Below are 142,221 nucleotides of genomic sequence, written 5' to 3'. Positions count from 1 at the left end.
ATGGGGCCCCACAAAACCCTCTTTGTCCCTAGGTCTGCACAGTCTTCTGGATAGAGACAGTATAGCACAATGAGTAGGCACATGGTGCTGAATGAGCAGATAGAAATCTGGGCAGGCAAGGACCTTTGTTAATTCACCCACCCATTCATTCATTCATTCAAAAAATATCTGTTCAGTATCTTCTCTGTAGAGTGTGACTACATTCAATGTAAAGGCTGAGGAGCTTAGCCCAAGTCTTTCATCTTATATGTAGCTATTTTAACAGAGACACCTCCCTAAGGGTTGATATTGGAGGGTCCACCTTACAGACTTTTGCTTCTCTTGTATCAGAGGAAGGCGTCACACTTGTATGTAAAACAATCACCCCTTTGAGAGGCGGGCCCTGCCTGGCCTTAAGTCCATTTTGCTTAGAGGGTTAATCTTAGTTATGTCTAGGGTATTTCTATATATTCCTATCTATATTATCTACATAGCAATAGAAATATACCTTTTATATATGTGAAATATGTGATATTTATGAGAAGGACTAGAGTGGTTTGCCATTTCCTTTTCCAGCTCATTTTACAGATGAGGAAACTGAGGCAAAGAGGGTTAATTGGCTCACCCAGGATCACACAGCTAGTGTCTGAGGCCACATTTGAACATAAATGATGTCTTCTGACCCCAGGCTCATATCCACTGAGTCACCCAGCTTCCCCTGTTTCTGATTATAGCTTCTCCTATTTATGGATACTTGTGCTTGCATAGGAGTAAGATACTGTGAAGCTTCTTTTCTTCCGGCACTTCAGATACAACCAGTTTCTGCTCTTCCAGCATCCCTTGCAGACCCATTTTAGAGATGGGGGAACCGAGGCTAAGAGAAGGGAAATTATCTGTCCAGGACCACATAGCTAGGAAGCATCTTAGGCAGGATTTAAACCCAGGTCTTTCTTCCCGTCTAAATCTAATGTAATTCATGGTGCTACTTACCTTCGGCACTTTGAAAGTTTTCTCCTTGGCTGGGTGATTCATTTAACCTGCCAGTTTCAGCTCCATCTTAACTAGGACAGGTGAAGCCTGGCATGGGGCTCTGGCATGGGGCCCTGGCGGGGGGGGAGACATGGGGATCCATGCCCTTGGGGAGCAGAACTTTGGCAAATGTTCCTTTGGAGGCCCTAGGCCAGGTGCTCCTAGGGAGGGATATTCTAGGAATGTGGGAAGTAAGGGAGGGAAGGGCCATACTTGAGTAGGAAGGCATCTTGGTGGGCCCCGAAGGATAGGAAGAGGTGGATGGTCAATGGATAGAAATGGAGTAACATACAGCAATCGTATGTCTTGTGTGTGTGTGTGTGTGTGTGTGTGTGTGTGTGTGAGAGAGAGAGAGACAGACAGACAGACAGAAAGGAGAGAAAGAGAGAGGGAGAGAGAAGGAGGAAGAGAAGGAGATAGAAGAGAAGAGAGAGGAGGAGAGAAAGAAGGAGGGAGGGGGAGAGAGAGAGAGAGAGAGAGAGAGAGAGAGAGAGAGAGAGAGAGAGAGAGAGAGAGAGAGAGAGAGAGAGAGAGAGACTGACAGAGAGATAGCACTCCCTTGGGGAGGGTAGGCGAAGGATACAGGATTGCATCGGGAGAGGGAGGGATGTGGAAGGGCAGGTATTAGGATGAAGAAGGTACATCACATACTCTCTGGTGTGGCTTTTGGCCTTTCTATGAATGCCAGAGGGGCTGTCCCCAGTAGGTCGCATCTTCAGGGATCTTCATCGGCCATCCAGTCCAACCTCTTCACTTTACAGATAAGGAAACTGAGATCCAGGGAGCATCAGTGACCTTCCCAGAGTTCCTCTGACATCAGAGCCAGTACTGTACAAGATCTTTTCAATGCCCCAGCTCCCTCCCTCCTGCAGCTCCCTCCCTAAGGAAAAATGTCTCTCTTAAGGGTCCCCTTCTCTTCCCCCAGGCAAGGGAGAAGTTCTTTTGGAAGAGCTCCACAAATATTTTGGAGCCCAACCCTGTGCTTTGTGTCTGGGGTAGGGCTGGGTGCACATCCCCTTATTCACCCCTTGAGTGTTCCCTCTCCTCCCTCCCCTCACCTAGCAAGGGCACTAATTACTGTTAGGTGAATGAATTGAAGAAGGTGAAAGGGTCTGAAATGGAGAATCAAATAAGGAAAAGGAGGGGTGGGCAGGAGCTGGCGGGGGGAGGCTGGTATGTTTAGTCATACTCTCAGATTCTTCCTTCCCTGAAATGGTCCTGCCCAGACAACTGCTCCTCTGGCTGCCCCCCACCCCTTTCCCCGGGCATACAATGTCTTGGGTTGTTTGATTGTTTCATGGGTGGGTGTGCATATTGTTTGCCCAGCCACAAGACAGGGAAGTGCCTGTAGGCTGGAAAAAATGTAATTTTATTCACATTATTCAGAGAGTTCTAGGGAGGCAAGAGTTCCTCCCTACTCCACCTTGCTTAGTGGAGCCCAGATCCAGAGCTGGAAGGGGCCTCGGAGGGCATCTAGTCCAACTCCCTCATTTTACAGGTGAGGAAACTGAGGCAAGAGGTGCCGTGACTCTTCCAACGTCACAGAGCTAATGAGGCAGCATTTGAATGCAGGTCCTCTGACTCCTGGTTTAGAATCCCATCCATTCCACCATACTGTCTCTGAAGGTTGGTGTTCACCTCTTTCCAGGAAGGACATGGAGAATATGGAAATCAATTATAGCAGAGCTACCAAGATCCAGAAGGACTGGAGACCAGGCCAGACAGGATCAATTGTTATTGTTGTTCAGTCATTTTTTTTAGTCATGTCCAACTCTTTGTGATCCCATCTGGGGTTTTCTTTGCAAAGATACTAGAATGGTTTGTCATTTCCTTTTCCATCTACAGATGAGGAAACTGAGACAAACAGGGTTAAATGATTTGTCCAGGGTCACAGAGCTAGTGAGTGTCTGAGGCAATATTTCAACTCGCAAAACTGTTTTTTATCTGGTTTTTAATTTTTTCCCTAATTGCATATAAAAAGCAATTTTTTAACCTTCATTTTTTAAACTTTGAGTTCCAAATTCTCTCCCTTCCTCCCTCCCCACCCCTCTCATTGAGCAGGCAAGCAATTCCATATAGGTTATACATGTGTAGTCATGTAAAACATATTTCCATATTAGTCACGTTGTGAAAGAAAACAAAGACAAAAAAACACCACAAGAAAAATAAAGTTTAAAAAGTATGCTTTAATCTGTATTCAGACACCATCAGTTCTTTCTCTGGAGATGGATAGCATTTTACACAGTATCATCAACATTGAGTGTTGACCTACTGTGATGGACTATATTCTTCTCATCAATGCAATGATACAGAAGAGTTCCAGGGAACTCATGATGGAAGAGGATCTCCAAATCCAAGAAAAAAAGAATTGTGGAGTATAGATGCTAAATGAACCATATGATTTATTTTGGTTTTTGGTGCTGTTGTTGTTTTTCTATTTTGAGGTTTTTCCTCATTGCTCTGATTTTTCTCTTATAACATGACTAATGCAGAAATATGTTTAATGTTATTATATATAAATATGCATAAATATATATATAACCTATATCAGAGTACCTGCTGTCTAGGGGAGGGAGGAGGGGGGAGGGAGGGAGAAAAATCTGAAATTGGAAAGCTTGTATAAACAAAAGTTGAGAACTATCTTTACATGTAACGGGAAAAATAAATAAATAAAATACTTTTTTTTTAATCCTTCAGAGGGGCAGCTAGGTGGTGCAATGAATACATCACTGGCCCTGGATTCAGGAGGACCTGAGTTCAAATCCAGCCTCAGATAATTAACATTTACTAGCTGTGTGACCCTGGGCAAGTCACTTAACCCCAATTGCCTCATCAAAAAGAAAAAAAGAAAAAGAAAAAGTCCTTCAGAGTTGTCTTGGATTATTGTATTGCTGAAAACAGCTAAATCATTCACAGCTAATCATCTTACAATATTGCTGTTACTTTGTACACAGTACATTTTACTTTGCATCAGCTCATGTAAGTCTTTACAAGTTTTTCTGAGAGCATCTTGCTCATCATTCCTTGTAGCACAATAGTATTCCAACACAATCACATACCACAATTTGTTCAGCCATTCCCCAGTGGATAGGCATCCCCTCAGTTTCCAATTCTTTGCCAACAGAAAAGAGCTGCTATAAATAGTTGTACATATAGGCCCTTTTCCTTTTGGGTTTTCTCTTTTTAGATGTAGAACTAGTAGTGGTATTGCTAGGTCAAAGAATATGCATGGTTTTATAGCCCTTTGGGCACAGTTCCAAATTGTTCTAAAGAATGGTTGAATCAGTTAACAATGCATTAGTGTCCTAATTTTCTCATATCCCTTCAAATATTTGTCATTTTCTTTTTCTGTACTATTAGCCAATCTAATAGGTATTAGGTGGTACCCCAGAGTTGTTTTAGTTTGCATTTTTCCAATCAATAGTGAGTTAGAAAAGGGAAAAGGACCCACATGTACAAAAATATTTATGGCTGCTCTTTTTGTGGTGGCAAGGAATTGGAAATTGAGGGGATGCCCATCAATTGGGGAATGGCTGAACAAGTTTGGTATATGAATGTAATGGAATACTATTGTGCTGTAAGAAACAATGAGCAGGCGGATTTCAGAGAAACCTGGAAGGACTTACAGGAACTGATGCTGAGTGAAGGGAGCAGAACCAAGAGAACATTGTATACAGTATCAACAACATTGTGTGTTGATCAGCTGTGATGAACTTGACTCTTCTCAGCAGTACAATGGTCCAAGATAATTCTAAAGGACTCATGATGGAAAATGCTCTCCAAATCCAGAAAAAAAAGAACTATGGAATCTAGATGCAGATTGAACCATACTATCTCTATTTTTTTGTTTTTCTTTTTTGAGGTTTTTCCATTTTCCTCTGATTCTTCTTGCACAGCATAACTAATGCAAAAATATGTTTAATGTGATTTTACATATATAACCTATATCAGATTTCTAGCTGTCTTGGGGAGGGGTGAGGGAGGGGAGGGAGAGAGAAAAAAGTAAAACTAGAAATCTTATAAAAACAAATGTTGCAAACTATCTCTACATGTAACTGAAAAAATAATAAAATATTTTATGGGGAAAATAGTGAGTTAGAACATTTTGTTTTGTTTTGTTTCGTTTTTTGGTTTTGCAGGGCAATGAAGGTTAAGTGACTTGCCCAGGGTCACACAGCTAGTAAGTGTCAAGTGTCTGAGGCCAGATTTGAACTCAGGTCCTCCTGAATCCAGGGCTGGTGCTTTATCCACTGTGCCACCTAGCTGCCCCCTAGAACATTTAAAATATGGCTATAGATGACTTAATGATTTCATCTGAAAACTGGTCATATCTTTTGAATCATTTATCAATTGGGGAATGACTCATTTCTATGGAGTCTTCTGACTCCAGGCCAGTGCTCTATGCACTATGGTGCCACCTAGCTGCCCAGATGAGGATCACTTTAAAGCAACTGGGGAGGCTTAGCCTAGAAAAAGAAAATTTGTGGGACAGGAGAGAGACATAAAAATTGTTTCCTAATACTTGAAGGGTTAAAAAAAAAAAAACCAAAAACCTAATACTTGAAGGGTTGGTTCATGGAAGAGGAATTATTGTAGAGACAACCTTGGAAATGGAGTCAGGAAGAACTGAGTTCAAGTCTCAGCTCTCCGTCCTATACCTGTGTGACCTTGTTCAGGTCTCTCACTTCTACAAGCCTCAGTTTCCTCATCTGTAAAATGAGGAGTGGAGCTATATGGCCTGAGACCCCTTTCAGCTCTGCAATCCTTTGACTTGGACTTCTTAGCCCCAGAAGAAGGAAGTAGGAATGATGGGTGGACGTTGCATGGGGCAGATGTAGGCTCCTTACAAGGAACAAAATCACTACCTGAGCAGTCTGGGTATTGAGTGAACTGTCTTAGGAGGTCGTGAAATCTCCTTTACTGGAGGTCAGCCACAGGAGCTTAACTTTAGGACTGCAGGTCTAAGTCCTCATTTTACGACCAAGGAGGAAATCTAAGCCCACAATGGTCATGTGACTTACTCAAAGGGACATGATTCTGAAGCCATCTCTCTATGGACTTGGCCGATATTTGTAAAGCTCATAGAAATACTTATCCTCCCCCTTTCCCCTTCTCTCAATCAATAAACATTTATTAAGCACCTACTATGTGCCATACACTGTGATAAGCCCTGGGAATGCAAAAAGAAGCCAAAGACAGTTCCTGCCCGCAAGGAGCTTACAATGGTGTGGAATGGGCGTAAAATAGAGTGTAAAAGGAAGAGCTTAGAGGAGACCTCCCTGGAAACCCCCTTCCCATGCTAACAGTCTGTCTGTGAAATGTCAGGGCCAGTTGATTAGTTCCTTTTTTTTTTTTTTTTTGAGAGGCAATTGGGGTTAAGTGGCATGCCCAGGGTCACACAGCTAGTAAGTGTTAAGTGTCTGAGGCTGGCTTTGAACTCAGGTACTCCTGAATCCAGGGCTGGTGCTCTATCTACTGCACCACCTAGCTGCCTCCTCCATTAGTTCCTTAATCCTCCTTCCTTCCCCCTCCCCTCCTGGCCTCCCTGTGGGGCCATCACCGGTTGTCCTGACCTGGAGGAGAGTGAGGTTGGTGACTCTGCACCTCCCTGCCTCACTTCAATCCAATTCACTTGCAAGTCAAGACATCACTTGGGACATCACCAAGCCTCTTCCAGAACGAAGGGTGAAGAACAGCTGAAGAACAGCCATAATCTGCTCCCGGGGGTTTTGCTCTCTGGGGATTCTCTGAAGCTCACTTCTTCCTTCAGATCAGAAGATTTACAGTTGGGTGGGACCTGAGAAGCCATAAGGCTCATAGGTCTTGAGAGGACATAGTCTCACCGATCTTGACCTCAGAGGACAACCCCTTCATTCTACAGGCAAGTAAAATGAGGCTGAGGGAGTTTGCTCAAGGTGACTCAGGGAGTAACCATCAGAGGCAAGATCGTAACCCAGACTGGATATCGTACTATGGGAAATTTTGCAGCAATAGGAGATGGATCCATCCATCAATCAGTATTTGTGATCCAGGTAGTTTGCATTGGGGATACAAAGACAGAAGTAACATAATCCCTCCCCTCAAAGAGCTTACATTCTATAAGCGGTGAAAACAATGAACTTTTATAAATATATACAAAAATATTTAAAAGAAATACAAGGTAATTTTTAGAGGGGAGGTCCCATATAGTTGGCAGTGGCATAACCAACTCTGAGGGATTCCAAAAGGGAGAGGTGAGGGAGTACATTCCAGGTACAATAATACATAGGGCTGCCATGTCCCCTCCCTCTCCACTAAGGGGCTTCTCTGTTCTGGATTTGTGCCTTTGGTGACTAGGTTCAGTCCTGGGGAAGCCTGGACTCTTAAAAGAAGGGCTATTTTCATACATTTTGGCTCTTTATATCCCCACCCTGGAGATCAGGGGAAAATTACTTAAAGCTTAGGTTTGGCTCATGTCTAGGGTCTCTGAACTCAATGTACTCTGTGAATCAGGTATGGGATAGCTATTTATTTCCTCCACACTAAGGAAATACTTAGTACACACAAGATCCATAAGTGTGCATCCACAGGAAACTTAACAAACATCATCATTAACATAACTATTATTACAATCTGCTGGAAAGTTGATACTTAAAACATCAAGACATGATCCAGTTTGCAGGACCAGAATAGGCATTCTACATTTCACCTTGGCTCTGCACTGTCCAAACAATCCCCTCCAGGTTCTTGTTTTCTGGAAAACCAGGCCATGAGTCGTGGTTCTCTGTTGATGGCATCCTTTCTGATGAGTCTGTCAGCACTGAGCTAGCATGAAGGCCAGAAGCAGGTGTAGCAACTTTGCCTGTGCTCCCTGGAGTACAGCTCCAGTTACCCTGTATGAGGGAAAAATCCATCCTCTTCTCAATAATTCTCAGGAACTCAGCAGTGAGGTGACAAAGGCTTTTTATTTCCTTCTCATGAGAAGGAGGCACCCTAGTGTGCAGCTAGTGGGTGCCCCAAAAAGGGGCTCGAAGGCCCTATTTTATACCCTAGTCCCTAACACGAATGAACCCTCCCCTTTTTCATCACTGGTCCTATTATTCTATGTGCAAAAACTAGCTAATCAGAACGCAGTATTCCCACCCCTCTTCCTTGTATGGGCATAACTCAGGAGTGGACCTTATACTTCCTTATATGGATACAACTCTGGAGCAGACCTTGTTGAGACCATGGCTCCTTGAACCATGTGACCTTGCTAACCTGAGGGGGAGGAGGGGATCTGAGACCTTTGTCCTACAAACAGGTCCGGAGGAGTATGACTGACTATTATATCCACATTGAGAGGAGATAACTACCTATTTTCTCACAGTCTGGCATGGAAGGACAGTCTCTATTGGCTAGGATCTCTGCAGAGGACTCAGAGTCACAAGTGCCTAACACACAGTAATTTCTTAATTAATGCTTGTCCATTGACTGATTGACTGCTTCTCCACACCCATAACATTCCCTCTCCTCTGGAATCTCTATTCTTCTTTCTTTTCCTGGATGAAGGATGAAATTAAAGTTGGTCTTCTCTAGTTGGAAAAACTGGAACATAAAGAAAACAATTTCAGAATACCAGAATAAAGGGGGTATTCCTTGCAACTCAAAGAAAGTTTTACAGGGGGACAATTGACTTGTGTTTTTTTAATACAGGAGACAGAAAAGCACATGGGGTTTAGAACTCTAGAACCAGAGCTAGAATGACAATCCTGTTACCTCATTTGATACAGAGGGGGGAATTGATGCCCGGAAAGGGAGGTGACTTACCCAAGGTCACACAGTCAAGAAGGGTAGCACTACATGCCCTTTGACCCAGCAACACCACTTTTGGGTCTTTTTCCCAAAGAGATCATGGAAGGGGGAAAGGAACCCACATGTACAAAAATATTTATAGCTGCTCTTTACGTGGTAGCAAGGAATTGGAAGTTGAGGGGGTGCCCATCAATTGGGGAATGGCTGGACAAGTTGTGGTATATGAATACAATGGAATACTATTGTTCTGTAAGAAATGATGAGCAGGAGGAGTTCAGAGAAACCTGGAGGGTCTTACATGAGCTGATGATGAGTGAGATAAGCAGAACCAGAAGAACATTGTACACAGTATCATCAACAGTGAGTGTTGATCTACTGTGATGGACTATATTCTTCTCACCAATGCAATGGTACAGAAGAGTTCCAGGGAACTCATGATAGAAGAGGATCTCCAAATCCAAGAAAAAAAAAAAGAACTGTGGAGTATAGATGCTGATTGAACCATACTATTTCTTTTGTTTTGAGTGCTATTGTTTTTTTTTTCTATTTTGAAGTTTTGCATTACTGCTCTGATTTTTTCTCCTATAACAGGATTAATGCAGAAATAGGATTAATGTTATTATGTGTATATATCTGTGTATATATATATGTATATGTATATAGATATATAGATATAACCTGTATCAGATTACCTGCTGTCTAGGGGAGGGGGGGGAGGGAGGGGAGGGAGAAAAATCTGAAATTGTAAAGCTTGTATAAACAAAAGTTGAGAACTATCTTTACATGTAATGGAAAAAATAAAATACCTTATATGTAAAAAAAAAAAAAAGAAGGGTAGCACTAGAACTCCTCTCCCCACCACCTCCCCATGTCCACTGTTACCCTTGGCCTCCCCTAGCTCTTTATTCTGCTCCGTGGCATTTATCGCCAGCTGCTCTCACTTGTAGCTGTTTGTGTGTCTATCTTATCTCTCCCACTTGTCCCCATGAGAGGTTATAAAGGAACTTCAGAAAAGTGTAGATATATGTGTGGCTGAGGAACCCGTGCCAGGTTATGAAAAGGAAGTCCCAGCTTCTGGAGACATTTCCATCCTTTGGAAGGCAACCCATTCCCCTGAGTTTACCAATTGACCTTTGGTGCATCCATCAAACATGAGCTCCCCAGGCCAGGCTGGAGAATGTGGTATGTCTCCTCTTTGTGAATATGAAGGGCTGTTGACCCTTGTCCCCTTTCCAGAAGCAATGGGAGTACTCATTATTTGGTTATTCAAAACTCCCCAGACTCAAACTCACCTTTGTAGCCTTTACTCCCCTATATGTGCTTTCTTTCTCGATTAGATGTAAATTGGTGAATGACCAGAACTGTCTCTGTTTTGTATTTATAGCCTCAGAACTGAACACAGAGTTGAACACATAGTTCTGCTTAATAACACATTCATTCATTCATTCATTCATTCACTCACTCACTCACTCACTCATTCACTCATTCATCCATTCATTCATTCAGTCAGTCAGTCAGTCAGTCAAGAGGTGAAGTTTGAGAAATTTTATAAGAGAAAAAAAATCTCCCAGAATGTGGAGATTGATTCAGATGTGGAATGTGAAGGAGAGAAAGGGGTCAAAAGTGATTCACTGGTCAACAAAATGAGAGGCTCAGGCTACATGAGCTCTAGGGTTCGGACCTAACGGCTCCCTTATGCTGTGATTCTACAATCTCTTACCTCTAAATAAGACAAGCAGTGATCCTCTGATCACCCCCAGTCAAGAACAATTGTTCCCTTCTCTATCCTGGTATGGCACTCACTTACATCTCTTGGTTTTGTATCTTTCAGTGTTAAAGTCATCTACCCACAAGGCTGTGAGCACCATAAAGAAGAAACCATTTTTATATAACTTTGTGAAACCACTTGAGTAAAGAGTAAGCCTATGCCCACACCTATTCCTGTGCCTATGCTTATATATAAGCTTCAGAGAAGGAGGAGTATGGACTAATCTCAAGGGGGAATGTTGGGGGCAGCTAGGTGGCCCAGTGGATAGAACACTGGCCCTGGATTCAGGAGGACCTGAGTTCAAATCCGGCCTCAGACACTTTACACTTACTAGCTGTGTGACCCTGGGTAAGTCACTTAACTCTCATTGCCCTGGGGAAAAAAAAAAGAGGTAATGTAATATAATATAAAGGGGGAGTGTTTTAAAAGCTGACTGAACTCAAGGAGGGAGCATAAGGCATTGGCCCGTGGGCAGGGGGGCCTTACCTTCTTCCCCTCTGGCCACTTGAACAAAACAGAGAAACCAAGGCTGTGTGTTCCCAGTAGAAAGAAATCCTTGCTTCTCACCCTTCTGGCTATAAAAAAACAACAACAAAGGGGGACCAAGTGAAATAAATGCAAGAGAGTTAAGTTGAGAACAGAAAAGAGATGGTTGTCCAGAACAGAGATTAATGCCTAATGCAGTCTGCCTGATTGCTGCCTTGCCTTTGAGGAAGAGACAGGCACCCAGGCTTCCTGAGTTGTCTCCACTGGCCGGACACTGACCCTTCAGATTTTTGCCATGAGTGGAGAAATTCCAAGGAGGGAGCTTTGGGAAGTTTTCCCAAATAGGTGAGGAATGGGTCAAGAATCTGATGAATTAAATTCATGCTAAATTTTAAGAATAAAAAAATGAGCATCTCCATTAACAAAAGCGGGTCAAGAGAACCAGAGAGAGGTTGGTGGTTGCTCCAGAGCACCCTCTGGTGTTGAATGGTGCGTATAACAGCTAGACATGAACATTTAACTGATAGCATTGTACTCTTAGTATTGAATAGGATCAGGCACTGTAACTCACCTTTTTGTTTTGTTGTTGTTCAGTTGTATCTGACTCTTTGTGACCCAATTTGGGGTTTTCTTGGCAAAGTGGTGGTTTGCCATTTCCTTCTCTAGCTCTTTTTTTTTTTTTTTTGGTTTTGTTTTGGTTTTGGGCAGGGCAATGAGGGTTAAGTGACTTGCCCAAGGTCATACAGCTAGTAAGTGTCAAGTGTCTGAGGCTGGATTTGAACTCAGGTCCTCCTGAATCCAGGGCCAGTGTTTTATCCACTGCACCACCTAGCTGCCCCCATCTAGCTCATTTTTATAGATGAGGAAACTGAGGCAACCATAGTTAAATGACTTGCCCAGGATCACATTAAAGTACTATTTTTTTTTTCTCCAGTCCCTACCACAGGGCCCTGCCCACAGTAGACACTCAAGTTAGTTAAGGGTAGAATCAAATGACTTCTTAATAATTAGAGCGATCCAGAAGTAGACTGACTTACCTCAGGGGACAGTGTTTCCCCTCATTGGTGGTCTTTAAGAAGTTGGATGAACAGTCCCATAGCCTTTTGGACATAGTTCCAAATTGCTCTCCAGAATGGTTGGATCAGTTCACAGCTCCACCAACAATGCTCTAGTGTTCCAATTTTTCCATAGCTTCTCCATTTATTATTTTCCTTTTTTGTCATATTAGCCAATCTGATAGCTGTCAGGTGATACCTCAGAATTGTTTTAATCTGCATTTCTCTAATCAATAGTGATTTAGGTTGGGGGGTGGCTAGGTGGCACAGTGGATAAAGCACCAGCCCTGGATTCAGGAGTACCTGAGTTCAAATCCAGCCTCAGACACTTGACACTTACTAGCTGTGACCCTGGGCAAGTCACTTAACCCCAATTAAAAAAATAGTGATTTAGGGGCAGCTAGGTGGTTCAGTGGATAGAGCACCGGCCCTGGAGTCAGGAGGGCCTGAGTTCAAATCTGGCCTCAGACAATTGACACTTACTAGCTGTGTGACCCTGGGCAAGTCACTTAACCCCAATTGCCTCATTAAAAAAAAAATAGTGATTTAGAGCATTTTTTCATATGGCAGTAGATAGCTTTGATTTTTTCATCAGAAAACTGCCTGTTCATATCTTTTGACCATTTCTTAATTGGGAAATGACTTGGATTCTTATAAATTTGATTTAGTTCCCTATATATTTTAGAAATGAGGCCTTTATCAGAAATGCTGGCTGTAAAAATTGTTTCCCAGGTTTCTGCCTCCCTTCTAATTTTGGCTGCATTGCTTCTGTCCGTAAAAAACCTTTTAATTTAATGACCCAGTGGTACCACTGCTAGGTCTGTATCCCAAAGAAACCATAGAAAAAGGAAAAAGGACGTACATGTACAAAAACATTTATAGCAGCTCTCTTTGTGGTGGCAAAGAACTGGAAATTGAGGGAATGCCCATCAATAGGAGAATGGCCGAACAAGTTGTGGTATATGAATGTAATGGAATACTATTTTGCTGTAAGAAATGATGAGCAGAAGGAGTTCAGAGAAACCTGGAAGGACTTACATGAACTGATGCTGAGAGGAGCAGAACCAGGAGAACATTGTACACAGTAACAGCAACATTGTGTGATGAACAGTGGGGATAGACTTGGCTCTTCTCAGCAGTGCAACGATGTAAAACAGTTTCAAAGAACTCATGATAGAAAATGTTCTCAACATCCAGAAAAAAGAACTGTGAATTATGAATGCAGATTGAACCATACTGTTTCTACTTTTGGACTGTTTTTTTTTCCTTCTTTTTTGAGGTTCTTCCTTTGTGCTCTGACTCTTCTGTCACAAGATGACTAATGTAGAAATATGTTTAATGTGATTGTACATAAACAACCTATATCATTAGACTGCTTTCCATCTTGGGGAGGGGGGGGGAATTTGGAACTAAAAATCCTGTGAAAACAAATGTTGAAAACTATCCTTATATGTAATATGTAACTGGAAAATAATAAAATACTTTTTTAAAAGGGAAAAAAGTTGATTGGAATACTATTGAGCTGTAAGGAATGATGGAGGGATGGTTTTGGAAAGAACTGGGAAGATTTAGATGTATTGATGCAGAGTAAAGCAAGGAGAACAAGTTATACAGTAACAACAATACTATAAAAACAAACAATTTTGAAAGACTTAAGAATTATGATCAATGTAACAATTCCAGGAGCCCCATGATAAAGCTGCATGCCACCTAATGGAGAGGGGATGCACATGAATGCAGGTGAAGGCAGCTACTTTTTGGCTATGCCCAATGCAGGGATTTGTTTTGCTTGACTATTCGTATTCATTACAAAGGTTTCTTTTCTTTTCTTTCTTTTTTTCCCAATGAGGGGAGGTGGGAGGTGGGAGGAAGAGAAAAGAGATGTTTAAAATTTTAATAAAATAAAATAGTAAGTGGCTCAGCCAAGAGGTAAAACATGAGAGAAGAGGTTAGATGACTCCCTTGCTGTACGTTGTAGAGAAGATAATTGTTCAGAGCCAGTTTGGATGAAATGGCCCCAGAAGTCCCTCCCAGTTTGCCCTAAGATTCTATCATTCTACCTGCTCAGCTTTCTTCTAGTGGTAAACAATTTCTTCTGGAAATTTTCCCTGCTGAATAATCCTCACCGAGTCCTAGCCTTATATAAACTGCAAGAGTGGCAGGGAAAGGTGGTGTTTTTACATGTTTAATTTTATGGTATTGTAGAATTCAGAATCAAAGTCCAGCTAGTTTAATACCCTCACTTCAAAGAAAAGGAAACAGAGAGGTTTAATGACTTACCCAAGGTCACCCAGATGACAGAGTTGGGATTCAAACTCTGATACAAATTCAGGGTTAACTTTAATGACTGGACACAAAAATTTAAACTCTCAGGTAGATTTCTCTCTCCAAAACTCCCAATATTTGTCAAGGTTCATGGTGTGAATATCACCCTTAATGAGGTTGATGATAAATAATTAGCATTTATATGGTGTTTTAAGATTTACAAAGTGCTTTATTTATGTTATTTCATTTAACATAATGACTCGGGGAGGTTGGTACTATTTGCTTTTCTTGAGTCAAATTCTTTGTGACTCCATTTGGGGTTTTCTTGGCAGAGATACTGGAGCAGTTTGCCATTTCCTTCTCCAGCTCATTTGACAGATGAGGAAACTGAGGCAAACGGGGTGAAGTGACTTGCCCAAGGTCAGACAGCTAGTAAGTGTCTGAGGCTAGATCTGAACTTAGAAATATGAGTCTTCCTGACTCCGAGCCCAGCACTCTGTACTGCATCACCTAGCTGCCCACTGGTGCTATTGTTATGCCTTTTTACAGATAAGGAAATTGAGGTTGAGAGAAGATAATAGACTTGTCTTGAGTCAAACAGCTAGTAAGTGTCTGAAGCTTTATTCAAACTCAAGTTTTTCTGATTCCAAGCCCTGTGCCACACAAATTTATGTATTTTTGGAATCATAGACTATAAGAGTTCAGAGAGACCTAAGAGACTGTCCAGGGGTACTTGGTATTTTGTGTTCTTTCTTTTTAAACATGATTTCATCTATGCCCTTCCAAATACTGATGTCATCCAAAAGTTGGGCATTTTTCAGAATCCTGAAGGATTCCATTGTATTAAGGGAGTCTGCTTAGCTGCTTTCATACTATTGGGCATTAGGGCATTGCATTGACAGCTGATTCAATGTAGCGTAGATAAAAATATGTTGGACCCAGTGAAGATATCTGCAGTCAAGCAGCTCTGCCACATGTTGTCCCTATGACTGAAGACGGGTCACCTCACCTAGGTCTTGGTTTCTTTATATGTAAAATAAATATAATGCCAGGGCAACAGGATTGTTTGAATAAATTAATCTAATTATCCCACCCCCAGTACAAATAAGTGACAAATTGCTAGTCCTAATATAATACCTGGTGAGAACACATTGGGATTGTTTGCCTCATGTGAACAAGGCTTGTATGTTTCCACTGAATCAATTAATAGACCAAACATAGGCTTTAGATTAAGGGAGGAAAGTCCTTGATTGATTTAGATGCCTTTGAAGGCCATTGGAAACTGCTCTCTTCAAAGTTGCCAGTGACCTCTTTATTACTAAATCTTTTCCCAATATGCATCCTTCTTGACCTCTCTGTAGAGGTTACCAACAAGATTCCCCTTTCTTGAACCTCTCTCCTCCCCAGGTTTTCATGTCAATGCCCACCCTCCACCCTATCCTCACAAAAAAAAAAAAACAGAAAGAACATTAAGCCCCATTTCTTGGTTTACACTGTATTGATGTTCTCTTCTCTTTTTTCTTGCTTATTATTTCCCGATTAGTCCTTCCTCCTACCCTGATAGAACCCTCCCTGGAAACAAATAAGTTCAGTCAAGCAAAGTGAATGAAAACATGACCTACATCTTTCAAAATGTATGATTCATCCCGCACCTCCAGTCTACCCCATTTCTTCCAAGAGGCATTCTTCACTATCAATCCTCTGAAGTCACAATTGGTCACTGAATTAATCAGAGTTCTGATGTCCTTTTTCTTTCTTTTCTTTTCTCTTTTTTGGTGGGGAAATGAGGGTTAAGTGACTTGCCCAGGGTCACACAACTAGTAAGTGTCAAGTGTTTGAGGCTAGATTTGAATTTAGGTCCTCCTGAATCCAGGGTCAGTACTTTATCTACTTTGCCACCTAGCTGCCCCCTGATGTCTTTCAATACCATCTTCCTTGTCATTATTTGGGTCATTGTAATAAATAATAACAGCTAGCATTTATAAAGCATTCCAATATTTGCAAAGCACTTTAGAAGTATTATCTCATCTGATCTTCACAACAACCATGGGAGGTGGGTGCTATTATTATCCCCAATTTTATAAATGAAGGAACTGAGATTCTGAAGGAACTGCCCAAGGTTGCAAAGCTAGACAATATCTGAGGCTAGATTTGAACTCAGGACTTCCTGACCCCCAAGTATAGCATTCTATCCACCTGGCCATTTAGGGGCCTCATTGTGTACATTGTTCTGGTTTTGCTTTGATCTGTATCACAATTTTTGCTATTCATTATTTCTTAGGATGCAGTAATATCTCATTGCATTCATAGGCCACAATTTGTTCAGTCATTCCCCAATCAATGGGAATCACTTTCTTCCCAATTCTCTGTTACTATGAAAAAAAAACCAGTTGTTTTAAATATATTTGTATGCATGTATATACATAAATGTATGTATAGAATAGATATATATATCTGTATGTGGATATATGTATGTGAATTTATAACATCTTTCCCTCTGTCTCTCACCTCCTTGGAGTATATATCTATTAAAGGCATCACTGAGTTGAAAAACTATTCCCTTTTAGTAACTTTTTTCACAAAATTCCAAATTGTTTTCCAGAATAGTCAAGTCAATTCACAGTTCCACCACTGTACACTTGTGTTCCTGTCTTTCCACAGTCCCTCCAGCATTTACCAATTTCATCTTTTTGCCCCTTGCCATATCTATTACATTAGATATGATGAATTGGAGCATTTTTTCATGTTGTGGTTGATCACTTGCCCTTTTTCTTTTGAAATTGCTGTTCATGATCTATGGAGAAGGGAAGAATTTATGACCAAAGATGAAATAGAGAATAATATGAAATGCAAAGTGGATAGTTTTGATTACATCAAATTTAAAAGGTTTTGCACAAACAAAATCAATGCAATAAGATTAGAAGGAAAGCAAAAAACTGGGAAATAATTTTTACAGCCAATGTTTCTGATAAAGGTCTCATTTCTAAAATATGTAGACAACTAAATCAAATTTATAAGAATACAAGTTTATCCCCCAATTGAGAAATGGTCAAAGTCTATGAATAGGCAGTTTTCAGATGAAAAAATTAAGGCTATTATAGCCATATGAAAAAATGTTCTCAATCACTACTGATTAGAGAAATGCAAATTAAAATTACTCTGAGGTACCACCTCACACCTACCAGATTGGCTAATATGAAAAAAAGGAAAATAGTAAATACTGGAGAAGATGTGGGAAAATTAGAAGATTAATGCATTATTGGTGGAGTTGTGAACTGATCCAACTATTCTGGAGAGCAACTTGGAACTATTCCCTAAAGGCTATAAAACTGTGCATGCTCTTTGGCACAGCAATATCACTATTAAGTCTATATCCCAAAGAGAGCATAAAAAAGGGAAAAGGACCCACATATAGAAAAATATTTATTGCTTCTCTTTTTGTGGTAGCAAAGAATTTGACATTGAGGGGATGCCCATCAATTGAAGAAAGGCTAAACAAGTTGTGGTATATAAATGTAACAGAATACTATCATGCTATAATAAATGATGAGCAGGCAGACTTTAGAAAAACCTGGAAAGACTTAAATTAACTGATGCTGAGTGAAATGAGCAGAACCAAGAGAACATTATACACAGTAACAGCAACATTGTTTGATGATCAACTGTGATAGACTTAGCTCTTCTCAGCAATACAATAAATAATCCAAGGCAATTCCAAAAGACTCATGGTGGAAAATGCTCTCCACATCCAGAAAAAGAACTATGGAGTCTGAATGCAGATTAAAGCAAACTATTTTCACTGTTGTTGTTATTGTTTGTTTATTTGTTCTTTCTCGTGTTTTTTCCCTTTTGTTCTGATTCTTTGCATACAACATGACTAATGTGGAAATTTGTTTAACATGATTGTAATATATAACCAATATCAGATTACTTACTGGCTTCAGGAGAGAGGAGGGAAGGGAGGGAGGGAGAAAAAATTGGAACTCAAAATCTTACAAAAATGAATGTTGAAAACTATCATTACATGTAATTGAAAAAATACTATTAGGAAACAAAAAAGAAAAGAAAGAAAACTACTCTTCATATTATTTTGACCATTTATTTATTGAGGAAGGGTTCAACAAACTCTGGTTGTCTGGGTCCCCTTAGTTAGGGGACATTAGAAAAGGAGGGAGAAAAAAGGGGGAAGGAGGAAAAGGAAAAGAAAAAGGAGAAGGAGAGGAAAAAGGAGAAGAAGGAGGAGAAGGAAAGGAGAAGAAGAGGAAAAAGAGGAAGAGGAGGAAGGACAAGGAGAGAACTGATAGTGGTAAAATGTGTGGTCACTCGCCTGGACAAGAGGAATCCCCCCTGGGGCAGATGTGTAGGGTGAAATATCTGGGACTGTAATTAGTATTCTTTATTACAACCCCTAGATGACAACTGTGATGAACCATCCCCTCCCTGTTTTAAGGTGTCACCTATGCCACACCCTGATATGCCTTAGACAAGGAGTCATCTTATGCCCATTCAATGTCAGGGTGTATATATGCCCATGCTCAAGATCAAGGGCAAGGAATGGCTGGGAGGAGAGGCAGGGAAATGAGTGGAGCAGAAAAGTGAGTGAGTGACAAGGTGTCTGCCCCCAGGAGGCAGGAGAAGAGGATGATTCAGGGATATTTGAGGTGGCTGAAGCATGAGCCATCATTTAATTGAAAAACTTCCTTATTTTGGAGATGAAGAAACCAAGAGCCTGGAAAGAGAAATGACTTCGAGGTCACAGCAAGTTGGTGGGAAAAAATGAAACAAAACCTCAGTTCCCTGCCTCCCGGGGCAAGGGTGTTTCCATAGTACAAATCCTAAAATCTCAGAGTGCAAAGGGAACTCTGAGGTCATCGATGTGAACTTGAGTAGGCATCCCCCTTCATAAAGTGATCCTGCTTGGTGGGCCATCTCCTCAGCTGCTTTGGAATGGAAGGTGGTTCATTCTGGGCATGAAGGATAGTATGACTCTAGATACAGGGGGACAAAAAGTAGGATAAAATCTGGGAACAACTAGTGGTTCAGTTTGGTGAGAACACAAGGGAAAGATTGTGAAAGACATCTTGAAAAGTAGGTTGGCATCAGTTGGTTGGCAAGCACTTACTATGCACACGAGTACATAATATTGAGTGTTGGGGATACAAAAAAAGCCCAGAACAGTCTCTGCCCACAGGGGTTATATTCTAATGGGACCGAACATATGAATAACTAGGTACACACATGATATATGCAGAGTAGATGGAAGGCAATCTCGGGAGAGAAGACACTAGCAACTAAGGGGATTGAGAAAGGCCTTTTTTTTTTTTTTTTGTGAGGCAATTGGGGTTAAGTGACTTGCCCAGGGTCACACAGCTAGTAAGTGTTAAGTGTCTGCGGCTAGATTTGAACTCAGGTCCTCCTGAATCCAGGGCTGGTGCTCTATCCACTGCGCCACCTAGCTGCCCCGATGGGAAAGGCCTCTTGAAGAAGGAGGGACTTGAGTCTTGAAGGAATCCAGAAGCTAAGAGGCAGAAGTGAGGAAGGAGAAAGGCCTTTGAATGCCTTCCCTTCTCCCCTCAAACAAAGAGTTGTTTTATCCTACAAGCAATGGGGAACCCCTAAACGTAGGGTAGAAACCTAATCAGGCCTTCTCATTAGGTAGTTCACTTTGGCAGTGGTGAGGAGGCAGGAGGGTCCAATGGAAAGAGCACAGATGACCACAGGTTCAGATCCCATCTTTGACAATCATTAAGACATCCAGGGGCAGCTAGGTGGCACAGTGTATAAAGCACCGACCCTGGAGTCAGGAGGACCTGAGTTCAAATCCAGCCTCAGACACTTAACACTTACTAGCTGTGTGACCCTGGGCAAGTCACTTAACCCCAATTGCCTCACCAAAAAAAAAAAAAAAAAGACATCCAGTGCTGGAACTCAGTTTCCTCCATTGCAAGAGGAGGGATTAGACTTTAGAAATCCTGCCCTGCTCTAGGTCTCTGGTTCTAGAAAGGGGGATGATGAGAGGGTGAGATCCATTAGGCAGCTAATCCATATGAGAATCACAAAATCTGAGCCTTAGAAAGGACATCCATGGGGCAGCTAGGTGGCGAAGTGGATAGAGCACTAGCCCTGGAGTCAGGAGGACCTAAGTTCAAATCCGACCTCAGACACTTAATACTAGCTGTGTGACCCTGGGCAAGTCACTTAACCCCAATTGCCTCACCCAAAAAAAAAAAAAAAAAGAAAGGGCCTCCATGGCCAGACAGTCCAATCCACACACACACACAAAAAACGCTGGGCACTGGTCACCCAGCCTCCATGGAGGGGAAGCTTTCCAGGTGGACCATCTTAGGACAGTTCTCATCATTAGGAAGCTTTTTCATTTTAATCCTCAAATTGCCTCTTTGTCCCTTCCACTCATTGCTCCTGGTTCTGAACAGAAAAATCTAGTCTTTCTTCTGCCCTGTGGCCCCTCGGAGATTCAAAGATAGCACTCATGCCCCCTGACAGATCAACGAGGCCCTGAACCTTGGCAGCGGCTGTGTGAGGCCCACTGACAAAAGAGCTACTTGTAGGACTGCGGGGTCCCAGACCTAAATTAGGGCTGTGCTCCTTTCTACCTGCAGGACTTTGGGAAAGGTCCTTTTTTTTTGAGATTCAGTTCCCTTATCTGTTAAATGGAGGGGTTGAACTAGAGGATAGTAATAGCTGGCAGTTCTATAGGACATTTGGTCCTCACAATAACCCTGTGAGGTGAGGTTATTATTTCCAATGGTTATTGTTATTGCTGCTGTTCCCATTTTACAGAGGAGGAAACTGAGGTCCAGAATAGCTAACTAATACAGCTAGGAGTTGAGGCCAGATTTGAATTCAGGTCTTCCTTACTCCAAGTCCAATGCTCTGTCCACTCTAATAGCCCTTCCATCTGTACATCTGTGAGTGCAGACGAGAATTGCTTTCAGAGGTAGAATCAACAAGGCTTGGCTAGCAGGATTGGATGGGGAAGGTGAAGGAGAGAGCTCTAGGGCTCTGGAGCGAGGGTGAGTCGGAGGGTGATTGCATTCTCTGCAGATATAGAGAAGTTGGAAGGAGGGCGGATTTGGGGCAGGGGAAGATGGCCTCAGTTTGAGACATACTAAAATTTTGGACCAATACCTAGGTGGGGCTGGGCACTCTGCTGCTGATTCACTTCTGAGGAGGGCACAGGGTGGGGACTGGGGGAAGGGGAATAGTGGGTGGAGGCTGTGGTCCTGCTGAGGCAGGCAAAAGAGGAGGCATCTCTTTGGACCCTGGGTGGAGGTAGCAGAAATGAGCGTTAGGGAGCCAAGTCAACGTCTGTAGTACCTCAGGGAGCCGTGGTGTAAGGGGAGGCTAGCCAAGGCTCCTGATGGGAGGGGGGCTCCTGGGAAGTATGCAGGAATCCAAGGATAGGCAGAGGCCTGTGGGGTGCATGGATGACTCAACAGGTTGTGGGGGACTCGACACCCTGAGGCAGCTGCTTCATCCCACATAAACCAGGTTGGTTCAGGAGCACCAGGGAGCTGGGAGGGGGTGGGGTCTGGTAAAGGAAGAGCTGATCCTGAGGGGCCTCAATGTGGAGACCCTCCACCCAGGGCATCCTGGGCATGGCTCTCCCTTTCTGGTCTCCTGACTCCTGCTGGCAAGCTCAGGAGACCCCCTTCCCTGCTCTTACTTCCAAGAGAAACCTATGCAGGGCAGAGCAACAAAGGTACTGGGGTTTGGAGATGTTAAATTTTCATCTGGAGCAAAAAAAACCCCATGGTTATTCATTTATACAAGACCTGGGATTTCACTGACACAGGACACCCCCATTAGGGAAACTCCCACACCAGTGCAGATCGGCAACTGCTCTGTAATTCTTAGTCCTAAGGCGTTGGCTAGGCGGTACAGGTAGGGCAAGATGGAGGGCGTCTGAGTGAAAGTCAATGAGGCAGAAATGAAAGGGATGTTGTTATTAGAGTACACCTGGACAGGAAAAGGAGCTAGGTGAAGAGCCTGGGACAGAGTGAAGGAAGGGAGAGAGGGGAGGAAGGGAGGGAGGGAGGAAGGGAGGGAGGGAAGGAAGGAAGGAAGGAAGGAAGGAAGGAAGGAAGGAAGGAAGGAAGGAAGGAAGGAAGGAAGGAAGGAAGGAAGGAAGGAAGGAAGGAAGAAAAGGAGGGAGGAAATGAGGGAGGAGGGGAGCAAGGAAGGAAGGGAGGGAGGAAGGAAGGACAGAAATACATTTATTAAGTGCCTACTTTATAGAACATATAGAAATATAGAACAAAAATGAAAGACTTGGGGTGAGGGAAAGCCCCTCAGTAAAGAACGAATGAACAAATGAATGAAGATGTACCCAAAAACCTTTGCATTCAGCCCATAGAAGGCCAGGGGTGGGGGTGGGGGGCTGGCTGCCTGGAGGTCAGGCTGAATGGTAAAGGCCTGAGCAGCCAGTGAGGAGCCCTGGGAGAACAGCTATGCTTGGAGTCAGTGGGTTGGGACTCAAATCTTGGCTTTGCTTCTCACGACCTGTGGGACGTGGGGCAAGTCACAACCTCTGTGGGCCTCAGTTTCCTCCACCATAAATTTCAGGGCTGGACTCTTGTAAATCTACAATCCAGTGATCCTGTGCCATAACTAGGTCCTGTCTCCTCTTGTCCCTCGATGCTCCCTGGGTACTGTCTGTGCCGGGGAGGAGAGGAGGAGTCTCTGATGTTCTCAGGGTATCAAGCGTCTGAGGGTTCAGCCAGGAGATGGGGGGAGGGAAGAGGAGGGAGTTGATGTTCTGAGGCCCAAAGGCCCAAGTCCTCAGGAGCTCCTGGGGTGGGACAGCTGGGGAGCTTTCTTTCCCAGGCACAGCCCTCGGGAGGGGTGCGGTGGCACTGCTCCGGGTCAGAGGCAGAGAATGGATGGGGGCAGAGGAGAGAGAATACGCCGTGCTTGGGGAATGATGATGCAGGCTGCATCAGCAGCCAGGGGCCATCCCTCTGCACAAATGCACTTGCTCCCAGAACCACCCACTTGCCCCGCCTTAGGAGGAAGACAGGGGCAGCTTGGGGGTGGGTCAGCATAGCGCCACTCTTGGGGTCAGTGGCAGTCACCGGCTCTCTGCCCCTCCCTGGTAGAATAACCGAGAAATGTCTGAGGGGGCCGTGTGTGAGGCTTTGAATGACCAGGTGCTGACTCGGGCCGTTCCAGTGAAGGGTTTTGATTTTTCTTTTAAATAACAAGTTGCCCAGGGACGTTTTCTTCCTTTCCCTCTCTCAGCAGGAAGGCTGAAGTTGCTGGGCTTCCTTACCTAAGGTTCAAGCCTGTCATCTGATGCTGACTACCTGGGAGACCTTAGCCAAGTCCTTGTCTTGGTTATCTGGCCTCAGTTTCCTGGTGATCTACTTGAGGGTATGGTGTTTTCATGGTGGTGATTAATGGATGTTTGTGATTCAAATGAAGCAATAAAACCTGTGGTCTCGACTTGGTACCATAAAAAGAGTTTGATGCTTACTACCCAAGCAACCTCGGGCTACCTCTCTGGGCCTGTACAAGGAAGGGCTTGGCCCAGCTGGCCAGGCCTCCTTCCCAGATGTGTAAGGGGAATGAGCCAGCCTGTGGCAGGGCAGCTGGCCAGGCCTCCTTCCCAGAGCACGTAATTCTATGCTTCATCATACTCCTCTTTGAGACCCTGAGCAACTCGAGGGGAAAGACAACTGCCGAAGGGAGGGGAAGGAATGGTATCAGAGCCCTAGATCCTTCTTCAAACAGGCCCAGCCCAGACAAGGCTCTGAATGCCCACTGAGGTTCCCTTCACACCCCGGGCAGGCCTGGAAATTTCCACCCACCTCCAGGAAGTTTGCCTCACCAGTAACTCCTTCCCTCCCTCCCTCTCCCTTTCCAAGCCTGTGAATCCTCTTCCTACTGAGACTTCACCATTTCCCTTTCCCAATGAGCCATGGTGTTTTAAAAGGCCAGGCTGGAAAGGACAGTAATCAATCCAAAGGAAAGAAGATCTAAGAGTGGAATTCCAGGCACACTGTGGGGAGAGATCCAGGGGTACAGCAGGGGTCTTCTCCCACCCTTCAGAATGAGTCCATGAGCACCGGCCCTGGAGTCAGGAGGACCTGAGTTCAAATCCGGCCTCAGACACTTAACACTTACTAGCTGTGTGACTCTGGGCAAGTCATTTAACCCCAATTGCCTCACTAAAAAAAAAAGTGAGTCCATGAGGCACCTACCTGCCTCCTCCCACCTACCCTCTGGGGGATGACACCCTGATCCAGTCGCTCAGTCCCAGGCAGATAATGCACCTGTGCTAAGAGGGTGGGAGGGCTGAGAAAGAGGGCCCTTCTTTAATTTGTGCCAATATGCAACCAGGGATGGGGGAAAGGGCTAAGGGTGGCCAGGTTTACACAACGGGTCCTGGGCAAGGGCAGGGGGGCAGGTGGAGCCCCCCACCTGCAGGCAGCGTGTCCGCCTCACTGGGGGGGATGTGGTGGGTCGTGTAGCGTTTCCCAATGAAGGAGCCGACGTGCAGCTGCTCTGCGGGGGGTAGTTCCTCGGGCCACCAGAGGCTGGAGCTGGAGAAGCAGACAACAAACAGCTGGTAAGTGCCCACTCCTGCCAACGGGGCAAAGAGCAGCCCCTGCCTTCATTGAGCTTCTGGAAACTCTAGTGGGGAGATATGTCCCAAACATAGAGAACCATCTGCATTTGGAGCCAGGGGACTCGAGTTCCAATCCTTCCACCTCTGGTTTCATTCCCAGGGTGGAAATTCCTTAGAATTTTAGAGTTGGGTGGGGGGCACTGTAAGGTTAAAGGTCATTCCTCCAATGTGTGTCAGAGGAAAACCTGAACCTAGTTTACTCCTAACTTCAAGGCCAACTAGGAAACACACCATTGCTTTTGCTTTTCATGGTATACTGGAGGAGATTAATAATTGCTTGTCAATTGTCTATGGTCTGATCCTAGCTGCGGTCCCTTGTTGGACCATTCAAGAAGAAAGGAAGGATGGCATTGCCCCCTGGTGGCTGATCCTAAGCTCTGCAGCCTGTCTGCAGGCTGAATCCTGCCCCGAGGCTGAGGATGTCCAAGCCTTCCATGACTACTCTCCACCTCCGGGTCTTCTCTTACTTGGCCCTCCTCCAACACATCTGACTGCGCCCAGACCGATTATGAAGAACAAGCTAAGAAGCCTCTAGAATTAATGTGAGATTTGCTGTGCCCCCTGAGCCCCCATGACCCCAGTATCCGCCCCAATAGCCCAAGTGTCCTCCCGTGGGAGAGCAGGATGGAATTGTGGGACCTACAAAGGGCAGGGGGCGTTTTAGGAACCTGGAGAGGAGAAGGCTGTTCCAGAGGAGTAAGTCCCTAGTGGTCTGAGTACCCTCATCTCATGATGAGGCTCTACTGAGTTCGAATCCTACTTTTGACACTACTTGTGTCACCTCAGGGAAATCACGTCATCTCCCTGGGCCTCAATTCCCTCATGTGTCAAGTGAGAGGTTGCACTAGATTGCCTCTGATGTCCCTTCCAGCTCTGTGAAATTACTTAGCATTCCTGGGCCTCAGTTTCCTTATCTGTAAAATGAGAAAAGGTCTCTGAAGTCCTTTTCAGCCCTAAATCTCTGGTCCTATCATGCTCCCTCACAGCCCACCCAGGCTAGGGCATGAGGCCAACCCCAGTCTAGGGCTTCAGGACTCACAATTGGACAGTGGAGGTGATGAAGAAGGCAAGCACCAGGAGGCCAGTGAAGATGGAGAGGATGGAGGTGATGACAATCATGCAGCCGCTTCTCCGGCCAGGCCACGTATCAATGCTTCTGGGGTCCTTCCCTGGAGTGACAGAAGCACCATCTGCCCCACTGACAGGCAGCCCAGCTGGGGCGAGAGAGAGAGAGAGAGAGAGAGAGAGAGAGAGAGAGAGGAAGCAGGAGGGAGGGGAAGGAGATGGGGATGGGGAGCCAGGGATGGGGAGGATGGGAGAATTGGGGCTCCAGGGTCCCTGGAATGGGTCAGTGTGAAGGAAAAGATGGCTTCTGGAGGGAATGCCCTTCTCTTCCCACCCTCCCGTCCTTGGGGCGATTCTAGGCTCCCCTTTTTAGGGGAGCTCCTAGCTAGGAGAAGGGGGAGAGGCTAGGCCAGGGCAAAAGGCAGAAGACAGTCTTAGCTCGATCAGGAATTGTTGTGTGGCCTCTCAGGCAGGTGATTCAATTCAGTTCAACTCAACTGGATTCAATTCAACTTGTCATACCTCGGCTCAACTTAATTCTCCTCCATTCCACTCAACTCAACTTAATTAGGAGTTAGTGAGCACCTACCGTGTTGGAGGCTGTGAGCTAAATGCCAGGGGTACAAAGATAGAAATGAACGAACCAGGTCCTACCCTCGGGAAGCTTCCATTCCAAAGGAAGGACATGAGCCCCAATGAACTCCCCTTTCCTTCTGTTGTTTCTCCTCTGCCGAGGCAGCTCAGAGTAAACGTTCAGAAAGTATTTGGTCAAATTTAGCCAAATGAACAGATAGATCTCATCTCTCTGGGCCTTTTCCTCATCCCCCTCATAGATGTGGTGAGAATCCAGTGAGAGATCGGAGCAAAAATGACAGATGAGGAATAGGAAGAAGTCGGGAAGCTCGTCGACTGGATGGGGCTGGGGAGGGCTGGACTAGCAGCAATTCTGGACTCTGGCAACAGAGAGCCAGGTATTAAGAGGATTATAGTGTAGGGGGCAGCTAGGTGGCGCAATGGATAAGGCGCTAGCCTTGGATTCAGGAGGACCTGAGTTCAAACCCAGACTCAGACACTTACTAGCTGTGTGACCCTGGGCAAGTCACTTAAACCCCATTGCCCTGCAAAAAAAAAAAAAGAAAGAAAAAGAAAAAGAAAAAGAGGATTATAGTGTAGTTCTTTCTCTACCAGCTTAGCTCGGCCCAGTTGCCCAGTTACAGAGAGAGCCGAGGTGTGTCATCTCCATTTTACGTGTCCCTCAGCCTGACAGAGGGGGATGGAGAGGTCGATGCCGCAGACCAGGAGAAGGAACAGAACAGTAACCAGAGGGTGAAGCTGGGACTGAGGTCCAAATTCCATTTCTAATGCTTATGACCTAGGTGATCTTGGGCAAGTCACTTAATCCCTGTGGGCCTCAGTTTCCTTATCTGTAAAATGAGGAAGTTGGACTGGATATCCTCTGGGGTCCCTTCCAGCTCCAAAACTATAAGTCTATGAGTTGGGTCAGACTGTAACCGGGACAGAAGGGAGCAGACATTCCAGATGCAGAGACGGACCAAACAAGGGCATCCTCAAAACTCCCACTAATGTTACTGGGAGGGGACTCTGCGCCCCCGAGGCACAGACGGGCGACTGACGGCCTGGCTGATGAAGAAGGGACCTTTACTTCTCTCTGCAGGAAGATGTTGTTCCACATGCTGGGATCCTACCTTGGTTGAGAGTGATGGGGTCGGACCACCTCGTCTCTGCCTTGGGCTGCCCATTGTCGTCCATCACAAGAAACTTCACACTGTGGGGGAGAGGGGGGATTGATACAGTCAGTACAGAAGAATCGGAGGTTCTGATTGGGGTCCTCAGAGGTCAGACTTCCTGGAAGTCCAGTCATCAAGCAGTGGATCAGATCCCATTATTGGGATGGTAACTTAACTTCTCTGTATGCTCAGCTTCTCTCTCCCACAAGGGGAGACTTAGTCTCTCCTCCTTCAGGATGCCTTCTTGGACTGTCCCAGCTCACACTGATCTCCCCTTCCTCAGAATCCCTAAGGTACCTATTGTCTGTTACTGATAGCTTGGTCGGCCTCATGAAGGATCCTATATTTGGAGCTGAATCATATAATATGATTCTCTCATTTTACAGATGACGAAACCGAGGCCCCTCAGTCAAATGAGTTCACGACTTTACAGTGGGGTTTGGTCTTAGGCTCACAGCACAGAGTTGGAAGGAGCTTAGAGATTTTTTTTCCCCTTCAGGGTAATGGGGGTTAAGTGGCTTGCCCAGGGTCACACAGCTAGTAAGTGTCAAGTGTCTGAAGTCGGATTTGAACTCAGGTCTTCCTGAATCCAGGGCCGGTGCTTTATCCACTGCACCACCTAGCTGCCCCCGGGCCTTAGAGATCTTGAATCCAACCCTCTCATTAAGTAAATAGGGGTCTAGAGATGTTACATTACACTGGCAGGTGATGTCAGTGTTAGAACTCAAACTCACGGCCGGGGACTCCAAGTTCAGCGGCTCCCACAGTCCCATGCTGGCCACACTCTCTTCTCTTGCTTCCCCTCCCTTCTGTCCACTGACCCCTTCCCCCAACTGTCCCGTACAAACACATTGGTCTCAACATACAAAGGAAGCCAAGTACAGACTCACAACTTGAAACTTGAGCCAGTAAGAATTGGAAATTATGGAGATTTCCATCAATTGGAGAATGGCTGAACAAGTTATGTTATGTGATTAGGGTGGAATACTATTGTGCCAAAAGAAATGGTGAGCAGGCAGATTTCCAGAAAACCTGGGAAGACTTACATGAACTGATAAAAAATGAAGTGAGCAGAACCAGAAGAACATTGTACACAATAATAGCAACATTGTATGATGATCAACTGTGAATGACTTAGCTCTTCTCAATACAATGATCTAAGACAATCCCCAAAGACTCACTATGGAAAATGCTATTTATCTCCAGAGAAACAACTGATGGAGTCTGAATGCAGCTCAAAGCATACTGTTTTTAACTTTCTTTCCTTCTTCCTTTTTCTTTCTTCCTTTCTTTTTTTTTTGTTCTAGTTTTTGTCCACAGAATGACTAATATGGAAATAGATTTTACATGATTGCACATGTATAATCTATCTCAGATTACTTACCATCTCAGGGAGGGGGAAGAAGAGGGAGGGAAGGATAGAATTTGGAACTAAAAACTTTTTAAAAACACACAAACTGTTTTTAGATGTAATTGGGGACAAATGAAATATTATTTTTAAAAATTATATATAGGGGCAGCTAGGTGGCGCAGTGGATAAAGCACCGGCCCTGGATTCAGGAGTACCTGAGTTCAAATCCAGCCTCAGACACTTAACACTTACTAGCTGTGTGACCCTGGGCAAGTCACTTAACCCCAATTGCCTTACCGAAAAACAAACAAACAAACAAACAAATTATATATAGAGGGGGCAGCTAGGTGGCACAGTGGATAAGAGCACCGGCCCTGGACTCAGGAGTACCTGAGTTCAAATCCGGCTTCAGACACTTAACACTTACTGGCTGTGTGACCCTGGGCAAGTCACTTAACCCCAATTTCCTCACTAATATATACAACCTGTTTTCTCATCTGTAAAATGGGGCTGATAATAGCATCTTCCTCCTATGGCTATTCATATAATCATGGATTATAGCTGGAAGGGACTGCAGCGGCTATGGATTCCATACCCCTCAATTTTACAGATGACGAAAATGAGGCAGGCAAAAGTTAAAGTGACTTGCCCAAGATCACACAGCTAGTAAATATCGGAGGCAGGATTTGAACTCAGTTCTTCCTGACTCCAGGCCCAGCGCTCCATCCACTGCACCACCTAGCTACCCATCTACAAATGTTAGCCAGCTACTGTGTATATGGCCCTCCTTTCTGGTTCTTTTTATTTCATTTTTATCAGTTCACTAAAAATTTCCCAAGTTTCTATGAGTCTCTCAAAGAGATAATTTCTCATCACACAATAATATTCTGTTACATTCATATATAGGTGTGAAAGCTAGCATTTATAGAGCTTAAGGTTTGCAAAGCATCTGATATGCGTTACTTCATTTGTTCCTCACAACAATCCTGGGAGGTAGGTGCTATGATTAATCCCATTTTACAGATGAAGCATCTGCAAAATCTATCCCAGTTTATTCAGCCATTCTCCAGTCAATAGGCTCCCTCCTTGTTCCCAGGACTTTGCTACAAGAAGAATACTGCTATGTATTATTCTGTCCTTGACAACCTTGATGTGGATGAGGACTGTTGAGGCAGAGGGTGTGAGCAGGTTAGTAGTCACTGTCTCCAACATTTCTGAGTTTTTACCCCAAAATGCTGGGACCAGTTCACAGCTCCACCAACAATGTATTAGTGCGTCTATCTTCCCCCGGGGCCTCCAGCACTGACTGTGTCTATTTTTACTTTTGTTGCCACCCCCTCATTTTGCAGAGGAGGAAAGCAAGGGTCACATGTTTAGTCAGTAGCACAATTGGGACTAGAGCCCAAGTGTGTTGACTCCCTCCGGCTCTTTTTACCCTACCTTGCAGAGAGCCCAGTTGAGACACAGTGGAAGTGCTGGGGCCACAGAGAGAGTCAGGGCTGGCTTTCCCAGAAGACCAGCTGGGTGGGGCTCACCTGTAAGGGCCAGGGACCGGGAGGGGAGCATTACAATGCTCCTGACTTAGGTTTCGGAAGCAGCTGGTGTCATTGCCTACACGGAGAATAGCAATGTCTTTTTTCTCACATGGGTAGAGGTCAGGAGACAGCTTCAGGGTCATGTAGTAAAAACTGGTTGTCAGTTTGGTGTAGGAGGGGATCTCTGCTGTACTCTTGGGGTACTGGAAGTCTTTGGTGGCTGGAAGTAGGAGAGAAAGGGAGGCCTTAGTAAGTCCCAGGAATGGGACCCTAGGCTCCACTCAGGGCTCCACTCATCCCCACCCCAGCTACAACAGACTATCCTCCCTTCTCACCTGGAGCCTCCATCAGCAAGTAGGCCTTTCTAGATGAACTGTTGCTAGATTAGTCAGGCTCAGCCCCTCATTCCCAACCCCACTCCATTGGCTGATCTGGCCTCCCACATGGGCATTTTGTGTTATTCAAGTAGGAGAGAAACAGAAACATCTTAAACTCTCAAAGGAATGAATCTCTAATGGTATAATTTCAGACTAAAATAACATGTTGAGGAGGAGGATGCTTTGGCCCAAGATGGACATCTGTCTATGTTGGCTTCTGGTAAGACCCAGTACTGGAGGAAAATGCCTCCTCTCCCCCTTCCCCGACCCTGGCCCACTAAACGAACCATTGCTGAAGGCTACCACCAACCAGATGGTATCTGTTGAGCTGGCATACTCTGTGAAGACGCATCTCGGCTGGTCCAGGCAGAAGGTGGCTGAAGTGACCTTCCCCTCAAGGGTGTGGGGGGAGATCTGGGGAGTGTACGGAATTTGATCTGTAGAAAACCAGAAACAAGCATGAGCACTTGGGAGGGTGGAGGGCAGGCAAAGGTTGGGTGCCAACCTTCTGGCAGGGACGTGGGCAGATGATTAAAGGGAAAGTTAGTGAAAAACAGTGTGGCATAATGGACAGAGAGATGGATTTTAAGTCAGAGGACCTGGGTTCAAATCTCAGGTCTGCTACTTAGTATCTGTGTGACCTTAGGGAAGTCACTTAACTCATCTGGGCCTCAGTTTTCCTATCTGTAAAATGAAAGGGTTGGACTAAATGACATTGCTTCCAGCCCTAAATTTCTGATCCTGTAAACACTTAGACTTACTAGCTGTGTGACCCTGGGCAAGGAAGGAAGGAAGGAAGGAAGGAAGGAAGAAAGAAAGAAAGAAAGAAAGAAAGAAAGAAAGAAAGAAAGAAAGAAAGAAAGAAAGAAAGAAAGAAAGAAAGAAAGAAAGAAAGAAAGAAAGAAAGGAAGGAAGGAAGGAAGGAAGGAAGGAAGGAAGAAAGAAAGAAAGAAAGAAAGAAAGAAAGAAAGAAAGAAAGAAAGAAAGAAAGAAAGAAAGAAAGAAAGAAAGGAAGGAAGGAAGGAAGGAAGGAAGGAAGGAAGGAAGGAAGGAAGGAAGGAAGGAAGAAAGAAAGAAAGAAAGAAAGAAAGAAAGAAAGAAAGAAAGAAAGAAAGAAGGAAGGAAGGAAGGAAGGAAGGAAGGAAGGAAGGAAGGAAGGAAGGAAGGAAGGAAGGAAGAAAGAAAGAAAGAAAGAAAGAAAGAAAGAAAGAAAGAAAGAAAGAAAGAAAGAAAGAAAGAAAGGAAGGAAGGAAGGAAGGAAGAAAGAAAGAAAGAAAGGAAGGAAGGAAGGAACAAAGGAAAGAAAGGTACAATAAAGGAGTCATCCCCCAAGTCCTCTGCCCTGGTCAAGCAGGACCTGGAACTGTGTAGTCAGTTCTGGGCACCGTATTTTAGGAAGAACATTGATAAGCCAGAGAGCATACCAAACAAGGAAATCAGGATGGTGAAGAGCTTTGAAATTATTTGTACCTTGCAAAGATCAGTTGAAGGAAGTCAAGATTGTTATTGTGGAGATGAGAAGACTGGGGATGGGGAGGGCAGAGACAGGGACAGGCCAGCTACAGGAGGTAGGATGTAAGCTCCTGAAGACAGGGAAAACTTCACCGGGAGGATTAGACCATTGATCTTATTAGGCTAGGGAGTGCCCGGGCCAAGGTAGGTGGGCTCCTGCTCTGCAGGCTGCCAGGGTCCCACAGCCACTTTATGTCAGTGACAACATTTGAACCCAGCTTTTCCCAACTCCAAGTCCAGTCCATCATCCATTCCACCACAGGGCCCCATGGTGTGGGCTCTAAGTGCACAGAGCTGTGTTCCCTCAGGCGGTATGGTACCCTGGAAAAAGCACTGGGCTGATGATCAGGGTTCCAATCCTGCTGCAAACACTGTGTGACCTGTACAATGAGGGCGGTTGGGCTTGATGGCTTTGAAAGTCCTTTCCAGCCCCGTCCTTTGTAGTCAAGATTATCTCAATGGTATTTTGCCTTCTCTCCCTTTCTCCCTCCCCCCTCCCCTTTCCTCCCCCTTCTCTCTTTCTCTCTCTCCCTCCCTCTCTCTCTTCCTCCCTGCCTCCCTTTCTCTCCCCCTCTCCCTTTTCCTCTCCCTCCCTCCCTCTCTTTCCCTCCCTCCCTCTCTCTTCCTCCCTCTGTCTGCCTCCCTCCCTCCCTCTTTTTCTCTCCCTTTCTCTTTCCCTCCCCCCTTTCTTTCTCGCTCTCCCCCCTCCCTCCCTCTCTCTTCCCCTTCTCTCCCTCCCCCTCCCTCCCTGCCTCCCTTTCTTTCCCCCTCTCCCTTTTCCTCTCCCTCCCTCTGTCTGCCTCCCTCCCTCCCTCTTTTTCTCTCCCTTTCTCTTTCCCTCCCCCCCCTTTCTTTCTCGCTCTCCCCCCTCCCTCCCTCTCTCTTCCCCTTCTCTCCCCCCCCTCCCTCCCTGCCTCCCGCTTCAATCCCTCTCAAATGGCAGGAGCTTGACCTCCCCCCCTCCCACCTGCTGACGTGGGCCACACCCTTCCCTTGGACTAGACAACTCATGAGATCAGAATTCTGCCTTAGGAGGCTCATTCCTCAGCAGTGGCCCGCTGGGACAGCCCCTACCCAGCCTGGATTCCCTGGGGCCCTGCCCTGACTGTAACACTCCGGGGAGTCTCATCCACCCAGTCAGATCAGGAGCAGCAACGGAACTGTCTCCTCTGCGCTTCTCTGGTCTCAGCAGGCCAATCGCCGCCCGCGTAGGAGCTCGGGAATGAGGGCTGGTTGTCACCATCACCACCGCCATCTCTAGCATTTCTACTACGTGTTTAAATGCTTTCTCTGCATTATCTCATTGAATAACAGTTAAGATGGATAGAGTGCCTACAATGTGCCAAGGCACTGTGCCCAGCACTTGACAATTATCTCCTTGAATCCTCACAACCCTGGGAGGGAGGGGTTGTTCTTCCCACTTTACACATGAGGAAACCGAGGCAGAGGTGAAGTGACTCGCCCAGAGTGTCTGAGGCTAGACTTCCTGACTCCAGGCCTAGTCTCCCTTTAATTATTATGATCAATTAATTAAGATGAGTTTTAATTAATTAGAGGGCATGTCTTAGTCCTAATATCATAGGAGCCTAGACCCAGGGCTGGACGGAACCTCAGAGCCCATGGAGTCTACCTCCCTTTGTAGATATAGAAGCTGTCTCTCTCTCTCTCTCTCCTGGTGTTTATCCTGCCCTCTTCTCCTTGCTGTGGGGGCCCAGGTGAAAGGCTCACTGATGAGGGGAGGGCATGAGAGGGCACCTCCTCACTCCACCTGGGAGAGCTGGGCAGTGAGTCAGTGCCAAGCCTCCTAGAAATCTGCTGATGAGCAGGTGCTGGGGCACAGGCAGGTGCTGGCTGCCGGGAGCAAACATTAGCCAGTGCCGACAACCAGCCTTTCCTGTTCCCGTGACCCTCTGCCTACTTCCCTCCCCATGACTGGTCCCCGGCACTTTGCAGAAAGCACCCCACAGAATTGAGGGGGTGGGAAAAAATAGGATCCTAGAGATGTCCAGAAGGACATCTGGTCCAACCCCCTCATATTACAGATGGAGAAACTGAGGCCAAGGAAGTCAGGAAGGAAAGGAAAGGAGAGCGGACAATGTGGCCAAAAGAAGCTGGGACCAGTCTCTTGAGGGAGGCAGATAGGAGGATCAAGGGCCAATCGCTGCCTCTGACACTTGTTGCCTGGGTGACCTTGGGTGAGTCACTAACATATCTGGGCCTTGGTTTATTCCTGTGGAGACCATTTCATTTTTGACTGAGTCATCTCAGCCCCTGGTGCTTTGCACAGAGCAGGTGACTCATAAATATTTGTTTTTCAGACCCCATGAAATGAAATGCTTCATCCTTCGAATGACCCAAGCACAGCCCAGAAAGGAGCTGAGAAAATCCACCTCCCTCCCATCTTGGCTGAGGTTATAGGAGGGGATGAGGCACTTAACCTCACCAGGCCTGGGGGCCTGTTTACTTAAAGATCTCTCGGGAAGGTTGGGAGGGAACCAGGCATAGAACTCGGGGGTCCAGCTGGAACCAGGACGGGGCTGAGGGGCTTTGGGAGCCCACAGAACCTCCCTGGGCAGCTGGGTGGGGACAAGGTCAGAGTTCCTCCTGTCCCTTCTGTCTGAAGACCAGTCATGGGCGTATGAAGCCCCAGGCTGGAGACTTGTCCCAGATCCCAGTCAGCAATCCCCACACAGGGTCCTCATGAATAACTGCATCAGAACTCTGAAGCCCCACCCTGGTAGGGTGCAGCCCAGACACCCAGGGCCCATGTTAGTCTGGGCTACCAGGGTGCTGGGGACAGTGTTCAGGAACAACTTGGTGCTTGGTAGGGGCCCCAGAAGAAGAGTTGGGAGCCCTGGGAGATTTTTTTTTAGACATTTTTATCTTCTGTTTCTCTATCACCTTCACTTTGAATATCTCCAGAGGCATGCTGGAACCAGCTCAAACCAGTTCAGGCTAGCTGGTTGTTAAAGGTTCGGTGTGGGCGGGTACACCTCTGAAATGTCAAACATTGCAAATCCAGGCTTGATTGATTGTTTTCTTTATGATCTAGACTTAAGAAAGTGGTGGAGAAGTGTATCAGGGGTCGGGGCAGCTAGGTGGTGCAGTGGATAGAGCACCGGCCCTGGAGTCAGGAGTACCTGAGTTCAAATCTGGCCTCAGACACTTAATACTTAACTAGCTGTGTGACCCTGTGACACTTAACCCCAATTGCCTCCCTAAAAAAAAAAAAGTGTATCGGGGGGACAGCTAGGTGGCACAGTGGGTAGAGCACCAGCCCTGGATTCAGGAGGACCTGAGTTCAAATCCAGTATCAGACACTTGACACTTACTAGATGCGTGACCATAGGCAAGTCACTTAACCCCAATTGCCTCACAAAATAAATAAATAAATAAAATTTAAAGAGAGTATTGGGGGGCAGCTAGGTGGCTCAGTGGATAAAACACTGGCCCTGGATTTAGGAAGACCTGAGTTCAAATTTGGCCTCAGACACTTGACACTTACTAGCTCTGTGACCCTGGGCAAGTCACTTAACCCCTGATTGCCTCTCCCCAAAAAAGTGCATTTTGGACACATTTCTTCTGGACAGCCAGTTGTTAAACATTTACCTGCACACTCCTAAATATATCCTTTTTAACTCCTCTACCTACCAAGTCATCCCCTTGTAACAAAAAAATTTAAAGGTTATATGCAAAAAAGCAGTTCAACAAAGCAATCAGATTTGACAACATATGCAATATTCAACACCCATAGCCCCCCACCTCTGCAAAGGAGGGAAGCATTTTCCCAACTCCTGTTGGGAGACCCTAGATTCCAATCTCTGCTCTGCCTTTACCCCTTTGACCTTGACTGGGCAATCTCAGGGTCCTCTCTATGTACAATGAAGAAGCTGGATCAGAGAATGTCTATATCCATTCTGGCTCTCAGAGTCTGTGTCTGTGACTGTGAACCTCATAAAGCCTAGAGCCGGAAAGAACTTCAAAAGTCATTTAGTCCAACATCCTCATTTTACAGTGTAGGAAACTGAGGCCCCAAAGAGCCCAAGGTCATGGAGCAAGTAGATGAGGTAGGATTTGAACTCAGCTCTTCCAACTTAAAATCTGGTGTTTTTCTGCTGCATCGGGTTGGCATCATGTGAGTAGGAAGCACTTTAGCTCTTGTTTTATTGATGGGAAGGATGAATATGTCCTAAGGACCTGGGTTTGAATCCTGCCCCTGCCCTTGAGCAAGTCCCTTACTGTCCTGAGGCTTCAGTTTCCCTCTCTGTAAAATGAGAGGGTTGAACCAAAGTCCTGTGAACCTCTCTGAGACTCAGTTTCCTCAACTGTAAAATGAAGGGTTTGCACTAACTGACCTCTGTGTCTACCATCCCACACACGCCTGGCTCCATTGGTAGAATGCTTGAAGTATACAGGAGCATCTTTGTTTTTGTCCTTCCTTGAAACTGAGCTTAGCCAAGGCTTGTGCCCTTTAGGGGACCTGTGTTAATGGATGCCCTGAACAGACAGGAAGAGACCAAAACAATAAAGATCCTCACCCCAGTGACCTCCTCGGCAAATGTTTTCTTTATAAGGAATTATAATAATCAACTATAGCTCATGTTTTTAAATTTCAAAGTTTACAAAGCATGTTGTAGAATACACACAAATATCATCCCCATTTCACAGATGAGATACTGAGTCCTTTGTTCCAAGTTTCACATCTCCAAAGTGTCAGAGCTGGGATTTGAACCGTCTCTCCTGTCTCCAAGGGGATACGGAGGTCAGACTCAGGCTGGGTAACTCGCTGGCCTACTTGGGGTGGTATTAATGCTTTACTCTCTGGAGGAATTTCTTACTCGTAGACCCCCCCTCCCCCCCCACAGAAGTATGAGGGCGTCCATCCCCAGGCCCCCAGCACACTCACCCAGGCTGGTCCCCGTGTGGGTACCGACGCACAGCAGAAGCAGCAGGAGCTGAGGGTGCCCGGCTTGCCCCATTGCCTTAGTGGACAAAGCTTCTGATGGTGACTGGCTGAGGGGTGGTGATGTCTGTGCTCCTGGCTGCGTCTTTGTCTGGGTAGAAGGGGGAGGAGGCCCATGGGAAGGAGGCTCAGTCTGCCCTGAGGGTCCTCATCAGGCTCCCTTACCTCCTTAGCTGCTCACAGCCCCCTCCCCAACACACAGACACCCACGGCCCTGGTCCAGAGGAATGGAGATCGATGGCAAGCTGGTCAGGCAGGTTGTCCGGACAGTTGAAGGCCAGAAAAACCTGTCTGTATAACTCCCTCCCCCATACAGCTGCAGGAGGGGTCTGAGAAAGGGCACTTGGGTGAGCTCAGTACCAGGTGGTGCTCAGCCGACGTGCCAGCCCTCCCCCATGGGAGGGGCCTCCCCTTTCCTTGTGACCCCTGGATACCACAGCTCTGAGCTCTATGCCCCTGCCCCCCCATCCAGTCTTCCCTCTGCGCCTCCAGGCTTCTAACCCCAGTAGGGCAGGGATGGGTGGTGGTGGGCAGGCCTCCCCCCCTCCATCTGCCTCTGGGCATGATTGAGATTCCTGGATGCTCTGGAGAGCACTCCCTCTCGCCTCAGATGATTTCTCTTTTCCCCTTGTCTCCTTGGCTGCAGACCCACTCAGAGGGCTAGAAGCTTCTCCTTGGTGTCTCAGGCCCAGGCACCTCTTTCTGAAGCCTCTCCACAAGCATTTATTAAGTACCTACTGCATACCAGGCACACAGGGCGCCGAGCCCTGGGCAATATAAAGAAAGGCAAAGCCACAGGTCCTACTTGTTACGCTCAGGGAGCTCTGGTCCTAACGGGAAGTTCATGCTTATCCTCGCTGGATCCCATTCTCACGAGTGAGAGACCTTGGGCAAGTCCCTTCACCAGGCTGAGCCTCAGTCTCCTCATCTGTAAAATGGGGACTTGTTAGTCCCTGATGATTCTGCCAGCTCTAGTATCCACCCATCACATGCGATCTGAGGCTGCTGTGTTCGTATCACCCCAATACTGTTTGGGGAGTGAGCTCTTTGCCCCTCCTCTCCACCTTTCACCAGTCCTGGCCAGCTTGGCCAGGGTCTCTCACCAAGAACACACTCAGCTGACTCATCAACTGCCTTAAAAACAGGGTACCCCAAAGGCAGGGAAGGACTAACCCTAACCCTTTGCCACTAAGGTAAGGAATGCTGAGAAATCCCAAATCCCTAAAGTCACCTCATTAAACTAGGACCAGCAGGAGCCCCAAAGCTCACATTCCCCAGCATCAAGGGGTTTGAATATCAAGGAGCTGCCAGATTCCCCAGGCATGAATCAGCCCCACTCCCTAGACCCTGGCTCCCCTCCCTCAATGCCTGGTCCTACTACTTGCCCCAGATAAGAACCCTATAAAAACCCACCAGGTTTGAGTGATTTGGGTGCCCCTTTCCAGAGGGGCCCTGAGCCCCTGCCCTGTTCCATCCTCCCTGACTGCCCCTTCTCATTGTGAGCATCTCCCCTGACCAAAGCCAACTCTCTGATCACTGTCTTGCTGAGTTCCGCGTCTCCTTGTATTCATTTAGGGCTGGAAGGGACCTTTGAAGCTTCTACTCCAGCCCCTCATTTCTTTAAAACTTAAATTTTTGGCGCAGCTAGGTGGTGCAGTGGATAACGCACCAGCCCTGGATTCAGGAGGTCCTGAGTTCAAATTCGGCCTCAGACACTCGGCACTTACTAGCTGTGTGACCTTGGGCAAGTCACTTAACTCTTATTGCCCTGCACCCCCCCCAAAAAGCACAAAACAAATGAAAAAAATGGAAACAAAAACAAACAATAAAAAACTTAAATTTTAAAATTTTGAACTTAACCAAATAAATTGGGCATTTCCTTCTACAGAGAACAGATGAAGAAGGTTGTATGTGAAACTGAGTTTCTATTACATAGAGCTCGCTTTTTCTTTTAAAGCGTAATTAATTCAAAAATAAAAATAAAAAGTATAATTAATACAGCATATAATAAAGTACAATAAATAACATAAAAATATAATCGATTCAACACAGAACTTTCCAAGTTGGTCTGTTTGTCCATGAATCCTTCTAGCTTGGTTTTCTCCCGTGCGTTTTATAAAAAAATGTTCCAATCATCTTTTTCTCTGTCCTTCCTTCCTTTCCTTTTTGTCACCTTTGCCAATCTTAGGGATATGAGGTAAAACCAGAGTTGCTCTAATTTGCATTTCTCTAATAATTAGCCACTTGGAGCATTTTTGTGTATGGTCGATAGCTTGGATTTCTTCCCTTGAAAACTGCCTGAGGGGCAGCTGGGCGGTGCAGTGGATAAAGCACTGGCCTTGGATTCAGAAGGACCTGAGTTCAAATCCAGCCTCAGACACTTGACACGTATTAGCTGCGTGACCTTGGGCAAGTCACTTAACCCTCATTGCCCCACAAAACAACAAAAAAAAGAAAACTGCCTGATCCTATCTTTTGACCATATTGGGGAATGGCTCTTGTTCTTATTAATTTGAATCAGTTCCCTATATAACTTGCATAGAAGACTTTTATGAGAAACTTTCTGCAAAGATCACACTCGCTTAGGAAGGGAATCCCTTCTGATTTTCACTGCATTGGTTTTTGCTAATCCCTTCATTCCACAGGTGAGGAAACCGAGGCCAGAAGCACCTGCCTAAGGTCACACAGAAAATAAGTGAGGGACCTTGGTTCTGGCCTTTCTGTGATCCTCCAGCCCTCATCATACTAAAAGAAGGCCCCGCCTCTATTCCTCTTAGAAGGCTAAACAGAGTCTCCCCCCGGGCAGCTTCAACTCCTTCCAAGTCAGCACTCCTGACACTATTCTTCCGGGAGCATGTCAGCCTGATGTGACCTTGCTTCCTTCTTCTCCATGTCTTTTTTTGTTTTTGTTTTTTTTCCTTTGGCTTTTTGCAGGGTAATGAGGGTTAAGTGACTCGCCCAGGGTCACACAGCTTTATGCACTGCACCACCTAGCTGCCCCCCTCCATGTCTTTTTTGTTTTTTGGGTTTTTTTGGTGAGGCAATTGGGGTTAAGTGACTTGCCTAGGGTCACACAGCTAGTGTCAAGTGTCTGAGGCCGGAATTGAACTCAGGTCCTCCTGAATCCAAGGTCAGTGCTTTATCCACTGCACCACCTAGCTGCCCCCCTCCATGTCTTTTTTGGGTTTTTTTGGCGAGGCAATTGGGGTTAAGTGACTTGCCTAGGGTCACACAGCTAGTAATTGTTAAGTGTCTGAGGCTGGATTTGAATTCAGGTCCTCCTGAATCCAGGGCCGGTGCTCTATCCACTGCGCCACCTAGCTGCCCCCCTCCATGTCTTTTATTATTTTTTATTTATTTTTTTTTTAGTGAGGCAATTGGGGTTAAGTGACTTGCCCAGGGTCACACAGCTAGTTAAGTATTAAGTGTCTGAGGCCGGATTTGAACTCAGGTACTCCTGACTCCAGGGCCGGTGCTCTATCCACTGCGCCATCTAGCTGCCCCCCTCCATGTCTTTTTAAGACCTATGTTGGTTGCAAAGTTCCACTGGGCCCCGCTTTGGCTACCTTAGGTGGGCACATTATCAGTTCCTACCCCTCATTTGGTGGGTCCTCTCCAAACTGTCTCCCTATCTACACACAGAGCAAAGAGACCATGGCCTTTGAGGCTCCCTGGAAGATTCCTACAGCTCATTCCTGCCTTGTCCCCATCTAAACCTTCAAGACGGTGCTGGAGGTCCTTCTGACACTGTCCCAGTTGGCTCTGATCTCTCCCTTCCCAGAATAGGCTGGAGGGAAACAGTTAACAATAGTAATTGTGAAAGAGAAAAGGGGGGAAATTGTACAAAAACATATTTACAGCAAATCTTTGTGGTGGCCAAGAACTGGAAATCACAGGAATGTCCATCAATGGGGGAATGACCAAAGAAGCTGCGGTATATGATGGTGATGGAGTATTATTGTGCTATAAGAAATGACAAGCAGGATGATTCCAGAAAATCCTGGAAAGACTCCTATGAACTGATGTGTAGGGAAGTGAGCAGAGCCGGGAGACCATTGTGCACAGTGACCGCAGTATTGTTCTATGAGCAATTGTGAATGACTTAACTCAGCAATACAATGACCCAAGACGATCCCGAGGGACTAATGATGAAGCATACTATCCATTCCCAGAGAAAGAACTGATATTGATTGAACACAGACTAAAAAAAAAAACAAAACACTTGAAGATTGTACATATATAACCTTTATCAGATTGGTCGATGTCTTGTGGAGGGGGGAGGAAAAAAAATTTGGAACTCTAAATCTTATGAAAATGAATGTTGAAAATTACCTTTACATGTAACTGGAAAAAATAAAATGTTTGTTGCAACAACAAAAAATAGCAACCATATATGACCTCTCCCTTCCCTCACTTCCTGTATTTCCCTTGGGTTAGTTCTGGACACCCCGCCAATTCCCTTCCTCAGAAATCCCCCTGGATTAGGGGCTAGACAACAGTATGGGTCCCGGGGAGAGAGGAAGGTGGCTGGTATTTTAAAACACAAGTGGATGCTCAGATCTGGACTAAGCCCTTCCCAGTCTAGGCCCAGGCCTCTCCCCCTCCCCACAGATCTGGTCACGGCCAGTCACTGCTGTGTCTGCCTCATCTCCTGGAAGGGCATCTGCCAGGGCTGTGCCCAAACAACATGGCATGAGGGTGGCATGGTGCTCTAAGTGGATGGGGGCCCTCCCAGCTTTCTCTTCCTCCCGCCTGGCTTAAACCACTACTGTTAGAGCCTTCTCCATTCCTCTCCACAGAGGGAAGGCACTGAAGACCCTAAAATGTGCTTACGAGCACACAGAGGAAGGTGGGCAAAGCTCCCCAAACCTCTGCCTGACTCTCAGAGCAAACCAACATATGGAACGGCCAGAGAACATGTGCTGGGCAAGGGAGCATCTTGGTCTTCAGGAAAATCTCTGTGGGTTTGAGCATCCCAAGAAGGGTCAAGGGGAATGGGGGAAGTGGCTGCTGAGATCAGTCTGTAAGGAACCAGCACTGTGCCCCCTCCCCGACTCCCGAAGCCCTACTCTCCCCAAGGACCTGGGGCTCTGGGAGGGCCAGCCGCAGCCCTGCCCTGGGATCTTGGCGTTTCAGCTTGGAAAACATCCACCAGGAAGCCCGTGTGCACGTGCAGAAGTAACAGAGCCAGGCGGTTGTCAGTATTTTGAGTTTATTGCAAGAAAAAAAGTATAGAAATTCCTAAAACCAGCAGTGAGGTATGAAGGAAGAGCTGACCCAGAGCCCCCCAAATGGGTGGGCGAGAGGCGGTCCCCTGAAAGGACGCCATCCTGGATCTGCAGGCACCACCATCTGGAGCCAACCACAGCCAGAAGACAGAACGGGTCTGCAGGAATCGAGGTAGCTGCATCTTTCAGACCTGCCAGACGACTACCCGGGCTTATGGCCTTTTCTGTGCACAGATCGAGGAAAGTAAGTCAAGATGTGCAAACTAGAAAAAATTCCAGGCATCCAGTGTAGCGAGATGCCCCGGGGCGTACGGCATCGGCATCATGGAAAAATATTGAGACCTCTGGACCGCTCGGTCAGTGCCTGACCCCCAGCCGCGTTATTGCTCCAAACAGGAGGGAGGAGACGGGGACGTAAGGCAGTCCGAGCTAGAGAATATTAGGGCTCCCCCAGGGCGCATCTCAGCCCTGGGGGCTGCGGGGCATCACTGATCGAGACAGTCCTCAGTCACCCCCTGGGCGGCCAGCTCTGCCAGCACGTTGTCCAGGTAGTTGGGGTCGGGGTAGCCGTGGCCAGTCACATTGTGGCCCATCTCTGTTTTGTGGTGGATCTCGTTCCACACCACCGTGTCCGTCTCCCCAGTGGTGCTTGAAGTTCCGACCGTGAAGATCAGGCGCCTTTTCCAGGCCACCTTTAGGAGCTCCAAGACCTAGGCAGGAAGGAGGGAAAGATGAATCAACTGCCAGGGAGGGAGCTGTGGTCAGAGTGTCATGGGGAGGGCTCTTTCATCACCCTAGCAAACCATGCGAGCCTCAGCACAAGACCAAGGCAGGAGCTATTACTGCTCCCATTTCACAGAGGAGGAAACTGAGGCTCAGAAGCATTACAGGATTTGCCCAAGGTCACAGAGCAGAATATGCAGTGAGCCGTCAGCATCCACAGATGTACGTGCATGGGAAGGCTCCACCTGCAGAAGGGATCCACTGGCAAAGTCATCAGGTCTAGGAGGTCCCAGGGCAGGGCCCGGCGTGCCCCTTGGCAAGGCCCACGTTGGACTGGCTGGCCCTGAGATGCTGGGCGGCTCTGCTGCTCCTTTCTGTCCCTGGTTTAAGCTTCAGAGAACCCAGCACAAGCAGCTCTGGGCTTCTCCTGGTTCCTCTGAGCAATGGGGCTTCCCCTGATCAAGGGGAGAGCCCCTAAGCTGGAGCAAGCAGGAGGCAGCCTCCTCCTCGCACCGGGGGAGCTGATGTGGGTGAATTCTTTACTCTGCCTCAATCAGCCAAAGAACCCAAAAGGGACAAGTGACAACAGCTAGCGCAAGCCCTTCATTTTACCGAGTGGGAAACCAAGGCCCAGGGAAGCCAAGATGAGACAGCAGGTTAGCGACAAAGCCAGGGTCCAAACCCCCAGGTTGTGTGTTCTCTGGGCCTGACCATTCTGCATCTGCAGGAAGGCAGAAGAGAGCGCCTTTCTTTACCTTTCTGCCCTGAGCATTGTCAGGGAGATAGCAGTGACGGGGAAATCCCCTGGCTGTGAACGGCTTTCCCGGATTCGGATGCTCAGGACCCTGCAATGGAAAACACAGGCTTGAAATCTACAGCCCTCGGCATTCAAGGCCAACGAAGGAAGCGCAGTTGTATTTCAATCCCACATCCACGGACTGCCCGGCCTGGCCCGAGCTGTCCCTGGCTGTGCCCCACCAGGGCTCAGGGCACTGTGGAAGCGCTCCCCAGGCTGCGGCTGCCTGACCTCTTGTCATCTGTGAGCATCCCCCTCCCCATCCTGCACACCCTTCACCACATGGTCCCCTCTATGAGATACTTCTGTGACTATGCCTGCTCACACTGATCCTCCTTTTCAATTTAACAAACATTAAGCACCAACAGTGTGCAAGCCAAGGCCTCACACTCCCAAGCTGAGCCTCAGCTCAGTGTTAGTTCATGTCTTAACATGGTCCCCCGCCCATGGGGACCTGCCATCTCCGAGACCCCAGATGATCTTGTCCTCAATCTGCCTTCTCGATGGGTCTGGCCCCATGACTAAGAGCTCCCCCAGGCAGCGACTCTCCCCATTTTCTGGTTTCCCCTTCGGCACCTTCAGGAAGTATTTGCTGAATTCAGTCAGAAACCTTCTCCCTGGTCCAGGGCCATGCGCAGACTAAAGTCCAGGGAGGCTGTGCGCCTGAGTGCGTCAGAACCATACAGAACTGAAGGCACGCCACAGAGGGACACACGCCACGGCCCTGGGCCCACCTAGTCGGGCCTGGCCGGGAGGGTTAACCTGTCTCATGACGGTCCAATGCCAGCCTGGCTGCCCATTTCCCTCACGAGGCCCGGCCCAGCGGGCGCCCCAGAGCCTGGAGGAGTGTCCACAGCACCGCCCCAGAGGACGAGCCAGCCGCACTACCTGAATTCCTCGAGGGATGTTGTAAATGATCTCTATCGTCCCGCAGTCTTCGTGGCCAGGGAGGGAGGCCTTGAACACAGCAAACTCCATCTTTCCTTTGGGCTGAGTTCCGGTTTTCTCCCCATAGATAGTTTTACAGGAGGGGCACTGAAGGCTTCCGTCCTATGGCAAATCAGTGGCACAGGCCTGTTGTTACTCACTGAATCACAGAGGCAAAGACCACGAATCTGGCCCACACCACAACCCTAAGAGGTACAGGATGATCACCCCCATTTCACAGGGGAGAAGACTGAGGCTACTTGCCCATGACCTCCCCCGGCCAGGAAGTGTCATGGGGGGGGGGGTGTGTGTGCAAGCCCTGGTCTTTGTGGTCCCTCAGATCTCTCTCAGAGCCAGGCCCGGGTGTATCTGGGAATAAAGCCAGTTCTCTTAACTCCCAACAGCCCTAAGTCTTATGCTGTGAACAGAATTTTCAAATTTCAAGAGCAAGGGAAGGGGGCCGCAAAGCCCCCTCCTCAGAAGACTTGGCTCTGCTCCTTGTTCCCCAGAGGTATAGCGCCACCAGCTGGACAAGCTGCAGCGGCCATGCCTACCTTGTTCCCGGTCTGGTACATGGCCAGCACGCAGAGCAGGTGAAAGGTGTGGCTGCATCTGATGAGCCGCCCCACGGCATCAGGGCCGATTTTCTTGCTCTCTATCACGTCGCTGTAGCCAGAGGGGGTGGACAACTTCTCCATACAGATGATGCAGTCCTAGAGAGGGGCAGAGAGGAAAGGCACTGAGGTCCATCCGAGGGGGAACGCTCAATGTTCAGCTCAGGAGACAGTGCAGGCGGCAGCACATAAAACCCTGACTAGGCAGAACATCTCTGAGCACTTAACTTATAGGGGAAAGAGGCAAGCGCTCAAAAAAAGGGAAACCAGCAGGAATTCAGTTAGGTGGGAAAAATCACACTCCCAAGTGACATGCTGAGGTCAGTGCACCTATTGAGCACCTCAGACTCAGGACGGTGCCAACAGGCAGCACTAAGGATGGTGCCAGGCACACGTGTTGTCGTTTTGGTCATTTTTCAGTGGTGTCTGACTCTGACCCCACTTAGGGTCTTCTTGGCAGAGACACTGGAGTGGTTTGCCATTTCCTTCTCCAGCTCATTTTACAGATAAGGAAACCGAGGCAAGCAGGGTGAAGTGACTTGCCCAGGGTCACCCAGCTAGGAAGTGTCAGGGGCCAGATCTGAACTCAGGAGGATGAGTCTTCCTGACTCCAAGCCCAGCACTCTATCTACTGCAGCACCTACACTTGCCTGGCATACAGTAGGTAGTTAATAAATCTTGTTCACTGTGCTGAACAGTTGGAGCTGCTGCTAACTCTACACGGAGCTGGCCTGACAACATTGTCTCCTGAGAAGGCTTCCAGCCAGGGCCCCTTTCCTTCAGGCCTTGGGCTGGGTTTTTCTGCCTTTTGGCTTGGATCTATATGCCCAGGCCTAGCAGAGCACCTGGCATGTAGCAGACACTCAGGAACTGCTTGCCAGCCTGACTGGGTCTGGGTGCATCGGGTGTGCAGCACGTTTATCCCCTCTGGTTCAGAGGCATCATCCCAGGTGCTCAGCGGCCGTCCTGCATTCCGGCTAGGAGCGGGCAGGAGCCCCTTCCTCTTCTGCGGGGATGGCCCCGGTCTGCAAGTGGCCCATGCTCGGCCCCGAGAGGAGGGGGGACCTGCTGGAAACACGGCTTCCCTCCCCACTGTGTCCACCGGGGGCTCACCTCATCAGGGGGGGTCTTCAGCTCTTCAGAGTAGTTCTTAAGTACCTGCTCAGGCTCCCGCGACGCTGCATCTGAAAAAAAAAAAAAGGTCCAAGAGAGGAAGAGACGATGTTTCCTATGGCACAGAAACAGGGGAGGGGACTGAGGCCAGAGGGAGAAGAGCAAGTGAGAAAGGTCCAAGCTGCCAGGGGGAAAAAACATCAGTTAAAAGGGTAAGACGGAGAAGGTGAATGGACAAGGAGAGAGACACCCCAAGAGGCCCCAGGCAGAACAGGCCAGGGAGCAGTCCTTTCCATGCACAAGCTAAGGGCCACGACTGTTTTGAGAAGAGGAGGCAGCGACAGCTGAGAGCAGCCCCAAGCCCGTGTCACCCGCTCAGCTGCCTCTGGGCAGACTAGCACTGGCCTCTTCCAGTGGGGTACCAAGGATCTGACAATCCGCCGACTCCCTCGCTGGAGGAGAGGCTGGTGTCAGGGCCTGTACGTGCATCCCCTGCTTCCTCCATCTGCTGTGACCTGAGACTATGCTCCTTAACATCAAGTGCCCCCACGGACCCTTCCTGGACCAGGGGGCCCCCTACAACTGTTCTCCTACCGCAGGCACCCCACAACCCCAGTTATCTAAGCTGGCTTTTAAACAGGGCTAGTGCCCGTGTCTCTGGATGGCTGGGAGGACCCGTGCACAGTCTACACTTCATTTGGAAGCCGGGTCACTTCTATCCATGCCTCCTAGTCCTATCCCCTGGGGTCCAGCAGAAGAATCCGAACCCCTCTTCCTTGGGCAGCCTTTCAAACACACGGTGCTGGCTGCTCCTTCCCTCTGCTAGCCTGTGGCTCCAGGAGCTGAGCATCCTCGGTTACGTCCGGGGATGCAGCGTCTAGAGCGGAGCCGCATGGGAGAGAGGCTGAGGAGGGGGCTGGGACCAAGAGGACAGCCTGAGCCCACCTTGCTTCAGGGGCCCCTCAAACGGGGCCATGGCCGACCCTGCCCGGCTCTCAGGGTTCTCACGCCATGGAAGTGAAGGGTGGACAAGAGAGGACGCTGTAAAGTGAGGTATGAATTGGGGCCTTTCTTACTAGGACGAGTGCTGACCATCCTAGTGGTAGGAACAATCTACCACAACTCCGCTGCACCCAGGAGCTCCCCGTGGTGAAGACGTCTATTTCTGCTCAGGGCCAGTCTGGGAATTGGTCTGGCAAACTTTGCACATTATTTCAAGGGGTTTTATTTCTTTTTTCCAATCGGAGAGTGAGAAAATAAATGCGTGTTAATTGAAAATAACATTTTTTAAAGTTAAAAGAAACAGGCCAGAGAATAAATGAGTGAACTGGAAGGTGGGTCATTAGGGTAGAAAGAGCAAGGCCGGATGGCTCCTCTGTACAGCTGCTGAGGGGCCGGAGGAAAGCAAGAGAAGCTGTGGGCCCGAACACGGAGCAAAGGGCAGAAATGAGCCCCGACCGGGAGATAATCCCTGAGCTGGGGGAACCTCAAGAGGCTTCTATTTAATGAAACTTCATTGCAAATGGATCCAAGAATGGGGCTGTGCACAGGTGTCCGTAAAGTGGCTGTAAAGGGATGTTTTTAAAGACAGCCTGAATACCAGGACCAGAGCTTTAGCGCTAGAGGGGACTTGGGGTCCTCTAATCCAACCCTCTCATTTACTCAATGGGGAAAGTGAGGCCCTGAGAGGTGAATACATCCCCTCCCCCTGAATTCAGAGCCCCTAACTCCCCTGGCTCTGGCAGCTGAGACCCCTCCTCAAGGGAGGGCAGCTTCTGGGGGGCAGGGACCGGGGGAGCCACTGGTGGAAGTGGGTGGAAGAGTCTCCCTCACAGACAAAAAGCCAATCTTCCCAACACACTGTTCTCTATCCCGGGGGAGGTGGGTTTGCTGCCCCAAGGTCTCTAAAGGGAATCAGAACAAGACTTCTAACAGATCCCTCAGCAGCCTTCCTAGGCTGAGCCAACAGGGAAGAACGAGGCCTTCCTGGAATCCATGACCAGGCAAGAACACTGGCTCTGCCCCATGAACAATGAGTTCCTCAAAAATTCACCATCATTGCAGTTCCCTATCAGGAGAGTCTTGTTTTTCTTCCTAGGCAGGGGGGAAACAGTGCTTGAAGGAGTGAGTACCCGTGGACCGTAAGCTCTGTGAAGGCAGGATCACTGGATTTGGGTCTGGTATCTCTAGTGCCTAGAAGACAGGAGCCCAGTAAGAAAGAACAACTGGGAAAAACAAAACAAAACTGAATCTTGTGAAACTATGGCCATGTCTGGCCCCCAAGAGAGTCCTGAGAACGTACCTCCTTCCTTCCCTCCTTAGGAAACAGAGGTAATCATAGGCGGGAAATTGCAGATTTTGGAGTCTATTAACACATTGGTTACTTTTAAGTTTTTTTCTTTTTTTTTTTACTATAAGAGATAATTCTCTGTGAGGGGTAAAGATATATTGGGAAATGCAGGTGGTGGAAAAAATGAAAGATCTCTAAAAATCTAAGTGTTAAAGCTACTTGGGGTGGGGGGAAGCAGCTAAGTGGTGCAGTAGATAAAGCACCTGTCCAGGATTCCAGGACCTGAGTTCAAATCCGGACTTCAGACACTTGATAATTACTAGCTGTGTGGCCCTGGGCAAGTCACTTAACCCTTATTGTCCCGCAAAAAAAAATTAAATTAAATTAAAAAAAAGCTATTTGGGATGCTGGAGTCTAGAGCTCTCCTCCTAGATTAATCGGAAACCACTGGGCCATCACTTTATTAGGTGAGGGTATATGCCAGAGTAGACTCATCCTGCTTCCTACCAAAATCAGTGATGCTTTTCTCCCTTGGAAAGGGCCAGGATCGTGGGTTTTGTTCAGCCTCCTCACTCTAAAGATGACAAACTGAGACCCAGATATCATGAGACTTGTCCAAGGTCTCTCAGATAACAGCAGAGACTACAGAGCCAGCACTTTGCCCACTGTCCCCCACCTAGCTCTCTAGAATCTAGTCAATAATAAATTGCTGCTGGGGGCAGCTAGGTGGCGCAGTGGATAGAGCAGCAGCCCTGGATTCAGGAGGACCTGAGTTCAAATCCGACCTCAGACACTTGACACTTACTAGCTGTGTGACCCTGGGCAAGTCACTTAACCCTCATTGCTCTACAAAAATAAATAAATAAATAAACTGATGCTGCTGAGCATTCTAATTTGCCTTAATCTGGGGCACTCTAATAGCTCCAAAGCCAAGGGCTCCTAACGAAGACCAATACAGCAAAGCAAGCTGGGAGAATGAAGCTTGGGCGCCCCACATGCAGCTTGGGGGCAGACACTCTTCTGAGGACCTGTAAGTCTCTTGGTGGTTTCTGAGCTGCCTCAGAGACGTCCTTGGCATTTCTAAGAGTGGCGCTCCTGTGTTCTAGAGGCTGGAGTTGAGGATGCCGAGACGACTCTCTTCCCCCCAGCTGCTCTTCTCAGGACAACCCAATGGAAGAGGTTGGTGGGATAGGAGAGGACTTTGGGCTGCACCTTCCAGTGCGAGGGGCCACTCCATGCTGGGCCAGATCAAACCTCTCAGTGAGGTCTGTAGAACGGCGGAGAACATGAGGCTGGACAGACGCTCTCTGCGTCCTTAGCCAGAAAGCTGATGAGGAAAGTGAGGCTCAGAGAGGGGAGTAGGAGGCACGTTGTGAGTGGTGACAGGTGAATTCTGAACCTGGGAAAGTGGAGGGGAGGGACAAGCATGCATATTAAATGAGGCCCTTTGCAGCGGAGGCTGATGCCAATGGCCAGGTTGTGCCTCTGGCAGACAACACTCTCCCCACGCAAAGCTTTGCAGTTTTTCTCTGATGAAAAAGGAGGCTAGCTGCATCACTCGATTCCAAGCTACTCTGAGCATTTTCTATGTTGTATGTATCGGCTGATGGGTTCCTGTGGGTTCTCTCTGCCTCCTACACTTTCTGTAGGTGAAACAAAGGCTGTCCTATACCCAGTATGTATTTGTTACTACCTACCTCACGTCCCTGTTGCTGCCTGAACACAAACGATGCACAAGAGACACTCCTGTGAGTATCTTGGTAGCCACAAAGAGATATTTTAGGGCCACCACCAATACTGAGCCCCAGTCTGGGTGAACCAGAGGTTGCGGGGCCCAGCCAAAAGCATTTAAGTGCTTCTCAGCACTGGGCTAAACTCTGGGAATACAAATAAAGGCAAATGCCCTCAAGGAGCTCATAGTCTAATATGGGGGACGATGTGCAACAACTGGACGCCTGAGATACGCACAATATAAACAGAAGGTAACTGAGAGGGCTCAAGCACGGGGGAGAGCAGGAATGAGAGAGGCCAGAAGGTGGGCTATGGGCTCGATTCTTTTCTCAGACGAATTCTGAAAGACCAGCAGGATGCCCCAGTGTCCCTGGAGTCCTCGGGCTAGCCTGTGCTCAGAGGTTACCCGGCCCAATGAGCTGAATGCTTGTCTCCCCACCCATCTCAGAACTCAGAGCCAGATGCCCCTGGGAGAGAGGCCAGGTTCCAGAAGGACAGGTCGCAGTGGCCTTTTGGCTGTGGTTTTCCCCCATCCACTGAGTGGCTGAGGCTCCTGGGAAGACCAGTCTGTCACCCAGGACACAAGTCTCTGATGGCAAACCCAAACACAATGGGAAACTGTTACCCAAATGGAGGGCCAAGTCAGAGAGTCACACACAGCTGAGTGCTTAACAACGTTTGGGATTTTTCCTACTGAAAAATGACAGAGTGTGAATCTTGGGTTAGCCTAAAACTACACCTTGGTGCTGTGGTCAGCATATTAGACTTGTGGTCAGAAAGACCTGGGTGCAAATCCTGCCTGACAGTTCCTAGCAAGTCACTTCACCTTTGTGCCTCAGTCTCCTCTCTAAAATGGGGACAGTAGTGTCTACTTTACAGAGTTGTTGTGAGGCGCAGATGAGACAATCCATTTGCAGGGTCTCGTGTGACAGTCACCATCCTGAGGATCCCCACTGTCATCAACTTTACTTTCAAGTTTTGTTTTTAAATAACAACGGCCGACACAATGAAGATCTCAGGTCTAGGGCTAGAAGGGTCCTTAGAGCGCCTAGTCCGGCCCCTTCATTCTGCACAGCAGAGACAGGAAGACTTGGCTGAGTTCACGGCGGTCTTGGGTGGCAGAGCTGGGACTGGCTCAGGACACAGCCGTCCACCGACTCTCAACCTCGTCTCTTTCCACTGAGCCACAGGGTATTCAGGGTATTTAAGAATGGCTCGCAAGGTGAAGGCGAGCTACCTCCAGAAATCTGGGGGAATGCACCATTCTGTGGGCACTTCCCTAAATGTGAGTGAGCATCACTCATGTCGACAATGCAGGACAGACCTGGGTGTGCCTAGTGCCACCTCGTGGGCAGTGTGGGAGAGTCAGCGAAGGGCAAAGGGGAAAGGAACGTTATCAGGGGTGTCCTTCTTCATATCCCTCACTAGAAACTTCCACCTTCATCAAGGACACACTGCCTAGGGTGAGAGGGGCGGGCCTAGTTTTGAACAGGGCGAGATCACCCAGCTCCAGGGGTTTGTTCCACTGGCTCAATAGTCACTATGCCCTCACTATTCAAACTTCCCTAGAAAAAGCTTTGAAACTGGGGTGTCACGGGTGCCGCCGACAACAAAAAGGAGAAGCGCCGGCCTCTCGCTGCCCAACCCGAGGAGGTCAGAACGGGAGGGTCCCAGAGGCTGCGTGGAAATGAGAGAAGAGCACGGCGTAAGCGAAGACAGGAGGAGACCACAGAGCATTTGTGAACAGCAACTACCTTTCACGGACATTTTCCTCAGTCTCTTGACTGAGCTGTGATTTTTAGTGGGCATACAGGAGGCAGGAGGGCTGGCAGGCTGTGGTGCACGAGTAAGACACACAGGGAGTCCGATGGCTGACATCAGAATACTCGTCATGCCTATACGGGTGGGGGTGGGGGGTGAAGGCAAACATGCAGACAGGGAGAAACAACGGGGGAGAAACAATAAAAGGAATCAATTAAGCAAGTAAAAAGTAAAACAAGTCCCCAAACCCCAAATTAAATCCAAGTCAAAGGCAGGAACATCTGGGAACCAAAACCCAAACCGCTCCCCAGATGTGGGGCTGAGATGCCCAGCTGAGCCCACGAGCATTCCAGGGAACAGAGCTTAAGGCTTCCCGGGGCCACCAGATTGTCAAGGCCCCCCCATCACTTAGTGCTCAGAATGTACAGGTGAGGCCCCAGCCCAGAGGCAGGTGCACCCATGTCACTGCCTCCTGGCTAGGCCTGGACTACATGTCATCAGAGAAGCTTCTGCAGGTGATTTGTGGCAGGCCTCACTGAAGACGGGACAGTCAGAGAGACGACAAAGAGGAGGCATGTTAGAAGCACAAGAGCTAGAGACCCTGGCTGGGCGGGACACGGCTACATGGCTTACCTGAGGCCTTCAGACACCCCCCACCCACATGTGCTCTTCCACACGCCCCCCTGGCCACTGCCAGTGCACGCTCCAGCTAGGTGTGGAGACATTTACATAAGGAAACCGCAGCTCTGGGAGCCCGGACGCCAGCACGAGGCAGACTTGTGGGAGTCTGTGCAGAGTAACTGCGCCCCCTCGCCTTGGTCACACCTTCCATTACTCTAAATGATTTAATTTGTGACTGAAATGACTGCCCAGAAGGCCTGTGAATTCTCTGGCCTTCTCACTCTGCTACAACGCCTATGTCTCCAGAGACATGTCTCAGCCCATATTCAAGCACTCATTCTGCTGGGCCCAGCCCTCTGCTGAGCCCAGGTTAAATGAGAGCAGTGGGATTTTGCACCCATGCCATCCATCTGTTCCCTCTTTCAAAAGGAAAAGGGAAGCAGCCAAGGGTTGTCCAGCTGACTAAGGGACCAAAGGCTAGATGTCCCTGATTCAATTAGGGCTTCCCTGCCTGATTTAATTACAGCTAATGAATGCAGAAAGCTCTCATTGAGTAGCCCAGGCAAGAGAATTCAGCAGTCAAGAGAATTCAGCTAGGTCAGAAGCCTAAAGCCAGGCCACGGCACAAAGGATAAAAGAACAACCACAGGAACCACAGTTGGGGAGCTCTAAATAAATGGGTATTTCCCCCATGGAGGTGAACTCATTCATTCTCTTCCCCAGCCTTAGGCTTTCAAATTTCCCTGTTTCTTCTATCTTCGCATGTAGCTGGGTTTGAAAACGAGTCGTCCCTCCCCGACTTCACTTCGGCCCCTTCTTTTCATGCAGAGCCCCAGCCCTGGTGCAGACCCCAACTACCTGGGGTTATGGAGAAAGCCTAAACACCCGAGTGGTCACCCTGCTTGTGGCCTCTCCCTGCTCTGGTCAAAGCCAGTCTCATCCCCTTGCTCACACGGTTCAAGTCTGGGACTCCGTTAAGTTGGGCTGTTTCCTGTCTGCCCTTTCACTGAAACTCTCGACGGTCCCTGATATGGCAAAACTGGTCAGAAGCTTCTAGTTTTTCTTAAGAGGCCGCTCAGACACAGGCTGTCCTCAAAAGGCCTCTCCCAGCCTCACCAAGTGTACTTTAGAGCCCAGCTCCTCAAACCGGGGCTCGTGACAAAATCTGGCAGTAAATGTTTGATTCATCTACCCATTTTACATACCCACATGCCCAGGGAGACATAAAAATTTCTCAGAAGGGTTGGCAAGTGGAAAAAGTTGAAGAAGCCCTGCCCTAGATTAAGGGCAATGGGCAGTTGGGGAGCGCCAGAGTGCGCAGAGAACTGGGCCTGGAGTCAGGAAGATTCATCTTCCTGAGTTCAAATCTGGCCTCAGTCACTCACTAGGTCACTGTGTGACCTTGGGCAAGTGTCTCCACCCTGTCTGCCTCAGTTTCCTCATCTATAAAATGGGCTGGAGAAGGGAATGGCAAAGCTCTCCAGGATCTTTGCCAAGAAAACCCCACGTGGGATCACGACTGACAGACAACTGAACGACGCAGGATCCTGAGCCATGCTCCTCCCACACCTACCTGTCCGGATCCCAATAGTGCAAGTGAACCTTGAGAAGGCTGGCAACACGTGGGCTCCCCTTCTCCTTCAAGGGGTGCCCTGGCCCCAGTGACCTCTCCTCTGGCCCCACAATTCACCATACCAACTGCCTCGTGTGGCAGCTGAGCTTTGAACGTCTTGGTTCCTCAGCCCAATTCAACAGCATGTACAGAGCACCTGTTATCGGCTGCTCCGACAGCTCCCCAAGGCCCAGACGGATGGTCTGGGAGCTCTGAGTGCCTGGGGGTCAGGGGCTGTGCTTCTAGACTGATCGGTTGTCACTGACACAGCAGAGCAAGGGAAGGGTATGGAGCAAACGCTCAGGCGAGCCTCAGTGATGGCGGGGAGCAGCGTGTTTCTGGGGACACTCAAAAGGAAATGTCTGTATTGGACTGGAAGACCTAAGATGCCTCCCCTAGTGTTCCTCGACACTAACAAACGTTTCCAGATGAAGTGTTAGGGATGGATGACTCCCAAGACGGGTGGGTGTGGTTGTACTGGAAATAAACTTGAGCGAAGGCTGTCCCAGGGAGGATGACCTGGGTCCCCCTTCTGACCCATCTCTGACTACTTGGTCATTCAATGGGGACGGTCATTCGCTAGGTACCACTGCCTACCAGCTCAGCTTAAGAGGCCTCTTGACAAAGTCTGCTGGGCAGTGTAATGGTTGGAATGACGCCACCTACTGGAGACTTGCTGTGGGAAAGCTCCACCATGAGGAAAATGCCTCAGAGGCATTGTGGCTTTTCCTTGGCGTCAGGAAATGATGTTTGCTCATGGGTGCTGTCTATCAAGGCTACCAGCCAATCAACTAAAGAAGCACAGTCATGCAACGGTTCCCCCGAGAATGGTAAGTTAGGGAGTAGTGTTGCTGGGTTAAGAACTGTGCAGCGAGGGGCAGCTAGATGGCGCAGTGGATAGAGTACTGGCCTTGGAGTCAGGAGTACCCGAGTTCAAATCCGGCCTCAGACACTTAACACTTACTAGCTGTGTGACCCTGGGCAAGTCACTTAACCCCAATTGCCTCACTAAAAAAAATAAATAAATAAAAATAAAAGAACTGTGCAGCGTTTTAAAGTGATATTCTCATTACCTAACAGGGTTATTTCATATTTAGCCAGCCTTTGATCTGAAAAGGCTTGTGTCCTGTGACATAGTGAGAGAGCCTCCACTTCGTGAGGGCATTGCACAGTTAGAGGGTTACCTAGGACCAAATCAGAGGCTGTCAGTGATAACCAATCAGTCTAGAAGGGGCCCCTGGCCCCCAGGCACTCAGAGCTCCCAGACCATCCCTCTGGGCCTTGGGGAGCCATCGGAGCAGCCGATAACAGGTGCTCTGTACATGCTGTTGAATCGGGCTGAGGAACTAAGACATTCAAAGCTCGGCTGCCACACGAGGCAGTTGGTGTGGTGAATTGTGGGGCCAAAGGAGCTGGAACCGAACCCAGCTCTCAATGCAAGGGTGCACCACCTCTCGTGCCCCTTAACAGTGGCAATGTGTTCCTTAAAACGTAACTGGGGGGTGGGATTCAGAGCCCTTGCTGGCCCTTATTCAGCAGCACAATTGCTATTTAACAAGTACAGGATGTTGTCAGGAGGGGTCCTCTGGGGCCACACGTCCCCAGCCCCCTCCCGGCAGGCCAAGGCCAGGCTGGCTTTGTCCTTTTCTATAGGCTCCCAACAGGGGTTACACTGAAGCCATGTGCTTCTTGGATTTGAGTGTAGAAAGGACAAGCTCTTTGCTGCACGCTGGATCCCTTCACTGTTGGCATCAAAGCCTGAAGCCAGTAATAGCAGGGGCCTGGATCGTCAGTGTCTCCTGTAGCTCACCTTCTTTCAGCCTCCCCACAGAAGGGCAGCAGGTGCCTCCTGGCCAGTCCCGTCCAGGGATCTCTACCCTTCCAATCCATTGGCCAGCAGCTCATTTCCTCGCTTCCCTGCCCAAGAAGGTACCGGGGGTCTCCTCTATCTCAGGTGGAATCGGCTTTGCCGCCCCCCACTCCAGGCAGGCTGGGCTCGCTGCTGCTCTGTGACTCTACCCTGGTCATTTCTACCTCTGAATCTTTGTTCACATCATTTCTTCCACTGCACAGAACATACCTCCCACCCCTTGTGCGTCTTTCCAGGGTCAGCCAAGAGCTCACCTCATCTTGCCATTCTGAAATTCTGCAACCCTCAGTGCCTCTTAGAGATGTTGGGAGGAGATAAACTGCAGCTAGTTTGCCTGTCTCACCTCTCTTCTAGATAGAGTAAACTCCTAGAGAGCAGAGGCTGCCCCATCCCTCTTGGTCCTGACCACACAGAGCCTTCCTGCACACAGTAGGTGTTTTGAAGATGAGTTGAATAAAGCCAAAGGCCATAAAGACAGACTAATTAGAGGCTCTGAAAAATGACTGAAGGGGAAAGCAGTGGGGAGGGGGGGTAGATTTCCAACCCTGGCCATCAATGACTGTGAAATCTTTTCTTTTTATTGTAGCTTCAGAAATGGGCCCAGGTTTGTGAATCACAAAACAGTTCCAAGGACAAAGAACGCTGGGTTCTTTGTAGCTGAGGACTGCAGGGGGTTTAGATCAGGTGCCTCCCTCAGCCTCCTCCTGATAGACGTCACCTGGGAATATCCAATGACCAGAAAGTGGAGCCCAGGGAAAGAACCCAGGAGCCTCGGGTGCTCCCTGGACTCTGCCACAGCCCCCAGTACCCACTAGGATGGGTCATGGAGCCCTCGGGGTATGTTCATGGCATCAGGATAGATAGCACACCCTGCCCCCAGCGACAAGCTCCAGGATAGCTAGCGGATGCATGGACACATGGGAGCGTCCTTACCATGGAAAAGAAGGGGGAGTGTTTGTGGAGAACACGCCCGCCTAGACTTTGGCTTTTGCACAGAGTCGCAGCCATGTCACAGTATCTCAAAGCTCATACCGGGCATAAAGAGGCAGGCATTTACCCCATCTCATCCTGCAGGTAGCAGCGGGGTGTCCAGAGGTCAAAGGGACTGGCTCCTCAGCCTGAAGCGTGACCAAAGCCTCCCAGTATCAAAGCCCCTTTGGCCACAGTAAGACCAGTCTAAGACCAGAGGTGAGCTCTACCTTCAATTTCCCAAAGAGGAAGGAAGAAGAAAGGCCACCCTTGAGTGACTGCTGGAAGATGCCCCAGGAGCACGGCTCTGCACTGCCGAGGGGTCCCCAAGGGCCATAAGGAAAAATAGCTCAAATGTTCTTCATCAGAAACCCCAAAGGTCGAGGCAAGGCCCTCCCCCTCCCTTGAAAAGGAGCCCGGGCACCCTCCAACCATACCTGCGAGGGCCTGCTGGACCTTGCTGGGCTTCGGCATCTGCACAGGCACGCTGGGGACACTAGCTGGAGCACTTGCGGAGGTGTTGTTGGGGACGCTGTTGGGGACGGTCACAGGGAGGCCTGGGAAGGAACTATCGGAAGAAAACAAAGGTTTTGTAGGGTCTCTTCAGTAAAGCCCAAAGAAAGCAATTCAGTTCCCCCTCAACCACAGCCCCATCTACTAGAAAGTTCCAGTATGTCTGGGCTATGCAGCTTGGGGTCCATCAGAGACCTTGCTGTTCCCGCCTAAGAAACTCGGAGAGAGAGTAGCTGAAAGTAAACAGCAATCTGCCCTCGTCTGAGAGCCTCATGACAGAAACGGCGCTGCCTTCTTCCATAAGGATTCCAACCAAAGGCAGCTGTTACCTGCTTATATGCTGGAGGTGACAAGGGAGAAACTTGAGAGTCAACGAGGGATGGAGATGGGAAGGAGAATGAAGCACGGTAAGAATCCGCCTGGGACCGTCAGAGATGCCCAAAGAGATGGGAACAACATTTACTGAGTGTCTGACCATCTGTCGTGAACACACAGGGTCAGACACATCTCCTCCCAACCCAACGGTGGATGACACTCTAAGCTGGAGGTGCAAAGATACAGAAAAGGTCCCTGTCCTCCTGACTTGGGCTCCTAGGAGAACAAACCAAGGAACTAGAATGGAAAATAACACCAAAGTTCGTTGGAAAGGGGAGGTATCATGGAGAGAGGAGAGCGGGGTGGCAGCTGAATTCAGATTTCAAGGATGGGCAATGGACAGACAAATAGGCTGGCAAGAGACTGGAGGCCTGGGGAACGGAAAGACCGTCACTGGGTGTTAGGCGAGGGCACCTTCAGCCTGGATCATGAGGGGGATGTCCTGAGGGATGGCTTCTAAAGCAGGGTTCTTCCCAATCCTGGAGGGCGGCTGTCTCGGGGCAGGTTTGAGCAGAACAGTGAGAGGACCAGATTGACACATCAATTGAAAGGCGAGGAATGGCACAGAGAAAAGAGCCTTGGATTTGGTGTTAAGAGGGCCTGGGAGGGAGGGAGGGAGGGAGGGAGGGAGGGAGGGAGGGAGGGAGGGAGGGAGGAAGGAAGGAAGGAAGGAAGGAAGGAAGGAAGGAAGGAAGGAAGGAAGGAAGGAAGGAAGGAAGGAAGGAAGGAAGGAAGGAAGGAAGGAAGGAAGGAAGGAAGGAAGGAAGGAAGGAAGGAAAGAAAAGAAAAAAGAGGGCCTGGGGCCACAGGCTGGCTCTGCAACTTACTGGAGGCCAGTTCCCTCCTCTATCTGGGTGTAAAGTGAGGGAGTTGGGCCAAAGCGCCTGGAGGGTGGTTCCTGCAGGCTCTAGAACCATGATTCTCAAAGATGAAGTCCCAAGACTGGAGGGAGAAGAGAGCGGGAGGAAAAACTCACCAGGAAGCTTCGGCCCAAGTCCGGGCAGACCCCAAGGAGAGGCCTTTAAGCCCAGGGAGGAGAGGGACAAGAGGGACAGAGGCCAGAAAGTCTGCAGAGGGAGAACAACATGGTTTGGTAACTGAATGGATAAGAAAGGTCAAGACAGAGGGAAAGTCAAACATCTCGCCAAGGTTTTGAACACGGGAGACTGGGCGACTGCCTGAGTGAATGGCCAAAGGGGCGGTGCCACTGTCACCAAGTTACAGTTTATTTTGTCCCTACAATCACAGGATTTACAACCAGCAGGCCATGTCTGGGAAGGACCTGAGCCCAGGTCTCTGGGCTCCTCTGAGCCCTGTGTGCCAGCAGCTAAGAAGACGGAGCACTCAGAGCTGAAGAGGTCTTTATAACTGTCTCCTTACCCCGTGCCCCAAGCAATCCCCAGGGAGGTAAAAAAGCAGGTTAAAGCTGTCAGGAAGAACATTAATAGTAGTCTTCAAACGGGTTCTGCAGGGGCTCCACAGCTGGGTCCCAAATCAGTCCCTTTGTCTGCTCCATCACTTCTAGCCTCAGAACAGCCTTGGTGGTGGTGTGGAAGGAAGGGGTTCTCTCAAGCTCCCCTATTCGGCCAGCATCCTGGCCCACAACATTCCACCCTGGATGCCTGGTGCCAACAACCTAGGCAGCTGGGGTAATAGTCACTTCATAGTGTGACGGCGCCTACCAACTCTTCTTTGCAGCAAAGCTGAAGGGTATTTGGAGAGCTGGGTGGGGGTGAAAGAAGGGGGGGGCATCCAAACAGCAGCCCCTCTTGTTGCTAGGCCTGCAGACTAGGGTCCTGTGGTTCTTCCCACTGCCTCATGCCATCAGACCTGCAGGCGTAGGCTCAAGGTCATCCCAACGCTGCCATCTTGCTGTTTCCAGAACTCCACTGTATTATCAATGTCCTCTTACTTGCCAAGATGTCCCAACTGCTAACATAAGGCCTCATGCCACTGCCTTCACCACTGCTTTGGTGGCTCACTGAGGCCCAGGGTCCCACGACCTCCTTGGCCTCCCCAGTTTTTGCAAAGAGGCCGTTGTAACAGATCTCACTGCTGGTTTGCTCCCGGTTGCCCATCTGGTACAATGGACCATTTCAAGCCTGGGGCTTCAGATAAAGAATTCCCTTAACAAACACATATCCAACACTCCCTGGGTAACTGCAATCCCCAGGGCAGTAAAAAGCAGTCCTAAAGGACGCTCCCTGGGGTCCCAGCAGGTCTCCACTAAAATCCTAGAGTTGTTTTCTCTCCTTGTTGCCCGAAGGGCCCACAGCTGGGTACCAGGTCAGCCCGCCTGGGACCAAGTGAATTAAAACTGCCCCTGGAGCTGTCTGTGAGGCCCACAGTCCCATGCGATGACTGTGAATCTGGAACAATAACTGCTGGAGATGTTCAGGGGGTAGCTCTGGGCTGGAGGCTGAAGTCTGTCCAGTCCATGCCTGGACTAAAGGTCTGTTCCCTGGTCCCCATCAGCTCCCCTTCCTTCGACTGCCCCGCTGTCTATTGGGAGCCATTTTCCCTCAATGAATCCCTGTGGCCTGCAGAGCTCTGGGTCTGCCTTTCCTCTTTTCCGGCTCTTCAGCAGCGGTGGCTGAAGCCCCTGCAGGAGCACTTACTGGGCCGCCTCTCTCCAGGCTGGAAGCACGGTGATTCCCCAAGCTCTTGGGGTCAGGATCCCGGGGTGTCTCCATCAAAGTCGGTGGGGAGCTGGTCGTGAAGGTGCCAGTGGCCCGACTTGTTGGGCATATGCTACCTCCCTATCCCTCTGAGGCTGCCCTCGGGCTTCCCCCCTCAGCCAACCTGCCCACCCTAGGTATGAAGAGATCTAAACCAGAGCAGTGGCTGTGTGAAAGCCAATGTGAGAGATGTTGTGGAGGGAGAAACAAGATTTGGCAACCGGCTAGAACAGAGTGGGGTGAAGGAGTGTGAAGAGTGGCGGGAAAGATGGTGGTGGAGCAAGTTCTGTTTGGGACGCCTTCCATCTGAAGGTGTGTGGCTAGAGCCAAGAGGGATGCCAAGGCTGGCTAGCCAGGCCTGCCTCCTCCCCTCATTAAGTAACACAAACCAAACCCCAATCCCTCAGTGGGGAGAGCCCTTGCACAATACCTAACAACCTCCAGCTTGCTAAAAGCCCAGGGCCTCATCCCACTTAGAAGAAGCCTCTATTTCAGCAGCTGTGACCTTGTTTACACAAGGAGGGGGCTTCCCCTTTCACCCCATATAATTTCTGTCGATTACTACTACCTCAGAACAGAAGTGTTAGGCAACATTGTCAGGAGCCTCCCCTATTCCAAGCACAGAATTATTAGTGAGGGACTAAGTAAAAACCCCTTTTGATTTTGGGGGGTTTTTAAATTTTTTTTTTAATTGAGCGGGGCAATGATGATTAAGTGACTTGCCCAGGGTCACATAGCTAGTAAGTACCAAGTGTCTGAGGCTGGATTTGAACTCAGGTCCTCCTGAATTCAGGGCCAGTGCTCTATCCACTGCACCACCTAGCTGCCCCCAACCCCCTTTGTTTTAATGCGTTTCTCACCACTCCCCCTCTCCCCCTTCTCCCTTCTGAGAACCAGTTTCTCTTGAAGACACCTCCTGAGGAGGGGGGTTGGGGGGAGGGGGGTTGAGATTTGCTTGCAAGATGGAGTCGAGTTTTAAAAGACTTTTTTTGTCCTTGTTTTTCAAAAACAGAACAGAGACATCATAGCTTACCAAGTCCATTTGGTAAGATACATGCACACAGATGCATCTAACAACTGTCTATAGAACCAGACCTCCAAGGACAGTATAAAGCAGCAGTCATCAAAACCATTTGGTATTGGTTAAAAAATCGAGAAGCAGCCCAGTGGAACTGCCTAAATCAGGGAGAATCAGAAACAATGGAACTCAATAACCCAGTGTTCAATACACCAAAAAACACAAACTACTTAGGAAAGAACGCCCCATCTGATAAAAACTGCTGAAAAACTGGGAAGCACAGGCTTTGCTCCTGCTCTCACACCATGTTCCACAACAGATTATAAATGGATACATGACTTTAATATTAAAGATTGTACCATAAAGAAATCAGAAGAGAAACTGAGCGTGCGACTTTCACGGGTATAGATAGGAGACATATTTTTAACCAAACAAGGGACAGAGGCACTCATAAAAGATAAAGAGATCTGATTACAGGAAATTGAAAAGCTTCTGCACAAACAGAATTAAGGGATCGATCAAGGATGAGGGTTCAAATGGGGAAAAAACACTTTGGATCAAATTTCTCTGTTAAGTGGTATCCAAGAGATACACACACACACTCACACTCACCCATACACAATTATACTTATACACACATACACACACAGATATCTAAAATAGATATATCTAAGAATGAAAGGCATTCCCTTACAGATAAGCAGTCAAAAGATATGAAAAGTTCTCAAAAAAAAAAAAAGAGTTGTTTAGTCATTGTTTTTTTGTTTGTTTGTTTTTTGGGTGAGGCAATTGGGGTTAAGTGACTTGCCCAGGGTCACACAGCTAGTAAGTGTTAAGTGTCTGAGGCCCGATTTGAACTCAGGTCCTCCTGAATCCAGGGCCGGTGCCTTATCCACTGTGCCACTCAGCTGCCCCAAAGCAAGTATTTTTTTTTTTTTTTGCAGGGCAATAAGAGTTAAGTGACTTGCCCCAGGTCACACAGCTAGTAAGTATCTAGTGTCTGAGGCCAGGTTTGAACTCAGGTCCTCCTGAATCCAGGGCCAGTGCTTTATCCACTGCACCACCTAGCTTCCCTCTTTTTTTTTTAAATAAGAGATAACTTTATCATCTGCTCATTATTTTATTCATTTATTTATTTATTTTGGTGAGGCAATTAGGGTTAAGTGACTTGCAGAGGGTCACACAGCTAATAGGTATCAAGTGTCTGAAGTCACATTTGAACTCAGGTCCTCTTGAATCCAGGGCCGGTGCTTTATCCACTGCACCACCTAGCTGCCCCTAGTCATTGCTGTTTAGTCATTTTTCAATCCTGTTTGATTCTTTTGTTTGTTAGTTTGTTTTGTTTTGTTTTTTTGATGAAGCAATTGGGGTTAAGTGACTTGCCCAGGGTCACACAGCTAGTAAGTGTCAAATGTCTGAGGCCGCATTTGAACTCAGGTCCTCCTGACTTCAGGGCTGGTGCTCTATCCACTGCACCACCTAGTTGCCCCCGTCTGACTCTTTATGAGTCCATTTGGGGTTTTCTTGGCAAAGGTACTGAAGTAGCTTGCCACTTCTTTCTCCAGCTCATTTGACAGATGAGGAAACTGAGGCAAACGGGGTTAAATGACTTGCCCAGGGTCAAACAGCTTGTGTCTAAGGTGGGATTTGAACTCATGAAGAAGAGTCTTCCTGACTCCAGGCCCTGTACTCTACCCACTACTACCTAGCTGCAAGCTATTAATAATCAAATAAAAGAATGTCCCATATCACTGGTAATAAGGGGAAATGCAAATCTAAACAAACCTAAGGTTTCACCTCAAATCCTCTTAATTTGCAAAAATGAAAACAGACCAGAATAGTCAGTGTTGAAGGGCACTAGTGCATTGTTGGTGGAGCTGTGAATTGATAGTCATTTTGGAAAGCAATGTGGAATTATATAAATATCGTGACTGAAATGTCCATGCTGATTCCAGCAGGCATATGCTCCAAGGAGGCCATTGATAATATGCATATAGCAGCACTTTTTGTATGAGTAAGGAAATGGAAACAGAATAGGTGCCCATCAGTTGGAGAATATCTTTTTGTTTGGTTGGTTTTTTTGCAGGGCAATGAGGGTTAAGTGACTTGCCCAGGGTCAGACAGCTAGTAAGTGTCAAGGGTCTGAGGCCAGATTTGAACTCAGGTCCTCCTGAATCCACTGTGCCACCTAGCTCCCCCCTTGGAGAATGTCTAAAACTGTACTACATGAATGCAATGAAATATGATTGTGAGATAAGAAAGATAAATAAAACAAATACAGAGAACTACAGAAATATTAACATGAACAGATATAGAGTGAATTAGGCAGAGCCAGGAGAACAGTATTTCACTACAACAACGTTAAGGGAAAGCTCGCCACAAAACAAGTGGAAGTGAGTGTTGCAAAGTTACAAAGCTCAGGTATGGCTTAAAGGAAGAGATAAGAGAGGATATCCCCACCCTACTCCTTGGCAGAGGCAGGAGGTCCAGGAAATACACTGAGATATAATGATCAGATCTGCTGGGTTTTTTTCTGCTCTTTTTCTATATTTAAAAAGAATACTTACTATAATAGATGGCTTTCTGGGAAGACAAGAAAATTGGGAGGGGGAGGAATTCTGGTCATGTAAAACAACAGTGTCAAACAAAGTAGAAATGGATCTCTGCTTGGGGCATACGACTCAGAAAACCACAAATTAACATTATCTATCTTGTACTGTAAAAAAATTATCAATTAAATTTTACTCTGGTTTGGTTGGACTGCTATGGGACGAAAAGATATCAATGAAAATTTATTTAAAAAAAAAAGTTAATGGTGTTCTGACCCCCCTCGGGACAAAGTACCCCCTGAACTGTTCAGGTCAGACTGTTGCTTTGGCCCTCTCCCACTGCTGTCTCATGGTGGAACAGGTGTGGAACAGGCAAAGTAAAATATACCTCTCTGGCCAAAACCTTCTCAATATGGAGGTGCTAAGTAGTCAGAACTTTGACAAAGACCCTGTATGATCAACCGTCTGTATTTGTTACATAGAATTATTTTAAGTAGAAAGAGAAACTACTTTTACTGGATGACTTTAATGATGTTTCTGCCAAATATTCCAGTAATCCCTTTGTACTTGCTGACCTTGGATTCCCAAACATGACTGACTTTGGTCTCTGCCTCATGAGCTCCACTAAGATCTGGGACTAGGCCAGAGAGCAAGCCCTCTCCTTCTGTAGGGACATCTGGGAAGCCACTCTGCTGCCACCATCACTACACACTGCATGACTTCATGGGGGCTGGGTGAACCAGCTGGGGGTAGGGCCAACTCGGAGACCCCATGGGCAGGATAAAGGCATCTCTCTAAGACGGAAGTGGTGAGAGAACAAACAACTGTGTTCTTAGCCTCAACATGTGGAGCCTGGTTGTTTGGGACTCCAAGTGTCCTTCAATAAAGCTGTGTGTGGTCCCTTTCATTTCTCTGGCATGCTGGCTTGCTTTCCCGATGCCCATTCGGAGAGAATTTCATAGGCTTACATCTCTGTTCTTTTTTTTTTTGGCAGGGCAATTGGGGTTAAGTGACTTGCCCAAGGTCACACAGCTAGTAAGTGTCAAGAGTCTGAAGCCGGATTTGAACTCAGGTCCTCCTGACTTCAGGGCTGGTGCTCTATCCACCGCACCACCTAGCTGCCTTAAGTGTTGATCTGTTCTTTTTTTTTTTTTAATTAAATAGGCTTACATCTCTAAAGCTGGAAGATGCCTCTCAGGGCTAATCTAGTCCAAGCTCCTTCACGATACAGATAAGAAAACTGCAGCCCAAGAGTGACTGGTCCAAGGTCACACGGGTGGGCACAGGATTGGCACCCATGCCCCCTGACTTCAGGCCCAGAGCTCTTTCCATTGTACCCACTTGCTGATAACTGGACAGGTCGAACAGACAACATACCTAGCCAGCCAACAAGCCTCTGGGGATTCTCAAGTTAAGTCACTTCCCAAATTACTTTCTACTAGTTACTTACCCGTGCAAGTTTCACAAGCACTTAATAAAGGCTGTTAGAACTAAATGTCCTTTACCCTAAGGCTGGTTCGTAAGCCAAGTTTGGTGTCTGAAGAAGTGGCCCAAAGTTGAAACGCTCTCAGCCCGTCATAGCCATTCTCAAGAGAATGGGCTTCCCCTCATTGGTAGCTCACAGTAACAGTTAAAAAGAAAAGAAAAAGGAACAGACTGTTGGCTGCCAGACAAAGAGGGAGCCAAGATGGCCAGGTGTGCCAGTTCCAGAAGCGGGCATTTGATGCCCCTCCCAATGAGACTCGCCCCCCTTCTGCTCAGAGCTGAAGTCATCATCAGTTCAAGGTTATCTCAGCCTGGGCCCTGAAATCTGGCTCACTCAATTGGGAAATGCCACCTCACAGGTACACAATGAGCAGCCGACTCCGAGGCGCCCTCCCCTCACCCTCCCTTGCGCACCCCCCCACCCCCCAGTCTTTTAAGCTAAAAGGATCTGTTGCTTAGAGAAAGAAAAACAAATTATCCGAAACCCAAAGAATGCAGAGAATTCAAGAGGGGGAAAATGGGAAAGGCAGCAAGCTCTCAGAAGAAATGAGAAGGGGACCCAGGGCCTAAACAGATAGCCCCGACCAAACCAAGTTACTGGTGATTCTTATTCCTCTAACATCTAAAGAACCCTGGTTCAAAACTCACTGGGGGGGGGCATGCCCAAAGACACCCCCCCCCCATGTCTATAGCTCCTGATCTCCCAGACCTTGGCGGTCAGTCATCTCCATACCACATATGACCAAATATACTTCCTGGAGCACTGTTATTCTTTTGAACCTGCTCACGGAATTGAATTCAGCCAGGGTCTATCTAGGCTTTTCCACAGCAGGAGTTGAATAATTAACTGAGAAGAATGTGTTTGTTTACCGGGGATGAGGAATGAGCAGGGCCCCACCCTGCAAAGAGGTCTAGCAATGATTCCATCCACACCTCTGGCCTCACTCCCTCCTTCAAAGCTGACTCTATAAAAGATACCCCTGGGGACTGACGGGAATCCAAAGACGGGGGTGTCCCTGTGCTCGGGGACCAGAGGGACACAGGAACAGGAAAGGGCTGGAGAATCACCCGGGACTTCAGGGTGGGTGAGATGGACACTGGGAGACAACCAAAGGAGAGCAGCACATTTGAAGAAGAGCCTCTGAGGGAATTTAGGGAAAGTCTAAGACTGCAGGAAACGCTCTTGGACCACCAACCCACCTGAGATTTCTGGTTGGCTTTTTAACTATGGACATCCTAAAGGATGACTCCTGAGCTACCTACAAGGGTCTGTCTGTCTGTCTGTCTGTCTGTCAGACCTCTGCTCTCAGGAGCACCCCCCAACTGCGCTTCCTGCCCTCTTCTCAAGTCCCCTTCTGGTTTCCCGCCCCCACCTACGTCTTCATTTTCCCTGCAACCTCCAGCCCTGGGCTGCTCTACCTGTTGTCCTCACCTTCGACCCCTCTGCCATTCAACAACTAGGTATGTTCTCAATGATTCGTGTTCTCTAATCTCACACGTGCCCTCCCTGCTGAAGAACTCTGATCCCTCCTTGATTTGGGTACCACAAGATCATCTCCATCAAAGAGGCTGCTCCTGTGCTCGCTTCAGCAGCACAGATACTAAAATCGGACCGATACAGAGAAGATGAGCACGGCCCCTGTGCAAGGATGACACGCAAATTTGTGAAGCCTTCCATATTTAAAAAAAAAAAAAAAAGAGGCTGTTCCTACATTTCCCTTCTCGGGTGCACAAGGCCTGCCCCGTCCCCCCATAGCAGATGCCCTGTGAGCCTGCCCTGGTCTGCGCATCCTCTCCTCTACCTGGTGGCCTCTTAGGAGCCTGCCCCACTTCACTCACTCACCATCTCCAGTCTCTCCCTAATCTTTGCTCACAGGCTACAAAGATGCTCAGGTCATCCTTTAAAAAAAAGGATAATTAAAAGTTCAACACCAGCTTCTCTCCCGCGGTGGCTCTGAGGTCAAAATGAAGTCCAATCATTTTGTGACATCTGACCGGAGCAAGAACCGCAAGAGGCATTTCAATGCCCCTTCCCACACACCGAGGAAGATTATGTCCTCTCCTCTTTCGAAGGAGCTGAGGCAGAAGTACAACGTCCGCTCCACGCCGATTCGAAAAGACGATGAAGTCCAGGTAATTCGAGGACACTACAAAGGACAGCAGATTTACGGAAAGATGTGATCTACACTGAGCATGTGCAGCAGGAGAAGGCTAATGGCACAACTGTCCGTGTGGTCATTCATCCCAGCAAGGTGGTTATCACAAGGCTAAAATTGGACAAAGATCACAAAATGGTCCTTGAACAGAAAGCCAAGTTTCGCCAAGTAGGAAAGGAAAAGGGCAAATACAAGGAAGAAACGATTGAGAAAATACAAGAGTAAAAATTACATGGCTGCAATTAAATTGCTAGAATGGAAAAAAAAAAGTTCAACACTGACTATCAACAGAAACTTGCTTGTCACTTTTGGGGGGGGGGGGGGCGCGGGGCAATGAGGGTTAAGTGATTTGCCCAGTCACACAGCTAGTGTCAAGTGTCTCAGGTTGGATTTGAACTCAGGTCCTCCTGAATCCAGGGCCGGTACTCTATCTACTGCGCCACCTAGCTGCCCCCACTATTCACTCTTAAAACTAACTCTGCAATGACAAGTACTCCCTCCAGGTTCACAAGATTCACAGTTCATTTCCTTCTCTCTTCCTCCTAGAGGGTTGGGGTTAGGGTTTGCCTCCCTTAAGGCCCATTGTTTCTAAGCCCTGTCAGGGTGGCACATTAAGGGGCCACGGCAACAGCCCCCACCCAATCCTGGCCTATTGGGCGTCTTCATCTTTCCAGCTGAATTCCAAAGTGGTCAAGAGGCCACATGCTGTGGAAGATTCTGAGAAAGGACCAAGACCACAGAAACATTCTCCTGAATTGGCACCACTCCCACCTCAGAGTGGGGCTTGTGCCTCTGTCTCAGCAATTCCCAGTAACTTGTTCCATTAAGGTCTTTCCAGGTTTCTTTGGAAACCTCATAAAACATCGATATTTCACCACAGTGCCTTTTAACTATTCCTCTACCAATGGACATTAGGGGGTGGTGTGTGTGTGGTGTGGCAGGAGTGTGTGTATGTGTACGAGTGTGTGTTCAACTGATCTTATGGAAATCTTTACAGTTTTTGGTTTTTGATGAACACCTTCAAGGTATATTCCCCCCAAATGATAGCAGCAAAAACAACAATAATAGTTAGCTCTTTGATGTTTGTGAAACACTTTAATACGGTAACTCCTCTCAAATTAACAACCCGAGGATGCAGGTGCTATTATTACCCCCATTTTACAGATAGGCCAAATGAGATAGAGGTTAAGTGACTTGTTCAGATCACATGGCTAAAGAGGCATTACTGACAGGACATGATTATTTTTGTCACTTTCACCATTTGCCTTTTTTGGGGAAGGGGCGGGGCAATGAGGGTTAAGTGACTTGCCCAGGGTCACACAGCTAGTAAGTATCATGTGTCTGAGGCGGGATTTGAACTCAGGTCCTCCTGACTCCGGGACCGGTGCTTTATCCACTGCGCCCCGTGGCTGTCCCTCCCAGGCACTCTTGTGGCTGCATATTAAAGATGCTGATAGCAGCTAGCATTTATATAGTGCCTACTATGTGGCAAGCACTGTGGAGAGAGCTTTAGGATGATTATATACTCCAGTGTATCTTCCCAATAACCTTGGTGGGTGGGGGCTGTTAGCATCACCATCTTACAGATGAGGAAACTGAGGCAGAGAACAGTTAGGTGACCCATCCAAGCCATAGGTAGTGTTTGTGGCTGGATGTGAACTCAGGTCTTCCAGAGACTGGGCACCACACCGCAAGCTTCCTGATTTTGTCCATTTCTCTAAAGCGGCACTTTAACGTCTAAGCCACGTGCAGGGGGCCTGTTCTGAAGGGAAAAGATGATGTATGTTCTAGAGGTGTGAGCAGGGGGGGAGGGCTGCTTGGGGAGGCCTCTAGGGGACGCCCTTTGTTCGTTCTTCTTCCTTAATGACCAAGGACAGGCTCTACAGCTCTAGAAGCCACACTAGGAGTGGCTCCGGAAGGACACCTGAGCAGCCGTCTCCCATCTCTGGGCCTCTGCAGCAGCTGTGCTCCGTGCTGGGAATGCACTCCCTCAACTCTGCCTCTGAGAACGCCTCTCTCCCTTCAAGACCCGGCTCAAGCAACACCTTCTGTGGGAAGAAGTCTTTCTTCATCCTGATCACTAGTGCCACCCTCTCAAACTACCTCGGATGGAGTGGCTTTCTGTTTAGCGGTATTATCCTCCTTCTGTCTTGTACTTATTTATAAAATCATATGCATGCATCCATGTACATGCCAATGTACATATACATACACACACATGTATGCTGGTTGTTTTCCCCACTTGCATGTAGCAACTTGAGGGGAGGAATTGGTTTTATTTTTTGTTCTCAGCTCTCGTTACACAGCAGGCACTTAATCAATGCTTACTGACTGACAAATGAAGCAAGCATCCTCATTTGCAAATGTGTTAAGTGCCATGGGCAGGCTGAAAGTTTTATTGCAAATGAATCACAGAAACCCTCCACCTTGAAAAACAACTCAAACAAGCTTTCCACCCACACAGGTGAATTGCCATCCACTCAGCTAACAACTTGAGGTGGTCTTAGCCCTTTCCAAATGCCCAAAGCTGACAGATCCGGCTGCGGGGATCACCTGACTTGTCAATGAGGCGGTGGCACCATCTACTCTTGCCTGCCAACAGCGGGCCTCCTCCTGCTGCCAACCATGAGGCCACCCTTTCAGGGACCCACTGGCACCAACCTAACTTGTCTAGGCACTCTGAGAACGCATCCAAAGGCCCGGCTGTCAGAGCCGTGTACACAGGGGTTTCTGTCTGGGAGGGCCCAGGAAGTCAACCTGAAATAATCTGGTCCCACTCTGGTCCCCACAAGGAGGTCACCAGAAACATCAAAGGGCAGGCCTAAGGCACCAACCACAGGAATCCTGTCTCGGGTGAAGCGCTGCCTTTCTGCCCCGCTTTGGGATCAAGCTGCACATCAGCAGCGAGGGGGAGATGAGCTTCCCTGGGAATGACATGAGCCTGATTCTGCTCGTGACAAGCAAGGATGAGTGACCTACAGGCAGTAAAGGAGTAGCCCTCACCTAACTCGAACCCCCTGGACATTCCCAAGTCCTTCTCAGTCAACCATGCTGTCTGGCTAGAAGACCTGATCATTTAGCTGAGGGAAAAGGGCAGGAATTCCAATCTGGCTCCAAACATGCCTGTGTCCTCTGAGGTCTTGGGAGGCCAGGCCCACTGGTGCCTGACCCTGACCCTCTGGCCTTGTGTACCCCCACTGCCTTTGGGCATCCATCTTTTCCCATCCAGCTTCACGCTGCTCCAGGCCCGACCTCTCCCACACAACAAACCATCCCTATGGGGGTCTCTGTCTTGGTTTCCCAAAGAGACTAATGGGTCCTGAGGCAAGGGCACCACTTACAAAATGTGAGCATAAACCTCTGATTAGCCCTTTCACAGGGCTCTGAGCATCGAGCAAGAGATTTGTATAGAGCTTCACCTGTCAACAAGGTGACCCCCATCCCCTTAAGATTGCTAGTGGCCGGCCTTCTCAGTGTGCTGGAGGAAGTGTTAGAGCTCCCCATGGCCTGAAGAAACCATGCAGTTTGGACAGGGGCACTGGAGCTGTGAGGCCTCTTAAGACTACTTTAATGGGCTCAAGAGAGATCTGAGGGCTACTAGGAACTCTCAGATCCTTTTTCATCACACCTTAAGCCTCTTGCTCCAAGCCAGGGGCTCATCCTCTTTGGAGGCAGACACATGCAGACATGACAGCTGCCCAGTGTTACTTCTTCCCTGCAGGCCACTCTTGTCTGGCCATGGCTCTGCCCTTTAGAGCCAGGGCCACCCAAAGGAGAGAGGGGATTCAGAGGGTCTCAGCAGAGAATGACAAACAGTTCCCCAGGGACTGACACCCCAAAATTAGCCAAGTGTCCAAGGCTGCAGTTTAATAATACAAAGTCCAGCCCCTTGCGAGCATGCAGGGGGTCAAGCTGTTCTCAGTCCCCCTCTGCCTCTAGCCCCAATGACTTGGCATCCCAATGGACAACCACCCTTGTCTCTTATTTCAGTAAGGGGCTATCACATTCACAAACTCGCTCAACAACTCTCCACAGCCACGTGAGAGGAGACAAACAACAAGAAAGGCTGCTAGGTGGTTAGATGGAGTACTAGACTTGGAGCCAGGAAGACCCATGTTCAAATCCTGCCTGAGGAATCTACTAGCTGTGTGACCCTGGGAAAGTCACTGAAGCTTTCTCAGACTGTTTCCTCATCTGAAAAATGGGGTATAATAACAGCACCTACCTCCCAGAGCTATTGTGAGGATCAAATAAAATGATCTATGCAAAGAGCTGTGCAACCTTTGAGGAGGATACATAGAAATGTTGAGGGGTTTAAATGAAAGCTAATCTTGGCCACACCTGTCACCTTTGTTCATCTTTTGGGGGGGGGGGGGCAACGAGGGTTAAGTGACTTGCCCAGGGTCACACAGCTAGTGTCAAGTGTCTGAGGCTGGATTTGAACTCAGGTCCTCCTGAATCCAGGGCCAGTGTTTTATCCACTGTGCCACCTAGCTGCCCCCATCCTTAAAGGCCTTCTCCATCCTTTCTAGCCAATGTCCCCCAAAGTCGGGTCTGACCCTCTGAGAAGCAATGCTTTTGGAAGTGTTTGATCTACTGTGCGATTATTTATTATCTTATTCGGTCTCCTAAGAACTGTGAGTTGGGAACAACAGGCATTATCAGCAAAGGCAGGAGAAGCAGGCAAGACTAGACTAGAGTCATGTAAAGGAAAGAAAGTGTCAGAAGATGGCCTGACAGACAAGAGTCCACACTGGCACCTTCCTGCTCTCCAGTGAGGTGGGATCCTAAAGGCATTGCTGCTACTGGCTGGCTTATTTTGTGACAAAAGAAGACAGGTCTCGCTTGTTTTAAGAGGGAAAGAGTGGAAAACGTCTGCATCGATAGAAGAGAACTCTGGCACCACGCTCCCTTGCCAGTCTTATCGGCTCCTATGCCCCAACACCAGCCCTTTCCACCCATTGGACAAGTCGCCTCATTGGCTCCGGCTGCCACGTTTATTCCTAATACCTGGCCTTTGTTCTTGCTGTTCTCATTCCGTGTGGCCACTCTCTCCTCTTCAGTCCTCTAAATCAGGGGTTCTGAACCTGGGGTCTGTGAACTTATCTTTAAAAAATTTTCTGATCCCTCGATTTCAAAAGAACCAGCCTCCTTTACAAACGTGACGCTGAGAAGGGCTGTGACCAGAGGCTTCGCCAGTCTGCTGCTGGGGAGCCCTACTCTGGGTCCCCCTTAGTCTTTCAAGCGCCCTCCAGGCCCACGTCTTCTATGGGAGAAGCCTTCCCTCTCCCATCCCCCTCTTAAGTGCACTGGGTCAGTACCACGTGATGTGGCTGGTGATCTACTCTGAACAAACTGTACTCCTCCTCCTCCCCCCCCACACAAAAATCTGGCCTCTAGTGAATGCAGAACGCAGCCCAGTAATATTTTCCAGTGAATGTCACAGAATCTCAAAATGGGAAGTCAAGTCATCCAGTCTTGTCCAACAAGGATTGCAAATCCCGGGTACAATGTTCTAGTGAAAGAGGCATGCCACCTTTAGAAGGTCTCTAAAGGGAGAAAGAAGCCACTGCAGGCAATCCATTCCCTTTGCACGGCTATAACTTTTAAATAACGATGATGATGGTGATAATCATATAATAATTAGCTAATATTCACCAGCACTTTAAGGTTTTCATAGCTTATTTGATCCTTACAACAACAACCCTGAGAAGTAGGTGCTGTTATTAACCCCCTCTTACAGAAGAGGAAACTGAGGTGCCCAAAGGTTAAGTGACCTGCCCAGGGTCACACGGCTAGTAAGAATCTGAGACAGGATTCAAAGACTGCTAATTGCTGGCCTCAAGTTCAGCACACTACCCATTTTGCCACCCTACCAAACCTCCCTCCCTGCACGGTTGGCCTTCTTCCACATCACAGCCCTTTGCATACATGAAGCCAGTGACATATCATGTACACTTCCAAGTCTGCTCTTCAGGCTAAGAGCCCGGGCACCCTGGCTGCCCTCTTCTCTTGCTGGCCCACTTGGTGGGATGCGACCAGGGCAGGGCACCCGGAGCGGGGCTCTCCCTCTCTGGGCCTGAACAGCACACTTCCCCGACAAAGGCTCAGGAAGCGCATGTGAGCCTTCTTTGGCCAACACACCATGAACTCCTATGGGGTTTGCTAACTAGCTCCATGGAGATTTCACTGGCGAGGGGCCTGCACTTGGGCCAACACGCACATTTTTGGGAGCTCTTGAGGGCTCCCATCCATCCCTTCTACCTCCTCCTCGGCTAGCCGAGGCTCCGAGGGAAGCACACTTGGGAATCTTCTGCAAGGACTGGGCACAGAAAAGACCCTCCTTCTACACAAGGGTGGCCACGTATGGCCAAAGCCTGGCCTCAACTCTCTCCCTCCCGGAGGTCCCAAATGACCAATCAGAATCCAACCACCCAGCACAAGTGAGAAGCAGAGCCATCCTGCCGGCAGGGAACTTTCATTCCCTCAGGACAGAGGACTGAGTGGCCGAGCCGGCAGCCGGGGCGCCGGGGCTGGACAAAGGCAGGACAGTCGGAGCCCAGGGAGCTGGGCTCATTGGACAGACAGAGCAGGACCAGGAGCAAGAGCCTCAGAGGGATACTTCCCCGGGTTCAGATGCCAGCTCAGAACCCATTCAGGTTACAAGGAAATCCAGGTTGGAAGCGCAGTGCCATCATCTTAAATGGTCTGGCTCGGCCTTAAGCTCCCCCGCACAGACAGATGGAACAGCCAGACCCTGGGACATGCTGAGCAAGGCAGAGCGACGAGTGAGGAAAGGGAATACCTGGTCTTGGCTGGTGTGGGTCCTGGGGGCAGGAGCTGAGGTACCAGATGTGGAAGGCTGGAAGGGTAGACGGGGACCGTCCCCAGGACAGGGGTCACCATGCTCCAGGGGTTGGCGACATTGAGCCTCGGGGCAGACCTGGCCCCGGATAAGGAAGGCTTGCTGTAGGGCGCATAGCCTGTGTACACTGCTGTGGGGGCAGTCCGGTGGGTGGGCTGGGGCGTCACGTACGCAGGGAGGTGGGTCATCGAGTGTCTGTAGCGGTTGTTGACAGGGCCGGAGCCACTGTTTGCTAGGCACTGTTGGCACGAGCAAGCCGCCCCCGCATGGCCAGGCACGGCGATGATGGCCGTCACGGGGTAAGTGGGGCCGTGGCTGCGCCGCACCCGCCGGCGGTAGCTCGACGTCTTGTTAACCTGAGTGTGGGTGGTAAAGTCCACTTCGTAGTTGTAACCCAGAAGGGCCAGATCGGCCAGCTGGCTCCCCCCGGCCAGCTGCTGCTCGAGGTAGTCACAGATGCTCATCTCATAGGCCGTCCAGGAGCCGTCATCATTCAGCCACTCCCAGACGATGCCCCGGCCTGGGGCCGACTGCTGAGGATAGAGATGGCGCCGCACTGACCGCATGGTCCCTGTTCCAAAACAAGACAATTGCAGGCATCAGACATCTCCCGAGAGTGAAGGGCTGGAGTAACAGGTGGTAAACAGCTGGTTTATACTGGTGGCTGCTGCTCTTTGTTAATAAGTGGAACTTAAGGATCACATGGGAAAAGGAAATTCATCACTGGGTATTCTGGGCAACTAAGTGATTTCCAGCTGTGTGTGTCCCTGATGAAGGCCTGCAGAAGGTCCTCAAACTCAACAGGTAGGGGGCTAGGCTAGACACAAGCATCCCTCCTCTCCCAGAGTTAAAGGAATAGGTTTAGCCTGGGCCAGCCCTTCTGAGAAGAGGCAGAAGGAAGAGCTATGCACATAGCTTGGGGGTTAAGCTGGGAGCAAAGTGTAGGCTAGAGCCAGAAGGGGGAGAAAAGGGATGTATGGGACCCACCTATGCCAGGATGGGAAGTGGGGAGGGTGAAATGCAAACTATTCTTTTCTTTTCTTTTTTTTTGGTAGGGCTATGAGGATTAAGTGACTTGCCCAAGGTTACACAGCTAGTAAGTGTCAAGTATCTGAGGCCACATTTGAACTCAGGTCCTCCTGAATCCAGGGCCGGTGCTCTATCCACTGTGCCACCCAGCTGTCCCCAAACTATTCTTTTTTTTCCTGGATTTTGGTGGTCTCAAATCTTACTCTTTGCCATCAATGGCTCAAACTGTGAGTTCACATCTCAGGAAGGAGCAAAAGTCCAATTCACAGATGAAGATACTGAGTGGGGCCCAGGGAAGGGAAGTCACCTCAGTCCGTGAGTAGCACAGTCAGGCTTTCAACCCAGGTCCTGGGACCCCGAAGCTGAGTCTCCACCTACCATCCCACACTGCCTTACACGCCCTTAGTGCACCTCCAGTCCTTCACTTAGGAAACAAAAAAGTAGGAGAGATGAGATCCTTCATGGTCCTTCCAGTTCTAACACTGAACATCTCTGATTCCATCGCAGAATTCCCTCTCTGCCACCCGAAGGCAGCACAGCAAGGATGGCTAAGACGACGCTGGGAAAACCCCTTCTACCTCCCCCCACTGCACCCCATCCTTACATCACTACTTGAGAACAGGTAAAGGGAGCCCAACACGTCAGACATAGGTCTTACCACAGCTTCCTCACCTGCCCTACCGAGAGACAGAGCCTTCACCTCCCGTCAACACCGTTTTCCACTGGAGACATTCAAAATGGCGCCAGGGTTTCAGAACATGAGGATGTCGGCAAGAGAGACGCGACAAAAGCCAGCTCCTTCCATTATCACTTCTGTCCTCAACTACAGGCAAAGGGCTTCAGTATCAACTCCCTCCCAGTCCCCCTTTCTTTCCCCACTATGGTCATTCAGATTCACATGGGGGGGGGGGGTGAAGGGAGATCATGGAGGCTTGTCAAAGGAGGCTGCCTTCAAGGCTAGGGAAGAAAAAGGAGGCCGGCACACTTACTGAACCGAACCCGGCCCCGGTAACCAGCCCCAAAGGGAAAGAAATACCCACTATCCCTCAAGACACAGCAAATGTCAAAAGCCTGATCCAAAGGAACAACTCCAGCCAGTTCCTAGGGCCTAATTCTTAGGACTCTTTCGTGTTCTAGGTATGATATAAAGATTCATTTGTGGAAAGCCGTCTACACTGACTCTGGGTAAGCTCCTATTAAATCCACAGATAAAGGAGACCTTTGATGTAGGTCAGAGACAGTCTCTCCTCTAGGAAAGAGAAAGTGAAAAAGCCTGGGTAAGTGTTGTCTGTCTTAGGCACCTCCCACAAGGGGAAATGGCCGATCCAAGACAAGCCCCACATAGCGGGCTGGGCAAAAAAGGCACTTGGGAACGCTCTGGGGTGGCTGTGAGGAGAGGGAGGAGCTAAGCAACGGCTCCCAAGGGTCTCAGACCCTGGAACACCAGTCACATAAAAGGCCACAGGGCAGGCCTATCATCCAGGCAGAGGCAGAGTGGATCTGGTGCCTGGGAAGGAATCAGTTCTGTGAAGGTCTAAGACGGGAGGGAAGCCAGACCACATGGATCAGAGGCCTGCCTGAAAGCTGGGGAGCTAAGCCGCGAACAGGCAAGTCCGGTAAGAAGCGTCAAGGCTCTGCTCACATCCACCACTGACCAAAAAGGTGAAAAGGAAACCTGCTGGACCCCAAAAAGGCTGGAAGGACAGATGATTTGTCAAGCAATCAATTGATGGAGAGATACACAGAAAGCTCAGGAAGAAGCTGCTGCCCCCAACAGCCCCGCCAGGCTTCGGGCTCCATCTGAGTCCGTCACTGTTTGGCAGGGATGAGCCTCACGCAGCTTCAAACACCGGCTTCCTGTTATTCACAGTGTTTCCTTTTGAGAGACCCACACGGAGTCCAGGCCGGGCAGGAGGGTTAAACAGAGTACAGAGTGTGCTGCCCAGGGAGAATTCTCCTGCGTTCTAGGCCCAGCAGGTTTGCCGGCAGCCCCTGTTCAACAGCAATGGGCCTGGTCCGGCCCCACACAAAGTAATTCCAATGGGAAGGCTAAGAGATGCAGTCTGTGCCTCAGCTTTCTAATCTGTCGAATGGGGATAACAGCAGCACCGCCTCCCTCCAAGAGCCCCTAATCTTTAGCACCAGACCAACTTGAGGTCTCACCTCCCCACAGTTATGAAGTCCAAGTAAAGACAGGGGTGATCTTGGTGTTTGATACCGGGGCCCCACCCAAATGTACTTTCCAGAGGACAGTCACTCCTAGCTCTTGGTCTTCCAGTCAGAAATCAGCCTGCACCCACTTGGCTCAGCTAAGCGTACAAGCATTTATGAGACGCTTTCTCGGTGCGTTTTGGGCCCTGACTGTCTGACTTCTTAGGGAAGTCGGTGACAACAGGCCAGCCCTATCAGGCCTCCTAAGTCTTCTGAACCACTAAGACAAGCCCTTTCACGCCACCTGACAGTTAGTTAGCAGCGTCTTTGTCATTCCAAAGCCTTGAAAAATCAACTATTTTAGGAATGAGGTGGGTTCCTCACTTCCTTCCAACTCCCCACCCCATCAGTCCAAGAGGCAACATCTCACCTGTGTCCTGACGAAACTGAGTCCAGCTGGGGAGGTCGATGATGTAGGGCGCCAGCGCCGGGTCGGCGTGGCCCAAGGGAATACTGCTGGCCAGACTTCCGAATCCATACCGCTGGCCCTTGTGAGTCATGAACTGCTGCTCTATGTAGTTACATACGGCTGCGCTGTAGGGGTGCCAGGTGCCGAGCTCGTCCTGCCATTCCCACACAGCCACCACCACAGGGCTGGGGTATGTGGCCATCTTCTCATGGGCCTGGCTCTCCAGAAGGTCTTCAAGCTACACTGGCTGGGGGGCCTCTCTGCAGCTCATCGCTTGTCACTTCCTCCAGATCTGAAAGGGAAAAGAGTACAGCAGTTCTCATCAACAAGAACGACCGTGTCCTGTGTGAAACCGATGCCTCTGAGGGATCCAGAGGAAGCTATCGGAAACAAGGAGGCGGCGGCCATGTTCCCGATGCCTGGGAATCGTCCCTCAACAAGCAAAGGAGTTACTTTGGAAAGGCAGGGAGACAAGACAACTGGAGTAATGACTCTGCTCATCCAGAACTGTGGGAAAACTGGAAAGCAATTTAGCAACATCTTACACCATTTCCCCAATGAGCTTCAACTGGAGAAGCAATCTAAATATAAAATGTCATCGCTGCCAAAAGAGAAGGGCAGGAGGCATCTTTCACAACTGGAAGTGATCAGAAAAGCAAAGAAGGACATTTTTGATGACATCAAAGTAAAAAGCTGCTACACTGGAAATTGACAGCGATATAACAAAAATACTTGTTAAACAAAAGAAAATTTAACTTTAAAAAAGGAACTGATAAAAAATTATTCTTTTAAAGAAAAACAATGTGCACAGTGAGAGACACACAGAATGGGGAGAAGGGCAGGCTCACAGATTTAGCTCTAAGAGGCCTCAGAGTTCGTCTAGGCCAACAATGTTCAGTGACTTGGCCCAGGGGACACCCGCAATCAATCACACAGGCAAGATTCAAAGACAAGCTGAGCCGTCTGTAATGGAGGCCCAGCTCCAAGGCTAACCAGATGATGAGTAACTGGCAAAGTCACCTGGTCTAAGCCTTTGTTTGGTCTAAGCACAACCCACTTCAGAGATGCATATGGCGGACTCCCGCATGCATAAGCTGTCTGTCCATTAGAGGCATTCATTCTGCTGGGATTCAGTGTTTTCTAAGCAGTTTAACAACCTAAAAGGGGGATGGGGGGGATCACTCTTAGCACTGGCTTTTAAGTGCCCTTAAAATGGGCCTGGCACTTAAGGGCATCAACTCACAGGGGAAGAGATGCTGAAGGCGAGCTAAGCACTAGAACGGAAAGGAAAGGAAAGGAGACTTGTAGAGATTCAAGATCAGGACTTGAAACTCAATAAAGTCTTCACAATTTCTTTTTTTTTTTTTTTTAGTGAGGCAATTGGGGTTAAGTGACTTGCCCAGGGTCACACAGCTAGTAAGTGTTAAGTGTCTGAGGCCGGATTTGAACTCAGGTACTCCTGACTCCAGGGCCGGTGCTCTATCCACTGCGCCACCTAGCTGCCCAAGTCTTCAAAATTTCAAAGCAGAAGTCAAGAGCTCTTGAGGAGAACCACACATTCAAAACCAACCTAGAAGGTGAGGAAAAGGGCACTGCTAGCTCCAACCCAAACACCTGCCGGAAGCAGACCTGCCTCTCCTTGGGCCTCCAGGATCCCTCCAACAAAGACACCCCATCCGGGAACACTGGGCCCCAGGAGTGAGGGTGGCTTCCTTAAGTGGCTGGGAGTAGGCAGCGCCTTTACTCTAGCCAAGGACAAACCCTAGGGTTTGTTTCCATTCCAATAAATAAAGCTCTAATTATAAGTAGAGTGAGGTTCCGAATAGTTTAGTTAGGAGACAGAAGTAACTTCCCTTATCAGCCCACGCCTAACAGAGCCCTCTGAGGACAGGGCATGTATGTATCATCAATGAGGAGAACAGAATCATTCTGGATGTTCTGAACTTCCCATTTTCCTACTGGAACAGCAGACTAGAGAACACTTGAGAGCTACACACATAGACACATATTCCATTCACTCCTCAACCCTATGAAATAGGTAGGTAGGCCAGGCATTATTCCCATTTTACAGACAAGGAAACAGGGTGCCTACATATACAGGCTAGAATGTGGAAGGATGAGGTCTTCAAGCCCTGTGCCCTTCCCATCAGGCCACGATGCATCTTGGCCTGCCCTCGGAACGCTTAAAGAAAAGCCTGAAGAGAAGAAACTCAGGCACGATGAAGCCAAAGGAAGCTATTCATGGGGAGTCGGAGATGTTGGAGTTGCACTGACCACGCTCTCCCAATGTATCCCTGGGCATTAAAGTCAGAGAGCGCAGCAGGGTGGGATGATCATGCTGACGCTCTGGTCTGAATGGGCTCAATCCAGCAAGATCTACTAAGCACCTACTATGAACCACGAAGTGAGGCTACAAGGGCACCCAAATTCCTTTCATACCCAGAGTCTATAGGGCCACCCCCTTTCCAACTGGCACAGGACCACCTAGTGCTTGGGGATCTGTATTCTCCACATGAGGAAATACCAAACCAGGTCCAGGAAGCCACTGTCCAGGCCAGCTTGTTAGTGCCCTTAAAACGGGACTGGCACTCCAGAGCATCAACTCCCAGGGGACAGGCCCAGGCGACACCCTGAGGTCAAGCTGAGAATGTGGAAAAGGAAGGAAGGAAACCTGAAACTCAATAAAGTCTCTGCAGCTTCTCAAAATGCTCATCAATCTTTTCTGAAAGTTGAGAGAGACTGGGGGAGGGTGGGAGGGGGCGCCAGGATCTTCCGGAGAGGCTGGGTGGGGAAGGGGTGGGAGACAACTGGAAGATGATCATTTAGGGTTAGGGTTAGAGTCAGAGGGCTAGACAGGAAAGGGAAAAAAAATGAGCAGGAGATGGAGAGGCAGCAGGAGACAGAGTGGGCAGAACGGTTGCCTTAGGAGGGGCCTTAGACACCAAAATACCCAAGGAGCCCCAAGAGAAGACCAGCTGTGCATAGACTTGGAAATCGGAAAACTCAGCTCAGACTCTATTTGAATGGAGTAATTCTTCCCATTCCCAGGATACTATCACTCTTTTTTTTTTTAGTGAGGCAATTGGGGTTAAGTGACTCGCCCAGGGTCACACAGCTAGTAAGTGTTAAGTGTCTGAGGTCAAATTTGAACTCAGGTACTCCTGAATCCAGGGCCGGTGCTCTATCCACTGCGCCACCTAGCTGCCCCCGATACTATCACTCTTAATCACACAACCACTCTCCCACTAACTTCCAATATCATTAACCAGCATTTCAAGAGCATTAGTAATAGTAATGGGGATTGTCGTTTTTAAAAAGAGAAAATAACTTTGAGCAAAAGGGAATGAGAGCCGGAGCTGAGGTCTCCTTGTTTCTACCCTTATCAGATAGATTCGTTTTCCAAGGTTCTCATAAACAGCACAACATCTGTTGTGCTCACACAGATGGGGACAGAAATGTTTCCATTCAACCTGAAAGGTGTTTTCATAAAAAAAAAAAATGTAGCAAAGCCCTTCTGTCCTAGAAACCTTAAGGAAACCTCAAAGATCGCACATGAAGCATAAAAATTAGCGTTAGAAGCCCTCAGATCAATGCTTCTCTCCACCCACCCAGACCATGCTGTTCTTCAAAACCACTTAAGAGATGGTGGATCTGCCAAAGAGCATTTGGGGCAATGACAGGGACAAGACCATCATCGGACACCAAAGGATCCAGCAACCTCTGTTGCTTTCATTTTGTTGTGCCCCACTCTTTGTGACCCTGTGGACCATAACAGCCGATACTGTCCAAGGGGTTTTCCTGGCAAAGAAATTGGAGTGGTTTGCCATTTCCTTCTCCAGTGAATTAAGGCAAAGAGAGGTTAAGTGTCTTGCCCAGAGTCACACAGCTAGTGTCTGAGGCTGGATTTGAACTCAGGTCTTCCTGACTCCAGGCCCAGTGGCCTGGCTTTGTGTAAGCCAATCTTCTGAGCTTCCATACATGGCTGCAATCTCAAGCTAAGCCTACTGTTCTATCTATAAAGGACTTAGAAAATGGCTGAGCACCAGCTTTTATCTTGCACAGACCACCAGATTTGAAGGCAGGAGGCCAGAACTCTAGTCTTGGCTCTACCGGCTAGCTGTGTCACCTTCGGGGAAGTCACCAAACCGGTCTCAGTTTCCTCATCTATAAAATGAAGGGGTTGGCCTAGATGATGGATCACTAAGATCCTTCCACCTCTGCTAGTCTAAGATTCTCTGAATACCTATTCAAAAATACCTACTTTAAATATTTAAGAACAACATCAGGTTTCCAGAAGAAAATCTCTCTTTAAACCTATGCCAATGCTCGCCAGTCAGGATGTAGGCTAGCCCAGCAGTGATGGCACTGGAAACAGATCTGCCCCAAATGACCCAGAACCTTCTTTCACAGGGCAGCTCCAAAAGGCATGCCAGTGACTGAAAGCAGACAGTTGGACACTGCTGAGAAAGAAGATGGGCCAGTTGCCTATACCACACAAATGATCCTGGAAAACAAGAGGGAAGGGCTTAAACTTGGTGTGAAAGAATAAAGTCTGGAAAAGAATCTAGTCAGCGCTGCCCTGGCATTCTTGGACGGAGGGAAGCTAGCAGCCGTTTTCCACGACTCCTTCCCCTGAGAGGGGAGGCCCCAGGGTGGGCTGGATCTTCAGGACACTTGGCTGTCAGAACTACATTCTGTGCTTTGTGCCCGGGGTCTCAGCAGAGCAAGTGAGTTCTCAGGAGATCAGGCAATGAGAAGCAGGCTGTCAGAGCTTCGAGGGAGCTTCAAGACAACTGAGGGCAGGAGCCTCTAACCTCTCCAGTGTCACGGACCCTTCTCAGAATCATGTTTTTAAATGCACAAAATAATAACACCTGGGTTATCAAGGAAACCAATTCTATTGAAATAAACACCTAATTGGTTTCCCATTCAAGACCAGTGACCCCCTCAAATCTATCCACAGACCCCTGGGTCCATGAACTATTGGAAAGAGCCCCTCTTCTAGTGCCAGCCCCTCACAAAAGAGGAAAAGGAAGCCCGGGGAAATTTACTTGTTCAAGGTCATACAGCTAGCTAGTAGCAGAGCTGAACTAAAAACTACAGTCCTATGTTTCCCCCCCCTTTTTTTTTTGGTCGGGCAATGAGAGTTAAGTGACTAAGTGTCAAGAGTCTGAGGCTGGATTTGAACTCAAGTCCTCCTGAATCCAGGACCGGTGCTTTATCCACTGTGCCACCTAGCTGCCCCCACAGTCCTATGTTCTTAACCCAAGTGCTCTCAAGTCCCCTGTGTTTCCCTCAAAGGATGAGCAAGCACAACGGGCATCAGTCCCTAGGACCAAAAGAGACCCAAGGCCCCAAATGGCTCACAGCTCCTCAGCACCAGGAGCCCAAGCTTGCCCTTGCTCAGTATAGCTCAGGGACGGGTGATTTAGGTGCAGGTGCCAGTGCTGGGCTACAACCCTTCTATGACCTGCCAGATGGTCTCCAAGTGTTGCTAGGACAGACGATTCAACACTTGAAGGTCAATCTGGCAGAAAGAATCCCCCAACGTAGCCAGGCTGATCTCCGGACAACAGTCTAGGCAGATATTCAAAGCCTTACCAGCTTGTCCCCTGCTGGCAGAGTCTCTGAGAGCCCATGGTGGCTTCTGTGCCATCAGGAGGCATCAGAGAGGATTTTTTTTTTTAAACGGGGCAATGGGGGTCAAGTGACTTGCCCAGGGTCACACAGCTTGTAAGTGTCAAGTGTCTGAGGCCGGATTTGAACTCAGGTCCTCCTGAATCCAGGGCCGGTGCTTTATCCACTGCACCACCTAGCCGCCCCTCAGAGAGAATTTTTTTAAATTATAGAAGTATTTTATTATTTTCCAGTTACATGTAGAGATCGTTTTCAACATTTATTTTTATAAGATTTCTAGTTCCAAATTTTTCTCCCTCCCTCCCCCGCCCCAAGACAGTAAGTAATCTGATATAGGTTATACATGTACAATCACATTAAACATATTTCTGCATTAGTCATGTTATAAGAGAAGAATCAGAGCAAAAAGGAAAAACCTCAAAAAAGAAAAACACCACCACCACCAAAAACAAAAGAAACAGTATGGTTCAGTCTCCATCCATATTCCACAGTTCTTTTTTTTTTCTGGATTTGGAGAGCATTTTCCATCATGAGTCCTTTGGAATTATCTTATACCATTGTATCCTGAGAAGAGTCAAGTCTATCACAGCTGATCAACACATAATGTTGATGATACTGTGTACAATGTTCATCAGAGAGGATTTTAATGGAGAAGTAAGGCCCTTTCATTAAAACCCTGGACAGTCCAGGGTTCTCTGACTGACTTCCTTTTTTTTTTTTTTTTTGGTGAGGCAATTGGGGTTAAGTGACTTGCCCAGGGTCACACAGCTAGTAAGTATTAAGTGTCTGAGGTCAGATTTGAACTCAGGTCCTCCTGACTTCAGGACAGCTGCTCTATCTACTACGCCACCTCGAAGCCCCTGACTGACTACTGATTAACAGCCTGGCACCTCAATCAAAGTCCCACCAACAGAACAAGCACCAGGCTTCAACCTTGCTGTCATTTGCTGTGCCACTGCAGTAGTCAAGGCAGGACCCAGGAAGATCAAAGGCAACCCAACAAGATACAACCCGTCAGCAGGACGATTACATAAGGAACCCCAACAGTGTATACAGCCTCTGGGCCTCGGCAGGTGGCTTCTGGAGCATGAAGAGACACTCAGATTGAGGATGTACCAAGCAATCAGAAGAAAAAAATATCCCTCATTTAAAAGCCAAAAGAATACGATTCCCTGATTTCTCGACTTGCATGACAAGTGCCCCTCACCTGAGGTGATCCTAGAAGACTGGATCAACCACACGGGCAGCTGGCCGAAAGCCACCCTGATTTATATACCATCCCCCCACCCCCACTCTCCTTTGTCAAAGCCACTCTGGGAAGGCAAAATAAACAGCTAAAGCGTCCTGTCTGCCCTGGCCTTTTCTCTCTGGAGACCTGGCACAGGGAACGCTGGGGACATGGGAGGGAAACTCCTGCTTTGATTTGCATTTTGATATAAAACAGGAGCGGCAGAAACCAGGCTGGCCTCAAAGGCTTGCTGACTCAGCCCCGCAAATTCCAAGGCCCATCTGTGTCTGTCTGCCAGCCAACAGCCAGGGAGATCCGATTTTAATTGAAAAGCAGCGGTGATGGAAATGGAAGGTACAGCTGTTGACCAGCCTCCTGCCGCTGAGGCGCCGGCACCATGGGTAGATCGGGTTCCCAAGTGCAGCGGATCACATACGAGGTCCAGTGACCCCTTCCATCTTCTCCGCCACAAGCTCAGGGAACAGTACAAATGCACATGGAGCCCCTGGATCCGAGCAGCCACATCAAACCGCCTTTCCCCGTGTGTCAGAGGGGAAGTCACCCAGTTCCGAGTAGAGCCAAGGCTGCCAGCAAAGCAATTTAGAAAGGCACTTGGGCCCCTGATTTAAGCCACCAGGAATCCTAGAGTTGTTGAGTGGCAAGGAAGAGTACAGGAGGGGGGCAGCTAGGTAGCACAGTGGATAGAGTACCAGCCCTGGAGCCAGGAGGACCTGAGTTCAAATCGGGCCTCAGACACAACACTTACTAGCTGTGTGATCCTGGGCAAGTCACTTAACCCTCGATTGCCTCACCAAAAAAAAAAAAAAGAGAGAGAGAGAGTACAGGAGACCCAGACCATGACAACTTCCTGCTCTAGCACAAATTGACTGGACAGTGCATCTGATGGGAAGGATTGTTTGTCCCCCCCCAAGAGTATGCCTGCTGGGGCAATGGGGCTGGAAAGCTGGATTCTGGTTATTAGAGGGGCTTTGTGTGTATTTGTTCAAGGGCTCTAGGGGTCCTTTTGAGCTTGGACAACTTCTGTTCAAAATAAGAAAGGGAACAAGCATTTATTCATTGCCAACTATGTGCCTGGCTAAGTGCTTTACAAACATTATCTCATTTAATCTCCACAATAATCCTGGGAGGTAGGTGCTGTGAGGAAGGCAGCAGTTAACTGACTTGCCCAGGGTCACAGAGCTAGTGTCAGAGGCCAGACATGAATTGGGGTCTTCCTGACCCCAGGCCCAGCGCTCTACATACTGTGCTACCTAGCGGGCTGCCTTTTAGGACAGGAGAGCCTGAGCAGGGGCTGGGGAGCCTGTAATAACACATTTGGGGAACCCAGATGTATGCTATCTCTAAACTTTAGCTTGGAGATCTCCCCAAATTAAGTCTTAAGATGAAGGTGATGAGCCAAATACACACTACTCACTCACCCTGTTGTGGCAAACCTGGCCTGTGTCAGCCTGGAGCCCTGCCTAGACCCCAAATTACTTTGCAGTCAACCAGTCCTTTGCCTCATTAGACTGTAAGCTCCTTGAGGGGGGGCAAGGGCTGCTTTTTTTTTTTTCTTAGTATTCCCGGAGCCCAAGATCTGAAAAGGTACAAAATCAGCCTTCCCTGGGGGGCTGAGAATCTGCCATTCTTCGAGGCAAATCAGCCCACCCCACCAAAAAAGGAGTCACAAAAGCTGAAATTTCCAGAAGCCAAAGTCAGAATCCCTCCCCAGGGAAAAGAAATCAGCGGGGAGGAAAGAAAATCGAGGTGACTCACAATCCTCCCCGCATCCCAGAACTGCCCCCCAGTAACCTGGGAACTCTGACCCCGACCAGCCCAGGGATGTGCCCGTAAATCTCCCCCAGCCGTCGGCAGCCCGACCTCGGGGATCACTGGGCGGGTGGGGGTCCCGTCGGGAAGGCACCTCCAATGTCGATCGGACAAGCCCCGCTTCCGGCTCCAGCCCACTCCTCTTAGGCGGTACCTAGGCTTAGCCCCCCACCTCCTCCCCATTTCGTGCCTCCCCCTCGGTGCCCTCTTCACACTTCGCCCGCCCCCTCCCCACCCCATCCCCTTCCCCCACTGCCCCGCCCCTTCCCCGTTCTCTCCCTCGATGCCCCTCCCCACTCGGTCCCCCTCCCCCAGTCCTCTCCGTCACGTTCCTCCTCACGCCCCCTCCCTCTCGATGCCCCCTCCCCCTTGCCGCCCCTTCCTTGACCAATTCCCCTCCTGCCCCATCCCCCTTCCCCACCTCCTCCTCCTTCCCCAGCCCTCCCCCCGGTTGCCCCTTCCCCACCCCGCCCCCGGGACAGGGCCTGTTCCTCCCGCGCCGGGCGCTTTCTTACCGGAGCTCGAGGCTGCTTGGGGGCCGCTGGGCTGCAGACCACCGGGCCGGTCCAGGCTGGGCTCAGCTCCGAGGCAGGGCTGAGGAACCGGACCGACAGAGAGAGGGAGGGGAAGCAGCCACACAGAAACTCCGGCGTCGCCGCTCCGCAGGCCTCTCCATGCGCATGCCCCGGCGCGCGACCCGCTGGGAATTGTAGTCCCGGGGGCGGGGCCGGCGGCCGCTCTCACCTGTTCGGACCCTTCCGGAGCAGGGAAGAGCCCCGAGCGCGCGTGCGCACTCCAGGCTCGAGTTCGGGAGGGCGGAGCTGAATCAGAGGAAGGAGGACCCGGGCGGGCGGGACCAAGAAACAAACCCTAAACCGGACTTGAGGACACGTGGTGCCTGGAGGCCGGAGCGTGGGTTTCGAGGCTCGGCCCGGCCGTTTGCAAACGCTGCTTCCCTTCTCTTCTGCTAACTTTCCAAACTCACGGTGCCACCGAAGCTGCCCTCTCCGGAGGCCCCAGTGACCTCTGCTTGCCCGAATGCAGCGGCCTTCGCCCGGTCCGCCCCCTTGGCTTCTTGCACACCGCCCATCCTCTCTCCTCTCGGATCTCTCTTCTCTCCAGGCTTGCTGGACGTCCCGTCCCCCAAGGCTCTCCTACCTCTCCGACCGCCCCTCCGCCTCCCTTGCTGGCTCCTCCGCCAGATCACAGGGCTCCCCAGGATTCTGTGCTGGTCCAATGTTTCCCTCCTCTCTGCTGGGTCACTTGGGGATGTCATCAGCAGCTGTAGATTCTCACATCTACTATCCCCCCCAACCTCTCTTCTGATCTCTAGTCTTACAGCTTCCTATTGGACGTCTTCAAATCGAATGACCCCAAAATATTAAACTCAACATGTCCAAAGCCAAACTTAATGGCTTTCCCTCCAAACTCATCCTACTTGGGGGCAGCTAGGTGGGCAGTGGATAAAGCACTGGCCCTGGATTCAGTAGGACCTGAGTTCAAACTGGGCCTCAGACACTTGACACTTACTAACTGTGTGACCCTGGGCAAGTCACTTAACCCTCATTGCTCCACAAAAAAAAAAAAAAAAAAGTCAAACCCATCCTATACACTTCTGCCAGATAACTCTCTCTGACCCATAAATCTGGCATTATCACTCTTCTGATCAAAACCTTAAATGGCCCTCTATTGCTTCTAGGGCATTTACAGCCTTGAATTCGAGACAAGTTCATAATCTGGTCCCATCTTACCTTCTCTGCTCTATCTTACATCATTTGCCCAAACACAGGCTCTAAGTTCCAGCCAAACTGGTCTTTTCTCTCAAGGCCTAAACATGTCCTATTCTCTGCCTCTGCCTTGTTTCATGCTGTTCTCTATGCCTGGAATAGCACACATGTCCCCCCATCCTTCCTCTTAAGTGGTGGACTCTGTTCTATTCTTTACTAAAAAGAATCAATGTTGTCTGTATTTTTTGCTTTTATATCACTTACATTTCCCAGTTTATCCCTCTTCCCTTCTCCTCCAAGAAAGTGATCTCTTAAAAAAATGAATAGAAAAGGGGGGAAAACACTGCAAAACTGGCCAAAATATTTAAAAAAAAACCCAAACTGGGGGGCGGCTAGATGGCGCAGTGGATAAAGCACAGGCCCTGGAGTCAGGAGTACCTGAGTTCAAATCCAGCCTCAGACACTTAACACTTACTAGCTGTGTGACCCTGGGCAAGTCACTTAACCCCAATTGCCTCACTAAAAAAACAAAAAACAAACCCAAACTGCCTTGAGTTCCACACCCATTGCCCCCTACCTCTATATAGAAGAGGAGAGAGGCCTCTTTGCCAAGCTCTTCTTTGGGATTAGGCGTGGTCATTATACGTGTGCATTCAGTTTTCATCATTTTGTTGTAATTCTTTTCATTCACATTTTTATGATCATTGCCTGTCTATATTGTTTTTCTGGTTCTGCTTTGACATCACTCAGGATCAGTTCATAGAAGTCTTCCATACTTCCCCATATTCAGTTTCTCACAGCATAATAATATGACACTCATTCAGGTGCCCCAACTTGTTTAGCCATTTCCCAATCAATAGACATCTTCCTTCCTCACCCCAGCTTTTTTTTGTTATGACAAGAAGTGCTTTTATAAAGACTTTGGGGGTATATGGAGGCTTTCTTTGTGTCGGAGGCTACCTTTGTCCTGGGCAGTTGGATGGTGCAGTGGGTAGATTACTGGCCTGGAGTAGCTTCACACACTGAGTAGCTTTGTGATCCTCTGCAAGTCACTTAACCTTGTTTCCCTCAGTTACTTCATCTATAAAATGGACTGGAGAAGGAAATGGAAAACTGTTTTGGGAATGCAGGTGAACCCCAAGAAACAAAAAGATTCCAACCCCCCAAGGAATCCTTGAACTGTGCCAGGGGAGGAGCAGCTCTACTGAGACCCTGGTACACTGATATGCAAGATATGGATGGGTGCTCCATGTCTTACTGAATGCCCTTCCTTCCCTTTTGTCTTGTAAAGATACAAAAGACCAGGCTTCTCTTACTCCAGCCAGACAGTCACCAAGGCCATATTTCTCTCTTCTAATAAATCTCTTTTTATTTTACAAGATTCATGATGAGCCTCCAATTCTTTGGGTGAGTTGGCCCCTCCCCCCCTCAAGGTCGAAAGTCTCCCCCAAAACAAAACCACTACAGTATCTTTACTAAGAAAATTCCAAATGGGGTCTTGAAGAGTAGGATATGCCTGAAAAATGCCTAAACAACAATAGATGTCACACAGGGCTTTGTTTTGTCCCTCTCTAATGCTTTTTATATATTCACTTCAACAAAAAGTGTATTAAGCTACTTGAGAGGCAGTGTGGTCTTGTGGTAGGGACCTTGCCTTCCTTGGACACATACCACCTGTGGCTCTTTGTGTTCTAATCAACTCTCTAAGACTATTAATTGCAGAAAAGGGATTGATCTGCATTGGTAGAGGGAGTTTTCTCACATGGGAGTTTTCTATGCCAATGAAATCACAGGTTTGGTCCCTATCTCTCTCTTTTTTGTGTGTGTGTGAGGCAATTGGGGTTAAGTGACTTGCCCAGGGTCACACAACTAGTAAGTGTTGTGTCTGAGGCCGGATTTGAACTCAGGTCCTCCTGACTCTAGGGCCAGTGCTCTATCCACTGCACCACCTAGCTGTCCCTGGTCTCTATCTCTTAACCCTTCAGGTGACAGGAATGGTGCTAAATCATGCAGATGCAAAGAGAAAAATTAACAACCCTCTGTTTTCAAGGAACTTAAATTCCCCAGGAGATGGCACCAATCACACCACCCCACCTCATTTAACATAAGTGATAAAATGCCACACCCTGTCGAGTGAAATTTAACAAAAAAGGTAAACTGAGGTAATTCAAACAGTATAAGTTTATTAATAGGGCACAGAACCTATTAATAAATGGGGTCTCTGGCTTTCCTCCATTTGTACCAAAGACCCCTAGCAGGAACAACAGGGCTTTTTAAACCTAGGGGCCATATTCCTTCTGATTGGCCTGACTGTACACCATTTGGACCTTCTCTGACAAAGACAAGGCAATCCTGCTTGGTGGACATTTTAATGAGCAGGTGAGTTAATAGTTCTCAGCCCCTCCCTATTAATTCAGTGGGGTGGGGGGTAGGGAGGCGCAGAGAGAGCTGGGAAAAGTGGGCTGGCCTCCAGATATGGCCAATCATGCCCCTTTCTGCTCTATGAAACTTAGCTGCCTCTATCGATCTTGGCCAGAAAAAAAGCAACAACAACCCAAAGTGAGAAATAAAACTTCAATAACTTCTGGAACTCAGCGTTGGTGATGTGTCAAAGGCTTATTTATTGTCATTCTCGAGAGAACGACCACTCCCTAGCGAAATGGACAAAATGGAGGCTCTATGGCATTTTTATCTCTCTCTCTCTCTCTCTTTTTTTTTTTGCACGGGGCAAAGGGGGTTAAGTGACTTGCCCAGGGTCACACAGCTAGTAAGTGTCAAGTGTCTGAGGCTGGATTTAAACTCAGGTACTACTGGATTCAGGGCAGGTGCTTTATCCACTGCGCTACCTAGCTGCCCCAGGCCTTTTTATCTCTTAACGAGACTGGTTCCTCCCCTTCTTCCCCAATTACTCAAGGATTACAATCCACGAGCCCAAAACTAGCCAATCAGAATGCAGTATTCCATAGCCAATGGGGGAGTCGACACAGGGACAACCTTCCAACTCCTCCCCTACATAGACACAGCTCAGGAACAGATCTAATTGTGACCAGAGAAGGGTTTCCCTGAATCATGTGATTTTGCTTGGGGGGTGGGGGGGAGGAGAGGCAGGCCTTTTCCAAACTGAGAGAAGCCCAACCCCCATTTCCTCTCACCCAACAAATCAGGATCTTTCCAACTAGTCTGGTCTTGTAGACCAGATCACCCCCAACTTTGATGAAAGAAAAGCAAGGACAAGAAACATAACCCCTGAGGAGAGCCTAGTTTCAAGAAGGCTTCTGTTTAGGGGATAAACAGAATCCAGGATCCCCCTTGGGAAGGGCCCAGCCCAAGCTGGTTAAGAGCCTTGAGGACTGGGAGTGATCACATGGCTCTATCATGACCTTCAGAAGTGGGGTTTGACAAAATAAGAAAAAACCTGGATCACAGAGTGCTATCATTTATTAAACAATACAGCATAATTTTAATTATGCTGAACCTTAATTAATTAATTAAATGAATAACCCTGAACCTTAGCCAGTTAAGAACGTGTCTCAATCAACCGACTAACCATAGGCTTTAGACTTAAATGATGAAAAAGTCCTTGATCAACTTGAGTAATGTGCATAGAACGCGTTCTTATTGGTTAAAGAAACCTTGCAATGCCCTGTGAGGTTTGCATAAAACCAGCTCAGAACCTGGGGAGACAGATAAAATAGTTATCAAATCCCTATTATGCACTAGAGAGACAGAGACAGAGAGAAGGGAAAAGAGGGGAGAGAGAGAAGAATGGGGGGAGGGGAGGGAGAGAAGAATGGGGGGAGGGGAGGGAGAGAAGAATGGGGGGAGGGGAGGGAGAGAAGAATGGGGGGAGGGGAGGGAGAGAAGAATGGGGGGAGGGGAGGGAGAGAAGAATGGGGGAGGGGAGGGAGAGAAGAATGGGGGGAGGGGAGGGAGAGAAGAATGGGGGGAGGGGAGGGAGAGAAGAATGGGGGGAGGGGAGGGAGAGAAGAATGGGGGGAGGGGAGGGAGAGAAGAATGGGGGGAGGGGAGGGAGAGAAGAATGGGGGGAGGGGAGGGAGAGAAGAATGGGGGAGGGGAGGGAGAGAAGAATGGGGGGAGGGGAGGGAGAGAAGAATGGGGGGAGGGGAGGGAGAGAGAGATTCTATAGATACTTGTAAGAGAGTGTGCTGCAGACATTTTAGAAGAAATGAGGAAGTTTGTATCAATTGTTCTTAAGAGACTGGCTCATATGGGCATATTTTCCATGACTACTCATATATAACTTATTTTGAATTGCTTGAGTTCTTGTGGGCGGCGGGTGGAAATAGAGGGAGGAAGAGAAGTTGGAACACAAAGTTTTTTTAAAATTGATGTTAAAATTTGTTTTTACATATATTTTGGAAAATAAAAATCTATTCAAAACATTTAAAAAAGAGAGAGACTATGAGAATTGGCCTATTGCTAGGCTGTCGTCGATGCCATATTTGACCACTGATTCACCTGCCTATGTTCTGGGAAATTCCTTTGTACTCTCAGTAATTGGTTTAAGCCCAAGTTATCAGACTCATCCACTCTGGAGTGGAGGAACCAGATTACAATGTAATTGGGAAATGTCTAAGAAAATAAATAAAAATAAATATAACATAGATGATGTTAATCTGTGATTTTCTAAATCAAAATGGGACACCAAATCCATTTGTATTTGAGCTTGACACCACTGATTTAAACCAGCTTCATTTAGACTCTCTTAAGCATAATCAGTTTAGCAAACTTCATCTAATCCTATAGTGGGACCCCAAGAAACCCAAAGATTCCAATCCCCAAGGAATCTTTAAATTTTCTCAAGGGAAAAACAGCTCTGCCTCCCACCTCAGGACCCTAGTGTGCTGATAAGCAAGACCAAGGTCTGCAAGATGATATGCAATATATGGATGGATGCTGCATATTTTACTGATACCCCATTATTCAAAAATACCTTCCCAGTCGTTTTGCTCTTCCCAGTTTTTCAGTTTCCTCCCAGTTGCTTTGTAATTCCCTCCCCTTTCTTTGCTTTGTAAACATACAAAAAGACCAGGTCTTCTCTTCCTGAAGGAGACAGTTTTCCATGGTGATTCTGTCTCCTGGCCATATGTTCCTCTCTTCTAATAAATCTCTTTTTATTTTACAAGATTCGCTTTGAGCCTCCAATTCTTTGGCTGAGCTAGCCCCCCATCCAGATTGCAAGTCCCCCCAACAATCCCATTACTTGGGGTTAGCAAATTTTCTTAATCCCAGTGCCCCTGTGGTCTCTAAGGGGCATTGTAGTCCCTGCCACTCACTGATTGACTGTGACTATAACATTCCTCCCTCATTTGGTCCCTACAAATCTGTCCTACAACAGCAATCAGATTTAAGGACAGAGACCAAGTTCTGGACTCTAGACTGGGGTATGAGGCTCACTGTGCCATGTACCATTCACACCCATGCTTTCCCATGAGCCTAAAGGGCTGGGGACCCAAATGTTTGCCTGCCTGGGAATAATAACTGCATGACTTGCAATGGATCGTTGGGCACTGCTGATCTCTCTTGGAATCTGCCAAGATCTCCTCATAGACACTGCCTTAGTCAATATTCCATCCTCTAAGTTTAGCTGACTAACTGATGTCAGCTGACAATCATGTTGAGAAGCCCACCAGCATCTAGGTTGAAGAAGCTATCTGTATTAGGGCCATCTTCTTCCCAGACTCTGAATTTCAGGAGGGCAGACTTTACCTTACTTATATTTTGCATTCTTTCTAAATACAGCATGCCACCTTCCATACAGTAGGCTATTAAGAAATGATTGTTAAATGAATGCATCTGCATATATCACCTTAGAAAGCAGGGCCTGGCATGTCTTTAGTGTTCCAGTGTGCCTTGGGAGGTCAATAAGGAGGGGCCCTGAAGTCAGGAAAGCTTTGATCATGAAAGGTGGGAGCAGAGTTTGGCTTTGAAGAAAAGTACAAAATTTGGAGAGGCCCAGAGGAAGCCAGGGGTCATTCCAAACTAGATTAGAAATTCATTAGTTAATTCAAGATGAAAGAGGGACTGGACAAGAGAGCAGATTCTCCAATGCCTAAGGGGAAAAGTCATTTGCTTTCATAAGGGATGGATCTCACAGAGGATTTTCCTCTAAAACTAGCATTAGTCTGCACAGCATGGTGCCCATCTGTGGATCTATTTGGGCTGAGAGCTGTCTGAAGGGAGGTAGAGTCTGGGAGACAGCTGGGAGGGACCCCCTCCCCCTTTCTGAACTGTGGGTACTTTATTTCACAGATTGTCGGATGGGGGGGGTGGAGGCTGGGGAGTGGGTGATTGGGTTTTCACAGCAAGACGCAGTTTTTCTGGGGCTTCTCTCAGTTTTCTCACAAGCTGGCTAAGGACATTCTGACATTGGGTGGAAGGAATAGGCTGCTATGACAGAGATGCGGGTAATATGGATGTTTTCAAAGTTCCAGCTCTGAAACTGACATTGGGCAAATAATTGGGCCTCAGGAACTGGTCTCTGAAGTCCCTTCGAGCTCCAAATCTGAGCTTCTTCCCATTGCTCACTCAATTAGCCGATCACTTGCAAACACCGACTGAGTTCTTGCTACTCAGCATCGAGTCTTAACTGGAGCTGGATCTTGTAAAAATTGCCATCTTGTACCTGATTCCTGGTTTTTTTTTTTTTTATTGTTGGCTTTTTTTTTTTTTGGTGGGTCAATGAGGGTTAAGTGACTTGCCCAGGGTCACACAGCTAGTAAGTGTCAGGTGTTTGAGACTGGATTTGAACTCAGGTCCTCCTGAATCCAGGACCCGTGCTTTATCCACTGGGCCACCTAGCTGCCCCACTGATTCCTGTTTGACACCATCCCATTGTGGTTTATGGACTGGGGTCAGTTCAAGAGAAGCCAGACCTCTAATTATGGGGATTTAGGCTTCAGATTCTTACACTCAGCAGCTGAATAACTCCACAATTCCTCCTCCTCCAGGAAACATTACTTATGAGAATAAAGGTCACAGCTATGAAAGTCCAAGAGATTCTTCCAAGGGGAAGTAAGAGAGGTGTTCAGTGTACAATATTAATGATCAGGTAATATCTGACTACAGAGAAGAAAAGACTAAATATAGAATTACAGTCAATATTACTTAACTATTTAACCAGGTCTTAGTCACTTAATTATAGCTATTGTTACAGTCTTCTAGGAGCTTGGATGTAAACTTCATCAGTATAGAAAATGTTTTGAAAGGCTGCTCAATAGTCTTTTGGGTGGGTGGGTGTTTGCGGGGCAATGAGGGTTAAGTGCCCAAGGTCACACAGCTAGTGAGTGTCTGAGGCCAGATTTGAACTCAGGTCCTCCTGACTCCAGGGCCAGTGCTCTATCCACTGCACCACCTAGCTGCCCCTCAATAGTCTTTTTTAAAATATGTTTTTATTTATTTCATCAAATATTTTTCCAATTACAATTTTTAATTTAACATTAATTTTTTAAAAATTGGTTTCCAAATTCTCACCCTCCTTCCTGCCCCTCAAGAAGGAAAATAATGTGATATTATACATGTGAAGTTATGCAAAAAAAAAGTTATGAAAAAAGTATGCCTCTATCTGCACTCAGAATTCATCAGTTCTCCCTCTGGAGGTGGATAGCATTTTTCACCATGAGTCCTTTGGAATTGTCTTGGATCATTGTCTTTCACAGTTGATCATAATTACAATGTTGCTATTTCTGTGTATAATATTCTCTCGGTTCTGCTCACTTCAATTTGCATCAGTTCATGTAAGCCTTCTCAGGTTTTTCTGAAAGCAATCTGCTTATTTCCTTTAGCACAGTAGTATTCCATCACAATCATATACCACAACTTGTTCAGCCATTTCTCAATTGATGGGTATCCCCTCCATTTCCAATTCTTTGCCATCTCAGAAAGAAGCTCAAATGCTAATCCACTGTTGGTGGACTTGTGAAAAGATTCAACCATTTTGGAGAACAATTGGGAACTATGCCCAAAGGGCTATAGAATTGTGCATACCCTTTGATCCAGCAATACCACTACTTGTTTTATATCCCAAAGACATCCCCCAAAAGAGAAAAAGACCTATTTGTAGAAAAATATTTATAGCAGCTCTTTCTGTGGGGGATGGCTAAACAAGCTGTGGTATATGATGGTAATGGAATATTACTGTTCAGTAAGAAATTACAAACAGGATGACTTCAAAAAAGCTTGGAAAGACATGTATGAAATGATGTATTGGGAAGTAAGCAGAACCAAGAGAACACTGTACAGTGAGATGGCAATATTGTTTGATGAAGACCTTTGAATGATTTGACTATTCTCAACAATACAATCCCAAAAGATTATTGATGAAACATACTATTCACCTCCAAAAAAACCTTGATATTGATGGAACAGACTGAAGCATGCTATTTTTCATATTCTTTCATTAAGTGACAAATATGATGATGTTTTGCATGATCATATATGTATAACCCATATCAAATTGTTTGCCACCTTGGGAAGGGGGGAGGGGAGGGAAGGAAGGAGGGATAGAGATTGGAACAGAAAAATATAAATTAAAATATTTAATCTGAAAAAAAAAAGAAAGAAAGACACTCAAGAGCCTTGATGATGGTCTCTGTTTCTCTCCAGTGGTGTGCTGCTAAGTGCTTAACAATGGACTTTCTGGGGCAGCTAGATGTTGCAGTGGATAAAGCACTGGCCCTGGAGTCAGGAGGACCTGAGTTCAAAGCTGGCCTCAGACACTTGACACTTAATAGCTGTGTGACTCTGGGCAAGTCACTTAACCCTCATTGCCCTGCAAAACAACAAAAAAATGGACTTTCTAAGAAAGAAAACAAATCTGTATACAAGACACGTTTTTACCTTTAATCTGTATTATTAAAATTGTTTCCATAACGTTATTAAATCTAAACTATATATATAGTTTAGATTGAGAGAGAGAGAGAGAGAGAGAGAGAGAGAGAGAGAGAGAGAGAGAGAGAGAGAGAGAGAGTGTCACAGTTTGGCAACCACGAAGGGACTGCTGAACCCCTCAACCTTCTGATCTTCACATTGGGTAAGAAATTTTATGTTTGTAAGTATGTTAATGCTTCATTTTTGTGGACTTTCTGTTTTGATTTATCTTTACCTGCTTTTGCCTTTAACTAATAACTTTATAAAGCATTGGTATTATGAAAGAGAAAATAAAGGGGTTGAAGAAAAACAAGAGAAACTTTATCATCATCATTTTTCAAAAATCTGCTTCTATTGCCATAAACTGGCACATATTTTGCCAAAATGCAGAAGTAGACAGCAAGATATTAATATGAGATGTGGAGATTTTAAATATCGAAATCAAAAATGCTCTAAATTCACTCAGAGAAATAATGTCAGTTTAAATGTTACATAAAGGTTTCCTTTTAATGCCATTGTATCTACATTTTGAAATTAATAGTATGAGTTTGTTTTCATAGAGATTTTCATTCTTTTAAGATTGTGTTTTGTTTTTCCAACTGATTATATGATCAAATTATATAAAGTATTTCCTTGGTAAATTGATTACTATGACAAGTGTAAATTAATTCTAGAAATACTATTTTTGCAAAAAAAAAATTATTTGAATCATTGTACATTGTAACTTATATTCTGACTTAAAGCAAATTCACAGTTTTTGTGATCATTTCACATTTTTTGCTATCATTATTATCCTTAAATTTTTAAATCCATATGAGACTTGGATTATGGGAATTTACCATTTAAGACATTAATTGCTTTTACCCATGAAAGCAGGCATTGAACTCTTACAGAAGGGGAGACACTTATGAAGTCCAGGTACTGCACAGATGGCTGGAAGTTTTTATCCCACCCATCTCATTCTACACCTGGCTTCTATTCCCCTACAATATGCCTGATGCCATGGACGTCTCAATCCCATGCATCTCATTAAGCCTGACTCAGTTTCCTCTAATATGTTCGGTGGCATGGACATATATCCCATCCACCTATTTTAAGCCTGTCATACTGCATGTGCTGTATATATTGCTCAATGGCAATCCCCATAATTATCTCAGATGTCATGATAAATACAGTGTTGAATTTGGCTTTGATATCTGTTACCAATCATATTAGATTTTAAAATTTCTCATAATGGCATGAGGATAATTAGGCAGATGATACAAAAGGTGATGAAATGAAGATTTTAAAAAATTTCTTGTCTCCTCAATTCACTTATTGTTTGATTTGATTACTGGCAAAGCTATTTTTTACTGTTTCATCAAGGAACACCTGTTCCTAGAAGAAACAAAGGGGGGAATGTGATGAAATAATGAGATTTAGCAGATACTCAAAGACCCACCTGGAGATTAATCTAGACTGATTGAATCAAGTGAGAGTGATTAACTGCTGATTAGCCTACTTCAAGTTAACTGGATTGTAATCACACCTTGAGAACACCTTCAGAACCAATGGATTTGATGATGCCAACCATCAGCTTGAAGCAGTATGTAAGGACCACCTCTGTTCCAGACCTATAAAAAGCTTCCACAATCAGTTTGCTGGAGAGAGTTTATGATTGAAGCAGGCTTGTGGCAGAAGACTTGAGGAAGAACCAGACCAAACTGGAACTCTAGGCTAAATAGGCTTTTTTCTTAACTTTCTGAACTCCATGGGAATATCTATCTGTATGCTTTAATAAATGTTTAATGCCCAAGGACTAGTGCTAAAGCTTCTAATTTAAGGCGACCACAATTTAGATTTTAAACATCACATATATATGAGGCAATTGGGGTTAAGTGACTTGTCCAGGTATATATATTTTTTGTGAGGCAACTGGGGTTAAGTGACTTGCCCAGGGTCACACAGCTAGTAAGTATCAAGTATCTGAGGCTGGATTTGAACTCAGGTCCTCCTGACTCCTGGGCCAGTGCTCTATTCACTGCACTACCTAGCTGCCCCTTTAAATCCAAACTATAGACAAAATGATAAATCAAGCCCTGATTTCTGAAGTGTAAATGCTCACATTGAACATTTAACAATGGGCTCCCAGTCCAGTTTGAACAAGCTTCAGCCACCCCTAGCTCTAGATCCAAGGAAGACAGTTCTCACTCCTATTCCTGTGACTCCTGTTAGCATAACCACTAGGGCAGATGCTGCCATTACCAGTCAGTCAAGTAGCATTTATTAAGCACATACTATGTTCCAGGCACTGGACCTCCACTCCTTCCAGGGTTACAAGGTCACCTGTTCAAGGAAATGAAACACAAAAGAGGCAGGAACTGTCAGTCCAGAGACTCAAGGGGCAGCCAGCACAAGCTACCTCCTGTGATGTTAGGGCTGAGGAAACTTCTTGCCACCTGGAGACCCACAACAAAGAACCAACCAGAAGCTGTCTTTTCTTTTCTTTTTTTCTTTTGGTGAGGCAATTGGAGTTAAGTGACTTGCCCAGGGTCACATAGTAAGTGTTAAGTGTCTGAGGCCGGATTGGAACTCAGGTCCTCCTGAATCCAGGGCTGGTGCTCTATCCACTGTGCCACCTAGCTGCCCTTCTGTCTTTTCTTTTAATAGATAATTCCCTTGGCCCCTACTGCAGTCAGGGACCTGAGAGATGAATAAGAAATCACTCAGGATCTAGTATGGCTTATTAAAATGCTAAGTCCTTTCAGTAGTGGGTCACTACCTGGATGGAAGCAGCCTCAGAGCTCCCATTAACTTGGTTGCCTGCAACCCAGCAGGGACTATCTAGCCATGCTCCAATGAGCCCCTATCACATACTTGTAGCCTTGCTGTATACACAACATTCTACTAGACTGAGATGTAGATAAGGCTTGTGGTCCACTGAGGAGAAAAGACATGGATGGGAATAATTGCTTCCTGGCATAAGTGATGGAGAAACCCAGTTTGGGAATGCAGAGGGAAAGAAGGAGCAGCACTAAGTGATATGGTGGCATGGAAAGACCACTGGATTTGGAGTTTAGAAGAGCTGAGTTCAAATCCCACCACTGAAATTGACTACATATGTCATCGTAGGCAAGTCACTTAAATCTCTGGGTGTGTTTTATTATCTGTAAAGTGTGGAGTGCTGGTAGATAAGCAGTCTCCAAAGTGGGAGTCCCAGCCCCCTGAGGGGCATGACCTAAGGAGTAACCAAGGAAAGGGTGGAAAGATGAATTACATCCTATGCTTCCTGGAATAGCTAATTGTGGGTCTTGTCTCCAACATCGCCACACCTACCCTTCACACTATAACACCCAACACTACCCTACTTTATCCTCTCATGCTGTGGTGAAAACTTATAACCTCTCTCTTTCTGGGTTGTCCCAAGGTAGTTCTAACTTAACCTTGATCTTGGCACCCCAAGTAGCAGCTGGGCAGTTGCCATTAGGAAAATTCTCAGTCCATCTCCTAGGATACACACCCATGTACCCAGATCACCTCTGGGCTGTGGCATCCACAAGGTGCCCCCTTGGAGAGTGGGTTCTGTGTTCTAGAGCGATGACTGTGACTATGAACTATTTGCCCCAAGCCCCCCACCCCACCCCTGACATTTTTCATTTTACTTGAGGACAGAGTGAGTTGTATGGGAAGAGGGAAATAGGCCATGATCTGTATCTCTGTATTGGTGATCTCATTCCATTAGCTGCTTTCCTCTGTCACCCAGGTTTACCATGTTGGCATCTTTCTAGATTCCTCATTCTTTGTAAACCCACATATCAAATAGGGCATCGAGGTGGCTCAATGGATAAAGCACTGGCCCTGAAGTCGGGAGGACCAGAGTTCAAATATGACCTCAGACATTTACTGTGTGATCCAAGACAAGTCACTTAACCTAACCCAATTACCTTAAAACATCTGGGGCCATCTTCAGTCATCCTGATATATATCTTGCCACCGGACCCAGATGGCTCTGGAGTAGAGAGTGAGGTTGGTGACTTTGCACAGCCCTCCCTCACTTACACCCAATTTACTTCAGGTCATGACATTGCCCCAACGTCATGGTCCTCTTTGAGAACGAAGGACAAACAACAGGCTTATTATCATTATTATTATTATTATTATTATTATTATTATCCAAGGAGTTTCTCAATCTTGTCACTTCCACCTCAATCTTTAGCATCTGACCCCTTCTTTCAATTTCTTTAACCCCTTCTCTCTAGTAACACAGCCACCAGTCACACCTCAACACCCCTCAGCTGGACTCTTGCTCTAGCCTCCTACTAGCCTGCCTCAGGGACCTCTGCCTTCCAATCCTGCTATAACACTGCTGCCAAAAGGTTTTCCTAAAGCTCAGGTGTGACCTTGTCACTCCCCTAACTCAATAAACTTCTGTGGCCCCTGTCGAAGTACAAATCTTTTTTTTTTTTTTTTTTAGTGAGGCAATTGGGGTTAAGTGACTTGCCCAGGGTCACACAGCTAGTAAGTGTTAAGTGTCTGAGGCCAGATTTGAACCCAGGTACTCCTGACTCCAGGGCCGGTGCTCTATCCACTGTGCCACCTAGCTGCCCTGAAGTACAAATCTTAATGTTGTTTGATCTTTATGATATGTAAGAGTACAGTAACTCTTCATTTTAGTTGCAAATCCACCAGAAATGATTTTATTTATCATTAATATCCAAGACATTTTTTTATTTAAGGAGGACTGTCCAATTTGGCAAGGCCCTCCCAAGTTCCCTGCCATGACATTACTCCAGTACAGTTTGAGGTAACGTTTCTAGGAACTTGCACTAAGACAACAACAATATGTAAAACTACAATTCTGGGGTGGACATTCCAAAAGAGTTCAGAGCACCATCCCTTTACTTCTTGGATCCCTCCCCTCAAGGAAGCAATGGGAACGAACAAAAGGCCCTCTTCCTTTGAATAAACATTTTAATCTTTTCTAAATGGAGGCTTTGTTTTCCTCCTTCATGAAATAAAGAATAGGAAACCCAAGACACAAGTTTAAGTGTAATCTGCATCATTAACATTTCCTCCATCATTTTCTTAACTCTAGACAATCGACAAAACAATAAATCAAACCCTCATTTGTAGCATTCGCTGATTTCTGGATTTCTGAGGTGTAAGTGCTCACAGGGAAAACTTAACCAGCTGCTCTCCAGCACACCCCTATGTAATTTATAATCCTTAATCAATTTCCCTAAGAAAGGCTTAGCTTTTGTTCTACTCAGTTTTCTAAAGTTGAGACTGGAACAGATACTAGGATGGGGAAAAGATAATTTCTTCATGTTCCTCAGAAAATCAAAAAGGAGGTTTTGAGGATATTTCCACACTCTCCATTGACTCAAGGATCAAAATATAAGTTGTTCTGGTTGGTATTTAAAGGTTGGCCCCAAAGAAAAGATGAGAAGATGCCTCTCTCCAGCACTTTTCCAGAGGTAAGTTTCCAGAGGTGAGACTTTGCATATAATGTAAGATTTTTAAAACAGTGGTTTCAAACTCAAATAGAAACTTGGGGCCACTAAACTTTACCTAAGGATCCCTACAGGCCACCTGTTGACTCAAAAAACAATTACCACAAATTAACATTATCTGCTTTATTGTATTTTTATTTATTTTGTTAATCTTTTCCCAATTACATCTTTTTTTTTAAATTTTATTGCAGGGCAATGAGGGTTAAGTGACTTGCCCAGGGTCACATAGCTAGTAAGTGTCAAGTGTCTGAGGTCAGATTTGAACTCAGGTCCTCCTGAATCCAGGGCCAGTGCTTTATCCACTGCACCACTTAGCTGCCCCCACCATTATATCTTTTTAATTAGTTTGGCACACCCTATTCTATTCTTATTAATTAATTAATTAGCTTATTTATTTATTTATTTATTGGTGAGGCAACTTGGGTTTTCCTGAATCCAGGGCTGGTGCTTTATCCACTGTGCCACCTAGCTGCCCCCACCCCATTACATCTTTTTTTTTTTTTTTGCAGAGCAATGGGGGTTAAGTGACTTGCTCAGGGTCACACAGCTGGTAAGTGTCAAGTGTCTGAGGCCAGATTTGAACTCAGGTACTCCTGAATCCAGGGCTGGTGCTTTATCCACTGTGGCACCTAGCTGCCCCCGCCCCATTACATCTTTTTTTTTTTTTTTTGTAGGGCAATGGGGGTTAAGTGACTTGCCCAGGGTCACACAGCTAGTAAGTGTCAAGTGTTTGAGGCCGGATTTGAACTCAGGTACTCCTGAATCCAGGGCCGGTGCTTTATCCACTGTGCCATCTAGCCGCCCCCCCCCCATTACATCTTAATCTGGTAGGTTGCACCTTGCAGCCCACAGGCATGTTTGACCCCTCTGTTTTAGAATACCAACAGTCAAATGAACGTTTATTGACAGTTTAGCGCTATATACTTCTTAGCTCCCTGTTTCCTTTCTCACTACTTAGCTAGCTTCACTGCAGACACAGAAGTCATCTCATCAGACCGAGAGCTAGTTAAAATTTTTCTCTGTTTCATAGGTTGTGTGGAGAAAAAAAATCATCACCCGGTGGTCATCCTACTGGAGATATGCCTCACTGTAGTCAGCTAGCTTGGTCCTGGGAAAACAGATTGAGTCTCTTAATGGGGCCATACTCAATAGTTCTAGCATGATAGAACCTGATAGAGTTTACACTCCCCTAATATAGCCTTTGAGAAGCCAAAATCGATCAATCAGCAAAGTTTTTATTAAGTACCTACTATGTGCCATGCACTGTGCTAAGGAATATGGATACAAAGACAAGACAAAATAGTCCCTGCCGTCAAGGAAGGAACTTCCATTCTCTTTCAGTCTTTGATCAGTGATCTTAAAATCACACTGACAGTGCCACGGGTGGGATTTGAACCCAGGACTAGTAGTCTTTTTCATTGTGCTTCTGTCTTGTTGTGTGACTGGCCCATCTTTATTTTCAGTTGTATGTTATCTGATGACAACCTTTATACACCTCTCCATAAGACTGGGAATGCAAAATAATTTATGCATTTGTTTTATAGTGGATATGAACATGTTCTTTCTTTGATGGTTTCAATGTTTAAATATTCTGAATGTCACAAATCCCAAACAAGATGGCCATTTCCATAGGCATAGCAGAACATAAAAGACAACAAAAATCTCCCTTATGCTTCTATTTCAGAGAGGAAGTCATTCAGCAGCAAAGATGTAGGAGGCACAGCTTCCTGTCATGGTGGCTGGTCTATGCAAATACAGAGGAAATATGGCCTTAATGAAGATCAGAGACTGCCTGTTCATTCAGGGGCAACTCGGTGGGACATTGGAAAGGGGGTCAGGAAGACCTGGGTTCAAATTTGGCATTAGACACTTAGCAGCAATATGACCTTAGGCAAGTCATTTAACCTCCTTTGGCCTTAGTTTCCTTATCTGGAAATTGTGACTGATAATAGCCCTCTCCTCTTATGGTTGTTGTGAGGATCAAATGAAATGATGTTTGTAAAGTACTTAGGACAGCTAGTTGTTGTTGTTGTTATTGTTATTGTTGTTGTCATTTCAGTTTAGAGAATTTGTATTTTGTCCCACAAGCCCTAGGGGGCTTCGGAAGGTTTTCGAGCAGGAAAGTGATGAGATATGCATTAGGAAGATGACTTTGGCAGCTGTGTAAAGAAAGGGTGGGTGGGGAAGAGGAGAAACTGGAGTTGAGGAGAGATAAATAATAGTCCAGGTGAGAAGTTCTAAGATGATGACAGTAAGAAGGGAAGAGGGAGGAGTAGATGCCAGGTGTTGCCAAAGTAGATTAAGAGGAAAAAAAAACCCAACAATTGGCCACTAATGGGATGTAGGCGTAGGGTGGGGTAAAGAGTAGGGATGACTCAAAGATCACTTTTCCAGAATCCCAACAACTCTGGTGTAAAAGAAGGATTAGCCTCAGAAGGCAGAATTAGGAGGACCAAATTGCAGGGAGGCACATGGAGTTTCACTGGAAGGAAATACTTTCTAACAATCCCACAGTGGAATGGGCGGTCTCAGGAGGGAGTGAGATCCCCATCCCTGGAGGTCTCCAAGCATAATTGCCAGTGGCCCCTCTGCTACCGAGTCCAATGGCCTTTTCTTAGTCTTTATCTTCCTCGACTTTTCTACAGACTCTGAAAAGACCATTGAATTTGGTCATTGAGGGGCCACTGGTGACTTCAGAGAGTTCTCTCAGGAGAGCTGGGCAGGGATATGGGAAGAGAGTAGGTGGGGAGGAAGTAGACACAGCCAGTGTAAACTATCTTTGTAGCCTTTTGGCAGTGAAGTGGGGGAGAGAAACAGGATAATCGTTTTGAGGGAGGGAGAAAGTGGAGGAAAAAGGGTTTCTGAGGACTGGACAGTCTTAAGTTGTCCCTGTGCAGAGGCAGAGGCAGTCGGAAGGGACAGATTGGAGATTTTAAGAGGTGTGATCAGTGGAGCAAGGGGAACCAAGGAGGAGAGGAAGGAATGTGACATTTTGCATCTGGCAATCAATGACAGAGGGGTCTAGAAGAGTCAGACTTGAAGTTGGGAAGGTTTGGGGGGTTTTGGTTTGTTTGCTTGCTTGTTTGCTTGTTTTGGCTTCTCCTTTCATTCTCTAAGAGGATCATGACATTGGGGTGATGTCATGACTTGCACTGAATTGGATTTAAGTAGGGGAGGACTGTGCTCCTCCAGAGCCATCTGAGTCCAGTGATAATACATACACACATACATTCGTACGTATGTGGGGTCACACAGCTAGTAAGTGTCAGAGGTGAGATCTGTACTCCTCCCAACTTCAAGGCCAGTGCTCTGTATCCACTGTACCACCCAGCTGCCCCCAATGAGCTGGCATATTTCACAGCAAGAGAGTTCATTCACTCTTTGTATTGTCTGGTGTATTCTAATGTTAATCATTTTTCTGATTTTTGTTTGTTATCTGTTTACATAAATGGGCTCATTCTCTAGTCACTATTTGTGATGTTTTTGTTTGTTTCTTTTTGTAATTAGCATTAGACAGGAAAGGATCAAAGCTTAAGATATGTTTTCGGTACTCCTTCCTTTTTTTTTTCATTCTTTTTTTTTTTTAATAGGAGTGCTAGATTTGTTTTGTTTTGTTTTGTGGGGCAATGAGGGTTAAGTGACTTGCCCAGGGTCACACAGCCAGTGTCATGTGTCTGAGGCTGGATTTGAACTCAGCTCCTCCTGAATCCAAGGCCAGTGCTTTATTTACTGCACCACCTAGCCGCCCCCTACTCCTTCCTTTTTAAGGGATAGTGACCAGGAAATCTGCTTGAACCTAAGGACAAACTCATTTCCTCTAGGCTAGCAATATTTGGTGGGGGATGGGGTGAGACAGATAGAATTCTGGTCTGCAACGCCTCTCTCTGTGAAGAGGTGAAAAGTCAGCTTCGTAGCCCCCTTGTCCTGCTCCCTCCCTGGAAGAAATCAAACCCCCTTGGAGAGAGAGAGAGATGAGAATCCAAATAAGTGTTTTCACTCTTCCCTGTGACTCACATTTAGACAAACCCACGTGTGCACACACGGGCACCACGAACACATACAAACTGTACACACAGAGTCATCCTGGAAGGACAGGCTAGAACCGGATTGTGAAGCGTTTTGAATATCAAACAGAAACATTTAAATTTGATCCTAGAGGCAAAACAAAATCCTTGAAGCTTCTTGAAGAAGAGTGATGTGGTCACACCTGTCTGTGTGGAAGATGATTTGGAGAGGGGAGAGATTTGAGGCAAAGGAGACCAGCTGGGAAGCTATTACAATGGTCCAGGTGAGAGATTGACTTTGGGATTCACCTGAGTTCAAAGCCAGCCTCAGATACTTGCTAGCTGTGTGACCCTGGGTAAGACACTTAACCCCAATTATTTAAAAAAAAAAAGTGAGGGGGGATGGACGACTTTTAAGGCCCTTTCCATCTTTTTTTTTTTTTTTGTGAGGCAATTGGGGTTAAGTGACTTGCCCAGGGTCACATAGCTAGTAAGTGTTAAGTGTCTGAGGCCAGACTCGAACTCAGGTACTCCTGAATCCAAGGCCAGTGCTCTATCCACTGCGCCATCTAGCTGCCCCGCCTTTCCGTCTTTAAATCTATTATTCTATCCTGAGATATAATTAAGTCCACTGGAGCCAATGAGAGGAGAGCACCCAAGACAAAGCCTGGGGTACATCCACACAAAAGGTAGCAGGGTATGGATGATGAGCCTCCAAAAGACAGTGAGACAGCTTGTGCTGGTCCTGCCCTTGGTTCATCCTTCTCTGGTCTGGAGTGCCTTTAGATTGAGCCTTGGGCTAAGGCAGCTCCTGGCTGCCACTGGCTGCCAGTCCTAATTCCAAAGTCAGGTTAGAGACTCCAGCTCTACTGGAAGACCCCTGCCAAGTGCCCCAGCTCCCTGGATGTCAAGCCCAAAGTCCCAAGTGTCAAGGGCTCTGTATACATAAAATGGCTCCCTGCTGCACTCTATCCCTTGTACAGAAATCGAGAGGTTTCAAGGGCAAATGAAGGACAAAGGAAACCTCAGACCTGTTTGCCCACACACAGATCCAATCGCTCCCTGTTCTCTCTTTGTTCCAGCAAGGATTAGGGGAGTTTTAGTTCCTGTTGTTTCACAATTCTATTTCTGCCTGTGGAAACTTCTGGAAACCCCTACAGAGGAGAAATGGGATGAGAGCAGAGTTCTTACCCTTGTTTGTGTCCTGGGTCGCTTTGGGCAGTTAAGAAGGTGAAACTGAGGTACCCCTTCTCAGAAGCATGTTTAAAAATACATAGAATTACAAAGTAACCTAATCATATTGAAATATGGTGACCAAAATACATATTTAAAAATTCATGAACCTCAGGTTTGACCTAAGGCTTATACCTGATTATACCCAAGGACTCCTGGACTAGAGGAACAATCTTTGCATTGGCAAAGGGGAAGACAAAGCTATCTATTGAGAGACAAAAGGTGGGAGAGGAGTTCCAGGCTTGAAAGAGATTTGGACCATCTACTGTGATAGTATATTTGGGAATTAATAAAAGCTGGAGACAGTGTAGAGCAGGAGAGAGAGAGAGAGACAGAGACATAGAGATAGACAGAGGCAGAGACAGAGAAACAGAGAGAGACAGACAGAGACAGAGAGAGGGGAGAGACAGAAAGAAAGTTAACCTGAGAGCCAGGAAGCCCTGGGTTTAAGTCCCATTTCATATAGATGCTGGCTGTGAGACTTTTTGGAAATTATTTAACCTCTTAGAGTCCAAAGTAACTCTCTAAGACAACTTGTACACAAAGTTGGGAAAGTGTTCAATCAAAAAGAGTTGGAATTTTGGTAGTCCATCTTGGCTGTTATTTTTTGAGAACACCATTAAAAAAAAAAAACCATCCTCTGGGCTCCACCCTCTTTTTTCCACTCCCATCAGGACTCATGCCATTAGCTCACTGGTCACATCCTTTCTGGAAGAGCTAGAAGTTATTCAGAGAAATGTCAATCACCTTAGAAGTTGCCATAATCCCCAATGGCTTTGGGTGAGCTGACTTTCTTTTTTGCTTTGAAAAAAAATTATCTAGAATGTGAGAGATCCTGATATTCCACAATCTTAACTATGGGATTCCCAAATCTGTTTCCATTTGAGTTACTTTTTAGAGAGTTTACTTTGTTTGTTTGTTTTTTTAAAGAAATTCTTGGGGCAGTTGGGTGGCACAGTAGATAAAGCACCGGCCCTGGCTTCAGAAGGACCTGAGTTCAAATCTGGCCTAAGGCACTTGACACTTACTAGCTGTGTGACCCTGGGCAAGTCACTTAACCCTCATTGCCCTGCAAAAAAAAAAAAAAAAGAAAGGAAAAAAAAGAAATTCTTTCTACTTTCCCAGTTGTTGTTTGTGCTTGTCCTCAACAGTATGAATTTTGCCATTGATTTTGTCTATTGATGTTTTCAGATTTCCTATCTTCTTTTCCATGTTGCACATTTTTTAGTTATCTCTTCCTGATTTTACAATTTTGGGTTTTTTGTTTGTTTGTTTGTTTTTAGCATTGGGCAGTTCAAGTTTCATTTCCTCCTGGGATTTTTAAAACTTCTCCAAATTCCTCTTTCATTTCCCCTTTTGATTTAAGAACACGGATTCAGTATGGATTGGCAAAATTCTTGTAAAGTGTTCTTTATGTACTTGAGGGCATATCTAGGGCTATCTTTTGTTTGTTTGTTTGTTTTTTGCGGGGCAACGGGGGTTAAGTGACTTGCCCAGGGTCACACAGCTAGTAAGTGTCAAGTGTCTGAGGTCAAATTTGAACTCAGGTCTTCCTGAATCCAGGGCTGGTGCTTTATCCACTGCGCCACCTAGCTGCCCCTTGGGCTATCTTACAATGTTTATTTTTCCATTTGAATCTCTTCTGATGTTTCCTAATTGACATGGGGCTTAGGATAAATCAGAAGAAGTTTCTCCTGTGAGAAGCAAAACCAAAGATGACAAGATAACAGGGCAGACATATCAAAGAATCAAGGGAATATTAAAGTTTAGATTGACCAACTAAATATCAGGATAGACAAACCTAAGAAGTAAGGGGAGATAAAATTCTATAGCAGGAAAGTCAATTAGGCTCGGCTACTACCCAACCTGAGCTAGGAGACAGAGATAACCCCAAAGGTCAGGACCATCATTTCAAAAAAATCTCCCTAGATTCTTAGGAATGTGACAAGCATCCAGGCTTTCCCCACCCCACTTCACCCCACCCCAAAGAAGAACTTTCCATTTTCAGGTGGACATCCCATCTATCCTCTATAAAAGCTTTTGCCTTCTCTGTTTGTGGAAGAGAATGTTTCTAAGCCTTCCTCCCTAGGGGTGAAGTCTTTGACTTCTCTCTGAGTCACTTTCTCTAGCGCCAAATAAAAGACTACTTAATTCTAATTGGACTGTGTGTGAGAGTGTAATTCTTTATTGAGGACTACCTAAGGACCCCAACCTTTTCCCCATGACACTGAAGATCTCCCATATTTATTTTGAATGTATCTGGGATCTTTTGCTTCATCAATTTCCTTGATCTTTTTGATTTTTCTACAGAAATCTTCTTGTGTGAGTTTCTTGCTGTTTTGCTTCCTTTTGCAAGTTTCTATTCTGATTTTGGAGGGTGACGTCAGGAGGCTGACCTACCCCTTACAATTTTTTATTATTTCCTAGTTCAGTTGCTTTTCAGGAAGCTGAGAGGACCTGGGACAGGGTCCTGGGGCAAAGTTTTCCCGAAGACACAATTTGCTGACCTAAGAGTGAGCTCAAAGCATGCACTTCCTAACTATGTGAAAGGCAGGAATGTGGCTAGGCAGGAGGAAGATAACTCCCTTGCCTCCTGGGCTTAAGTTTGTCTCTGGGGTCTTCCTCCACCCTAGTCTGCATAGGGCAGTACATAGGAAGAGTTTGGGAATTGAGAAAATGTGCTCCCCAGAAGCTCTGAGACTTTGGCAGTTTGTTTTGAGAAAGTAGCATGTGGTCTGGCCAGTGCAGTTGCCTACTCTGGTCCCAATTACCAGATATGTTACATTTCACTCTTCCCTCAGGGTTCTCTGGTACTTTTAAGGGGGCTTAGATGCTGACAAGGCTGTCTGCAAATGGCTCCAGCTACACCAGTAGTTTTCCCTCCACTATTGAGGGGGGAGTCCCCTCCACCCCAGTTCCATTTAACTGAATTAGCTTTCACAAAGAAATATTTACTTCAAAAATGTAGTCACAAATATACAAATTTATCCCACAACATTTAGAGATGTAATTCCCCCTATAACATCTTATTTTCTGGGGATGCTGGCAGTTGGTAAAATAGTAAGAATTCTGGACTTGGAATCAAGAAGACAAGTCTGAATCCCACTTCAGACAAGACCCTGGGCAAGTCCCTTACCTTTTCTTTGTGTCTGTATCTTCATCTATAAAGCCAGCGGGTTGGATTTAAATGTCCTTTCCAGCTCTAAATCTATGATCCCATATACATAAATTCAAAATATACATATAGCACCTGTGTTGCTATGGAGACACAATCCCAGGGCTTTCAGTTGGAGATGGTTTTTTGTTGGTTTTTTGGTGAGGTAATTGGGGTTAAGTGACTTGCCCAGGGTCACACAGCTAGTAAATGTTAAGTGTCTGAGGCCGGATTTGAACTCAGGTCCTCCTGAATCCAGGGCTGGTGCTCCATCCACTGTGCCACCTAGCTGACCCTGGAGATATGGGTTTTTTTTTTAATAAAGTATTTTATTTTTTTCCTGTTACATGTAAAGATAGTTCTCAACTTTTGTTTATACAAGCTTTCCAATTTCAGATTTTTCTCCCTCCCTCCCCCCTCCCCTGGACAGCAGGTAATCCAATAGAGTATATATATACACATAATAACATTAATCATATTTCTGCATTAGTCATGTTATAAGAGAAAAATCAGAGCAATGACGAAAAACCTCAAATTAGAAAAACATCAGCACCAAAACCAAAAGAAATAGTATGGTTCATTCAGCATCTATACTCCACAGTTCTTTTTTTTTTTCCCCTGGATTTGGAGATCCTCTTCTATCATGAGTTCCCTGGAACTCTTCTATATCATTGCACTGGTGAGAAGAATATAGTCCATCACAGTAGATCAACACTCAATGTTGATGATACTGTGTACAATGTTCTTCTGGTTCTGCTCATCTCACTCATCATCAACCCACGCAAGACCCTCCAGGTTTCTCTGAACTCCTCCTGCTCATTGTTTCTTACAGGACAATAGTATTCCATTACATTCATATACCACAACTTGTCCAGCCATTCCCCAATTGATGGGCATCCCCTCAATTTCCAATTCCTTGCCACCACATAAAGAGCAGCTATAAATATTTTTGTACATGTGGGTCCCTCTCCCCTTTCCATGATCTCTTTGGGAAAAAGACCCAAAAGTGGTATTGCTGGGTCAAAGGGCACGCACAGCTTTATCACCCTTTGGGCATAATTCCAAATTGCTTGGAGATGAGTTTTTAATTTAGATTTCTGGGATTGTATTCTCTGTAGGGCTTGGGGCAGAGGAGGACAGGGCAGGGCAGGGAGAGAAGCTGGAAAATCTCAATCCTAATTTAATAATTGATTATTAATATGAGAGGAATAATCATTTCTTTCATCGGCCTCTGCTATTGTTTCACTTATAGAAAGAGATGATAGAGAAAAAGATGGCTGAGAGATGATAGAGATAGATATATAGAGATAGAAAGATGACAAACAAAAAATATAGATAGGTAGATGATAGATGAATTGAGAGATAGAAATGATAGAGAAAAAGATAATAGAGATAGGTACATGAAAAGAGATCGATGATATAGAGATAGAAAAATAATAGAGATGATATGGATGAAAAATAGAGATGGATAGATAGTTAGAGGGACAGAAAGGCAGGCTGGCAGCTGCGAATTCTTGTTGTGTGATTATGCTGACGAGGGAGAGATTGGGGAAAGGTTTGGCCAGGGACAGCTTCAGTGAAGCTGTGATGCAGGGAAGGAGTGGACAATGATCCTACTGAGCATTTGCAAACACGAGGGAGGTCCCTTGAGGTAGCACCTCTCAGCAAGCCCATGCTCCATAAATAAGAGCATATATAAAGAGATAGATTTTAATAGAAAATATCAATTTACCTCTAGACTGAATAAAAATAAGCCCTTAAGGTACAAGTGAGGTAAGACAGGAAAAGGAGATGTGTTCTGATCTAAAGGAATCTTCCCATTTTGTTGTTGTTGTTATTATTGAAAGATTTATTAAAGCAAGCCAACTACTTGGTAGGGGCAGCTAGGTGGCTCACTGGATAAAGTGCTGGCCTGAAGTAAGGAGGACCTGAGTTCAAATCCAGCCTCAGATACTAGCTGTATGACCCTGTTTCATCCTGTTTGCCTTAGTTTCCTCATCTGTCAAATGAGCTGGAGAAGGCAATGGCAAACCACTCCAGTACCTTTGCCAAGAAAACCCCTAATAGGGTCACATAGAGTTTCAAATGATTGAATCACAACCTTCCCTTGGTAAAATGCTACACTGCAGGATCCCCCTCTTACTTCCTTTTGTGTTCTTTATATGCACAAGGTAACTAAAAAATAAGTGGGGGGAAGTATGAGCATCTGAAACAAGAGCATGAGCAACATGAAAGATCTTACATATGAGCTGGCACTTGAGCTGAGCTCTGAGGGAGTCTGGGTAAAGGTGAGGGGGGAGAGGGTTCCAGGCATGGAGCAGAGCCAGTGCAAAGGTGCAGGGATTACAGAAGGAAGGGCATGTAGGAAGGGCATCAAGAATGCTCTTCTCGGGGGCAGCTGGGTGGCACAGTGGATAGAGCATTGGTCCTGGATTCAGGAGGACCTGAGTTCAAATTCGGCCTCAAACATATCACACTTACTAGCTGTGTGACCCTGGGCAAGTCACTTAACCCTCATTGCCCTGCAAAAAAGAAAAAAAAAAAGAAAGAATGCCCTTCTCCTTGGGTTATAGAGTACATGATGGGAAAGAATGTGCAATGTCTACTGGAGCCAGCCTGTGAAGGGCTATAAGTGAGGCATTTGTATTAGATCCTAGAGATGGTGGGGAACTTTTTTTTAATGTTAAAAATATTTTATTATTTTCCAGTTACATGTAAAGAGAGTTTTCAACATTTGTTTTTATAAGATTTTGAGTTCCAAATTTTTCTCTCTCCCTTCCCTCCCCCTCCCCAAGACAGCAAGCATCTGATATGGGTTATATATGTACAATTACATTAAACATATTTCTTCATTAGTCATGTTGTGAAAGAAGAATCAGAACTTAAGGGAGAAACCTCCAAAAAAAAAAACCACCAAAAAGTAGAAACAGTATGGTTCAATCTGCACTCAGAATCCACAGTTCTTTTTTCTGGATGTGGAGAACATTTTCCATCTTGAGTCCTTTGGAACTGTCTTGGGTCATTGTATTGCTGAGAAGAGCTAAGTCTATCACAGTTCATCATCCAAACAATGTTGTTGATACTATGTACAATGTTCTCCTGGTTCTGCTCACTTCACTCAGCATCAGTCCACTTAAGTCTTTACAGGTTTTTCTGAAATCTGCCTGCTCATCATTTCTTTTAGCACAATAGTAACCCATTACATTCATATACCACAACATGTTCAGCCATTCAGTGGGGAACTTCTTAAGCAGGGAAGTGACATGGTTAGACACCACCACCACCCCAGTGCTTTAGGATCACCACCATAGTAGCTAAGTGAGGTACAGATGGGAGAGGGGAGGGACTAGAGACTGGACAGGAGATGATGAACCTGGACTAGGGTGGTAGGCCACATGGTAGAGAAAGCAGGGAGAGAACTTCAGCAGGAGGAAAGTCCCAAAAGATGCATGCTGTCTTTCAGAGAGACAGCACATGGTTTCAGGGAGACTCAAGGGAGTTCATAAGATCCACCCAGTCCTGGGAGAGAGAGAGAGAGAGCTCATGGGCTCTTCCAAGAGTTTTTCTCCTCTTTTGATAGAGGCAGAAAATTATACAATGATCAAAGCTAATTGGTTAGCATCATTCAGTTCCATTGGTCGACATGACTTAAGGGTGGTCTATATTAAAATGAACTCTACAGGGGACAGCTAGGTGGCGCAGTGGATAAAGCACCAGCCCTGGATTCAGGAGGACCTGAGTTCAAATCCAGCCTCAGACACTCGACACTTACTAGCTGTGTGACCCTGGGCAAGTCACTTAGCCCCCCATTGCCCTGCCAAAAAAAAAAAAAAAAAGAAAGTAAAATGAACTCTACAGATGATATCAAGGAGAAGAATGTAAAAAACCCTCACTGAAGGGCCAAGGCCAAGTCCATTATCTAGGTGTGGTTTATTCCTGTCAGTCCTTCACTGAGCTAGACAACAGAATCTATCTCCATTTATCTTGTTCCTTTGGGTTTGTCCCAAACCAGGTTTGCTGAAGTTCCTCAAGACCTGTATTTTCTAAAGTTGAGGGGGAGGGGAAAGAGAAAGAACTCAAATTGATCTCTGGGTCCCCCCCCAAAATCCATTCTTAATCATTATTTTCTCACACCTGGAATCAAACCCAACTCTTAATGTCCTTTATCTTGTCCTGATTTCCTTGTTTATGCCAGGAGTTGTACCAATAAAAGAAAACTTTTAAGGCTTTTAGTGTCAACTTCCATGATGGATACAGGATGTGGTTTAGTCTAGAAATATCTAATGTGGGTGTTTCTGTGTGGGTGTGTATCTTTACTTCTCCCTATCTGTTTTAATCGCCCTCTCTTTCCTTTAAATGACAACCAGATGCTATTGTTATTGCTTATGTAGTTTCCCCACTGTGAGTTTCTCAGTATCATGACTCTAGCATTAGAAAAAAGCTCAAACTTCTGTATTTCTTTTGAAGGCATCACCACCTTCCCAGTCACACAAGCTCTTAATCTTGTAGTCATCCTTACCTCTACCTCCCGTACCATTTCCAATCAGTCACCCATTATCCGAGAGTCTCTGTCCACAATACCTGTCAAGCCCATCATTTGCTCTCTGCACATCACCTTAGCTCAGACCCTATCACTTAACTTAGAGCAGTAGCTTCCAAATTGGTCTCTCTGCTCCCAGTCTCTCCCCTCTTTAAATCATTCTTCAACCTGATGCCAAAGTAGTCTCCCTAAGGCACAAACCTCATTATCCTACTCCCCTTAAGAAACCATCAATGGATCCCCATGCTCTCTGAGATATAATACAAATTCCTCCACCTGACATTTAAGAGGCCGTACAATCTGGTACCAGTTTAATTTTATATCCTTCTCCTTCACAAACACTTCATTTCAAGAAAACTATCCTACTAGTTGTTTCCTGTTCCCCAATAACCTTTATGAATGATTTTTAAAATCCAAGATCCAAGACATTTCCTATGCTACTCCTTCCTGATGAAACAAAGAGAAACAATTAAGCAAAAACATTTATACAGCGTCAACTTCTGACAATGTACACAGTAGTCTATCCTGCTAGTGCTCCACCTCTTTTGTGTGAGGAGAGAGGCATCTTTTATAATCAATTGTCCAGAACTGGATTCATTGGTTTTTCAAGTACTCAGAATTCAATTTCCCTTTAGTGATCTATTGGTTTGTGTTGTTGTCAGCATTGTGTCTATTTGTTTTCTTTGCTCTGCTTATTTCATTTTTCTGTCATTCTCAGAATTCTTCATATTCTTCACTGCTTGTATAATAATATTGCTCCACACTTATACACCAATTCTTTCTCAGGCATTTTCCAACTGATGAGCATTCACATTTTTCAGTTCTTTGCAACCACAGAATATTGCTATGAATATTTTTGGCACACATGGGAGCTCTTCATCTATCTTTGGCTTTTTAGTGGCATATGCCCAGTACTGGGATTGCTGGGTCAAAGGGTATGGACAGTTCTGGTGGTGACTGTTGTCATCATAGTTTCTCCTCCTCCTCCCTTCTCCCTTCTCCCTCCTCCCTTCTCCCTCCTCCCTCCTCCCTCCTCCCTCCTCCCTTCTCCCTTCTCCCTCCTCCCTCCTCCCTCCTCCCTTCTCCCTCCTCCCTCCTCCCTTCTTCTGTGTTCCAGATCACACATCTTGTAAGGTCTGAGGCCAGATTTGAACTCACTCGGATCCTCCTGACTCCAGGACTCCAGCTCTATCCACTACAGTGCCACCAAGCTGCCCCTCAGGTATTATTCTTGCAAAATTTCAAGGTGCTCTACAGAATTATTGGAATACTTCCACCACCAGTGTATTAGTGGGTTGTGTTCCCACAGTACCTCCAACATGTACTCTTCTCATTTTGTTGTCCCCTTACCTATTTGTATGGTATGTGGTAAAACCTTGGTGTTGTTTTAATTTGCATTTCTCTACAGATTATTTGGAGTATGTTTTGATGCTTTATATTGACCCATGTTATGGGTCAACATGTTTTGATAATTTATAGTTTGCATTTCTTTTGAAAAATTTGTTCATATGCTTTGACCACTTATCAATTGGAGAATGGCTCTTGGAAGGCTATAGATATGTCAATTTCCTTTTTATTTTGCAAATCAGACTTTTATTAGTGATTTGTTTTCCTTTTTTCTTTCTTTTTTTTTGGGGGGGGACAATGAGGGTTAAGTGATGTGCCCAGGGTCACACAGCTAGTAAGTGTCAAGTGTCTGAAACCAGGTTTGAACTCAGGTCCTCCTGAATCCAGGGCTGGTGCTCTATCTACTGCACCACCTAGCTGCCCCAATTAATCAGTTTTGTACATAAATGTGCCAACAGCTTGATGGTGGTATTTTTGAAATGTAGAACAAACATACTTGTGTACTTTGTGTAGAAAAAAATAAAATTTAATTAGAAAACAATCTCTTTTACATTTTTGCTCAGATATCTTCTTCTGATTCTCCAGCAGGAGCCTTCATAAATTCAGGGAGTCTGTTCAAAGCCTCTCACTAGGTTGCCTGTCCTCAAGTTGATGTTCTGAGGGGTAGGAGCAGCTTCCTGTTTGTGGCCTCTTTACCTTTTCTATGACAGTTCTCCACTTCCTGTTGCAAACTCAGAAGTCAGAGTTGAAACAAAAATAAAAACAAAAACAAAACCCCCAAACTATGGTCAGGATCCCAAAAAGCCCAGGAGGGTGGTGTTTGATATTCCAAATGCAGGGATTTGCAAAGTGGATGTGATTTAAAACCATCAGAGAGGGATGCTGAGGATCTCTGCTTGTTGGAGCTGGGGGGTTGGGGCACACCTTATAGACTATCTAGGTCAGGCCTTCTTAACCTTTTTTGCCTCACAGACCCCTTTGGTAGGCTGCTGAAACCTTTGAGGCCCCTCCTCAGAATGATTTTATTTGTTTGTTTGTTTTTGTAGGGCAATGAGGGTTAAGTGACTTGCCCAGGGTCACACAGCTAGTAAATGTTAAGTGTCTGAGGCCAGATTTGAACTCAGGTCCTCCTGAATCCAGGACTGGCGCTTTATCCATTGCACCAGCTAGCTGCCTCCCAGAATGATTTTAAATGCACTACATTGAATACATTGGATTACAAAAGAAACCACTTATGCTTAAATGCAGGGATCAAAATAATTTCTCAGTTATTGGACCCCAAGGTTATGAAGCCTTGATCTAGAGCAAATGGTAGAACTAAAACTAGAACCTAGGTCTTCTGACACAGACCGGTGATCTTTTACCCACGTGATGCAAGATCCTGGGGCTGCCCCAGCACTGACTTGGCTCCATGACCTTGAGCTGAAGGTTTTTCCAGTCCCAGAGAGAACAATCTTTAAGGCAGAAAATCCCCTTAGGGTAAGTTTATTTCCCTTTTGGTTTTCTTGGTTGACTGGTAATAGGAAAGCATGTGACAGGAACAGTTGGAAGAAAATTGATTAGGTGAATATAAAAATTAGGGACTTAGCCTCATGCTAGCTTCAATACTCACTAGCTATACAAGCCTGCATAAGTCTTTTAAATCTCTGTATCTCAGAGAGATGAGAGGAGAGAAGAAAAATGGGGGGAGAAGAGAGGGAGGGGGAGAGGCAGAGAGAGGAGAGAGAGAGGAGAGAGAGAGGAGAGAGAGAGGAGAGAGAGAGGAGAGAGAGAGGAGAGAGAGAGGAGAGAGAGAGGAGAGAGAGAGGAGAGAGAGAGGAGAGAGAGAGGAGAGAGAGAGGAGAGAGAGAGGAGAGAGAGAGGAGAGAGAGAGACAGAGAGAGAGAGACAGAGAGAGAGAGACAGAGAGAGAGGAGAGAGAGAGACGGAGAGAGACAGAGAGAGACAGAGAGAGAGACAGAGAGAGAGACAGAGAGAGAGACAGAGAGAGAGACAATCTGTTTCAGTCTTCACTCGGTATCCATAATCTCTCTCTGGAGGTGGATCACATGTTTCATTAAGAGTCCTTTGAGGGGGCAATTAGACGGTGCAGTGGATAGAGCACCAGCCCTGGAGTCAGGAGTACCTGAGTTCAAATCAGACCTCAGACACTTGACTGTGTGACCCTGGGCAAGTCACTTAACCCTTGAAAATGCAGTTGGTCATGGTTTGGCTTTTTTTTTTTAAGTGAGGCAATTGGGGTTAAGTGACTTGCCCAGGGTCACACAGCTAGTAAGTGTCAAGTGTCTGAGGTCGGATTTGAATTCAGGTCCTTCTGAATCTAGGGCTGGTGCTCTATCCACTGAGCCACCTAGCTGCCCTACCACCTTCACTTTTACAGATGAGGAATGGATCAGGTGACATACCCAAGTCTCATAGGTATAAAGGAACAAAGGTAGGATTAAACCTAGCCCTTCTGATTGCAGAGGCAGAAATTTTCCCTTTCTACCCCATGGCTTTAGGTCATCAGTTATGGCCAGCCCCTCTGTTTTACAGAGGGAGAAATCAGAGGCTCAGATCTGTAAGGCAACTTGTCCAAGATCTCAGAGGGGGAGGGAGAAGACTAACTAGAATCCCATCCAGCACCGTTAGCCCCAGGCCAGCTGCCTTGAAATCACCATTTGTCTTAGCAGAAATCAGATGACAAAGCTGCTATGTTTGGTCATGAGAGAATTCCGAGGTCCTCATGAAAAGGATCTGGTCTTAGTGGCCCTCAGTGTAGATTCTTAACTACTAGAAGTTGTTTGATCCCTAAGGATGCTTCCTTATTACAACTTCAGTCTGGGCACATCCCAGCCTTGTCCAATTCTCCCAGAATAACCCCTGCCCCAACCTTTTGCCAGCTAGTCTGAGGCTAATGGCAAATATGCAGACCCCCATGTCAGACATTAGTCTATACACCTGCAAGATTAAGCCACTGCTCAGGCAAATAGCTGACTAGCTATAGGGTATGACTTGAGAAAGAACAAGGGATCCCCCTTCAAAGGGGTATCCCTGTTACCCTCAAGAGGCCTATCTTAAAGCCTGTAAGCTATCAAAGCATGGTAGAGCACTGGATTTGGGGTCAAGAAGCCTTGGGTTCAAATCCTGCCTTAGATACTTATCACTATGTAACACCAAGCAAGTTCTTCTATAGACCCGTTTTCTTCTCTGTAATATCAAGCAGGTTGAACCCCAGAAAAGGAACTTAAGGTCACTTTATACTTTTATATCTCTGACTCCATGAAATGAATCCTTATTCAAAAGGGCAGGAATAAAAGCATATTTTCCTGTGGCTATGATGATAAAGTAGGGAGCTCTCCTTACCTAGAGGCATTTAAACAGGTTAGAGAACTTTGGGGGGCATTTTCGGGGGTATTCGTGGTTTAGGCAGAAATGAAAACACATGAGGAGTTATCTGTTTGGGGATTAGCAAGGAGAGTCCCGTCTGTGGGACTAAGACGCAAATTAAATGTTTTCTACCCTGTCTCTCCACCCCCTCCAAAACAGATTTCATTTAAAACGACTGGGGAGTTGTTCCCCCTATTCTCCCCAGGAACAGCCCAGGGCAATTTTAAGTGACCAACCTGAGAACAAGCCCCGTCATCTCTAGTCTGGCACATTAATACTAATTTACTACACCAGTCAGACATTAGGAATCTTTTTTTTTCCTTTTCCTTTTTTTTTTTTTTTTATTGGCTAGCAAACAAATCAAGAGGCACTGTTGTGCTTCCTACAGAGGAGAACCAGGACCGTGATCACTAAGGTAAAAACCAAGACCTCAATCAGAGACAGGCCCAGGCTAAGGGCTGCGTACTTTTCCATGAAATCCGGGTTGGGCTCCTGTGGGGTGTGGTGACTGACATTCATTGCCAAGAACACAGGCCCAACGGTGATGTCTGCTTCTCTCACTGTGGGTGGAGAGAAAGAACACAAAACCTCATGACTGGGCTTAGAAGTGGAGTTTAATACCTGTGACTTGGTGCCCTGCTAGCCCTTGCTAAATTTAGACCAAGTAGTCATAGGATTCAGAGTTTCAGAGCTAAAGAGGACCTCATTTTACAGATGACTAAACAAAGGCTTGGCATGTAGAAATTAAACCAAGCAGCAGAATTCAAACCTAGAGCCTCCTTCTTTTCCTCTACAGTTACTAAAAAGCACTGACTGGGAGTAATCATCTCACAAGAGATGGAGTCCTAGGAGTTCTGGCTCCATGCTTGAGAGCCTAGTTATGTTTCTAGATTTGTCCCGGCATGGGTGAGATGAACTAAGGATCTGGGGGCTCCTGGCTATCTTCATATAGACCTTACCTCGCTGCTGTTGGAGAGGAGCTGTTCTCGGCCAGGTCTTTGCAGAGATTGGAAGTAGTCTCCTAGACCGGATTGGATGCCCACAGTCTTTGGTATGGCAGCATGTACAGATGTCAGGAGGTCCTTCTACTGGAACCCAGCTGGGGAAAGAGATGATGGGGTCAAGGGAAAGAGGAGGAAGAATGGAAATGAGGGGAGAAGAAAGGCTGTTTCTTCTCCAAACATTACATATTTGCTACATGCTAGGGATAAAGAAATGTAAGACAATCCTTGTCTGTCTTCAACAAGCTTACATTCTATTGGAGGATAGGGAAATAACAGATGATTGTTCTATGCATAGAAGGTATTTGGGGGTGAGGAGCCCAATCAGACAAGGACTCATGGAGAGGGTGTCTGAGCCGAGTTTTGAAGGAAACCAGTGATTCAAAAAAGCTGGAGGTACAAAGGGAAGAGGAGAGATGACACACCATGTGTGAAGAACAGTAAGGCCATAGTGTCTGTATGAAGGAGTGAATGTATGAGGGGACAGGAAACAGATGCTGGGGCTAGGCTGTGAAGAGCTTTAAGTCCCAGGCAGAGGAATGTGATTTGTTTCCAAGTAACAGGGAGCCATTGGAAGTTTGAGGGAGAGACATGGTCATTCATAGACTTTAGGAATATCACTGTGGAAGATGGATTAGAGATCTAGTCAATGGTAACACCCCCCCCCCCCCCCCCCCCCCCCCGCCGCCTAATTCGCTACTCCTACTTTCAAGATCCATTTACCTCTTGGTGGACTTATTGAAGGAACAGGCCTTGTTTATTTGGTCTGGGGTTTGGTCAGCAGCAGTGACTCTCAGATGGCATGTGATATAGATCTAGGAGAGCAGAAGTCATGTATCAGGGAGGAAGGGGCAGGAAGATAGGGTGACCTCATTTGCTCTTAGCATAGAAAAGTGTATTTACCAGTTTCCGAGAGTCATTTACAAAGTGGAACATGTCCACTGTGAACTGGAGAGTATCCGGCCTAGGCCTAGGGGCTCTGAAGGCTGAAGAAGAGTCGGAAAGACCATCTACCAGGCACCTGGAAGAACAGGGAGATGATGAAGGGATATACTCCTCAAGAGGCATGTCTGAGTCTGAAGGAATAGGGTACTTACCCATGGTGATCAATGATACCATAACGAGGCTCCGAGTTCTTATCCGGGCTCAGTGTGGCCACGCAGTGGTCAACGAAGAGCCTCAGGGCCACGTGGCTGCCTGTATGGACACCAGCCTGAAGGTGGGCTGTGTCACCCAGTTGGAACCCCGCTGAGGTACTCTCAGCCGTCCAGTCATCTGGAGGGTAGGATGACCGAGAGCATTCATATACTTCCATGGAGAGAGCAGGGGCAAAGTTTTAAAAAATTCTTTCGTTTTAAAAAAAAAAAAATTCAGGGGCAGCTAGGTGGCGCAGTGGATAGAGCACTGGCCCTGGAGTCAGGAGTACCTGAGTTCAAATCCGGCTTCAGACACTTAACACTTACTAGCTGTGTGACCCTGGGCAAGTCACTTAACCTCAATTGCCTCACTAAAAATTTTTTTAAAAAATTAAAAAAAAAAACCCAATTCAGAACTTAAATATATAATGAACATTTTCCTAGGGCAATTAGACCAGGAGGAGAACATTCTGTTTATGGATAGGTGGGGCCTTTTCCTCTCCCCTCCTCCTCCTCCCACCCCCATTCAGCGTACCATTCATCAGGCGGAGAGAAAAGCCAAGCTTTTCTTCAGAAGCTATGGTGGACCTAAAGGGCATCCATGTAGGCTGGACAGCTCTGCTACTCACATTGCCCCACCTGGAAGAAGAGACAGAGTGTATCCGATTTGCCTGACCCATGTGACTGACGGATCCTACCTGAACTGCGAAGGATTGTTAAACGAGTCCACATCTCCTTCATCTTCCTGAAACTTTCATTGGATCTATCCATTCCTGCTGACTATTGTCCTTTCTCTCCTCTTAGAACTAAACTCCTTGAGAAGGTCATCTATAATAGGTCGGGGTCTCTCTCTCTCTCTCTCTCTCTCTCTCTCTCTCTCTCTCTCTCTATATATATATATATATATATATATATATATATATATATATATATATAGTCCTCTTTCATTAGTCAGCTCCTTGAGGGCAAGGACTGTCTTTTTCTTCCCATATTTCTAGCACTTACATAGTCACCAGCACATAGTAGGAGCTTAATAAATGCTCGTTGATGGACTGACTTTTAAGAGTTTAAGTAATTGGGGCAGCTAGGTGGTGCAGTGGATAGAGCACCGGCCCTGGATTCAGGAGTACCTGAGTTCAAATCAGGCCTCAGACACTTAATACTTACTAGCTGTGTGACCCTGGGCAAGTCACTTAACCCCAACTGCCTCACTAAAAAAAAAAAAAAAAAAAGAATTAAGGGTTTAAGTAATTTTCAATTTACATCAAGGGTCCTTAACTTGGGGTCTGAATTTGAATTTTTTTAAATATCTTGATAACTGTTTCAATATAATTATATATAATTATTTATATATGTGTGTATGTATATATATACACATATATACACACATACATAATGTTCAATTTTACATATATATATTTATATTTATATATATAAAAACAAACATTCTGGGGCAGCTGGGTGGTGCAGTAGATAGAACATCGGCCCTGGATTCAGGAGGACCCTAGTTCAAATCTGGCCTCAGATACTTAACACTTACTAGCTGTGTGACCCTGGGCAAGTCAATTTACCCCATTTGCCTCCTCATGTGTAAAATGAGCAGAAGGAAATGGCAAACAGCTCCAGTATCTCTGTAGGAAAACCCCCAAATGGGGTCACAAATAGTTGGATACAACCAAACAACAACATAAAATCCTTTAGACCGTATAAAATATCCTGCAACAACCCTATTTGGCAGATTATTCTCCTTTTTATAAATGAGGAAAAGGAGGTTCATCAGAGGAAAGTGACTTGCTTTTGGTTACATAGATAGTGACTCAAATACCCAATTCTAAATCTGTAGTTTTTCCATCTACTCTCCCAGTCTATCTTGGGGTCTCTGGTTAAATATTCCCACTTCTCAGATGAAGAAACTCCTAAGTTTTAAAAATAATAATGTTCCAGGGGCAGCTAGGTGGCACAGTGGATAAAGCACTGGCCCTGGATTCAGGAGGACCTGAGTTCAAATCCGCCCTCAGACATTTGACACTTACTAGCTGTGTGACCCTGGGCTAGTCACTTAACCCCCACTGCCCCACCCCCCCAAAAAATTTTAAAAATAATAATGTTCCCTTAAGCTCTAAATCCTATCAGGAGGGAAAACTCACAATCATGGCAAGGTCTATTTTCTGAAGAATAAGATGAAAACCAAACTGATGTGCTTACCTCTTCACATAATGATGGGGTATGGATCATGGTAAAGAAGTTATCATTTATCATTGCTTACATGCCCTTTAGTCTGGGGCAGGACCCTGCGTATATTTTCCCACCTACCCACCTTCCACTCAGGGGTTGGGTCGTCTTAAAAGTTCTTTTTAATCATTGAAAATAGTCTGAGAACAAGCCTAGACTCATTAGGCACCTTCACTTCCCCTCCATCTTCCCAGAGGCTAGGGCGAGTCCTGGTGCATGACTCTCCCCTCACTGGAGACAAGAAGCTTCATGGTGCCATTCCACAACTGCTTAGTGTGAAACTAATTTTACAAAGTCAAAGTGGGGGTGACAAGGTAGACCTATGCTCAAAGCCCATCTTTGAGACTTTTTTTTTTTTGCAGGCAATGGGGGTTAAGTGACTTGCCCAGGGTCACACAGCTAGTAAGTGTCAAGTGTCTGAGGCCGCATTTGAACTCAGGTCCTCCTGAATTCAGGGCCAGTGCTTTAACCACTGCGCCATCTAGCTGCCCCCATCTTTGAGACTTTGGACAAATCTTGGACCTCTCTGGACCTCAGTTTCCTTATCTGTAAAAGGTAGATACTGGACTAGTCAGGCCCAAGGGCTTCTCCCGATTCTATGAATGTTGTGGATTATTTCTTGGACCATAAGAGGTAAAGCAAGTTCTGGTTTTTATCATCTAGTGACAGAATCTTGGGCAACACTTGGGTGTCTTAACAGGGCACTCCTTGTTATAGTATAAAGTTACCTGAGGACAATAAGTGAGGGTGGTGAAAAGGAGAAAGAGAAGGGAAATTGGCAGCAAGGTCTTAGGGAACTAGAACACACGATAAATAACCACGGGAAAACAAAGAAAGCAAAAAAAGAAAAAGAAAATTTTAGGAAGGAGGGAGGAGACTTGAGACAAGTGTTTTTGCTTTACATCATTTTGCTGAGGGGCACATTTAGGAGTTTCAAACTTTGAGTAGAGCTGAGATTGAGAGAGAGAGAGAGAGAGAGAGAGAGAGAGAGAGAGAGAGAGAGAGAGAGAGAGAGAGAGAGAGAAAGTCAGTCAGCCTAGTGAGTTCTCCATCTTTAGGAAGGGAAAAAGCTTATTACCATCCGATACACACCTAGGATAGTGACACTCAATGGGAACTTCTGCCTGATTAGTCCTCAGGATAGTAAAATTACCAACTGGGTGTGGGTTGTAGAACAAGCTTGTGCGGTATATTAGCCCATCTGGAGTTACCTGGAAGAAGAAACAGTTAAGAGGCTTAATTAACCCTTATCGCAGGTGGTTCCATTATAGAAAGTTAGACATTCAGTTCAATGTGGTTATTTTTAAATTTGAGTATTTATCATGTATAAAGTCCCATAAAACACCCCTCCCTCCAAAAGGCAGCCCTTAACCCACACCATGGTCCTTGATTGCCTTTGAACCCGGTGAGAATTAATAAGGTAACAGTCAAGTAGCTAGCTGGATAAGGGGTGACGTTTGGTCTATTTCCCTCCAGGGGCATTTCAGAAATATTGCTCCTACTTTGTGGGATACCCCCTCATAGGATCGCTAGATGTGAGCATACCATAGCCCAAAGTTCTATTACATGTGGTTATTCATCCCCATTACATGTAAGCCAAATTTCGGCAGTGCTGTAAGTCTTACAATACGCATCCTTCACACCAAACCTGTGAGACACACTTCTTTCATTTTACAAATGAGAAAACAGGATCTTAGAGGTAGCACCTCTCCTATAATTGTATCAATCAACATTTATTAAGCTATTACATGTCAGGCACTGTGCTAAGTGCTTGTGCTACAAATACAAGGAGCTTACAATCTAATAAGACAACACACAAAACAAAGCTGAAGATGGGTCTGGGGGCGGGGCACCATAGAAAAATATGAGAAGTCCCAAAGTAGTGCAGCAAAGTGAAAAATAAGGAAATGTTCTGAGCCGAGGTCCCTCTTTACATGGAGGTTTTGGAATTGGCTCCAATCAGAGGAACAGAAGATAGGGTTGAGGTAGTCTCAAGGCTGAAGAGGTTTTCTCAATAATTAGCTTTCTGGGGCCTGACAGAGAAGTGTCAGAGTAATGCAACCAGGTGAGAAATGAGGCTAATGCATGTCTCAGTCGGACACAAAGTTGAGAGAAGCAGTGGTGTAGGGTCAAAGTTCCATCCAGGCTTAGGAGCCAGGAAGGAGAAGGGTTCAAATTTGGCCTCTGATCCTTTAATTTTGTAACCATGGTCAATCTCAGTTTCCTCATCCAAAGTCCTACCCTCAACCTCCCAGCCTCCCAGCTTGCAAGGCAGGTGTTGATCTGCAGTGACAGAATAAGTTAGTCAGGTGGCTGGAGTCAAGAGGATTGGAGTTCAAATCCTGCCTCAGGCACTTACTAGCTGTGTGACCCTGGACCAGTCACTTTGTTCCACTGAGCCTCAGTTGCATCGTCTGTAAAATGAGGGGGACTGGATGACCACTAAGGTTCTTTCCAGTTCTAGAGCTCTGATCTTTTTACCCAAAGCCAAGTCACCCCTCTGGGGCTCAGTTTCCTCGCCTGTGAGGTGAGAGTGTTTGACTGGATGGCCTCCAAGGGCCCTTCCAGCTCAGAATCTACAGTCCCGTGACCACTCCAGAAAGTGGGAGCTGGGATGCAGTATTTCCCTGTTGTTCTTTCTCTGCTTTTGGTCCTCTGTTGTTCCCGGTTCTCATGCTCCCAAGCATGGATGGGCAGCTCACAGCAGCTGGTCGAACCACAGTGGTGCCCAGGGGAACTCACAAACATTTCCCCAAGGAAGGGGGCTGGAGTCTTACCTGCACGACACTGCCACACTCATGGAGGCCAACCTCAAAGGTAACTACTTGGGCATCTTCTTGCAAAGCTGCTGGCTGGCAGCCCCCTGGCCCCAGGCTGAGGTCCATCACTTGGACCAGCTTGCCAGTGCCAAACAGATCTCTCTGGACACTGACCACCATTTGGGACTCCAGACACTGTATCTGCACGGGTTGGGGAGAGTGGGGAGCCTGCTGAGAAGCCCCGGGAAGCACCAGGAGCAGCAGGAGAGGCAAAGAGAAGTGGTTGGGGTATCCAGGATCCATTGCTCTTCTGAGAGTAGGTCAAGGCTAGCCTCCCTCAGCCAAATCCCAAATCAGGAGCCAAAACCACCAGCTACACCCTGGGCCTATCTGTCTTCCAAATTCTCCGTTTGGAAAAGTAGCTGGGGAGGGCGGACTGTTTATACACTTTGAGGGAACACAGACTGCTCACACCTGTGGGAGCTCATAGCCCAGCCCTTCCCACTCTGAGCCATCCCACTTCCACCTGCCTCTCTCAATCAAGTTAATGGCCAATCACTCTAACAAACCTTTACTCAGCAATAAACCTGTCCCCATCCTATACTGTTAGGGAGACAGGATCCTTTACTCCTCAGGGTAAAGGTAATGCTCACAGTAGTTTTATTGGTGATGTTAAGATTCACACCTGTGGAACAGCGGACACAGGAAGTACCCAAATGAGTAGTCTTCCCAGGGACCTTCCACCCTCCCCCCAACTCTCAGGCAAAAAGATTTCACATTTTCTCAGACCTTCCTTTCCTCTGACTCTGCCAAGCTATGAAAACTGCAACCGAGTCTTCCAATGCTTTTCATTCCCCATAGGCTCTCCTTCTTCTGAAAACTCCATTTATATCCTTTGACCATTTATTAATTGGGTAATGGCTCTTATTTCATAAATTTGACTCAGTTCCCTATATAGTTGAGTTTTCTTTATCAGAGAAACTTGCTGGAAAATTTTTTCCCTCCAGTTTCCTGCTTTTCTTGTAATTAGTTTTTTGTTTGTTTTTGCACAAACCCCTTTTAATGTAATCAAAAGTATCCACTTTACCTACCATCATCCTCTTTCTCTCTTCTTTGGTTATACATTTTCTCCTTATCCATAGATTAGCCAGGTACATTTTTCCATGCTCCTCTAATATACTTATGATATCACCCTTTACGTCTAAATCATTTCTCCATTTTGATCTTGTTTTTGCAATTGGTGTGAGATGTTGGTCTGTGCCTAGTTTCTACCAAACCCTTTTCCATATTTCCCAGTAATTTTTGTCCAATAGGGAGTTCTTGCCCCCAAAGCTTGGATCTTTGGATTTATCAGACACAGAATTACTATGGTATTTTACTACCATGTATCATGTACCTAAACTATTCCACTGATCCACTACTCTATTTCTTAGCTAGTACCAGATTGTTTTGACCATTAGTGCTTTCTGATATAGTTTGAAATCTGGTACTAAGCCACTTCCCTTCATATTTTTTCCATTAATTCCTTTGATATTTTCAACTTTTTATCCTTCCAGATGAATTGTGTTATTTTTTTCTAGCTCTATAAAAATAATTCTTTGGTAGTGTGATTGATATGGCATTGAATAAGTAAATAACTGGGGTAGAATTGTCATTTTTTTTTTTAGTGAGGCAATTGGGGTTAAGTGACTTGCCCAGGGTCACACAGCTAGTAAGTGTTAAGTGTCTGAGGCCAGATTTGAACTCAGGTACTCCTGAATCCAGGGCCGGTGCTTTATCCACTGCGACACCTAGCTGCCCCTAGAATTGTCATTTTTATGATATTAGCTCAGCCAACCCACAAGCATTTAATATTTCTTCAATTGTTTAGAAATTACTTTACTTGTGTGAAAAGTGTTTTGTAACTGTGTTCATATAGTCCCTGGATTTGCCTTGACAGGTGGACTCCCAAGTATTTTATATTGTCTACAGTTATTTTAAATGTAATTTCTCTTTCTATCTCTTCTTGCTGGGTTTATGATTTATGTGGGTTTATTTTATAGTTTTTTTAGTTGATTTCCTAAGGTTCTCTAAGTTTACCAGTATATCATAGGCAAAGAATGATAGTTTTGTTTCCTCACTGCCATTCCTTCATTTTCTTTTTCTTGTTTTCTTGCTATAGCTGGCATTTCTAATACAATATTGAATAATAGCAGTGATAATAGGCATCCTTGCTTTACCCTGATCTTTTTGGTAAGGCTCCAAATTTATTCCTGCTACAGATAATACTTGCTCTTGGTGTTGGGTAGTACTACTTATTCCTATGCTTTCTAGTTTTGTTTTGTTTTGTTTTGATAACAGGAAGTATTTTATTTCCTCTTGTCAAACCGGGCAATTTATATTTTTGCAAATATTCATCCATTTCACTTAGATTGTCAGTCTCACTGGCATACAATTGGGCAAAATGATCCTAATAATTGTTTTTTGTTGTTTGTTTTGTTTTGGTTTTGGCAAGGCAATGAGGGTTAAGTGACTTGCCCAGGGTCACACAGCTAGTAAGTGTCAAGTGTCTGAGGTCAGATTTGAACTCAGGTCCTCCTGAATCCAGGGCTGGTGCTTTATCCACTTAGCTGCCCCCTAATAATTGTTTTAATTTCATCTTCATTGGTGAGACAGTCATTTTATTTTTAAAATCAAATTAACCAGTGGTTTATCTATTTGATTGTTTCCCCCCAAAAAGCTAGCTCCTAGTATTATTTATTAGTTCAATGATTTTTTTTAACTTCCCATTTTTATTAATCTCCCCTTTGATTTTTAGGATTTCCATTTTGGTGTTTAATTGGGGATTTCAAATTCATTTTTTCCTACTTTCTTTAGTTGCATGCTCAATTCATTGATCTTCTTTTCTCTCTTTTATTGATCTATGCTTTTAGGGATAGAAATTTCTCCCTGATTATTGCTTTGACAGCACCCACAAATTTTGGCCTGTTGTCTCAGTCGTCATTCTTTGGATCAGATCTATGACTTGTTATTTGACCCACTCGTTCTTTAAGATTAGATTGTTTAGTTTCTAATTAATTTTTTTGTTGTTGGGTTTTTTTTCGGGGGGGGGGGCGGGGCAATGACGGTTAAGTGACTTGCCCAGGGTCACACAGGCCAAGTGTCTGAGGTCAGACTTGAACTCAGGTCCTCCTGAATCTAGAGCTGGTGCTTTATCCACTGTGCCACCTAGCTGCTCCTCTAATTAATATTTAATCTATGCTTCCATGATCCAGATAAAAATCTCAATTAGAAAGAATAACTAAGGGGCGGCTAGGTGGCGCAGTGGATAAAGCACCGGCCCTGGATTCAGGAGTTCCTGAGTTCAAATCCAGCCTCAGACACTTGACACTTACTAGCTGTGTGACCTTGGGCAAGTCACTTAAGCCCCATTGCCCTGCAAAAACAAAAACAAAAACAAAACAACAACAAAAAAAAGAAAGAATAACTAAGATCTCATAAGTAGCATGGAGACTTGAAGGGATAGACCTCTTATCTAGACCATGGCAATGGAAGACACAAGAATATTTTTTAAAGGATCGTGGAGCAGAAGGCCCCCCCCCCCATAATCAATCAGTTGTTGTTAATCTACATGGAAGTGTCTAATAGAATGCCACAGGGCTCTTTCCTTGGTCTTATTCTGTTTACCATTTAACTTAGAAGAAGACAGACATAGATGGCACGCATCAAATTGTCAGATGGCAGGGGTGGGGAGGTAAAATTAAAAAAAAATTGTAAGATAGCACAAAGTTGGGAGACCTAATGCTGTAGATGAATGAGTTAGAAATTAAGTAAAGAGTTTAGCAGGCCAGGTGGTGCTAAATAAATGCTTATCCTCCCCGACTCCCTCCCAACGATGGCCTTAATTTAGTGGCATAAAATGTAATAGGAATAAATGGGTTCAGTGGATCAGCTGTACCAGTAGGAATGATTGCAACCACATGAAGGGGAAGAACAAATATAAAATTGAAGCTATAATGAGAAGATATGATCAAAGAAGGTACCTCACTCCCTTCTTTGCAGAAGTGGGGGGGCTATAGGTTGGAATACAGCATATACTGTGGTATCTGGCTCATTTTGCTGAGCTGATTTTTAAAAATTCTTAGCATGAGGGATGTCCAAGGGGAAATGGGGGCAGCTGGGTGGTGCCACAGATAAAGTACTGGGCTTGGAATCAGGAAGATTGTCTTCCTGAATTTAAATCTGGCCTCAGACACTTACTAGCTATATGACCTGGGACAAGTCACTGAACCCTGTTTGCCTCAGTTTTCTCAACTGTAAAAATGAGATGGAGAAGGAAACGGCAAACCACTCCATATCTTTGCTAAGAAAATCTCAAATAGGGTCACAAAGAGTTGGACATGACCGAACAACAACTAAAGGGAAATGAATACTGGAAAATGGAGATAAAAAAGCAATATATATATCAATTAAAAAACTACACCAGGGAGCAGCTAGGTGGCACAGTAGATAGAGCATGGGCCCTGGATTCAGGAGGACCTGAGTTTGAATCTGGCCTCAAATATTTGACACTTACTAGCTGTGTGACCCTGGACAAGTCACTTAACCCTCATTACCCTGGAAAAAAAAAAGAAAAAAATTTGAAAAAAACAAAAAACACTACATCAGTGGAAAATGGAGGTGTTGATAGACAACATTTTAAAAATCTATATTTTTAGGGGCAGCTAGGTAGCATAGTGGATCTCTATCCACTGGCTCTGGAGTCAGGAGGACCAGAGTTCAAATCCAGCCTCAGATACTTACTTTAAAAAAAAAAAAAAGATCCAAGCATCTTAGTGGTAAAGGTCAACATGAATTAAGAGTGTGGAAGAGAAACCAAGTCTAATGTGGCTCTGTTCTTGCCACATTGCTCACTTGTGCTCTCTAATGTGTGAAGAGTAGAGTGACCTTTTGGCCAAAATATTTATTTCCCACAGTCTTCCCATTAATAGGATTTTTCTCTGCTGTAGACTCTGGATAGCTCAGAGCAATGAGTTGTCACTGAAGCCTTTCTCATACTTGGTACATTTGTGGGTTTCTCACCAGTGTAGATTCTGTAACGGGCATGATTTTGAATTCATACTCAGGTATTTGCCAGGTGCCACAAATGTATCCAGATGCTTCCCTAAGGCTATTCTGGGAGGCACAGAACACACTGATATTTCAAGGAAGCGCAGTTCACATTCACAGCCTCATTCAAATTGGATTCATTAAAACCTTGAGTTTGAAATTAATTTAGAGCCAAATGCAGCATTTTTCATGCTTCTTTCTAGAATGCTTTCTTTTATGGGGTATGAATAATGAAATTCTTACAAAGAGACTTTTCATTTCAGTAAAATTTATGAGTTCTCTGCCATGGTGGTCCTCAGTTCAATCGTGAGTTGGTGTTTTCTTTAAAAAAAACACAACAACGTGGGGCAGCTAGGTGGCACAGTGGATAGAGCACCGGTCCTGGAGTCAGGAGTACCTGAGTTCAAATCCGGCCTCAGACACTTAACACTTACTAGCTGTGTGACCCTGGGCAAGTCACTTAACCCCAATTGCCTCACTAAAAAAACAAAACAAAACAAAAAAACCCACAACAACAATTGTGTAGTAGATAGAACATTGGCCATCGAGTCCCCAAACAAACAGATACCTGGGTTCTCTCTGACTGTCTGACTTTAGGCAGAGCCCTGGGAAATGACCAGCTTGATCCTGTCCAGCAGAAGATCAACTCTGAGGAGCCTTGTCTTAGCTGCTGCAAGGAAGGGACTTGTCTGATAGCTGTGCCAAACCCAGAAGTGACCTTGGTGGGGTGAACACCTTGTGGCAATTACTTTCACTTTGACCCCACTTCCTTCCAGGGGGCTGAGGTGGTAGTAGTGGGGGTAGGGGTGGGAAAATGTGTCCCTGGTTTGTCAGAAAAGGTTTTGTAATTTTAGGGTTAGCTATTATCTTCTATGTCAACATCCTTTTGTCAAAACTAATTGTAATTTGGGGCAGCCAGGTGGGGCAGTGGATAGAGCACCGGCCCTGGAGTCAGGAGGACCTGAGTTCAAATGCGGCCTCAGACACTTGACACTAGCTGTGTGACCCTGGGCAAGTCACTTAACCCCAATTGCCTCACCAAAAAAAAAAAAGAAAGAAAGATATTGGTGATGATATTGAAATAACACCCTTCCTGGAACACTAGATGGGGTTCAGACCAATAGGACCAGAAGAGCCCCATGGCCCCTCTCCTATGTCACCAGCTTCTCTCAGAGGCCACCCATTTCATTGCAGCTAATAGTTCTTCCCTGCTGACTCTCAGGGTCATCTACTGCTCTGAGGTCTGTCCTCTGGGTCTACATGTATTTACACAGCTGAAGGCATCTCTCTGGCACAGTGAAGAGAGTTAGAGCCCTGTACTTGTGGTCCAGTCTCACATACTATGAGACTCCGGGACTTGGGGCATTCAGGCTCAGTTTCCTCTTATGTAAAAAGGGCATAACAATAGCACTTACCTCACAGGGTTACAGTGAAGATTAACTGAGATAATCTTAGAGTGTTCCAGAAATGCCAACTGTTAATAGACTTCAAATTCTTAATCTCCTTTCCCTGGAAAGAATGTCTTGTTGTTTTGTCGTGTCTGACTCTTTGTGACCCCCATTCGGGGTTTTCTTGGCAAAGATGCTGGAGCAGTTTGCTATTTCCTTCTCCAGCTTGTTTGACAGATGAGGAAACTGAGGCAAACAGAGTGAAGTGACTTGCCCAGGGTAACAAAGCTAGTAAGTGTCTAAGGCCAAATTTGAACTCACAAAGGTGAATCTTCCTGACTCTAGGCCTGGCTGCCCTGATAGAATGTCTGCCTCCTTCCTTTCTGTCTCTCTAAATCTTTCTTATCCTATAAGGCTCAGCTACAATCCCACCTCCCCCATGAAGTCTTTATTGACTGCTCAGCTCCTCCTATCTCTCTCCCTTTCTGACCTTTAATCCAATCCTACACAGTCAATATTTGGGGTTTTTGTTTGTTTGGTTTTGGTTTTGTTTTGTTGTTGTTGTTGTTGTTGTTGTTTAATGGGGCAATGAGGGTTAAGTGACTTGCCCAGGGTCACACAGCTAGTAAGCGTCAAGTGTCTGAGTCTGGATTTGAACTCAGGTCCTCCTGAATCTGGGGCCACTGCTTTATCTACTGCGCCACCTAGCTGCCCCCCACAGTCAATATTATATTTTAATTTAGCTTTTCATGGAGTTTGGGCTTCTTTCTCTCACTTCCTGGAAGGAAGAACCAGGGTCTTTTTGTCCTGTATCCCTTCCCCCACCCCCAACAGAGCCAAGCACAGAGATTTACCCAAGGAGGCTTGGTAATTATCTGTTGCCTTTCATTGAAAGGCACTAAACAGCAATGGAGCAAGCTAAGGTTGACATAGCCTCTCTTAAAAGCCCATGGGTGCAAACCCAGGACACCTGACCCGGAATTTAGCATTCCTGCTGCTCCCACCTCCCCAAGAGAGAGCTGACACTGTAGGACCCTTGCTCAGCTTCTTTGTGGCAGATCACCTGCAGCCCCTCGGGGAGGAGACCCACCCTTTAATCTTCTAGGGGTCAAGGAATAACCACCAGCACTCCACTAACTGCAAGCCCAAAGCACATTTCTCTTATTGATACAGAGGGCTATATGGGAGAGACTCAATACAGAGCTGGCAAGAGGGTCTGGCCAGTGAGGATGTCTCAAAAACCAGTGGAGCCAAGCAAAAGTTGTTCTAACCTTGGAGAAACAGTCAAAGGATGGGAAGGGCCGAATTCAACAACAGGAGACACTGTACAGAGAGGGCACTGATTAATGAAGGAGACCTTAGTGAATTAAGGAATGGACAAGTTCAATGCGAACTTCTTGAGCTTACCAAGCTCTGTGGGAGCCTCCAGACTCCTCAGAGAGAGGCAGAGGAAGAGGCTGGGATAAATCTGTGATCCAGTCCTGATTAGCTGGCAGTGTTCTCTGCCTAGCTTCTCCCCATGTCCAGAAACTGTAGACTGGGATTGCTCATCCCCTTGTGCCTCTGTCCTTTTTTTTTTTAAAGAGGGATGAACAAACTCCCAATGGGGAATGAATCATTTATTTATCCATTTATCCTTCAGACATTTACTGTTTGTTCCGTCCCTGGTCTTGCTTTAGTCCCTGGGGGGGGAGATACAGAGGAGGGTAGGTCTCAGCTCTTGCCCTCAAAGGGCTTATAGTCTAGTATAGGAAGAACAAGCCACAAGCTTTCATCACATAAGGTACTATATGATCAGTATAATAAGAGAGATACAGTCAAGTGTCATAGGAACCCCGGGGGTGGGGGAGGTAGGGCTGGGGAATTCAGAGCAGGTTTCTAGAAAGAGAAGGCCTTTGAGTCAGGTTACTGAAAGGAATTTAAGGACTGTCAGTCCCCTGGAGGAAAATCCAGACCTTTACCCCTCCCCCAGGTATAGATCTGCTCCCCACCCCAAACCCCCAGTCTTACCCATCCTCCAACAAGCCCTTTTCTATTCTCTTCAATTTCATCATCTTCCTAAAAGAGAGACTGAGTTAGCCTGGACTGGAAAAAATACTACTGGTTATGGGAAAGACGTGTGAGGAAGAATGTTTCAAAGAATCATCTGGTCCCATGCCTTCTCTAAGAGTGACCATAAGCGTCAGCTCCAGGCTTGAGTCCTGCCCCTTCAAGACCTATGGAGGGGCAGCTAGGTGGCGCAGTGGATAGAGCACCGGCCCTGGAGTCAGGAGGACCTGAGTTCAAATCTGGCCTCAGTCACTTAACACTTACTAGCTGTGTGACCCTGGGCAAGTCACTTAACCCCAATTGCCTCACTAAAAAAAACCAAAAAAACAAAAAAAAGACCTATGGAACACCAGAGCCAAAAGGCCTCAGGGATGATGTGGGTCAGTGGGTTCCAAGCTGAGGGCCATAGCCCTTGGATGTATTGCAAAGAGGGTCTGTGAATCCATATGCGTTCTGGAGGCCAAACAAATAATAGAGAGAACAGAGACTTCATTACTAGCAGGATGATATTTGACATGGGTGTTGGGACATATTGAAGAAATAAGGGACTATTAAAGTTGTTTTGTGTTTTGTTTTGTTTTTTTGGTGAGGCAATTGGGGTTGTGACTTACCCAGGGTCACACAGCCAGTAAGTGTTAAATGTCTGAGGCTGGATTTGAACTCAGGTCTTCCTGACTCCAGGGCCGGTGCTCTATCCACTGCGCCATCTAGCTGCCCTAGCACTATTAAAGTTTAAACTGACCAACTAGCTATCAGGACGGATACACCTAAGAAGTAGGGGGAGATTGAATTCTACAGCAGGGAAGTCAGTTGGGTGTGGCTACTATCTGACCAGAGCTAGGAGACAGATAACTCCAGGGGTCAGGACTATCATTCCAAAAGAAACATCCTACCCTTCATTGAAGCTTTCCCCACTCCCAAAGGGAACTTTCCATCGTCAGGTGGTCACCCCATCCATCCTCTATAAAAGCTTTGGCCTCCCTTCCAGTCTGGGAGAAAGATGTCTCTAATCCATCTCCTCCTCTTGAGGCAAAGTCTTTGACTTGCTTCTTGGTCACTTTTGCCAGCGCCTAAATAAAAGACCACTTTATTCTAATTGGATTGTGTGTGAATGTTGTAATTCTTTTTTTTTTTTTTGGCAGGGCAATGAGGGTTAAGTGACTTGCCCAAGGTCACACAGCTAGTAAATATCACATGTCTGAGGCCAGATTTGAACGTGGGTCCTCCTGAATCCAGGACTGGTGCTCTATCTACTGCACCACCTAGCTGCCCTGAAAGTTGTAATTCTTTAAAGAGAAATACCTAAGGACTGCCTCACCACCACCACCTATTTCCCCATGACAATATTTTAAAATATATTTATTTGTTAAGTGAAATTCCCAAGGTGATTAGGCATAGTGGCATAGTAAATAGAGCCCTGGACTTGGGATTCAGGGATTCTCCAGTTCTAATCAGACATTTGTTAACTGTGCCAGCCTCTCTCAACCGCCAGTTCTTTCTTTGGACCCTCTCACCTGGACTATTGCTACTGTCTTCTAGATGTTCTCTGTTTCTTTGATCTCTTTCCATATGGCTGCCAAAGTGAGCTTTTGGCAAAGCCCAGGTCTGACCATGTTATTTCCTTTACTCAATAAACTCTGGTGGCTCTCTATTACCTCTAGGATCAAGTATAAAACCCTGTTTGGCTTTTAAATCACCTCACTAGGGGCAGTGAGGTGGCGCAGTAGATAGAGTACGAACTCTGGAGTCAGGAAGGCCTGAGTTCAAATCCAACCTCAGAAGCTTAACACTTACTAGCTGTGTGACCCTGGGCAAGTCACTTAACCCCAATTACCTCACACAAAAAAAATCACCTCACTGGCTGGCCTTTTTCTGCCTTTCCATTCTTATTTGACTTTACTCCCTTTCATATACATCCAATGGCTGCATCACATCTTCCAGCTCTGCCTTTTCTTGGAGCTGTCTGCCATGCTTAGAATGCTCCTCCTGGTCTCTGCCTTCCCGCTTCTCTGGCTTCCTTCAAGTTTCACCTCGAATCCGACTTTTTCTTATCTATCCCACCCCCACCCCCAAACCTTCCCACCCTGCCCAACAACTGCTGGTGTCTGGTTGATTTGACATTTCCTGAGGCTGCCTGAAAGAGTTAAAGAGATACCTCCCTACTCAATAGAGAAGGTGCATAGCAGTTATAATTTTGAAGACCAGCAGGTGGCAGCAGAGGACTTGCAAAATCTAGTTCAATGGCGGCATCAACAATTCTATAGAGTCCTCAAGCCAATACGCATATATTAAGTGCCTACTGTAGGCCAGACCCTGTGCTAAACATTGAGTATATAAAGACAGACAAGAAGAGTCCCTGCCTTCAAGGATATGCCAGTCTAATGGGGAGACAACACGCAAACGAGATATAGACAAGATCAATTGGAGATAATCAACAAAGGGTAGGCACCATAATTAAGGGGAATAAAGAAAGGCTTCTTGTATAAAGTAGGGTTTTATCTGGGATTTGAAGGAAGCCCAGAGGCAGAGATGAGGGGAAGCTTTCCAGGCATGGGAGACAGCCAGTGAAAATGGTTGGGGGGGGTGCAGCTAGGTGGCACAGTGGATAAAGTACCAGCCCTGGAATCGGGAGGACCTGAGTTCAAATCCAACCTCAGACACTTACTAGCTGTGTGACCCTGGGCAAGTCACTTAACCCTCATTGCCCTGCCAAAAAACAAAAAGCAGAAAAAGAAAATGGTTGGGGTCAGGAGATAGAGGGTGAGGAACAGCAAGGGACCAATGTCACTGGATCAGTGAGTACATGGTTGGATCTAAGGTATAAGGAGACTGAAGAGATGGGGGAGGGCAGCATATGAAGGGTTTTGAATGCCAAACAAAGGATTTTTCATTTGATTCCAGAGGTGGGGAGCCGCTGAAGCATATATAGTAGGAGTGGATAATGATATTACTCACTAATGACCCATGAATCACTTGACAGCTGAGCAGAGGATGGCCTTGGGGGGTGGGAGGAACTTATGGCCCGGGAGACCCACCAGTAGACTATTGCAAAAGTACAATCGTGAGATGATATGCCACTAGGGTGGTAGCAGCATCATAGGAGAGAAGGGTGTGTGTACTAGAGATGTTACAGAGTTAATATTGACAGGTCTTGGCAACAGATTAGATAAGGGGGTGAGAAAGAAAGGGAGGGAGGCATGGAATATGATACCCAGATTATAAACTCCGTGAATGAGAGAATGGTAGTACCCTTAATAGTAACAGGGAATTCAGAAAGGGGGAGGGGTTGAGGGGAAAGATAATGAATTAAGATTTAGATATATTGAGTTTAAGATGTCCTCTACATGACATAGAGTTCAAGATATGCAAAAAGCAGTTGGAGATGTGAAACTTGAGGTCAGGGAAGAAGTTAGGACTAGATGAATAGATATGAGATTTGTCTGCATAGAAGTGATCATTGAATTCATGGGAGCTGATGAGATCACCAAGTGAAAAGAAGGAAGAGAGAAGAGGATTGAGGATGGAGACTTGAAGGACACACAAAGTTAGCAGGTGCTTCCTGGATGGCAAAAGAGAGAGGAGAAGTCAGAGGAGAATCAGGCAAGGACATGTCATGAAAACCTAGAGAAAAGAGAATATCAAGGAGAAGAGGAGAATCTCAACAGAGTGAAAGGCTACAGAGAGCTCAAAATGGATGAAGATGAGAAAATGGTCATCAGATTGGGCCATTAAGTGATCGTTGGTAATTTTGGAGAGAGCAGTTTAAGTCAAATGATGAGAAGCCTAGGAGCAGCTAGGTGGCACAGTGGATAAAGCACCGGCCCTGGATTCAGGAGGACCTGAGTTCAAATGTGACCGTAGGCACTTGACATTGACTAGCTGTGTGACCCTGGGCAAGTCACTTAACCCTCATTGTCCCACCAAAAAAAAAAAAAAGAAGAAGAAGCCAGACTCCACAGACTCAGTTGGTCAACAAACATTTTCTAAGTCTTTAATATGAGCTTGGTACTATGTTAAGTGCTGGAGATATGAAGAAAGGCAAAAGAATGAAAAGAAAAATAAAAAATCCAGTTCCTTCTCTCAAGGAGCTCATAGCCTAATGGAGACAACGTGGAAACAACCATATACAAATAAGCTATAGATTGGAGATACTCAATAGGGAAGTTGGGAAAGGCTCCTTATAGAAAGTGAGATTTTTAGCTTAGAATTGAAGGAAGTCAGGGAGGAGGAGCAAATGAGGAGGGAGAGAAGCCCAGATATGGAAAAGAACCGAGGGGTGAAGGGTGAGGATGAAGAACAGAATTAGGTTGTATAAAGCAAAAGGAACGGTAGAATGAGAAAAGATTATGATCAGATAGAGGAATTTCTAAATTCATGAACATGAAAGTGAAACACTTATGAGTGATGGCAAGATCAAGGGCCCATTTCTGTGGGTAACTGAGGTGGGGTGGAGGAGAAGGTCATGTGAAATGAGGAAATGGAGAAACTAGGAAGTTAATGTTTTCGAAGGAGTCCTGGAGGGTAGAAGTATCCAAGAAACTAGACCAGCAGTGAATGTTAAAGCTTTCAACTTGATCATAGCACTAATAGGGCAGTGGGTTTGCAGAAAATTTAACAGAAGCAGAGAATGCAGAAGGGGTATCCCAGTAGGAATGCTTTCCCAAGAGCATGAACTGCTCGGCTCCATAGGTTCATTCCCTGCCATTGTGTTCCCTCAATGTGCATCCTCTTCCACACATGGCAACTTGGTCAAATGTGTTTCAGGTATATGTGTTCTCTCCATAGGACTTCCTTAGGAATTCATATTTCCTGTCTATATGCATTCCTCTTAGGGCTACCTGCTCCTATAAAGGATCTTTAGTCAGGTATGTTTCATTATATAAGTTAACTGGTAGAAAAATATAACTGTGTGTGTAAGAGAGCATCTCCCTTTATCATTTATTTTGCTCTTCCTCTTAATCAAATGTCTTTTGCCTTGATCTAATATCCCTTTTGATTGGTCTGGTAAAAGGAATATC

At 46.5% G+C, this 142,221-nt stretch overlaps 4 protein-coding genes, 1 non-coding gene and 1 pseudogene across 6 annotated transcripts in view; 2 read left to right on the top strand and 4 right to left on the bottom strand.

Annotated features, from left to right (window-relative positions):
* UPK3BL2 (uroplakin 3B like 2) overlaps positions 1-1,721 on the bottom strand; it is a 16,371-nt gene extending 14,650 nt beyond the window's left edge. The window contains 1 exon segment of the mRNA XM_044003619.1: positions 1,660-1,721. Within this exon segment, the coding sequence (XP_043859554.1) occupies positions 1,660-1,721 (62 nt within the window).
* A 22,950-nt stretch (positions 1,722-24,671) lies between these two features.
* UPK3B (uroplakin 3B) lies at positions 24,672-37,846 on the bottom strand. Its single transcript, XM_043963132.1, has 6 exons — positions 37,501-37,846; positions 31,370-31,519; positions 30,706-30,925; positions 27,778-27,857; positions 26,046-26,175; positions 24,672-24,920 (listed from the first exon to the last, which is right to left on the bottom strand). Exons 1-6 carry the CDS (start codon positions 37,571-37,573, stop codon positions 24,749-24,751), a joined length of 825 nt encoding a protein of 274 aa, XP_043819067.1. The 5' UTR covers positions 37,574-37,846; the 3' UTR covers positions 24,672-24,748.
* Positions 37,847-42,752: 4,906 nt separating this feature from the next.
* DTX2 (deltex E3 ubiquitin ligase 2) lies at positions 42,753-88,481 on the bottom strand. Of its 2 annotated transcripts, XM_043963887.1 has the most exons (10): positions 88,311-88,481; positions 79,062-79,392; positions 75,392-76,022; positions 58,250-58,380; positions 52,734-52,874; positions 46,959-47,029; positions 45,786-45,944; positions 45,193-45,354; positions 44,264-44,353; positions 42,753-43,495 (listed from the first exon to the last, which is right to left on the bottom strand). In XM_043963887.1, the coding sequence occupies exons 2-10, from the start codon at positions 79,300-79,302 to the stop codon at positions 43,271-43,273; spliced, it is 1,851 nt and encodes a 616-aa protein (XP_043819822.1). In that variant the 5' UTR covers positions 79,303-79,392; positions 88,311-88,481; the 3' UTR covers positions 42,753-43,270. The 2 variants fall into 2 exon arrangements, with proteins under 2 accessions (XP_043819822.1, XP_043819821.1); XM_043963886.1 differs by lacking the exon at positions 52,734-52,874.
* Positions 68,008-68,114, top strand: LOC122726948. Its single transcript, XR_006352939.1, has one exon. It is a non-coding gene; the product is annotated as a U6 spliceosomal RNA (small nuclear RNA).
* On the top strand, positions 68,381-68,811 carry LOC122726268 (annotated as a pseudogene).
* A 33,429-nt stretch (positions 88,482-121,910) lies between the features above and the next one.
* Positions 121,911-128,981, bottom strand: ZP3 (zona pellucida glycoprotein 3). Its single transcript, XM_044003618.1, has 8 exons — positions 128,697-128,981; positions 127,012-127,130; positions 124,223-124,326; positions 123,649-123,826; positions 123,455-123,572; positions 123,275-123,366; positions 122,510-122,649; positions 121,911-122,110 (listed from the first exon to the last, which is right to left on the bottom strand). The coding sequence occupies exons 1-8, from the start codon at positions 128,979-128,981 to the stop codon at positions 121,911-121,913; spliced, it is 1,236 nt and encodes a 411-aa protein (XP_043859553.1).
* Between the last annotated feature and the right edge of the window lie 13,240 nt (positions 128,982-142,221).

The sequence above is a fragment of the Dromiciops gliroides genome, chromosome 4, assembly GCF_019393635.1.
Source record: "Dromiciops gliroides isolate mDroGli1 chromosome 4, mDroGli1.pri, whole genome shotgun sequence".
Classification (NCBI taxonomy): Eukaryota; Metazoa; Chordata; class Mammalia; order Microbiotheria; family Microbiotheriidae; genus Dromiciops; species Dromiciops gliroides.
This window is presented reverse-complemented; position numbering and strand designations above follow the sequence as displayed.

What these genes read in the sequence shown, in the direction of transcription:
- DTX2 (XM_043963887.1), bottom strand. Translation starts at nt 79,302, where the DNA reads ATGGCCACATACCCCAGCCCTGTGGTGGTGGCTGTGTGGGAATGGCAG. An exon ending in TGAAGACCCCCCCTGATGAG is followed by an intron (nt 45,945 to 46,958) that starts GTGAGCCCCCGG and finishes GCCCCTCTCTAG; the next exon opens with GACTGCATCATCTGTATGGA. An exon ending in TGTACCAGACCGGGAACAAG is followed by an intron (nt 45,355 to 45,785) that starts GTAGGCATGGCC and finishes GATTTGCCATAG; the next exon opens with GACGGAAGCCTTCAGTGCCC.
- ZP3 (XM_044003618.1), bottom strand. Translation starts at nt 128,981, where the DNA reads ATGGATCCTGGATACCCCAACCACTTCTCTTTGCCTCTCCTGCTGCTC. An exon ending in TTCTCTCCGCCTGATGAATG is followed by an intron (nt 123,827 to 124,222) that starts GTACGCTGAATG and finishes CCTACCCTCCAG; the next exon opens with ATGACTGGACGGCTGAGAGT. An exon ending in TCCTCTCCAACAGCAGCGAG is followed by an intron (nt 122,111 to 122,509) that starts GTAAGGTCTATA and finishes CTCCACCCACAG; the next exon opens with TGAGAGAAGCAGACATCACC.
- UPK3B (XM_043963132.1), bottom strand. Translation starts at nt 37,573, where the DNA reads ATGGGGCAAGCCGGGCACCCTCAGCTCCTGCTGCTTCTGCTGTGCGTC. An exon ending in CCACACGGGGACCAGCCTGG is followed by an intron (nt 31,520 to 37,500) that starts GTGAGTGTGCTG and finishes GGTTTTCTACAG; the next exon opens with ATCAAATTCCGTACACTCCC. An exon ending in CCCCATCACTCTCAACCAAG is followed by an intron (nt 26,176 to 27,777) that starts GTAGGATCCCAG and finishes CTGTCACTCCAG; the next exon opens with GGAAGGACCCCAGAAGCATT.